At 42.9% G+C, this 144,179-nt stretch overlaps 2 protein-coding genes across 5 annotated transcripts; one reads left to right on the top strand and one right to left on the bottom strand.

Moving 5' to 3' along the window:
- Positions 1-33,847: 33,847 nt before the first annotated feature.
- LOC104140575 (succinyl-CoA:3-ketoacid coenzyme A transferase 1, mitochondrial) lies at positions 33,848-114,187 on the bottom strand. The gene is made up of 17 exons (XM_068924740.1): positions 114,021-114,187; positions 111,195-111,303; positions 109,621-109,711; positions 98,094-98,229; positions 96,295-96,444; positions 93,412-93,518; positions 88,528-88,588; positions 71,846-71,953; positions 67,539-67,650; positions 66,966-67,060; positions 66,269-66,317; positions 62,717-62,789; positions 61,879-61,954; positions 52,648-52,737; positions 46,525-46,605; positions 44,447-44,548; positions 33,848-37,691 (listed from the first exon to the last, which is right to left on the bottom strand). The coding sequence occupies exons 1-17, from the start codon at positions 114,096-114,098 to the stop codon at positions 37,656-37,658; spliced, it is 1,554 nt and encodes a 517-aa protein (XP_068780841.1). The 5' UTR covers positions 114,099-114,187; the 3' UTR covers positions 33,848-37,655.
- A 13,060-nt stretch (positions 114,188-127,247) lies between these two features.
- RIMOC1 (RAB7A interacting MON1-CCZ1 complex subunit 1) lies at positions 127,248-142,214 on the top strand. 4 transcript variants are annotated; one of them, XR_011137582.1, is made up of 12 exons: positions 127,248-127,372; positions 127,943-128,049; positions 128,503-128,649; positions 129,060-129,191; positions 129,439-129,553; positions 130,853-131,362; positions 131,778-132,013; positions 133,669-133,889; positions 134,909-134,984; positions 135,520-135,698; positions 139,014-139,853; positions 141,305-142,179. XR_011137582.1 is itself a non-coding variant. In XM_068926357.1 (11 exons), exons 6-11 carry the CDS (start codon positions 131,276-131,278, stop codon positions 139,082-139,084), a joined length of 870 nt encoding a protein of 289 aa, XP_068782458.1. In that variant the 5' UTR covers positions 127,248-127,372; positions 127,943-128,049; positions 128,503-128,649; positions 129,060-129,191; positions 129,439-129,553; positions 130,853-131,275; the 3' UTR covers positions 139,085-142,214. The 4 variants fall into 4 exon arrangements, 3 of the variants coding, with proteins under 3 accessions (XP_068782458.1, XP_068782457.1, XP_068782459.1); XM_068926357.1 differs by having other exon boundaries at positions 139,014-142,214; XM_068926358.1 differs by lacking the exons at positions 133,669-133,889; positions 134,909-134,984; positions 135,520-135,698; positions 139,014-139,853; positions 141,305-142,179 and having other exon boundaries at positions 127,269-127,372; positions 130,853-130,961.
- Positions 142,215-144,179: the final 1,965 nt, after the last annotated feature.

Genomic DNA, 144,179 nt, shown 5'->3' with positions numbered 1-144,179 from the left:
CCGGAGTTGAGGAGGGGGAGTTCAGGCATGCCCCCTCCTTCCTAGGGCAGAGCAAAGCCACTTGGTAAGAGCGTGGGCAACGGGACCCGCCCGTAGTCAGGGCGGAGGTCTCTGTGCGTGTGGCTGCCTGTCCTGCTGGCCGCCTGGCCAGCGTGGCGGCCCTGTAATCGGGGTGTCCGTCACGAGGCGTGGAGCCCTTTGTCCCCAGGAGCAGCTTGGCCTCCCTGTAAGCAGGGTTGAGGGGCCTGCCCTCCTGCAGCCTGCTGCTTTAGCCAGCCAACAGGAATGACCCCTCCCTCGCCCTTTCTAGGGGGCAGGTTGAGGAACTGCTCTGCTGGAGGGGTGCAGTCCTGCCTCCGGCGCCGCTTTTGGTGGCGGTGACCTCCCCGCAGCTGGGGTTGAGGTCCCTCCCTGGGCTCCAGAAGACACCGTGTGGTGCTGCAGCCAGGATGGCCAGCCCGTAGCTCGGGCGTAGGTCAGCAGGGGCTTGTTGCGAGTGCTGAGCTGTGGGGGGACCGCCCTGTAAGCAGGGTTGCGCTTGTCCCCTGCGCTCTGCGGCAGGTGCTCGGAGCGACCCCCAGTAAGCAGGCGGGTGTCTCGGGCCCCCGCCTTTCAGAGGTGTGGGGCCGAGATCTCTGGGGCAGGGCAGGGCAGGGCAGGGCGGGGCAGGGCAGGGCAGGGCGGGCCCTCCCTGTAGCCAGGGCTAGGGTCCCGGCCCCCGGCCTTTGGCCAGCCTGCTCCGCTGCCTGGCTGTTGAGAGTCATTCCTGTTGCTGTGGGGGAAGGCTGAGCTCTCTGGCTCCCTGGGTGTCGTTGACCTGCCCGTAATCGAGGTCTGGGTCCCGAGCCTTTGTGCTCGGCTGGCAGCTTGTTTTGGGGTGACCACCCCGTTTAGCGGGGTCCAGGTCGGAGTGCCCCTGAGTGGGAGAAAAGGAGCCTCCCATAGCCCCGGGGACCAGGGCTGCCCTGTAGCTCAGGGACTGGCTAGTGCCCTGGGGCCCCAGGTGTTATGCACTCCTGGCAGTGGCCCGAGCCCCCGGTAAGCAGGGGTGAAGCCTCCTGGGCCACTGCTTTCCATGCCCAGCTACGTTTGCCCAGCGTGCCCGCCTCTGACCCCAGCTCCAGCCGCAGCCGGAGCGGCGCGGCGCAAGCTTCAATCAAGACTGCCGGACCCCTCGTCACCGACTCGGCAGCGGCCGCTGGTGCGTTTAGCAGAGGGTTTGCCCCGGGAGGTTTAGGGGGCTTGGGCGGAGCGTCTTTCCCAAAGCGGGTGGCTTCCTGGGCGTTTGGGAGAAGCTGTCGCCTAACTGCAGCGTGGCGAGGGCCAATGCGAGCGTGACTTTAGTGAGAGGAGCTGATCTGCGGTGTCTGAGCTGGGGGGGTGGGGGGGGTGGGGGGTGGAGGGGGCTGCGGTGCGGTCGTTGGTGGGGGGGGAGGGGGCGCGAGGGAGGAGGGAAGAGGAGGCACACACCTTGCCCTTGTAGTGAGCTGCAGGAGTGGTGCTCCAAGAGTCAGGCCTTGCCTGGGTGTCGGGGTGTGGGCTTGGCCCTTTGCGGTGCTGAGGGTGTCTGGTTTCCTTTGGAGCTGCTCGCGGAGGAGAAAGGAGAGGAGTCGAGTGGAACTGCGAGTCAAGAGTGAGCAAGAGGAGGAGACGAGGAAGAGCGGAGAGGAGGGCAGAGGAGGGCGCTCTGGGCCAAGAGACCCCCCTGTAAGCAGAGCTGCGGTCACGTGAGGGCATCCCTGGCATTGTCGGGATGGTTTGGGTTGCTTTGGAGAAGGTACTTGCTGAGTACCGTTCCCTAGGCTTTTGGAAGAGTTTGCAATGTGGTGGTAAGGGGGCCTCCCTTCCCAATTCCAGCCGGAGCGGCGCGGCGCAAGCTTCAGTCAAGACTGCCGGACCCCTCGTCACCGACTCGGCAGCGGCCGCTGGTGCGTTTAGCAGAGGGTTTGCCCCGGGAGGTTTAGGGGGCTTGGGCGGAGCGTCTTTCCCGAAGCGGGTGGCTTCCTGGGCGTTTGGGAGAAGCTGTCGCCTAACTGCAGCGTGGCGAGGGCCAACGCGAGCGTGACTTTAGCGAGAGGAGCTGATCTGCGGTGTCTGAGCTGGGGGGGCTGGGGGAGTAAGGGTAAGGAAGGGAAGAGTTGGCTTGAGCTGTGCAGAGCTCGCCGCTGTCCCTCTGTCCTTCAGGCAGAGAGGGGACTTGGCCCTTTGCGGTGCTGAGGGTGTCTGGTTTCCTTTGGAGCTGCTCGCGGAGGAGAAAGGAGAGGAGTCGAGTGGAACTGCGAGTCAAGAGTGAGCAGGAAGAGGAGACGAGGAAGAGCGGAGAGGAGGGCAGAGGAGGGCGCTCTGGGCAAAGGGGCCCTCCCTGTAAGCAGGGCTGCGGTCCCAGAAGAGCATCCCTGGCAGCTCTGGTGCCCTTGCTGCCTGTGCGCTGGGCGACCTCCCTGTAAGCAGGGCTCGGGTCTTTTGCTTTTGCTGGCCTTTTGCCGTGTTGCTCCTTTGGCTGCCTGGAGAGAGCGACGACCCTGTAAGGAGGGTGAGAGTCCCTTTCTCCGCTCCCGAGGGGGAAAGGGAGCTCGCCGGAACCCATGCCCACCCTGTAAGCAGGGGAGGGCCCTTTGCCCCCGCGGCTTTCCGCCCGCTGGCAGCCTGGCCAGCGTGACCCCCTGTAACCAGGGTGCGTCGCAGCAGTTGCCCTTTGGCGACACGCAAAGCCCCTTGGCGTGTTGAGCGCTCTGGCCTCCATGCGGCCTGGGGCCAGGTCTGAGCCTCTCCTCCTGCTCGTGGGTCCGGACTGGTCCCCTGACGCTGGCTGCCCTGGGCCCGCTTTCTCTCCTGGAAAGTCATGTTTGTGCTTGGCTGTTGTCCGTTGTCCGTTGTCCTTGTCCTTGCTGGGGTGAGTGAGCGAGCGAGTGAGCTTGTCCTGTAGGCCTCTGTTAAAAGCGCTGCAGCGTGCTTAGCTTTGACTTCCCAGGATTGAAAGAGCGGCTTTGGGCAGCGACAGAGCGGGGGTCCTCTCTCGGCCCCGGAGTTGAGGAGGGGGAGTTCAGGCATGCCCCCTCCTTCCTAGGGCAGAGCAAAGCCACTTGGTAAGAGCGTGGGCAACGGGACCCGCCCGTAGTCAGGGCGGAGGTCTCTGTGCGTGTGGCTGCCTGTCCTGCTGGCCGCCTGGCCAGCGTGGCGGCCCTGTAATCGGGGTGTCCGTCACGAGGCGTGGAGCCCTTTGTCCCCAGGAGCAGCTTGGCCTCCCTGTAAGCAGGGTTGAGGGGCCTGCCCTCCTGCAGCCTGCTGCTTTAGCCAGCCAACAGGAATGACCCCTCCCTCGCCCTTTCTAGGGGGCAGGTTGAGGAACTGCTCTGCTGGAGGGGTGCAGTCCTGCCTCCGGCGCCGCTTTTGGTGGCGGTGACCTCCCCGCAGCTGGGGTTGAGGTCCCTCCCTGGGCTCCAGAAGACACCGTGTGGTGCTGCAGCCAGGATGGCCAGCCCGTAGCTCGGGCGTAGGTCAGCAGGGGCTTGTTGCGAGTGCTGAGCTGTGGGGGGACCGCCCTGTAAGCAGGGTTGCGCTTGTCCCCTGCGCTCTGCGGCAGGTGCTCGGAGCGACCCCCAGTAAGCAGGCGGGTGTCTCGGGCCCCCGCCTTTCAGAGGTGTGGGGCCGAGATCTCTGGGGCAGGGCAGGGCGGGGCAGGGCAGGGCAGGGCGGGCCCTCCCTGTAGCCAGGGCTAGGGTCCCGGCCCCCGTCCTTTGGCCAGCCTGCTCCGCTGCCTGGCTGTTGAGAGTCATTCCTGTTGCTGTGGGGGAAGGCTGAGCTCTCTGGCTCCCTGGGTGTCGTTGACCTGCCCGTAATCGAGGTCTGGGTCCCGAGCCTTTGTGCTCGGCTGGCAGCTTGTTTTGGGGTGACCACCCCGTTTAGCGGGGTCCAGGTCGGAGTGCCCCTGAGTGGGAGAAAAGGACCTCCCATAGCCCCGGGGACCAGGGCTGCCCTGTAGCTCAGGGACTGGCTAGTGCCCTGGGGCCCCAGGTGTTATGCACTCCTGGCAGTGGCCCGAGCCCCCGGTAAGCAGGGGTGAAGCCTCCTGGGCCACTGCTTTCCATGCCCAGCTACGTTTGCCCAGCGTGCCCGCCTCTGACCCCAGCTCCAGCCGCAGCCGGAGCGGCGCGGCGCAAGCTTCAATCAAGACTGCCGGACCCCTCGTCACCGACTAGGCAGCGGCCGCTGGTGCGTTTAGCAGAGGGTTTGCCCCGGGAGGTTTAGGGGGCTTGGGCGGAGCGTCTTTCCCGAAGCGGGTGGCTTCCTGGGCGTTTGGGAGAAGCTGTCGCCTAACTGCAGCGTGGCGAGGGCCAATGCGAGCGTGACTTTAGCGAGAGGAGCTGATCTGCGATGTCTGAGCTGGGGGGGTGGGGGGGGTGGGGGGTGGAGGGGGCTGCAGTGCGGTCGTTGGTGGGGGGGGGAGGGGGCGCGAGGGAGGAGGGAAGAGGAGGCACACACCTTGCCCTTGTAGTGAGCTGCAGGAGTGGTGCTCCAAGAGTCAGGCCTTGCCTGGGTGTCGGGGTGTGGGCTTGGCCCTTTGCGGTGCTGAGGGTGTCTGGTTTCCTTTGGAGCTGCTCGCGGAGGAGAAAGGAGAGGAGTCGAGTGGAACTGCGAGTCAAGAGTGAGCAAGAGGAGGAGACGAGGAAGAGCGGAGAGGAGGGCAGAGGAGGGCGCTCTGGGCCAAGAGACCCCCCTGTAAGCAGAGCTGCGGTCACGTGAGGGCATCCCTGGCATTGTCGGGATGGTTTGGGTTGCTTTGGAGAAGGTACTTGCTGAGTACCGTTCCCTAGGCTTTTGGAAGAGTTTGCAATGTGGTGGTAAGGGGGCCTCCCTTCCCAATTCCAGCCGGAGCGGCGCGGCGCAAGCTTCAGTCAAGACTGCCGGACCCCTCGTCACCGACTCGGCAGCGGCCGCTGGTGCGTTTAGCAGAGGGTTTGCCCCGGGAGGTTTAGGGGGCTTGGGCGGAGCGTCTTTCCCGAAGCGGGTGGCTTCCTGGGCGTTTGGGAGAAGCTGTCGCCTAACTGCAGCGTGGCGAGGGCCAACGCGAGCGTGACTTTAGCGAGAGGAGCTGATCTGCGGTGTCTGAGCTGGGGGGGGTGGGGGAGTAAGGGTAAGGAAGGGAAGAGTTGGCTTGAGCTGTGCAGAGCTCGCCGCTGTCCCTCTGTCCTTCAGGCAGAGAGGGGACTTGGCCCTTTGCGGTGCTGAGGGTGTCTGGTTTCCTTTGGAGCTGCTCGCGGAGGAGAAAGGAGAGGAGTCGAGTGGAACTGCGAGTCAAGAGTGAGCAGGAAGAGGAGACGAGGAAGAGCGGAGAGGAAGGCAGAGGAGGGCGCTCTGGGCAAAGGGGCCCTCCCTGTAAGCAGGGCTGCAGTCCCAGAAGAGCATCCCTGGCAGCTCTGGTGCCCTTGCTGCCTGTGCGCTGGGCGACCTCCCTGTAAGCAGGGCTCGGGTCTTTTGCTTTTGCTGGCCTTTTGCCGTGTTGCTCCTTTGGCTGCCTGGAGAGAGCGACGACCCTGTAAGGAGGGTGAGAGTCCCTTTCTCCGCTCCCGAGGGGGAAAGGGAGCTCGCTGGAACCCATGCCCACCCTGTAAGCAGGGGAGGGCCCTTTGCCCCTGCGGCTTTCCGCCCGCTGGCAGCCTGGCCAGCGTGACCCCCTGTAACCAGGGTGCGTCGCAGCAGTTGCCCTTTGGCGACACGCAAAGCCCCTTGGCGTGTTGAGCGCTCTGGCCTCCATGCGGCCTGGGGCCAGGTCTGAGCCTCTCCTCCTGCTCGTGGGTCCGGACTGGTCCCCTGACGCTGGCTGCCCTGGGCCCGCTTTCTCTCCTGGAAAGTCATGTTTGTGCTTGGCTGTTGTCCGTTGTCCGTTGTCCTTGTCCTTGCTGGGGTGAGTGAGCGAGCGAGTGAGCTTGTCCTGTAGGCCTCTGTTAAAAGCGCTGCAGCGTGCTTAGCTTTGACTTCCCAGGATTGAAAGAGCGGCTTTGGGCAGCGACAGAGCGGGGGTCCTCTCTCGGCCCCGGAGTTGAGGAGGGGGAGTTCAGGCATGCCCCCTCCTTCCTAGGGCAGAGCAAAGCCACTTGGTAAGAGCGTGGGCAACGGGACCCGCCCGTAGTCAAGGCGGAGGTCTCTGTGCGTGTGGCTGCCTGTCCTGCTGGCCGCCTGGCCAGCGTGGCGGCCCTGTAATCGGGGTGTCCGTCACGAGGCGTGGAGCCCTTTGTCCCCAGGAGCAGCTTGGCCTCCCTGTAAGCAGGGTTGAGGGGCCTGCCCTCCTGCAGCCTGCTGCTTTAGCCAGCCAACAGGAATGACCCCTCCCTCGCCCTTTCTAGGGGGCAGGTTGAGGAACTGCTCTGCTGGAGGGGTGCAGTCCTGCCTCCGGCGCCGCTTTTGGTGGCGGTGACCTCCCCGCAGCTGGGGTTGAGGTCCCTCCCTGGGCTCCAGAAGACACCGTGTGGTGCTGCAGCCAGGATGGCCAGCCCGTAGCTCGGGCGTAGGTCAGCAGGGGCTTGTTGCGAGTGCTGAGCTGTGGGGGGACCGCCCTGTAAGCAGGGTTGCGCTTGTCCCCTGCGCTCTGCGGCAGGTGCTCGGAGCGACCCCCAGTAAGCAGGCGGGTGTCTCGGGCCCCCGCCTTTCAGAGGTGTGGGGCCGAGATCTCTGGGGCAGGGCAGGGCAGGGCAGGGCAGGGCAGGGCGGGGCAGGGCAGGGCAGGGCGGGCCCTCCCTGTAGCCAGGGCTAGGGTCCCGGCCCCCGTCCTTTGGCCAGCCTGCTCCGCTGCCTGGCTGTTGAGAGTCATTCCTGTTGCTGTGGGGGAAGGCTGAGCTCTCTGGCTCCCTGGGTGTCGTTGACCTGCCCGTAATCGAGGTCTGGGTCCCGAGCCTTTGTGCTCGGCTGGCAGCTTGTTTTGGGGTGACCACCCCGTTTAGCGGGGTCCAGGTCGGAGTGCCCCTGAGTGGGAGAAAAGGAGCCTCCCATAGCCCCGGGGACCAGGGCTGCCCTGTAGCTCAGGGACTGGCTAGTGCCCTGGGGCCCCAGGTGTTATGCACTCCTGGCAGTGGCCCGAGCCCCCGGTAAGCAGGGGTGAAGCCTCCTGGGCCACTGCTTTCCATGCCCAGCTACGTTTGCCCAGCGTGCCCGCCTCTGACCCCAGCTCCAGCCGCAGCCGGAGCGGCGCGGCGCAAGCTTCAATCAAGACTGCCGGACCCCTCGTCACCGACTCGGCAGCGGCCGCTGGTGCGTTTAGCAGAGGGTTTGCCCCGGGAGGTTTAGGGGGCTTGGGCGGAGCGTCTTTCCCAAAGCGGGTGGCTTCCTGGGCGTTTGGGAGAAGCTGTCGCCTAACTGCAGCGTGGCGAGGGCCAATGCGAGCGTGACTTTAGCGAGAGGAGCTGATCTGCGGTGTCTGAGCTGGGGGGGTGGGGGGGGTGGGGGGTGGAGGGGGCTGCAGTGCGGTCGTTGGTGGGGGGGGGAGGGGGCGCGAGGGAGGAGGGAAGAGGAGGCACACACCTTGCCCTTGTAGTGAGCTGCAGGAGTGGTGCTCCAAGAGTCAGGCCTTGCCTGGGTGTCGGGGTGTGGGCTTGGCCCTTTGCGGTGCTGAGGGTGTCTGGTTTCCTTTGGAGCTGCTCGCGGAGGAGAAAGGAGAGGAGTCGAGTGGAACTGCGAGTCAAGAGTGAGCAAGAGGAGGAGATGAGGAAGAGCGGAGAGGAGGGCAGAGGAGGGCGCTCTGGGCCAAGAGACCCCCCTGTAAGCAGAGCTGCGGTCACGTGAGGGCATCCCTGGCATTGTCGGGATGGTTTGGGTTGCTTTGGAGAAGGTACTTGCTGAGTACCGTTCCCTAGGCTTTTGGAAGAGTTTGCAATGTGGTGGTAAGGGGGCCTCCCTTCCCAATTCCAGCCGGAGCGGCGCGGCGCAAGCTTCAGTCAAGACTGCCGGACCCCTCGTCACCGACTCGGCAGCGGCCGCTGGTGCGTTTAGCAGAGGGTTTGCCCCGGGAGGTTTAGGGGGCTTGGGCGGAGCGTCTTTCCCGAAGCGGGTGGCTTCCTGGGCGTTTGGGAGAAGCTGTCGCCTAACTGCAGCGTGGCGAGGGCCAACGCGAGCGTGACTTTAGCGAGAGGAGCTGATCTGCGGTGTCTGAGCTGGGGGGGCTGGGGGAGTAAGGGTAAGGAAGGGAAGAGTTGGCTTGAGCTGTGCAGAGCTCGCCGCTGTCCCTCTGTCCTTCAGGCAGAGAGGGGACTTGGCCCTTTGCGGTGCTGAGGGTGTCTGGTTTCCTTTGGAGCTGCTCGCGGAGGAGAAAGGAGAGGAGTCGAGTGGAACTGCGAGTCAAGAGTGAGCAGGAAGAGGAGACGAGGAAGAGCGGAGAGGAGGGCAGAGGAGGGCGCTCTGGGCAAAGGGGCCCTCCCTGTAAGCAGGGCTGCGGTCCCAGAAGAGCATCCCTGGCAGCTCTGGTGCCCTTGCTGCCTGTGCGCTGGGCGACCTCCCTGTAAGCAGGGCTCGGGTCTTTTGCTTTTGCTGGCCTTTTGCCGTGTTGCTCCTTTGGCTGCCTGGAGAGAGCGACGACCCTGTAAGGAGGGTGAGAGTCCCTTTCTCCGCTCCCGAGGGGGAAAGGGAGCTCGCCGGAACCCATGCCCACCCTGTAAGCAGGGGAGGGCCCTTTGCCCCCGCGGCTTTCCGCCCGCTGGCAGCCTGGCCAGCGTGACCCCCTGTAACCAGGGTGCGTCGCAGCAGTTGCCCTTTGGCGACACGCAAAGCCCCTTGGCGTGTTGAGCGCTCTGGCCTCCATGCGGCCTGGGGCCAGGTCTGAGCCTCTCCTCCTGCTCGTGGGTCCGGACTGGTCCCCTGACGCTGGCTGCCCTGGGCCCGCTTTCTCTCCTGGAAAGTCATGTTTGTGCTTGGCTGTTGTCCGTTGTCCGTTGTCCTTGTCCTTGCTGGGGTGAGTGAGCGAGCGAGTGAGCTTGTCCTGTAGGCCTCTGTTAAAAGCGCTGCAGCGTGCTTAGCTTTGACTTCCCAGGATTGAAAGAGCGGCTTTGGGCAGCGACAGAGCGGGGGTCCTCTCTCGGCCCCGGAGTTGAGGAGGGGGAGTTCAGGCATGCCCCCTCCTTCCTAGGGCAGAGCAAAGCCACTTGGTAAGAGCGTGGGCAACGGGACCCGCCCGTAGTCAGGGCGGAGGTCCCTGTGCGTGTGGCTGCCTGTCCTGCTGGCCGCCTGGCCAGCGTGGCGGCCCTGTAATCGGGGTGTCCGTCACGAGGCGTGGAGCCCTTTGTCCCCAGGAGCAGCTTGGCCTCCCTGTAAGCAGGGTTGAGGGGCCTGCCCTCCTGCAGCCTGCTGCTTTAGCCAGCCAACAGGAATGACCCCTCCCTCGCCCTTTCTAGGGGGCAGGTTGAGGAACTGCTCTGCTGGAGGGGTGCAGTCCTGCCTCCGGCGCCGCTTTTGGTGGCGGTGACCTCCCCGCAGCTGGGGTTGAGGTCCCTCCCTGGGCTCCAGAAGACACCGTGTGGTGCTGCAGCCAGGATGGCCAGCCCGTAGCTCGGGCGTAGGTCAGCAGGGGCTTGTTGCGAGTGCTGAGCTGTGGGGGGACCGCCCTGTAAGCAGGGTTGCGCTTGTCCCCTGCGCTCTGCGGCAGGTGCTCGGAGCGACCCCCAGTAAGCAGGCGGGTGTCTCGGGCCCCCGCCTTTCAGAGGTGTGGGGCCGAGATCTCTGGGGCGGGGCAGGGCAGGGCAGGGCAGGGCAGGGCAGGGCAGGGCGGGCCCTCCCTGTAGCCAGGGCTAGGGTCCCGGCCCCCGGCCTTTGGCCAGCCTGCTCCGCTGCCTGGCTGTTGAGAGTCATTCCTGTTGCTGTGGGGGAAGGCTGAGCTCTCTGGCTCCCTGGGTGTCGTTGACCTGCCCGTAATCGAGGTCTGGGTCCCGAGCCTTTGTGCTCGGCTGGCAGCTTGTTTTGGGGTGACCACCCCGTTTAGCGGGGTCCAGGTCGGAGTGCCCCTGAGTGGGAGAAAAGGAGCCTCCCATAGCCCCGGGGACCAGGGCTGCCCTGTAGCTCAGGGACTGGCTAGTGCCCTGGGGCCCCAGGTGTTATGCACTCCTGGCAGTGGCCCGAGCCCCCGGTAAGCAGGGGTGAAGCCTCCTGGGCCACTGCTTTCCATGCCCAGCTACGTTTGCCCAGCGTGCCCGCCTCTGACCCCAGCTCCAGCCGCAGCCGGAGCGGCGCGGCGCAAGCTTCAATCAAGACTGCCGGACCCCTCGTCACGGATTCGGCAGCGGCCGCTGGTGCGTTTAGCAGAGGGTTTGCCCCGGGAGGTTTAGGGGGCTTGGGCGGAGCGTCTTTCCCGAAGCGGGTGGCTTCCTGGGCGTTTGGGAGAAGCTGTCGCCTAACTGCAGCGTGGCGAGGGCCAATGCGAGCGTGACTTTAGCGAGAGGAGCTGATCTGCGGTGTCTGAGCTGGGGGGGTGGGGGGGGTGGGGGGTGGAGGGGGCTGCGGTGCGGTCGTTGGTGGGGGGGGGAGGGGGCGCGAGGGAGGAGGGAAGAGGAGGCACACACCTTGCCCTTGTAGTGAGCTGCAGGAGTGGTGCTCCAAGAGTCAGGCCTTGCCTGGGTGTCGAGGTGTGGGCTTGGCCCTTTGCGGTGCTGAGGGTGTCTGGTTTCCTTTGGAGCTGCTCGCGGAGGAGAAAGGAGAGGAGTCGAGTGGAACTGCGAGTCAAGAGTGAGCAAGAGGAGGAGACGAGGAAGAGCGGAGAGGAGGGCAGAGGAGGGCGCTCTGGGCCAAGAGACCCCCCTGTAAGCAGAGCTGCGGTCACGTGAGGGCATCCCTGGCATTGTCGGGATGGTTTGGGTTGCTTTGGAGAAGGTACTTGCTGAGTACCGTTCCCTAGGCTTTTGGAAGAGTTTGCAATGTGGTGGTAAGGGGGCCTCCCTTCCCAATTCCAGCCGGAGCGGCGCGGCGCAAGCTTCAGTCAAGACTGCCGGACCCCTCGTCACCGACTCGGCAGCGGCCGCTGGTGCGTTTAGCAGAGGGTTTGCCCCGGGAGGTTTAGGGGGCTTGGGCGGAGCGTCTTTCCCGAAGCGGGTGGCTTCCTGGGCGTTTGGGAGAAGCTGTCGCCTAACTGCAGCGTGGCGAGGGCCAACGCGAGCGTGACTTTAGCGAGAGGAGCTGATCTGCGGTGTCTGAGCTGGGGGGGGTGGGGGAGTAAGGGTAAGGAAGGGAAGAGTTGGCTTGAGCTGTGCAGAGCTCGCCGCTGTCCCTCTGTCCTTCAGGCAGAGAGGGGACTTGGCCCTTTGCGGTGCTGAGGGTGTCTGGTTTCCTTTGGAGCTGCTCGCGGAGGAGAAAGGAGAGGAGTCGAGTGGAACTGCGAGTCAAGAGTGAGCAGGAAGAGGAGACGAGGAAGAGCGGAGAGGAGGGCAGAGGAGGGCGCTCTGGGCAAAGGGGCCCTCCCTGTAAGCAGGGCTGCGGTCCCAGAAGAGCATCCCTGGCAGCTCTGGTGCCCTTGCTGCCTGTGCGCTGGGCGACCTCCCTGTAAGCAGGGCTCGGGTCTTTTGCTTTTGCTGGCCTTTTGCCGTGTTGCTCCTTTGGCTGCCTGGAGAGAGCGACGACCCTGTAAGGAGGGTGAGAGTCCCTTTCTCCGCTCCCGAGGGGGAAAGGGAGCTCGCCGGAACCCATGCCCACCCTGTAAGCAGGGGAGGGCCCTTTGCCCCCGCGGCTTTCCGCCCGCTGGCAGCCTGGCCAGCGTGACCCCCTGTAACCAGGGTGCGTCGCAGCAGTTGCCCTTTGGCGACACGCAAAGCCCCTTGGCGTGTTGAGCGCTCTGGCCTCCATGCGGCCTGGGGCCAGGTCTGAGCCTCTCCTCCTGCTCGTGGGTCCGGACTGGTCCCCTGACGCTGGCTGCCCTGGGCCCGCTTTCTCTCCTGGAAAGTCATGTTTGTGCTTGGCTGTTGTCCGTTGTCCGTTGTCCTTGTCCTTGCTGGGGTGAGTGAGCGAGCGAGTGAGCTTGTCCTGTAGGCCTCTGTTAAAAGCGCTGCAGCGTGCTTAGCTTTGACTTCCCAGGATTGAAAGAGCGGCTTTGGGCAGCGACAGAGCGGGGGTCCTCTCTCGGCCCCGGAGTTGAGGAGGGGGAGTTCAGGCATGCCCCCTCCTTCCTAGGGCAGAGCAAAGCCACTTGGTAAGAGCGTGGGCAACGGGACCCGCCCGTAGTCAGGGCGGAGGTCCCTGTGCGTGTGGCTGCCTGTCCTGCTGGCCGCCTGGCCAGCGTGGCGGCCCTGTAATCGGGGTGTCCGTCACGAGGCGTGGAGCCCTTTGTCCCCAGGAGCAGCTTGGCCTCCCTGTAAGCAGGGTTGAGGGGCCTGCCCTCCTGCAGCCTGCTGCTTTAGCCAGCCAACAGGAATGACCCCTCCCTCGCCCTTTCTAGGGGGCAGGTTGAGGAACTGCTCTGCTGGAGGGGTGCAGTCCTGCCTCCGGCGCCGCTTTTGGTGGCGGTGACCTCCCCGCAGCTGGGGTTGAGGTCCCTCCCTGGGCTCCAGAAGACACCGTGTGGTGCTGCAGCCAGGATGGCCAGCCCGTAGCTCGGGCGTAGGTCAGCAGGGGCTTGTTGCGAGTGCTGAGCTGTGGGGGGACCGCCCTGTAAGCAGGGTTGCGCTTGTCCCCTGCGCTCTGCGGCAGGTGCTCGGAGCGACCCCCAGTAAGCAGGCGGGTGTCTCGGGCCCCCGCCTTTCAGAGGTGTGGGGCCGAGATCTCTGGGGCGGGGCAGGGCAGGGCAGGGCAGGGCAGGGCAGGGCAGGGCGGGCCCTCCCTGTAGCCAGGGCTAGGGTCCCGGCCCCCGGCCTTTGGCCAGCCTGCTCCGCTGCCTGGCTGTTGAGAGTCATTCCTGTTGCTGTGGGGGAAGGCTGAGCTCTCTGGCTCCCTGGGTGTCGTTGACCTGCCCGTAATCGAGGTCTGGGTCCCGAGCCTTTGTGCTCGGCTGGCAGCTTGTTTTGGGGTGACCACCCCGTTTAGCGGGGTCCAGGTCGGAGTGCCCCTGAGTGGGAGAAAAGGAGCCTCCCATAGCCCCGGGGACCAGGGCTGCCCTGTAGCTCAGGGACTGGCTAGTGCCCTGGGGCCCCAGGTGTTATGCACTCCTGGCAGTGGCCCGAGCCCCCGGTAAGCAGGGGTGAAGCCTCCTGGGCCACTGCTTTCCATGCCCAGCTACGTTTGCCCAGCGTGCCCGCCTCTGACCCCAGCTCCAGCCGCAGCCGGAGCGGCGCGGCGCAAGCTTCAATCAAGACTGCCGGACCCCTCGTCACGGATTCGGCAGCGGCCGCTGGTGCGTTTAGCAGAGGGTTTGCCCCGGGAGGTTTAGGGGGCTTGGGCGGAGCGTCTTTCCCGAAGCGGGTGGCTTCCTGGGCGTTTGGGAGAAGCTGTCGCCTAACTGCAGCGTGGCGAGGGCCAATGCGAGCGTGACTTTAGCGAGAGGAGCTGATCTGCGATGTCTGAGCTGGGGGGGTGGGGGGGGTGGGGGGTGGAGGGGGCTGCGGTGCGGTCGTTGGTGGGGGGGGGAGGGGGCGCGAGGGAGGAGGGAAGAGGAGGCACACACCTTGCCCTTGTAGTGAGCTGCAGGAGTGGTGCTCCAAGAGTCAGGCCTTGCCTGGGTGTCGGGGTGTGGGCTTGGCCCTTTGCGGTGCTGAGGGTGTCTGGTTTCCTTTGGAGCTGCTCGCGGAGGAGAAAGGAGAGGAGTCGAGTGGAACTGCGAGTCAAGAGTGAGCAAGAGGAGGAGACGAGGAAGAGCGGAGAGGAGGGCAGAGGAGGGCGCTCTGGGCCAAGAGACCCCCCTGTAAGCAGAGCTGCGGTCACGTGAGGGCATCCCTGGCATTGTCGGGATGGTTTGGGTTGCTTTGGAGAAGGTACTTGCTGAGTACCGTTCCCTAGGCTTTTGGAAGAGTTTGCAATGTGGTGGTAAGGGGGCCTCCCTTCCCAATTCCAGCCGGAGCGGCGCGGCGCAAGCTTCAGTCAAGACTGCCGGACCCCTCGTCACCGACTCGGCAGCGGCCGCTGGTGCGTTTAGCAGAGGGTTTGCCCCGGGAGGTTTAGGGGGCTTGGGCGGAGCGTCTTTCCCGAAGCGGGTGGCTTCCTGGGCGTTTGGGAGAAGCTGTCGCCTAACTGCAGCGTGGCGAGGGCCAACGCGAGCGTGACTTTAGCGAGAGGAGCTGATCTGCGGTGTCTGAGCTGGGGGGGGTGGGGGAGTAAGGGTAAGGAAGGGAAGAGTTGGCTTGAGCTGTGCAGAGCTCGCCGCTGTCCCTCTGTCCTTCAGGCAGAGAGGGGACTTGGCCCTTTGCGGTGCTGAGGGTGTCTGGTTTCCTTTGGAGCTGCTCGCGGAGGAGAAAGGAGAGGAGTCGAGTGGAACTGCGAGTCAAGAGTGAGCAGGAAGAGGAGACGAGGAAGAGCGGAGAGGAGGGCAGAGGAGGGCGCTCTGGGCAAAGGGGCCCTCCCTGTAAGCAGGGCTGCGGTCCCAGAAGAGCATCCCTGGCAGCTCTGGTGCCCTTGCTGCCTGTGCGCTGGGCGACCTCCCTGTAAGCAGGGCTCGGGTCTTTTGCTTTTGCTGGCCTTTTGCCGTGTTGCTCCTTTGGCTGCCTGGAGAGAGCGACGACCCTGTAAGGAGGGTGAGAGTCCCTTTCTCCGCTCCCGAGGGGGAAAGGGAGCTCGCCGGAACCCATGCCCACCCTGTAAGCAGGGGAGGGCCCTTTGCCCCCGCGGCTTTCCGCCCGCTGGCAGCCTGGCCAGCGTGACCCCCTGTAACCAGGGTGCGTCGCAGCAGTTGCCCTTTGGCGACACGCAAAGCCCCTTGGCGTGTTGAGCGCTCTGGCCTCCATGCGGCCTGGGGCCAGGTCTGAGCCTCTCCTCCTGCTCGTGGGTCCGGACTGGTCCCCTGACGCTGGCTGCCCTGGGCCCGCTTTCTCTCCTGGAAAGTCATGTTTGTGCTTGGCTGTTGTCCGTTGTCCGTTGTCCTTGTCCTTGCTGGGGTGAGTGAGCGAGCGAGTGAGCTTGTCCTGTAGGCCTCTGTTAAAAGCGCTGCAGCGTGCTTAGCTTTGACTTCCCAGGATTGAAAGAGCGGCTTTGGGCAGCGACAGAGCGGGGGTCCTCTCTCGGCCCCGGAGTTGAGGAGGGGGAGTTCAGGCATGCCCCCTCCTTCCTAGGGCAGAGCAAAGCCACTTGGTAAGAGCGTGGGCAACGGGACCCGCCCGTAGTCAGGGCGGAGGTCCCTGTGCGTGTGGCTGCCTGTCCTGCTGGCCGCCTGGCCAGCGTGGCGGCCCTGTAATCGGGGTGTCCGTCACGAGGCGTGGAGCCCTTTGTCCCCAGGAGCAGCTTGGCCTCCCTGTAAGCAGGGTTGAGGGGCCTGCCCTCCTGCAGCCTGCTGCTTTAGCCAGCCAACAGGAATGACCCCTCCCTCGCCCTTTCTAGGGGGCAGGTTGAGGAACTGCTCTGCTGGAGGGGTGCAGTCCTGCCTCCGGCGCCGCTTTTGGTGGCGGTGACCTCCCCGCAGCTGGGGTTGAGGTCCCTCCCTGGGCTCCAGAAGACACCGTGTGGTGCTGCAGCCAGGATGGCCAGCCCGTAGCTCGGGCGTAGGTCAGCAGGGGCTTGTTGCGAGTGCTGAGCTGTGGGGGGACCGCCCTGTAAGCAGGGTTGCGCTTGTCCCCTGCGCTCTGCGGCAGGTGCTCGGAGCGACCCCCAGTAAGCAGGCGGGTGTCTCGGGCCCCCGCCTTTCAGAGGTGTGGGGCCGAGATCTCTGGGGCAGGGCAGGGCAGGGCAGGGCAGGGCAGGGCGGGCCCTCCCTGTAGCCAGGGCTAGGGTCCCGGCCCCCGGCCTTTGGCCAGCCTGCTCCGCTGCCTGGCTGTTGAGAGTCATTCCTGTTGCTGTGGGGGAAGGCTGAGCTCTCTGGCTCCCTGGGTGTCGTTGACCTGCCCGTAATCGAGGTCTGGGTCCCGAGCCTTTGTGCTCGGCTGGCAGCTTGTTTTGGGGTGACCACCCCGTTTAGCGGGGTCCAGGTCGGAGTGCCCCTGAGTGGGAGAAAAGGAGCCTCCCATAGCCCCGGGGACCAGGGCTGCCCTGTAGCTCAGGGACTGGCTAGTGCCCTGGGGCCCCAGGTGTTATGCACTCCTGGCAGTGGCCCGAGCCCCCGGTAAGCAGGGGTGAAGCCTCCTGGGCCACTGCTTTCCATGCCCAGCTACGTTTGCCCAGCGTGCCCGCCTCTGACCCCAGCTCCAGCCGCAGCCGGAGCGGCGCGGCGCAAGCTTCAATCAAGACTGCCGGACCCCTCGTCACGGACTAGGCAGCGGCCGCTGGTGCGTTTAGCAAAGGGTTTGCCCCGGGAGGTTTAGGGGGCTTGGGCGGAGCGTCTTTCCCGAAGCGGGTGGCTTCCTGGGCGTTTGGGAGAAGCTGTCGCCTAACTGCAGCGTGGCGAGGGCCAATGCGAGCGTGACTTTAGCGAGAGGAGCTACCAATTTGTTGTCAAAAAATTCGTTTTGTATTGTTTTGTTCCCACACTGGCTGAGGAGAATGAGCTGTCCTTGTGGAATGGGTTGCAATTTTTCCCTTTTTCGGAAATTGGCTCTGAGTCTGTACACAGGCTTTGGGAATGGTTTTTAGGAGCAGGGATTTAGACGTGGTTTCCTCTGTTCTAAAGGTATTTTTCTCCTTCAGCTTGGGCACAGAGGAGAGATCAGAAGGACCTCTGCATCCTGAGAAGCATATTCATCTTGTCCTGAAACGTCTTGTATATACCCTTTTTCCGTTTACTCAGTGTTACCGTTACCCAAGAAAATGGTTTGTCAAGCTCTATGTTACAGTGAGCAACTTTCACACCCAACTCTGCCTGCATTCATGGAAACAAAATTGCACTGCTGAGATGGTTTTCATTTTGCCCCAACCACTGGAGTTTTTGCTCTTATGAGGCTAGTGTGGGGTTTGTCCTTTGCGGTTCCACGTGGCATATCAGGGACTGTTTTGTGTCTTTCAAGTATGAGGTTTTAATGCAGTGTTGTTGGGGAAGTTTTGTGTTTGGAGTTTGGTAGTACTGCATAGTTGTTGTGGATGTTTTATGGTAGGAGGTATTGCAGTACTGCAGCATTGTGGGAGTGTTATGGTAGGGGTATGGTGTTACTGCAGTGCTGTAGGAGGATTTATTTTGGTTTATCTTTGGCCTGCAGTATAGGACAGTGTGGTTAGCATATGAAAGTTGGAGAGCTGAAGAGGCCTGTTAGGGGCAGAGTTGAGGTTGCCTGTGCAGTGCAACGGGACTAGGGTGCAGAGTTCGTCTGAGTTGGGTTTTGAAAGCTGCCTGGCTGTGAGGCCTCCCTTGCTTCTCCAGCTTCTGTCCTTGTGCCTTACGGGGCTAAGGCACGGCCTGCGTAACTGAAGTGCTTCAGTGATGCACTACAGGGTTTAACCTCACTGACTTCAAGAGAACGTGTAACTAAATTCCAGAAAATACAGCTAGAACTTCTGTTAAGCATCTGCTGCACTCTTCTCTGCCCACAATCAATTAGGGTAAAAGTCCCCCGTTTACCCTGTCCTGTTTTTACTGTCTGCTCTGTATCTCAGCTGGACGAAAGCAAATAAATAAATAAATGAAATAAGAAGTGTGTTTAGTTTGGTGTACACTGAAGTTGCATTTCCACCGGGCGACTGTGAGGGCGGGATGGGCAGGAGTCACCAGAAGCGCCAGGGAGGAGGCCCGGGCCCGCAGGGCGCGGTGGGGCAGGGTCCGGGGAGGGCGGGGGAAGGGGAGAGGCGAAGCCGCTTCCCAGCAGCCGGGCTGGAAGCGGGACGCCCAGTGGTGGTGCCGCAGCGCCTGCTCCGAGGGCTTTGTGCCGCGGGAGGGACCCGCACAGCCCCCTTGACATGAACCTGGGCGTGCAGCTGCCCGGCCGCACCGCGCTGCGCCACGCTTAGTTATAGCAGGGTTTTATACCGGGTTTATTCACGCGTCGGCTCGGAAGCCTGTTGTAAAAGGCGACCAGAAGGGTAAGCGGTAAAGCGGTGGATGCTTCTAGAGCATCAAAGGGGAGGGCTGTGCCCTCAGTACTGCGGTTTGTTTGGTTACCTGCTTTGGAAAAGGGTTGCGGTACTAGTGCGGAAAAGCCCGGGAGCTGTTTTGGGCAGGAAGGAGGTGATTGGTCACAGCTTGTTGAAATGAATTGATGGGTTAGTTGCAGTGAAAAGTTGCAGTGTGTATTTAGCAAGTGGAACGTTGCTAAGCTTTGAAGGCAATAAGAGCACAAATTTATGAGCAACTTGCTGCTAGTGCAGATGAACAGGTTCCCTGGTACCCCAGTAACCAAGGGAGACTTCCTGAGGTGGTCAGCATGTCAGCACAGCCCTGCTAATGCTAGTTTGCTTTCCTGCTTACTTGACCAAGACGTTTCTGGTTTCCTTGAACTGGATAGTCTCTCTAGATTGTTTCTTTTTCTTTTTTTGCATATTCCCATTTATTCTTTTGGCCAGCTTTCACAAACATGGTCAGTACATTCACAAACCATTTGTTGGTTTGTGAATGTGCTGTCAAGATGGTTTTTCTGCTGGTGCATGCTTTGCAAAGATCAGTGTCCCGCACTTCAGTCTGATATTCAAGTCTGATTCGTGATGGCTGCCAGAATGCAGCCAGAGAGCACCTGCTTACAACAGGGCAGAGGCAGTAAATCAAATCTGTTTACAAAATCTGCAGACAATTCCTCAGGGATCATGAAGTGTTTGAGAAGGGCGAAGCAGTTTGGAAAATAAAAGAGTTAGTGAACTTGTGGAGGTTTCCTATGCCTGATTTTTTCAAACTATGCTTATACTGAAGCAAGTTAAAGTGAATTAAAATACATTTTTGACAGTCTGTTATTTTTCTACATCCTATTAAGTCAGAATACCCAGATAATAATAACAACCAATAAGAAAAATTTTTGCACTTTAACTGTCAGGAAGATGATTTGTTAGGGGAAAATGGAGACGAGTACATATACAGTGCTTGGGGCAGGCAGTTTTGTAGGAGAAAATGAGTGTCAAGCGATTGTGGCTCTGGCTTTTTTGTGTTCTGCTGAGGCATAGTGTGTGCAGGTTGTGGACCAAGTTCCTCCTTTCACTATTACTGACCTAAATCATAACATCCGTGTTGATATTGTAGACCCTAATTTCCAGGGCTCAGGAAGCTCACCACGTAGCTGAAATCCCTTCAACCAGGCAGCTTCTGTATGAAAGCTGTGCTTAGGGCAGGCAGTCTTTTTCAAACTTTCCCTGCTCCTCACAAACACGATTGTGCCTGGTCAATGTTTCATTTTTTGTCTCCTGCCCTGCAGTTAGACTTAAAGTGCTTTGAGGCCAGGCCTCTTTCTTGCTTTTTGTGCAGCAGTCAGCCCCAGGAGACCTCTGTGCTAAAACCAGGGCTCCATAAGGCTCCTTGGGTCCTCTAGGGCTCTGTTTTTATGCTCAGAGGAGGACAAACTTGTGACAATACAAGCTAAAGAAGCAGCAGGCTGGGATACAAAAAGGCAGACAGAGGAGCACTTTGCTGAACAGCTCCTTGCAGTCCCAGAGTGCGGGCTCAGGGCTGCTTTACTAAATATGCTCTCAGGGCCTCCCCTGATTTCAGTAATGCAGGAAAAAGCCTAGTGTGGGGAAGAACAGAAGCTTCAAAATCTGTCCCCAGAGTTGTATCTGCAGCTAGCTCGGAGCAAGGAAGATGTATATGGGTGCTAGCAGCAATAATAGGGGATCTTCTACACTCAGGTTTTACCGATATTCCTGTGCTGCAGCATGTCTAAGCAAACAATCAAGTCAACAAGTAGCTGACTTTGCCGTGCTTCTTGTTCCCCTCTGCTCTGAGTCTGGGGAATCCAGGGCTCCACAGGGAATAGCTGTTGTCCAGTCCTTCCTTTTGGGAGATTGTTGCTTTGATGTTGTCATTTTCTTCTTTTTGCATGGGTGGATAACAAAATCGCTCCCAATTTGTAATAGCAAGAGGTGGGGCAAAAACATTCATGTTTGCTGGTAGTCACTAACCATAATTTATACAGACAGGTTTATGTCTGCAGTAGGGAACTGAAGGCTTTTTAGCATTTCTCAAAGTATTTGCCAGTCGTTTGGGCTTGCATTCTAGGTGATGTGAGGTTGCTCCTGATCGAAATGGGAAAAGTGGCAAGGAGGTACGTTGTAGCATTTTTTTTTTGTCCCTGGCAGTGGTGCACAGTGTTACTGAAACCTCTCTGCTAATTAGCTGGGAATGTTGAAGCATTTCATTACCGTTTTTGTGATAAACTGAGTAGAAAGAAGGGGAACGTGTGCCCCCACATTATAGCACTAGCAAAATAGATATTTATTCTAGAAAGCAGGTCAGGCAGATCGGCACCTGTGATGCTTGGGTGAAAAGATACCTGCAGTATTTCCTATCTACTGGAAATTTCAAATCAAATTGCATTTTATTTAACAACAAGTAGTTTTGTGAGAAGTGGAACCTCTGAGGCCTGAATTTCTGCAGCTTTCGTTTGTAGTTCTCTCCAGTGCAGATTGTTGGGTTTCTAGTAATGCAGGTGAACTCACACAACCAGTTTTATTCTAGCAAGAGCAGGGAGCTGGGCTGTCTACTCCTCTATCCATCTGTTGGTTTGCTTAAGTTTATCAGCAAACTTACTGTCTCCTATTTAATTAAGTCTTTGTTAGTTTTAGCTGAAATTGGACAAGGGTGAAAGTGTGTTGGTGGGAGAAAGACAATTAGCTATTTTGTTAGTGGACGTATGAATTTTCTAGGAAACCTGGTATCCAGGAGGCTTTCACTTGGCTACTGGTATTTGCTTATTCTGCTTATAGCAGCTCTCTAGTTTGGTATAGGGCCATTGCTAAACTACATTGGGAAAAAGAAGAGGAAAGTCCTGTTTGGACTTTTGACCCTCTAGTAACGTTTGAGCTCTGAGAGAAGGTTTACCTGTGACTACGAGTTTCACACTGACCCCTTCTGAAGGATGTGCTGATGTCTAACAGTAAAGTTGAATTTATGAAGTACCCTTTTTCTACTGAGATACTAATTTGGGGCATTCCTCTTTACTCAGCTTCATACTTTGATGAAATGTGCTAGAAATACAGTCTCTGAGAACCTTTTCAGTCTGTCAGGTTTGTTTGAAGTTAACCAAGGGGGTCAGAGATTGTAGACTGAACTAACATGTCATTGTGTGGAATGGCACAGACAGATATGTTTTCCTCAGAAACTGGGGAGAGAAGGAAAAACAAAAGGAAGCAAAGGAATAGTAGAACTTGCAAAAATTGGAGGTAACGTCAGGCTTTTGGTATCCACATTGCAGAAGTGAGCAGAATAATGTTTGTTACATTTCCAAGGGTGATGTGAGAGTGAATTAGTTTTGAAGGAACTAAAGCTCATTTTTGTTGTCCCCATTTGCATCCCACTAAAGCTGCATTGTCAAAGCTGACTCATGTGCACTCTTGGTTAGACAAACTCACTCCTTGAATGTGACCTTTCAACTTACGCTGCAGTTATTCATCGCTAAATGCATTGCTTCCTGCTCTGAGTTAATTGGAAATGGCTTTTGGATTGCTTTTGAAGAGGCATAATGCAAACACCTGAGAACAGTCCTAGAATGATTTCTCAAGGGATTGTAAGGTGGACACATATCACTTAACCTTGAGGATCAGTTTACCTAGATTGTTCAAGATGGCATTAATACAGCTGGATCTGTTTCCAAAGGACTTACAAACGTAGTCCCTCTCATGCAGTGTTGCTTATAAACTGATCCTCAACGGATTTTGTTCCCAAATGGGAAAATAAAATTAAAAAAAAAACAAATCTTCAAGTTTGTTTATTATGAAAAAATAGTGTCACAGAAATTATGTGTTTGAATTGTCACAGAAGGAAAACCAAATGCCAAGTTCATGTTCCTATTGTTATTACCATTGCCTTACAATTTGGTTAGGTCTTACATATTGAGCATTTTGCTAAGCTGTTGTGGCCTGTGAAATGCAAAATATCTGTGATCAGGATCTGGAGAAGCTCTGAGCAAGAAAAATTCAGAGAAGACAAAACCTGTGCCTTCCTTCCGCCCAGCCTTTTCTGTCTCCTGTGTCTGAGGAGAAAAAGCCACTTATTGTGTCTGTGTATGTGAAGGGCCTCTTCTAGTGGAAGAAAAACCTGTCTTAAATAGAGCTCAGGGTGGGTGTCAATTTTATTTATGAACCTACTCCATAGAGCACCTGGCCTACAGAGACCTCTTGTTCTAAATGTCCCCTCACCTGGCTCCTCTTTCTGGAGCTTTTTAAAAGCAAAAGGAAAGGGGTTGGGTTTTTTTTTTTTTTATCTTTCAGCAACTAGGTCAGACCTCTTTGGACACAGAACTCAATGCGACTCTATGACCCTAAATGCTGTGTCTCGATTCAAGCAGCCGTTGCAGAGAAGGGAGTTTGCGGGTGTGCGTATGGCAAATCTCAGAGCAGGAGCATCACAGCTCTCCACTCACACAGCTCTGCAGGATACAGCCCAGATTAACCAGCAGGGTGTAGCTAAACCTTCTGGCCTATATAAATGAGGAAAAAATGTATCCTATAGTAGATTTTCTGTGTGAAGTTTTTTATTTGGGATATGAATGAAATTTTGTAGCTGATCCATACAGATTTAATTGTGATAGTAGTTTAATGCTGTTCTTGTCAGCTACCCACTAACTTCCCAGGCAAAGAAAGCATACGTCCAAATCCAGCAAGAGCAATTTTGCTGCTTTAGAAATGTCATTTTGCAAAGAGATGCAGTTGTGTGTGATGCCAGTGTGACATATCAGAAAATTCAAATGTACTATAGGGATTCTGATAGCAATAATTTGACTGTAGGTTAGGCACAAGCTACAGGAGCCCTTGGTTTTTGCACTTTAGATCCTACTATTTAGATTTTACCCAGGCCTAAGTAGCCTCTTCCTCAGACCAAACCTTACATTTGGGAAGAGCAATTCCAGAGGTAACATCTGCAATGTAAATCTGAGATCTTTTAACTTTCAGGTCCCTTAAACTCTTAAAGAAACTTGTTGTTTAACTTTACAGCAAGTTAAAAGACCTAACAGTTCGGCTTAAAGACAGTCTATTTTCTTAGAGTCTACAGGGCTTTTCACGCTTGCACCTCTATTCATGTTTTGAAGAGTGAGTGACAGATGTCTGGGTACAAATGGATCCTTTGTGAGCACCTCAAAGTGATAAGGCTGATAGAAGCTTGTCCTTGGCATCTTTCCCAGAGTGACAGGAAGCTTGATAAGACGTGTGGCCTGACTGTCCCTGGGCAGGGCTCTTCCCTCACAGTCAACCTTTGCCTTTGACAGGTATGTTAGGGTAGAAGCTGCGGCCTTTGCTGGTTTCGGAGCACGTAAGAAGGGGTTACAGAACGTGGATGCTCAGCGCTCATATGTGTATTGGTCTCTCCAGGCGGAGCCTCTGCAAAGTTTAGGAGCAGGCTTGCCTCCATTTACACAGAGCTCACCAGCCATAATGTGCTAGAATCTGTGGTAGGAGAGTCTTACTCATATTTCTTTTAAATAAAAACCAGTAAAGGTCAATGCTGCCTGCCAGATTATTTAGGTTGGAGCTTGCAGGATTTTGACCAAGAGGCTCCTGCATTTGAGGCCAGCATCCCAGAGACTAGGCTTTTCTTTCATTCTCTCCCTTGAAACTCACAAATCAGCTGTACAAAACAGTATATTTAGGGAAAAGTTACCTCCTCCTTCTAACCATCTCCATTTACTGAGTTCTTCCTGTTCTCCCCTACTAGCCAAAGAGCGCTCTGAGAGTTAGTAAAACAGTTTTAGTAGGTGCTTGGAGATTATCTGCATGGTTTTTTTCCTTTCAGTCTGCGCTTACTTCGGGTTTAACCATCTAATCTGCAGAATGTACTGCTGCTGCAATCAGAACACTTATGTTATTAAAAAAGAGGGGGATTTAACTACTAATTGTACACACACACAGAAGTTCTGCAGTGTGCATCTCACATGCAATTTAGATTAAATCAGCAGGTAAATATGATAACAGGCTGCTTTTTATTGACCTAACAAACAGGAAAACTCTATCTTTAGGAGCTGGCAGCAAAGCTGCGTGAGCAGTCAGCAATGACTGGGCAAACCCTCACCTACTGTGATTGAGCATTTTAGGCACACCTCCAGAAATTCTACATGAGAGAGAGTGCTATTTATTGTTACTTTAGACATGTCTTTCCACTCTGGAGAATATTTCTTTGCAGCCAGCTTTATTTCTCCATGGCTTTAGAATTGTTATCACCAATTGGAACAGTGGGAGAGGCACCAGCAAGACCTGCCTTGGTTTTGGACTCAACCATGGGTTTAAGCTGTCTGCAGGTTGAGGCCCAGGGGCTCTTACTGGAGGTTCAGGATATATGCCTGCCATGCAGTGGTCCAAGGTGTATTGCTGGGTACCACAAGAAGATTTACAGCTGTCTTTAAATTCATATGGGCATGGGCATTCTCCACCCCACCACTGTTAAACATGGATCTCTGAAAAATCCCTGATTTCTCCACTGATTGCAGAGGAGACCAGCCAGGTTATGGCTACAGTCATTGACAGAAATGCTCATGTTAGAGCTCTTTGGTAGGTGATCTAGTGCCGTTCATTACCACAAGGGTGGTGTTCCTGTTTAGAGAATAGGAGATCTGCGCTGGCTGAGAACTGGTTCTCTGCTCTGCTGCTAACTTCCCATGTGATTGTGGGAAAATCAATGTCTCTTCAAGCCTAGAGTCCTCACTGATAAAATAAGACAGTGACAGCAGCATTTCTGCCATTCACCAGAGGTCCTGGTCCTACAGAGGTTTAAGCAGGAGTAGTCCTACTGGAGGTAAATAAATGCTTAGGCAATTAAATGTTTAAAGCTTTAGGCTGTAAACCCTCCCAGAAAAGGGGATGTTATCTGTTATGTCTGTACAGTATCCTGCACCATGAGGCGCCCGTTGGAGTCAGAAGCCTGGATACTGCTGTTGTACAACAGTCTATAGGTAGGAGAGAGAATTGCTATCTTTGTAGGGAAATCATCTTCCAGCTGCAAGGGAAGCTGCTACCTTTATTTTAATCCTGTTCCTGCATTGAAACTGTCCCTGGTGCTCAGTTTGCTCACAATCATTGCAGAAGGGGTATCTCTTCAGAGGCAGAGTTCCCAGCTGGCTTCTGGCAGGTAAATAGGAAGCACAGGTTTTCTCCCTGTATGTAGCCTCTTGGGCTGTGTGTCCAGCTCACTTATCTAAAAACAAACAGCAAAAAACCTTCCCTGCTTTCTTCTATCTGTGCTCTGCCCCCATGTTGTCTTTCCCTGACACCTGGCCTGTGGCTGTCAAAAAGTGCTGATGATACCTGAGTAGCTGGGTGAATTAGTGTGTACACTGATTTCATTATGATTTCCAGAAAGTGTGCCCAGTCTGGGAGACGGATTATTCTGTGAGGAGGCAAGTGAAGGGGAACAAAAGACAGACTCTGGTGAGCACAGGCACTGGAGAGCACACTGCCATGGAAGCCAGCAGGCTGTTCCCTGAATGCCTGATCCTGGCCAGGATTTAGGCAGATCTGAAATACTGTGACACCGAACTAGGTGGTGAGTCCATCTGTGCCTCAACACCTAGCAGCAGTTCATGCCCAGCATCTCAACTACTGAACCACCCAATTCTATTTTTTTCTTTAGCACAAGGTCAGTGCAACATTTACCTCTTTTTTGTGTCCCAAAATGCTCAAGGGTTTTTTTCACTTGTTGGCATTAAAGTAACTTTTGAAGTTACTTTTGAAGGGAGAGAAAGAGAATTAGAAAGACGTGCAAATGCACAGGGTTAATTTTGCCTATCCTACCGGAGCTCCTGGAATGGGAGCAAGGTCATAGAGAGCAAGGACTGAAGCTCCTATAGTTGCTCTGATGACACTGCACTGGTGCATTAGTCTGTCCTGCTGCCCCACACATGGAGCAATGCTATCCATTGCACAGTAGTCAGTTCCCTGACTTTGCTGGGTGACCCCAGCAAAGTGTGGGGAGCTGGTGGTCAAATCTATCTTTTATCTTAATCTTCAGTTCTGAATGAAGTGAGAGGGTGAGAACTATTAGTGATCCTATCAGATGAGAGGTAGAAAAATAACTTCTGGTAACCAGAAAACTATCTACCACCATTATCCACAAATGTGCTTTAAAACAAGTTTCACAAGACTTCTTGTAGCCATGAGCAATAAGCAAACTGTTCTCTTGGACTTAAATTTATCTTGTTCTTCTGCATATTCTTAAATTCAGAACAAGTTTTGGAAAGAGAGGAGCTGTTTCATCACTCCTATGTTGTTTTCTACTATGTACCAAGACCCACTAGGGATTACTCCAGAGTCCTACTGATAGCAGAAGTCCTCACCGAGTGTGCCATATCTACCGCGCCATGAGCCCAATCCCTGCCTTTGTGGCCCCCTTAGCTGCTCAGCTGCTGGAGAAGCCGTTCAGAGGCTGCCGGGAATGTCACGCTACATCGCTACCAGCCAGCCCTGGGACCAAACACGCTTTCCATTCTGTAAGCAGAAATAGTTGTTTTAACCTGCCCAAAAGAAACTAGAGTAGGTAACACACATCCCAGTTACTGGAACCAGATCTTGCTTTGCTGCATACTTCTGTGCCAGCTCTTTACCTTGCCCTGCCTGGTTTGGAGTTGTCCAAAATACTAATTGGCAAATTGCATACCGTTCGGTTACAAAAGAATGTTTTAAGACTCAAAATGAGGGAAAAGGCAAACATTCACCTTTTAAAGCTGCTTAAATACCGAGACATGGGATTTTCAAGCACTATGGGTCATGTTACAATGTACTGTCCCTTTTCTGGGACAGGTAACATGGCAGTGATCTAGCCATAAGAGCTTTTTAAACTACCCTTAAATTAAAGCATTCCTCACCCCATGGCACTTACTATCACTTTAACATGATCGAGTGCCATCCGCTCCCCCTCTTTCTTGAACATGCACACACAAGCACACAGACACACAGATGTGCAGAGGATCCTGAGTCTATCCTGTTAGCAGCTGTGGAAGAAAAGGTGCAAAAATAAGCTCCCTTTCTTGTTGCAAGAGACGACTTGAAAAGTTGGTAATTTTTTTTTTTTATGCCGTACAGGGCAAAGGGTGAAAGTCAAAGCGTGTGTGTATGTGTGTGACTGAGGGAGAAGAATCATCGTGAGGGAAGGCCAACTCTGCCTGTGCTTTCTGGAGATGGTCCTCCACTGCAGGGATTTTTTTTTTTGTTTATTGGCATTAGCAGTTATCTCTGAGATCTTGCTTAAGTGATGAACCACTTGAACAAAAATAAGATTCAATTCACCTGAGAGGAAGCAGCGGCCTTCCTTCTCTTGTATTGGGTATTTGTGACAGAGGCAAGCTAGGAATTTACCTTTTCATTTTTCATTTTCAGCCTTTTTGGATACTGACCTTTTAGAGGTGCAGACTCAGGTGTGTGTTTGCTGAGTAAACCATTGCCAGCCACCTTTGCTGTCGTGCTGATTGCTCACACTATTAGTTATACACCGTGCCTTACGCAACAGGGGCAGAAAACTCCCTTAGGAGCACTGTTTTCTACTGTAATTCAAATTAAAAAAATCCTAGGCATAATGGGTCAACAGTAGAGACTACAGTGCTGATGTATTCGGCAAACCGAGTTCTCTTTTTCATTTTCTACCCTAAAGGTTCAAAATAGCTAAAGAAAATCAAGCTGTATTCATTCTTACTTTCAACAGTTTCACCTGAAAATTAGCATGTTGGAATTATCACTTTTTTTCTATTATGTGCCTCTCAGTAATTATGTAGATGAATGAATGCTGCTTTGTTTGATTTGCCCTGTTCCTATTAAAGTGTCAAGCAGTGTGCAAGCATCGGAAGTTTTGAAAGCTAAGCGACAAGAAAGTCAAGGTGAAGCCTGTCTTCTTCGGCACTCTTTCTTTACTGGATTTTTATAGACCTTTTCAAATTAGATTTAGCTATTAGATTTTTTCTAGATTTTAATGCAACCTTTCTCGATACTTGAAAGCCATAAGGTTAAAACATTTACCCACTGACCTGGGAGAAGAAAACTTGGGATTCTTAGGCCACAATCACATTGAATTATTAAATGTATAATATTTAATGTTTAACCAATTAAGATGTGAGTGTGCTTGGGCTCATGGTGAGGCCAAAACATGCACTCGGTGCAGGCTTTTGCTGTAGCTTTTGTATGTCTGTGCAAAACACACTCTGTTTATAATCCCCAGCTTTCAGAATTCTGTTTCATGCATCTTTATTAATCAACTCCTATCTATTTTAAGGCGCTGTGCAGTTTTAATGCTAAATATTTTAACTGACAAACAGGCTTAGATGAAAAGACAAAACAGATATTCCAGGAAACTCAGTATTTCACTACTATTCTAGATGGGCTGTTTTCATAGTTTATGTTTGTACTTTTTTAGAGGAAGGGCCTTTCCCCTGGCACATGAAAGCAGTACCCACACGCTCCCTCACCTCGGACCACCGAGCAGAAGCCAGGGGAATAAACAACTGAAGGTCACTTGGAGGAAGATGATGTCCATGCAATGCAAGGAGCAGCAATGGAACAGGCTCACCCCGCTGAAGGTGTTAATGCATGTAATGACCATGTGGATGGAAAAACTGTATGACATTCTACCAGTTCAGATGGGTTTTAAAGAATTCTGAGAAGAAACAGCTGTGTATCAGATTCGAGGCGGGGGGAGACAGAAAGGAAGGGATGAAGGAAGAAAAATAACTACTTAATCAAGGCAACGATTGTTTGGTTTATAATATTTTAAGCCTTTATGAGCAACAAAAAAGCAATGTTTCTGCAACTTACAGATATCCTGTACCCTTTTAACTTGGAGCATTGGATAGGTATTGCAGATATTCAGTATTTTAAATAGATATTTGTCATTTAAACGGTGCTTTGTTGATCCTGGTTTGTAGGAGCAACTCAGGTCCAAAAACTATTTTCCTTGTGATCTGTGGACGATCTGAGTCTCATGCTCCATCGCTCTGGGATGAAGCATCACCGTCGTCACACTTGTGGGGCTCACAAGGTCCATGCTGTTGAAGACCTCTCCCTGCCCAGGCGGGAACCTGGCCTTCTGCGGGGCACAGCAGCGACACTCTATAAGGAGCAGCAAATGCCCTACCACTGAGGAAAAGGGAGGAAAACCAGAGTCAGGGCAGAAACCTTGCTATAGCCAGGACTTTCAGAGTCTTTGTTCCTGGATCTGCCTGCAGGACTGCCGAAGTCTTGAGAATCCTAGCAGGAGTCCTGAAATCCTGTATTGAACCTACCTTCATCTCTTCACTCTCTGTCCTGCTAGTATAATGGAAAACCACCAGACAACACTCTTGTGTGCTTTCAGGTGTGACGGTGTCTAGAGAAAGGGTTGTGGCCATGAGGTCATTTACCTGTGAGTTTCCCATTTGCTGTGCATTGTTTCTATTTGCTGCTTTCTGATCTTTCTATCCATTTCAGCTCAGCTGTGAAAATTATCTGCTGCACAATTAAAATCCCCATAGAAACAAGATCTCCAGTTGATATATTCTCAAATGGATTATTCTGCAAAGGGTCAAACAACTTGTTAGGTAGAGATTTATAACGCTGATGATTCAGATAATTACCATTTATGACCTTTCTCACTTCTGGTATGAACCGATCAATGATTCTTAGTGTTTCTCTGATCAGTTCATGACAATGTAGTCAAACTCCACACGCAGACTGGTCTGTGGCATTTTCTTTGTAACTATTGACCTGTTTACATACTGCAAATGACTTTCCCACATGACTGAAGGAAGGTACTTTGCCAATTGTAAATTGGATTTTGCAAATCTGCGGTTTATGTTAAATCGATCTGCAGCCTCTTTTCCTCACTGCAGCAGTTAACATGTCCTAAAAATGCAGAATTGCTCTTAATGAGAACAGGGATATGCTATTGCAGACTAATTTCACCATTTTTCAGTTTTATTGCTAGGAGAGTTATGCAGTTGGCTTTTTTTTTTTTTTTTTTCCCTAGGCTGTAGGTTGCTTAAGAAAGAGAAGAATCTGAAAATGTCTATATTAATCAATACACTGGCATATCAGAAAATACCATTCTGTAAGACAGAAGAACAAGGAATAATCAGGAATACCATGATACCATGAGAAGCATCTCCTCATGGAACCAAAAGCTTAGCAAGGCTTCTGCCACACAGGATATAGAAGGTTTTTAGTGTCATTTGAGTCACTAATCTCAACCCTGTCTTTTATCCTGAAGAAGTCCTGAGCCATTCACAACCCACATAGCCAGAGGTGCAGATGTATGGCACTGCCCTCCCCTGCCACTGGCTAAGCCTGGGACCTACTAAAGAATCCCGAATTTGAAAAGAGCCATGTCCAAGTCTGATATCTTCCTTCTTGCCTCTGGCCTAGAAGAGGTGGTGTTTCAGCCACGCAGCATTCCCAGGCCAACTAGCTCCCAGGGCTCCCCACTAGGATGTCTCTATCTCACAGAAGTGCATAATTTTCCAAACACAGGCATCCAAACGACCAATCGCCAAGTTAAAATGAAATGAAAACAGAGACAGGAATATATTACCCACCTTTTAGGAAGGACCTGAACAGAAGTACGTTAGAAACAGGCCAGCAGACCACACATCTGAACTTCAGTGGTAGCTTTAAATGGCATACTCCAGCACCATCTCTGCCTACGCAACCACAGCTACAGTCAGGCTGAGAGGCAGCCAGACTAAGCAAGTCTCCCTTGTGCCCGAGCTGGTCCAGGCTGAGCTTTGTGGCATTATGAGGGGGCCTCTTCTCTCCTCACAACCTCCCTTTTCTGATTTTAGTTCTCCCTCTGTCATAGGTCAATGGACGCACACTTCGATTCTACAGCTGAGAATGAGCCCAGACAAGCAGGAAGATCACTGAAATCTGAGCACGTCGCAGCAATATCTTGAGCAAGGGGAGCTACTCCTTTAGCATTAGGAAGGTGCCAGCAGAGCTGATTGATAGTGGGGAAGAAGCAAAGCACATGGGATGGATATTATTCTAGAAAATGCAAGCTGAAACTAGACAGAAATGTCTGACAAGCCAGAGTTCCTGATAATAGCCTTAAAGTTTATATTTTAGGGATATTTATTGAACAAGACAACTTTCCCTGCTATCGCCTTCCTGAGCTTGCTTTATTCTTGGACAGATCTAAGAGAATGTGTTAATTGCTCATACAACCAGATTTTTATCCAGAGGGGTGATGAAAGGACTGTTTTGCAGGCTATGAGCATCAGATCCAATTTGTAGTCGTTATTCACTCACCGCCTAGACAGTTGGGATAGAATTTGTCCTAGAAATAATGTATACTGTCCGTAGGTGGTACCAATGTGCTCCTTCTGTGGCTTGCTTTTATTTTTTTGGGTAACATGCAAGTTTGCTTTTCACATTGTTTTTGCTCAGTTTATGCAAGTATTCTAATTCTCCTGGCTGCAGTTGTTACGCTTCTGCTGGTGATGTATTTTTTCCTCATTAATTAAATTTTTCACTTCCATTTTCTACCTACCTACTTTCCAACTGACAGATGCAAAGAGAACGTTTAGGAACATATCCAAAAAATAAAAATATTTAATGTAGACACCTACAATACAATTTGATTACTTAGCACAACCTAGTTTTAAAACTGTGGTCTGGAAAGTCTGCTCTGTACCTCGCTGCGTTCCCAGGGCACCTCACTGCTTGACCTGCCAGTTCTGTAGGTGTCTTCAGATTTTGTTCTGAGTTTGCCTAGAAACATTTGCCTTAATATAGGTAGGTGCCTACTCACTGGCGATCCAGAAACAAGGGGAAGTGACTTGCTTAACACAGTTTATTTCAGAGTCAGTGTTTATAAAATAAAAACTATTCTTCAGAGCATACTTCAGGCCTTTCCACTACTGGGTGAATGACTTGCACACTAGACAGTCTTCTGCTGCTTCTTGACTTCTGTAGTTATAGTCCCATAGCCCTTGCAATTTTTCCTACAGCATAACTCAGTTTCACTAGGAGAAGCTCTCTTACTCAGCTGTCGTGTGGTGGTTTAGGTTCTTTCTTGGGATAAGCTGCATGTGGTTTGAATCTTCTTGGACACAATTTGGAACTGCAACTTGACAAACACTCTCCTCACTGGGTTATTATCTAGAAAGAAGCCTCATCACTATTTTTCAAGTGACTGCAGTTGTGCGACTTCTGTGTTGAGAACTGCAAGGGTTGCCTCCCTGGTGAGACCTCCCCCCCCACCCCCAGCACAGTCAGGCAGACAGACACCCAGCTTGTGAATCTCATAGAGGCACCAGCTCATGACAAGCAGCATGCTCTGCACTACACTGTGTGCAACACTTGTCACTCTGCCCAACAGCAGCGTCAAAGTCTAGAATGCATTGCAACAACACAGCCTACCACAGCTTTACACAAATTTACCAATTTCTCTCCAAATTGCATGCTCAGGAGACAGCTTTAAGAACATGGAAATAGAGATTTTAGTCCTAGACTCTATTGCTTGCATATATCAATAATGTTCTACTTGCTTTTACAAGCCATTATAGTAATAAAGTAACATGTAATACCTCAGGAGGCAGACAGAGACCCCTTGAAGGCAAGAATTTCTCTTATGCTCTCACTTCTTCTATGTATGTAACTAACTATGTAAACCAGGCATATTTTCTTCCACACAAGTTTTCTTCCACACAAACACAGTAACTGCTGTTTACAGATCCTGGTGCCTCAAAAATATTAAGGTATGTAAATAGATTCAGGAAAGAAAAGCCCTCCCTCCCCAACTTGGCCCTTAAGTTATTCCACCAAAAACTGTCACATATACTGTGGTATAAGTACATCCCTACAGATAAGAAGTCCAGTTTATAGTAGCAGATTGACATGGGCAGAAGAGTGGCTCAGAATAATGCAGTGCATCAAAGAAAAACACTTGGATACTGTACAATAGGCAACAATGCAAGGTACATAGGAAGCCACAAAACTGCTCAGATATGCTTTTAACCAGCTGGGTTCTTTCTCCTCTTGTCAGGGTTGTCCTCTAAAGGGTATAGATGAAACTTTACTTTCTATATTTGTATGAGTGAACTTTTAAAGCTGCAAGAATGGAGTAGTCTCTCAGTGTTTTTTACTTACCTTGCATCTCTAGTTCATGGGAGCAAGAGACTGTTGGATTTTGACAAGGCACATACATAAATTACTAAAGATTCTCATTTAAGAGGAAATCGTCAATTTTTTTTTTAAGATTAAACATTTTTCTTCATGCTTTTCAACAGTTTTGTTCTATGATATTGGAGATAAAATGGTACCACAGCATATTTACTCATAACTTATATGTATGGAAGGATGAGCCTACTATCCACAGACAAGCCTTTTCATCGCTTTGCAGTCATCCAATTTGTCATTCACTAGGTTGTTAATGGAATTTTCTTCATCCATCATCTAGTACCATCTTCAAACTACAGCCACACACTAATATCAGTAATAAACATGTAAAATGCCATTTCTATAGCAGTTTTAATCAAAAGGTAAAAATTGCTTTTTTAAGAACTATGTTTGTAGGCCATTCTTCAACCTGTTTGAAAAGCAAGTCATTAAAGAAAATGGATGTGATAATTATGTTTCAGATTCTCCAGTTCTACTTCTGTCCTTGATGTCTGTGTTGGGTCAATCTGTTAGCTATCTGAGCTTCACTCTGTTTTATCAAATCCCTCCACCTTAAGTCAGGATCTTCACGTTTTTCTGTCTTTTGAGGTGTGACATGCTCATTTGAGCACGCGCTAATTGTTTGCTGTTCCTAATGGCAAAGCAGAAAACCATTAAAAAGGTAACAGTGGACATAACCTGGTATTTTTAATCTTTTTTTTTATTTGATTGTTTTGCAAATACATAGAAGGACTTTGACATATAGTTTACAGCGCTTACAGTACAATTACATTTTATATAATGCTTTCATTTTTTTTATTTCTCGGGGCAAAAGTCAAAAAAACATCATGTGAAATAAGTGCAACATGATAATATGGCAGAATCATCACCTTTGCAGGACACATATCTGCTGTCCTCATCTTGTGAAGTGCTGTCAAACAGGGGATGATCTCTGTGATATCACAATAAACCTTCATGCATACTATTTTTCTTACAGCCATGGAAGAGAAAGAGGAACAAGACTCTCTCATGCTCATAATACCAGTCATCACAGCTACTGCTCAGAGTAGACCTTTCAATAGCTATGAACCACACTTGCTTCCACAGAAAGAGAAATGCTTCAGGAGTGCTTTAATTTCTAAGCCTACTTTGCAATCCTTAATAAAAAATGGAGTCACAGCTTGTTGCAATTGGCTTGTGGGGGCACCTGACATTTTCATCACAATACCAATAGCCTACTACCATATAACGTTTCCAAGATAAAAAATTTGAGTGTGACATACATAGAGATATTTGCACCACTGATGTCTAGTGAGAGAAGTCTGTTCTTCTTTCTTCCCCAGTTTTTGGCACCATATTGACTTTTGTTTTCTTGCATTGCACTAATACAAATAAGAGAGAGAACTAAATATCCAGCATGTATGACAGTCTTCAGATACTCTTCCACACTCTTAATCGAGTGTGATAGCCAAGCTAAAGAGAAAAAAATAACCTTGTTGTACAACCTTAGCTGGTTAATCCTCACAACATCCCTGTGAAGTAGGAAGCAAAATATCTCTCTTCAGCTACAGGAACTGAGGCAGAGAGTACGTTTCTCAAGGCAATAAATGGAGAACTAGAAAAGCTGAAACTCAGGAGTTCTTGGCTCCTAATTCTTTATGCTGGAAACCAAGGAACTGGACTCATAGACATTATCAAGTCATTAGTCTTTTAACAGCCATAGTTTAATGACAACTATGGCTTCTGTGCGTATGCCAGCAAAGCATAATTCCATGGAAGAAGAAACATGTACCTAGTGCTACCCTTAGATACTCCTCCTGTACCTTACATATGCTGATAAATGTATGCTCTAATTAACTATTCAGTACTAAGATTAATATAAATGCAGGTGATTGCAATAGATCAACATTTCATTTCTAGATTTTATTAAAGGTTTCCCCATTTATTTAAATATATAGCTTTCTTTCTGGATAAGTTAATAGCAACTCCCTGTTCCCCCTTGCATAGTAGTTTTTATATTCCCCCCCCCCCCCAAAAAAAAAAAACAGCATCCATTCTGAGTGCTCTCTACTAGACCTCTAAGTGATGATGAACAAGACTCCTCCTGGGATCCCACCCATGCCCTCGGTGTAGCTCTTAACCCATCCGCAGCTCTGAAGGCAATGAGAGGCATCTTCTGCTCCATACAGCACCACAAACAGTACAGTTTTCAGTGAAATCTCTCTATGGACTGAGGCTTTGACTGAGCCAAAGGTCTCTTGGCTGCTCTATCCAAAACCAAAATTGTTTCATACTGGGCGACCATATAGTCACCTTTTGTTATATGGAGACTTTTAATCTGCAAAACCTCAGTGAGTAGAACTTAAGTCCAACACTTAGATTATTCCATAGCAATAGAAATGGCCAAACTTTAAGCAAGCAACTTTGCTGGAAGTAGTGAATACCATAGGGACTATACCTAAACAGAGAAAACAGATGAAAACTAAAACTAGGTTAAAAAAAATTGTGCTTATCCTGGGTTAAAATATTCTGGAGCACTTTGCTCAATGTAGGTTCAAACCCTGCATACAAATCAGGCCCTTGCACAACACATTTCTTTCTCGTGTGTCCAACACACTGGGTCTTGCCTTACACATACAGGCTATACAATGGCCTACCACCCCTTAGCATCACAGTAAAATTCAAGTCATACAGCCTAGTATGGGAAGTACTTCTGTACTAGTATAAAGGTGCTTACAAAGGTATTTTTCTTATTCCTTTGTGGGAGGAAAGGTAACTTGTATTGGCAAGACATTATCAAAGAAACGTTTAGAATAAGTCCAACTGAACCAAAGTAATCTCTCTAATCAAAACAGTTCTATTGCTGTATAACCCATGTGTGCATCAAGACTAATTTTATAACTGTCCCATGGAAAAAAAAGTATTTCTTACTTTAGAATGGAAAAAATGCAGGGCAAAGGCTACTTAACCTGTCCAAGGCCACAAGGAGCTAGATATTGCAGGAATTTCATATCTGGTTCCCTAGAAATGTGTTATATTCCTTCCGTAACATGCACTGAACACAGTGAATACCATTTAGCATTAGAATGCCCTTCTGTACCATATCTCAACTCTGCTCATCACATATATATGATAGGCATATGTATATTTATGCCTGTATATTTTACCTATTTTTCAATTACTTACTTAACATGCTCCAGTGCTGATGTCAGACACACGTCAAGAACTGTTTTAACTTAAGTCTTTTAAGTGTTTCTATTGAGATGAATGATAAAACCATTGTACCTGTAAATAATATTATATTCTAGTAATTGCAGATTTCCAGTCAACTCGTGCTCTACATGACAAAGATACATTGTGCTGATCTGGGATGTGAGATCGAAAATATAATCGTAATTATGCTACGTAGTCACTTCGTAATTAAGATCAGGAAAAGGGAGATCTTCACCATACATCAGAACCAGTATGAGAGAATAACTTTTCATTTTGATTGTCTCATGGCATGCCTTCTAGTTATCATGAGTTTGGGTTCAAAAGACTTGACTATTTGCTGATGCCTTGATCAGCAAATGGTGCAAACTTGCTGCTTTTACCCTCAACCAACTGTATTTTCTTCAGAACAAATCTAAGCGCCCACATCACCTGTTTCTCTATGTAACACTGGAAGGACAGCCCTCTTGCCAAAAACAGTCTTCACTTACCTCTGAATGGAGGCTGTGGAGGAGAATGGTCATCTCTAGAGAGTGACAGTGATTAACATGGGACAACTGTGCAGCTCTCAGTTGTCTGGACAGAGATGGGGCCTTTTATTTTTCTCCTTCAAGCTAGTCTCATTTGAGCCTGTACCATTTAAATAGAAGGGGTCAGAGCTGGACTTTGGCAGGACTAGGCTTCTTAATGCCAGCAAACAGACACCATGGAAACAGCAGATACATTCAGGGTTAAGGACCCAGTTTCCAGTGATATAAACAGTTTTGTCATCAACTCATTAAAAGAGAAGTCCAGAGGTCCAGATGCCTCTCTACAGCTGCGTACATTTGTTATATACCACTCCAGAAGAAACCCACAGTTTTACAGGAGAATTAACATAGTTAAGTGCTGTAGTTCTAGGGCAAAGGAGTGATTTGTAGGTTTAATGACATCATTAGCAAAAGCCGAGGCAATTATAAATTTGCACAGGCATTTTCTGAATCTCTGTTTAAAAAAACGTAGTCTTTGGCAGAGAGACTACAAGGCATTTTTCTGACAAGGTTCGCTAACATTTTAGTACAATGTTATTCAAAATTTAGGGAACAAATTCACCATTCCATTACAGTTGGTAAAGTTACATAAGTAAAAATACAATTTAGGCTGCTAGTCACAGCCTGACCATCTGGAAACTACTTACAAAGCCCTTAACAAAAAAAAAAAAAAAAAAGGTAAAATTGCAAAACAGACATCCATTTCTCTTCACTGAGCTCCCATTTGATGACAAGCCTTCTGGCAAGTCAAGCCCAGTCTGCATTTCAGGTTTAAATCTGCCTCATTGGTATGAGTTTTGGCGAAACCTAGCAAAAAGGAGGGGAAAAAAAAACACAACAGTTGGCATACAGATATAGCAATGTAACCCACAGTTCACTTCCGCCACTGAAGATTAGAGACACTATATTTATTTAAAATTATATACTTGGAGTATTTCAGAGGTAAATGCTCCCACCACTAAATTTTCTGATGCAGTAATACAAGATACATGTGATGCTAGTATCCAGCTTGTAAGCTTCCTTTACTGAAGAGCTGCGTTATTGATTTAAGAATGCAAGCAGATTAAACTTGGATAGCTGACTCTGTATTTGCCCCTGCTAACTTAAAGGTCCTCTTAGAGGGCCCCAGATGCCAGAAAAAGGGATAGTTGAATGCCACTGAAGCAGCTCCTCAGTTATACAGCGTACAGGATGGTGCATTAACATCACTCAAATATGCTGTGGCTTAGGTTAATGTACCGGACTAGAAAAAGTTTTATTTTGTGTATGGTGAGGCTGCACTTGCCACAAACAGCAACAGGACAGATAGCTGGAGACAGGCAACCACTTCAGCCATCACCTTTTAATCCACTTGCATTCGCACATCAATGCCCGGAATGATTCAGAGGCAACAAAACAGATTATTTTCAACACATTACTGAATTGTCACTGCAATAATAAAACAAGCCTGCCAAAGAATCTTAAACTACTGATTTCCCTTCTTTGCTCAATAGCCAAGTTCATTCTGCCTCTCTTCCCATACACCAAGCAATAGGATGCTGTCAGCCAATGGTGGGTCTACACAGAAGGAGTCAACTGGGTTTTAGAACGTGGGTATTAGCAGTGGATAGACAATCAACTCAAACGCACAGTATACTGCATGCAAAGTTCAATATTTCCAACTCAAACTAATATCAAATTCATTTTTATTCCTTGCCTTCTTCCATTCACGTTCATTTTCATGTCAGGACACATTTATGTATTGCGTTCTTTTGGTTCTACACAGTAATAAAAATCAATTAATGGTATTATAAGAAATCTAGCAGACAATATATAAAAGACCGTAAGCCTAAATAGGGAAGTAGAGGAGGAAAGAGGGTGTAAATAGGAACAAAATAGAGAAGATTTTGGAGTGAGGAGTACCAATGGTTAACAAACAGTTGAACCTTGACTGTAGCTCTACACAAATATTCTGTGGAGAAGATCTCCACAAAAGATCTCTTAAAATATCATCTAGTCCCAGCCCTATTTAAATAGGTGTCTCAGGAGGAAGATCAGAAATGATTCATATGATCTTACTTGTGCAGGATGAAAAACAATTCCATGGATACTTGGCTCTTAGTTGATTAAGTGTCCCAAGTGAAATATCACCTAATGCATTCCTTCTGCCTCCTTACCCCATCTTTTTCACTTAACACTACTGAACAAGCTAACTTATGAAAGAATGACATATAAAGACCTTTCCAAGCACTAAAGCCTCTTTCTTTTAGAAGTATAGGTCTATATTTCCTGTATGTTAGATTTCTAAGTTACCCTTCCTCCACCACAATATAGCATCACTTATAAACAGACCTTATGAAAACAGCCACTGAGGGAAAAAGCTTAGTTCATGAAGAATGTGTTTACTGTATCAAATGCTAATGGAGTATTTTTGGTGGATGGAAACCATTCACTGATCTTTCAAAGTTCTGTAGGGAATGGGATAATAAATAGATGTAATAGCTACAAGTGTAGAGGAGCCGGAGAAACTTCCTGACTGTACAAACATTCTTGGGTTAGTTTCAGAAGTGTTTCAACATTTCCAAAGTGGATGCGTGCTTCACTTAATGTAGTCTATTTCTGTCGTCCTGAAGTAGCATCCCTCACCCAGGAATGGTTCCATTGAAGTACAGACAAAAACTGGAGGACAGAGATGGTACCATTAAAATCTATATTCTGAAAATCATGACAACAGACAATTACCAGAAAAGATTATTGTTTTTCTGCTGTCATAGTTTTTGGTGCCATCAAAACCTCAAGTGTTTTATATCTGAATGAGCATATTACATTAAATGTAATGTCTGCACATTTGATGCTAACAGCTGTCATTTGTGTGTACCACGATCTGCTCCAGTAAGGGTCTGATCCCAAGAGGTGCTGAGGTGCCACACGGCCTGCTGAACATAAAGGCGGTGAGAGCTCAGCACCATGCAGAAGCTGGCCCAAGCAGAACAGTTTGCTCTAAAGAAATATGATTAAATAAGCAGAAAATTGCTAATGTAATAAACGAGACAGTTTGGGGTTGGAAAGCAGGGAGTCATCAAGTCTGAAAGCCCCCCCGAGTCCACTGCTTTAAATCCCAGTAGAGCCTTTTAATTCAGTATCACCCTATGCTAACAGCATAGCATTCGCTAAGGGCTGAACGCGCTTACCAAAGACTATTCCAAAGTGTACTACCACAGAGTAATTACTTTCTTAAAGATCATTCTAAGCAACACATTCCCTTAGTATTACTTCATGGATGGACAGACTAGCTCATCTTGGAAGCTTCAGAATAGTCTGCCAAAGGTGAAGACGTATACTGGGAGCCGTGTGCCTCACCAGCCTGCTATGCCGCATCAGAACTGGGTAAGAGGAAAAAGTTGGCTGAGGACAGATGATCTCAGGAACTCCCTGCAATTCAAGCAGGTTGACTCCTTGATTTTCAACCTCATACTATCCTTTTCAGCTACACAAACACCTGCATGCTCACTTTGTTATGTTTATTTATAGCAAGCTAGCAGTTCTATCTAGGCCTGATCTTGAATGGTACTGAATCCTAATAATCTTTCCTGATCTCATCAGGAGTTGCAAAAGCAAATTATTGTGCCAACAGTGTAAAAACATTCCCTCAAAAAAAAAATGTATTACCATATTTGTTCATTAAAATAATAAAAGTTGTTTACTACTTCTTAACTCCAAATTACTTGAAATTACAGATAAAAGCAAACCATAATTCTAGCATCAGCTTTTGCACAGAAGTCTGTTGCTAACATGATTTTTTTAGCGGAGCTGAATGATCAGGACAAAATGCAATTCCATTTAAAAACAGACTTCATCCTCCAACATTTCTTTTAAGGAAAAAATACTGCTGTTAAATAAAACTACATTGAGCTTGCTGATATCATATCTCTCTCAATGCTATTTATTATTTTTCACTCATTGGCTTGAACTTGGATGGTTTCAATTTCTTTATAACCATAGATGAGGCAAGTGCTATTCAACTATGTTGTGTTTCTTTTGTCCTGGCAGCCGCTTTTCCTAAACTCCATGGTATCTTTTCAGCTCTTTTTGTAAAACTCAGCTTTCAGATTGGAAAAAGGGGAGAGGAATTTTTACATAGAGAGACTTTCCCTGACTATTTTTATAATGAAATACATCTGCAAAAGTTTTATTTCTTGGTCTGTTCTCTGATGGTCTCATCAAAGGTATGAGCCGGTACAAGTCAAAACAGATTACCTGCCAAGGTGATCTATATGCTAGGCAGCAGCAGATCTGATTTAAGCATACAAGATAAGCCAATACTTTGTCTTCACAGCACAGTGAAACTGAGGGTGAATTGTTTCTTTTTGATATGATGCCAGTCTATAATCAAGATTGCTGACTCTAAATCATTTTTCCTTTGACATTTTGCTGTTGCAAATGTCCTTTAGGAGATTTTTTCCCAAATAAGCAGACTGTGCAAATGGGAATGCATGGCCCAACGTCTCTCAATGTCGTAGAGGCTACAAAGCTCTCCTCTACAAAGAAAAGTAGCTCGCACAGGTAGTACAATGTGAACGTACAGTCAGCCCTTAAATTCTCAGTTGTAATGAATATAAAGACGTGCTAATTTTAGTTAAGATTGTTCTCTTAACTGCAAAAACGTTGTCAGAAAAACATCAACTCCTCATTTTCCATCTACTAGTCTTGTTTCAAACTAGCATGATACATGATGCTAAAATTCTGCTTTTACTATCGCAATAAAATATCATTATAGTCCCTATCAGCAATGTAAACAAGACGTTTCATTCAGTGAACATAAAGAATCACAAGTGCAACTGCTACTCTTGTAAGGAAGCCTGAGGCAGTGTATTGATATGTGGAAAAAAAGGACCAAGGATACTACTTTTTGAACAACTGTCTACCACAGTGCTCAAACCTCTATTTTCTTAACTTCAAAATGAAGTGAGGGAGCGGTAGGTATTCTCTGTGTATGAAAATCAGGCCCTCAAGGGTCCAACTTCACACAACAGTAACCCAGGGTTGCTGTCACTGGTATCAACAGAAGTTTTGCTAAGGACTGCAATGAGAGGAGGACTGGGTCACCGTGGCCTGGAAACATTCTTTAAAGGAAAAAAAAAACAAACAGCGAGGAAGAGCCAGTGATTTTCCATGCTATTGCTGAATTAAACAAATCCCTTCCGTCTGCAGAGCTATAAAGATTTCAGGTGCTTTTGGAACTACCAGTCAGCAGGTAACGCTGACCCAAGCACATATCCTGGCAGAGCTCAGCAAAGTATGTGCTTTGCAAGCGTTTATGCAAGCTGCACGCTTTCAAGATATGTATATGAAAGCACATAAACCAAGCAGCATCTACATTTTTCATGCCCACAGTTCTTTTAGTGCAACTCATCATTTCATGCATGACCAAGCAGTTGTACAAACAGGCTGCACTGGAGTTTGCCTTTTTGAGCGTCAGGAATCCAGGTGCTTTTGAAGAGTCCCTTCCTGATCCCAGTGAGACACATTCCAGGGACCTCAATGATATATTGCTCTCTCTCTCCTCAATTGCTATTTAAAGGCAAACCTAAAGATTCAGAATTTGTACCACTCCTGTCCATTTACAGGAAAGCAGTAAGTGCCAGTGGGTGGTGATAAACTTTTCTTTGGTCCTGATAGCTACAGTCTTGCCCTGTCTTACCCATTCAGAGTTACTGCTGCAAGGCTTAATCTCATGACCCATAATTTTGAGCTTGTCACCTCTTTCTCTGAATCCCTTGGCTGGTTCTGCTTTTACTGCCTCAAGCATAGGCTGTTGGACCTCACTTTGGGTAATACACAGCCAGTTTAAAACAGCACATTGTTTACCTGACCAAAAATAAAGCAACTCCTTCCAAACAAACAGGTAATGCATCTAAGCATCAGTATCCTCTGACAATAAAGTCCTTTCCTGTAACTTCAGTCTATATAAATGCTTACTAATCGTGGCACGTTCAAATTCATCATGAAGTGAATCCCAAAATTAAACATGCAAGAATAAAATAGTGATTGACTGCAACAAATATAAATCTATAAGTTCAGTTTTTATGTTTCAGGTTTGGATGTTAGCTGTTTGAGAGGCTGATCAGCCAAAGAGAGATGAGCCATGACATTATCACAGTTTTAAAAAATTGATCACTTTTCGCTAAATCCCTGGGAGAAACTGAATAAACAACTTCTTTTGCACATAGAATGGCTGAATATGGAAGTTTGCTTTCACTGTAAATTAAAAAATAATAAAGACTTCCACCAAAATCTTCCAAAAAATGGAAAATGAATAATGGAGCAAAGTGGCTTGTAGCAAATTTCCTCCTGCACGATGCAGTTGCAGGTCAATCATCTTTAAGATAATTTTTCTCAGAGAAATGAATATATTCATGTAAATGAATGACTATGTAGTGAACTGCTTTTTATTTAAAATATTTTGAACTCCATAAGAAAAACATATGCTATCATATTTGGCTATCAAAAATTATTTTTATGGACACAGAGAATGAATGAAATTCCCCAGGCTTTCAAAGCACATTGTTCAGAATTTTTTTTACTTACTGCCAATAGTTTTCAAAGCCTTAATAACAAACTCTTTGACCTAATAACTGCTCTGCAGGCTTACAATTATGTGCCCTAGCCCTGCCATGCAACTCTGCAAAGAGGAAGATATCCAGAGTACAGCGCTCCATTACCAAATGTTCCCCAGCTGTTCTTACAGCACAAACTGTATACTGTCATAGTCAGTGTCCTCACCTAAAGAGGGCTGACCTACCCCACAAAACTTTACAACACAAGAGAATAAACATCATAACTCGCATGTGGGAGAAGGACATGAAGAAACTATATTTGTTATCAGCCACACATATGGAATCAGTTTCATTAAATGTCTCTTCAGTTATACTCCAGTGTATTACAGCTTTCCATTAATCAGTCAGTTTTGTATTGGCATTAAGTGAATCTCTTAAGAAGGAATGTGAAGGTGTAAAGGCAGTGACTTTATGGATTAATGCAGAACACAAGTTTCATTCATGTAAGACAACAGGAAAGAAAGAGCAAAAATACCAGCAGTAGAATCATGTAAATGAACAGCATCAGTGGCACAGAGTGGACACATGTAGTCACCCTTGCTGAGAAGAGTCACAACCCCATCTACAGATATTATGAAAACTTACCAATAGAGGGTTAGGTAAATCAATGTATACAGAGGAAGAACGAATACTCATCCACCTCAGATATGAATCAGCTGTCCTCTTCAGAGCATTACAAAAAGTTCCCACATTACCCTTTTTAATCTTGACCATTTTCCTATCTCTTCTGTCTTATCCAGGTGGATTCTAATTCCAGTGCCTAATACAATCATACTTGATTAGCCCTAAGATGTCCCATAGGGTCTCTTCCTAGTTTCACCGTAAATCCCACAGGCAATCTACCCAATACCTTTCCACCTGCAAAGGGGAAACTTACTGGATCTAGAAGTCATCATGTATTAACTAGCTGTAAAGACTATTTTTTCTGACAAGGGAATAATTATATTTGTTCATAGAATGACTTACTGTGAAGTCACAGCCAGTGCTTTTCTTGATATCATCCACTGACAGTCCTTCCCAGATTTCCACAAGGGTCAGCCCCTTTTTCTTGTCCACATCAAACACAGCCTGCCAGGTTCAAATAGCATACAAGTAGTTGTTTTTTTTTTTAAACATGAAAACAGATAGCAAGGAAATAAACAGTTATATTGTACAAAATCCATTGAAATAAGTTTTATCAGTAACAAATGATACCATTATCAATCAGTATCACTTTACACATTTCTGACTGACCATTAAAGGTTTCTCCAACATTCATCTCTACTTGAAAGATTATGAAGTATGAGGCATGTTAATTTTGAATGAAAAACATGTTCCTGCTTTTCTGCACATAAAATGAGGACTGTGCCTTCTGCTTCAATCTGGTGAGAACTGGGAGAGGGCAAAGGAAAGGGCAGAGACATCCTTTGCTACAAGGCAATGCTCACCAAGAGATCACAACAGAAAATAGGGAAGAATAAGGGAGGTATTGTCTGTGTTTTTAGGGCAGCAGAGAGGTACAGAGTGGCTTATCACTGAATCATCAACAGAGGATGATCTTCACCAACATCAGTTGCACACCCGATTTCAGTACAGATTTTACTGTTTTCAGAAGTTAGCAATGAGAGAAGGCTTTTTGTTTTATCTGTAATAGAAAGCCTGGGAGGAGATGGCTAAAGGGGCAAAGGCTGCTCTTTCTAATGTCTTCACAGGAAATGATTTTCACTCCCAAGACTCTCAAGCACATCAAATAAAAACACCTGTAAAATGATGTGCACTTTAATAGTGCCTGCCAGAGGAAGATATACGAGTCACAAGCTAGTTGCCAGGGAAACCATAAAGACTAGACATTTCCATAAAGAAAGTCAGTAGAAAAAGTCTAGTGAAGATTGAACTCGGACGGAAAGTGAAGTTTTAAACTCATCACAGAAGTGTACTGAAGCTCAGCTATCCTCCTCTGGGTATATGAGACTGATTCACGGGACTAAAATGTGATAGCCAATCTAAATCTTAAGACAGAGGTTGGGAGTAAGGAACATCCACCCAAGGAAGCTGGTAGGGAAACAGTTTGCAATCCATTTTAAGTGCTGTTATAACTTTGTGTCATCTCCTTACAAAACAACAAGATCTAGGTGGTGATGCTTAAAGAAATTTCTCCAAGTGTTTATTTTCTATCAGTTCTTGTTCAGACTCTTTTTTTTTGCACTTTACGTCTGTATTTGGCAAGATAGTAGAAGACTGTGAACAAACTTCCACATGTTCATCTATTTTTCCCTACTATGTGGAGGAAGCCTTTAAATAACGGTGGTAACAGACCACAGGGAGAAAGTAAATGTGCACTTTGAAGCGTTCTACTTAGTGTGACAAAAGGATCACAGGGAGACTACTTTTAGCCCTTAAATATGTAAACATTGACAATGAAAGAAGTATGATTACAGCAAAAACCTAAGTCACTTATCCTGTACTGAAAACATCCACTAACTTACTTTGAGCAGCAGCAAGGTCACACACTCTCATGGACTTAAACTGGAGAGTAAATTGCTTCACAAACGGACTTCAGGTAAGGACAAAAGAATTAAAGCCCTGGTATAATTACAGGTACTGTTAACATCTTCTCTAAAAGAGCCTGAAGCGTACAGCAAGGAAGGTGCCAACTGTCTGATGTATATTGCTACAGTTGTTCTTCCACTGGAAAAAGTGATTTGTGACACAGCTCCCTTAAAATTGTGTTTGAGAATTTACATCTCTCAAGGACAATTTTCAGATACGCGTTGGGAATAATAAGTAGATACATAACTTTGCATAAATAGTGCTCATGCGTGGCATCTCTGTTCTGAAGGTATTTAAGAATGTGGTCCAGTATGTTAGATGTCTCTGGTGAAAGCTTTACAAGAAAAAATATGAGCCACTGAGCCTGGGGAATTGAACTCCAAGGGAATCTTTACCCTTTGTTGGTAACAGATACAGAATACAATCTTCACTTTTACTAAGCTTTGCTACTTCTACTAAGCGGCATTTCTCAAGGATAGAGGATGAAAGGATTGACAAGGATTCAAGTACTTTACCTTTTCTGTAATGATGCGATTTACACATTGTTTCCCAGTAAGTGGTAAACTGCATTTTTCCAGGATTTTATGGACATTGCCCTGTGTTTAACAAGATACAGACAAACATTAATTTTCAAAAACAATCCAACTTACTCAGCATTCAAATATGAACATGAAAAAGGAACATCACAGCTGAAGACACTCAGCATTATTGAAATCCCACAGTACTCACAGAACATTGTTAGAATGCGCCTCTATGGCAGATTATATCTCAAACAATTTGGGACAGTTCTTACTTAAATCCTACATAAAGCGAGATGACTAATAAGACTCTCGCTATATCACAGTGGATTCCTGAGTTTAGAAGTTCAGCATACTTCTGCTTAATTTTTTTCCTTCCTACTGGCACGTGAGGAAAAGAGACAGATGGAACCTCACTAATGACATGTCAACGACAAATTAGAGAAAGGCAAAAAAACAATTTACTTTCAGGCCCTTTCTTTCTGGGACACCAAATGCCAGCTATGCTAAATCTTGTAAGAAATATCACCTGATGAAAAGACATAGTTTTGATAGGAAGCTGGATGTTTAGGGTTGGGTGGGGAGTTACTCTTTTTTTTTTTATATTGTTCTTTTTTTTTTTTAATAGGAGTTCACAAATGGCTTTAGATCCTGCCAAATGAATGTAGGCTGAAAGCGCTCTGAATGGATACGAAATGGATGGATCACTGCACTTTTAGTCGCTATTTGTAGCCATTTTACAGAGGTAGCTTTGAGCATCTCTCCCTTTATCACATGCTTTTAATTTTTCTCTAATTATCAGTTTTCAGTTATGCATTTTAAAGATCTCGGAGTGTAGTAAGTCTAATTTAATCATCTGAATGCAATTTTTAATTTAATTTTTTTAATTTACAATCATCAATTAATTTACAATCATTCTGTGATCATCCATTTGCCTTAAGGCTTAAATAAACTGGGCAACTATACCTCAGCCAGTCTGATTTCTGAATGATGACAAAATGAGCAATCTGTGTGATCTGAATTTATCTTCTTCTGTGAAGAATTATTTCTTCATTCTAATTATGCTGGCAAGATCCACATCTCATATCAAGGCAACTACTCTGATTAGACTGAAACTGACTCACTTTTAATGAAAATAATGACTTGAGGCAGAGCATTACTTGTAGTCGATCAGCTTATATTGTGTCCATCTCAAGGACCTTCTTGCACTCTTTCCCTAAGAGAGAAGATTAATCTGTGCTATTTTTAACATTTTCAGTAACATATCAGGTGTACTTCTAAGGCATATGATATGCAATATCCCTTCCCGGCACCCAATTGAGATTGAAACATATGGACTTGAGGAGGTGACAGCTTGAATGGTTCCTGTGACCCTGAGCACTGACACATTGCACCTTCTTAACAGTTGATCTGAAGATTATAATATTACCAGTTAGCATTAAAGGTGACTTTTAGAACTCATCCGTCACCATCTGTGCTTTCAGGGCACCATCAGAATGGGAGTGCAAATGGAACTGCATGCATTTTTTTATAGGATTTGTTCAGATAAATTCATAGGATTTTTTATAGGATTTGTTCAGATAAATTCAGGAAAGATTTTTTTTTTTGTAGATGTCCAAAACCTTAAGGTACTTCCATCTGCTTTAAACAAAATATTCTGTTGCTGAAGAACAAAAAATGTCCTTAATACTCCACAATGCATCAAAATCAAAACTATTCACAATGATAGAAAAGAGCATTTCAATTCAATATTCCATACTTCAGTCAGATCCACAGAATCACAGAATGGCCGAGGTTGGAAGAGACCTCTGGAGATCATCTAGTCCAATCCCCCTGCTCAAGCAGGGACCTCTAGAGCCCATTGCCCAGGATCGCGTCCAGGCGGGTTTTGAATATCTCCAGGGAAGGAGACTCCACCACCTCTCTGGGCAACCTCTGCCAGTGCTCAGTCACCCTCACAGGAAAGAAGTTTTTCCTTATGTCCAGACAGATCTTCCTGTGTGTCAGTTTGTGCTCATTGCCTCCCGTCCTATTGCTGGGCACCACGGAGAAGAGGCTGGCCTCATCCTCTCGACACCCCCCCTCCCCTTCAGATACTTATACACAGTGATCAGATCCCCTCTGAGCCTTCTCTTCTCCAGACTGAACAGGCCCAGCTCTCGCAGCCTTTCCTCATAGGAGAGATGCTCCAGTCCCTTAATCATCTTTGTGGCCTTTTCACTGGACTCACTCCAAGAGCTCCATGTCTCTCTTGTACTGGGGAGCCCAGAGCTGGACACAGTACTCCAGGTGAGGCCTCCCCAGGGCTGAGGAGAGGGGGAGGGTCATCACCCTTGACCTGCTGGCAACACTCTTCCTAATGTACCCCATAATACCATTGGCCTTCTTGGCCACAAGGGGCACATTGCTGGCTCATGGTCACCTTGTTGTCCACCAGGACTCCCAGGTCCTTCTCTGCAGAGCTGCTTTCCAGCAGGTCAACCCCCAGCCTGTACTGGTGCGTGAGGTTATTCCTCCCCAGCTGCAGGACCCTGCGCTTCCCTCTGTTGAACTTCAGGAGGTTTCCCTCTGCCCATCTCTCCAGCCTGTCCAGGTCCTTCTGAATGGCAGCACAACCCCCTGGTGTATCAGCCACTCCTCCCAGTACAGTATCATCAGCAAAGTTGCTGAGGGTGCGCTCTGTCCCTTCATCTAGGTCATTGATAAATATGCTGAACAAGACTGGATCCAGGGCCAATGACCGCAACCCTCTGAGCTCTGCCATCCAGCCAGGTCTCAATCCACCTCACTGTCCACTCATCCAACCCACGCTTCCTGAGCTTGCCTATGAGGCGGTGATGAGAGACAGTGTCAAAAGCCTTGCTGAAGTCCTGGTAGACGACAGTGGAACAATAACATGGAACCATTATCAGCCAGTACTTTATTATTTCTTGCAAAGAAGGCCAGTGATGGTATGGGTTAAGAACTTGATTTTTATTTCTCTTATAAGTAAGAGAAACCTATAGCAATATTTCACAACTTGGGCACAGTGTCTGTTCAGTAGATTAAAAAACATTACTACTCCTGTACTATTGTTCTTCACAGTTATAAAGAAAAAAGTTAATTTAGTAAAAAATACATTAAAGAACTACCATTAAGAGTTAGACTTAAGGTCCCTTTGCCCAGTCTCCCACAGTGCCCTCCTGGTTCCTGACTTGCTGTGATTTATGGATTTCTTGAGATGGAGGCTGCTTCTGGACAATCCTATTTATTTGTCAATGATGAGCCTAGCCTCATAAACCAGTTTAATCACTCCCAGATAAACTTAATACTTTGAGCTCCTACAACATCCTGCCAATGATGCACAACTTTGTTAGTTGTCTGCGAAAAAATATTTCCTTGTTGTTTTAAACCTGCTACTTACTAATTTCACTTGGCTCCCACCAGTTCTTTTACAGGATAGTAACAAAACATTGTGCATCCACCTTCTCCATGCCATTATTTTATATGCTTCTCTGTTACTCTCCCTTAATGATCTCTTTCTTAAGCTGAAGAGTCTTCTACAAAAGTCATTTCATGTCATCATCCTTTTTCTGTACCTTTTTATTTTCAATTAAATGTAAACATTGTTATTGAAACAATGTGGAGCAGAGGGTGTTTAGTTTTGTTTATAGCATACTGTATATCACAGTTTAAAAAGAAGAAAATCCCTGGAGTATTTCTTTGAGCATTAAGAGAGATACTAGATTCACCTTCATAATTTAAGCATAAATTGTGTCTTGTGTTCACTGCAAGGACTCAACATCGTGAGACGTTTAAAAACTACAACGCATACTGAACAGAGAATGAACTTTTAAATTCTAAGAAATTGTATTTTAAGGTTTAACATGCCATCGCGCTTAATAAAAAGAAACTTGAAAGGGATTACAAAGGTCCTTTATAAGATCACAAATCAGACAAAACTGATTACAAGAACTGTCTACTGCAACAACTCTTGAACGTGTTCATTGAAGATACTGTGTACATCCCATAGCCTTCCACTGTATTTCAGGCCATCAGTTCTTGACTCCTGTTGATTTACAAGTGGCTTTAGTATCTAGTAATAGATACTATTTATTGGGAAAACAAGACAACAAAAACATCCCTGTTCTTATAAGCTAGAAGACATACAAAAAATACAGCCACTGTATCATCAGCTTCTTGCTAGTACACCTCTGAACAAGCCAGCATATTCTCACAGTACATACATACATTTCTTTCACTCAGTAGCATACTGTGCTCTGAGCAGGACAAAAGAGTGCTCCTGAGATGTTTGAAGTGCTTCTTAGTTACGGATGAAATAACAGTTTGTGAGAACATCTTTAGAGTAAAGAAATAAAAGGACCTGAACGTAAAATCAGCTCTATAAGAAGTAATCACTCCAATAGAAGGCTTCTGACTTTCAGAACTTGTGTCACAGGTACTATAAATTTGTTTGTGCATACAAAATGAAAAAAAAAGGAAAGAATAAAAAAAGGAGCATCTGTGGCTGTAACAGCAGCTTTGGATTTCTGAACAAAAGATTTATATATTTCAGCCTCTTCACTTCTGGAAGAAGAAGTATGAAGATCCCCAAAAAGAAGCTCCTTAAGAGGAAAGTGCTCCAAGAATACCAGTAGCCTCCATTTTAAAATAAGTATATAATGCAAAATTACACTGTTTATTTTTGCAGTGCTTTCTAACAAAAAGCAGAAGCAGAAGAAATACTTTACGAAAGCCTACAATAGTCTTTCAAGAAGTCCACCCCAGGCATCCCTTGTACCTAATGGCCCAAACTATGTATACATACACAAAAATAAGTAAGTCTATGCCTGCACTGTTTATAATAGTGAACCAACCTGTGTTTCCATCCTTCTCAGGTTTCAGTACTCCTACTGACTAAAAACAACCAGCAAACAACTTCCAAGCACTTTACTGAAAAAAGACTTTGGCAATAGCATTTTAAAGAGCTAAAATGGCATGAATCATTGCAGTGTGTGTGGACTCAGAGCCCTAACTGAATTCCACAGTATCTGGAAGTTAGAAATAAAAATTCATTCAGACGACAGTAATAACAGAAGCATGTGTCTAAGCAAATGGGTAATTGCACATCCAATTTTGGGGGGACTGGGATAGAGGAGCAAGACACACACAAATTTGCTTTTCCCATGCACTTTTGGGTCAGTCTCAATCCTGTTACGGAAAATGTGCCCCTTGAGATCACAGCTTAGTATAAATTGTGCAAATTCCATATTTTTAATAGTAATTTTTTGAAAGTGAAAATTAATTCCTTAAATCAGATTTTAAACAACCAAAACTGTTAATATATTTAACTTTCCTATTTACTACCATGAAGACTCCTTACGCTTGCCCTAATATGTCCTGGCAGGGATATAAACCTCACACATAGATAAGTAATTCTTATTGCAGACATACAATAGAGTTGGAATAACAGAAACACATAAATGAAAGAAAAGGTTAATTTTAAAATATCTATTCCAGTTCCCTCAGAATAGAGATTTTGGCCTTCAGTCCATTTTTCTCATATCCTGGACAGCCCAGTTTTAGACGTTTCAAATGACAAGGTTCTTAGGACTTTCTGTGGGAGGCTGTTTATGTCTACAAACCTTCCACACAAAAAATTCTCCAGATTAACTTCTATCATATAATAATATAATATGTAAGGCAGCTCGCACCATATCATACCAAAAAGATCCACTTTATTATTTGTAAGTACTAATTTGATTGGCAACTTCAAAGGTAAAAATATTTTCATAATAGCAAGTGTTTAGCCATAGGAAAACTCATTTTTCCAGTTGTCCTGAGGTAAAGAGTAAAAAACCTAGGCAGCATTTACTGCAGCTCTGGCGATTGCCACTAATTAAATTTGCATAAGTAACTAAAAAATGTGTGCAGTTTTTAAAACCCAACTTAATATTTAATTTTTCCAGGGCGAATGGTTCGCTTACAAGAGGCAAGGAACCACACTAACCCCCTGTTGTACCTCCATAATAGCTAACAGCAAAACTGTCAAACCCTCACAAAGAGGGACAATCAGTGTAAGATATCTTTTTTTTGGTACAGCACAGAATATTCATTTAGAAAGAAGCGGCAGAGCCTTACCTTGGCTGAATGTTCCATGGTGACAACCACTTTTGTCTGTGCGCTGGATACCAGGTCCATGGCACCCCCCATGCCTTTCACCATCTTACCCTGAAATTAAATTTTTACAAGTTTAACCTTTTTACTATAAACAAGATAGCTATATTGGCTGCATTGACAGGACACTATATTGACCTTTTTTCTGTATAGAAAGACCACATATTTCACCACTGTCTTCAGACAAAACAGGGCTTCACTTGAGAGCAAGCAGTTGTTCATTGTAAGCTCTCTGTGATGCAAATGGTAGAAGAATAACCGGTGGTACATGGGGCTGATTGTTATGCTTGGTATCCTGGGGTGTAACTTAAATCTAAGTAGTGTCATTGACTTGATGGAAGCCCTAACACAGAGAAGAGATGAATTTAGTTCCAATGGTTCTGACATTATAAAAGCAAAACGTTCATTCTCATGGTGACAGAAATAAACTTTATTCCCTCCAAAGAAATCTTTGCTTATGAAAACGTAGTAACGAGAACATCTGAGCACTCTCAAGCTCTCCACCTGCCAGTTTAGAAAACCATGGCTTGTATCACTGTATCAGCACAAACTGCTCTATTTATTTCAGTCCAGATGTCTTTGGATGCCATTTTGGAAAATGGGTAAATAAATGAATTTGGATCAGTATGCATTTCTGTTTGTCCCCCAAACCAAGTACTGTTTATCACAGCAGCTGTATTATGGCTTGGTGTTCAGCTACCTATATTTTTATTTTCTGTAATGCCTCACCATTCATTGAAATTTGACCCCTGCCTGCTTCTACCACCTTAAAAAAATGCATCTGGTCTTGGAAGGTGAGAAGTCCAGGTGAGAAGTCCAGACTCAGCTCAGTTTGCGGATAAGCAATGACTAAAAGTACAACATTCTACCAGTATGAGCACAGCAGTTATGTTTGGGCAGCTGGCAAACACCAGACCCCAAAAACCAAGCTAGGTTTGGGAGAGACTTGTCTCATTGAGCTGTCAAGCCAGCAACTTAGTGGAAGTCTCTTTAGCATAGTGAAGGGAATATACACAGAAAATGGTATTTTCTTATTGTTTGCAGAATGAAGAATAAATGACCTCTTTCTATATCTGTAAACACCCTTGGTATTTCTCAGATCAGATTAATATTTAATATTAATTACCTGAAACATTTCAGGCTTTGTCTTAACACACTGCTAAATATTTCTTTGTCGATACAAACCTAAAAGGGTTGACAGGATTTACCTCCGCACTTAATTTCCTGGCACTGCTTGTATAATTCTACATCCTATCTTGAAATACAGAGTCCTTACAGAGACTGCAGTGACCTCTCATCAGCCTGCCAGAGGCTCACCAGCAAAATAATGTAGAGTTGCTGAAGCTGAGGCATTATCTTCCCATTAGCTCAAAATATGTTTCCATCAAGGATTATGCTATCAATATATCTATCTATCTGCCCTAATAAAGCCATTAGTTCATTTTCCTGGCTTTTTAATTCTGTTAAATAGTAAAGAGCTGCAGCAACTGGGAAGTTCCTGAAGAAATAAGTACAGATGAAGGACAATGAACATCTGCTGCTGGAGAAGATGTCATACAGGACGGAGACAGGGAATTTCTTCCCTACATGTGTGCAGAAGCAGTAAAATACAAACTGAGAAGGACTTTGGGACCCTTAAAGCAATCCATGTGCTGTTCTTCTTTAGGCAAACATACTCACCCTGGCAAAGCAAATAACTTAAAATATAAACATGGCTAGCTGGAGTTAATGCTTGAGGAATATCCAGAGAATAAGAATCTTGTATTGCTCTTAGTGCATCATCTGTTGAAATTTCACAACTCTAAATTTGAATTAGGATGCTCCACAAAAAAGATTCCCAAAAGACATTTTGTTTTTTTGCCCAAGATAAACATGCAGAACAAAACGGATCTACCACTTATGGTGGTATATTGCTCATTTATGAACAATGAGCAATTTCTGTTTCCTTCAAATTTTAATAGTACATTTGATTGCACCTGACATAAGCCAGACTGTTTTATTTGAATACTTTGTAAAATGCAGTGGGTCATAGAAAGAAATATTTACACTTACTGGGCACCAATTGCAACAGCCAGCTGTGATGTGAAATCTCTGATAAAGGCTAAGTAGGGCTGATAGCACTGTATACTAGTCGGGATGGCAACTGTACACTCCACTTTTAAAAAGTAGTCTTCACTTTTTTTGTTTGTTTTTCACTGAACAGGCCAAAGTGCAAACAGTATAATTGTTCTCTTTTTGCAACTTGTTAAGACACAAGTGTAATTTTTAAACCTACATTGAGTTGAATTGTTTTAGGCAGCTCATTAAAAAAAATTTCAAACGAGCAGCTCCTGAAGTACACCTGCAGTTTTCCTGCTCCTTCTTAGCACGTTGTCAGGGGCTCAAGGTTTACATGGTTGTACGCTTATTTTAGATGAGCTTTGTAAGCTCCTAAATAAATTAGTGCTGCTAGCTTTAGAAACTGAAAGATTTAGTTCAGTGGCACCGCTTCAAATTACAGTGCTCTATTATAAAAACCCACGTTATCAGTTAGAGCTTAAAGCTAGAAGAAAGTTCTTCAGATTACCTTTGCGCTTTCTGCGAAGTCCAGTATTGGGAATACTTTTTAAAAAGGGTTAGAGAGGACAGAGACAAGCTGGCAGTTTCCTTGCAGCTCTTCTGTTCCCAGAGTTACTGCAAAGGGTTTATGCTGCTGAGAAGAGTGTTACCTCTCTCAGCTCACCTTGTCAGCAGTTTTGGCTAAGTCTCAGTTCCAATATTTTTGGGAGGGTGTGGTCATGCACAGAATGGATTTTTTTTTTTTTTAAGATATTAAGCTTGTCTTCTTTCTTAGAGCTATTTGCAAAAAAGAAAATTACAGAAAAGAGGGATTTCTAATAAAGCCTAGGTATTGTAAAATAAAACGTCATGGTTATAGTGGTGATGGGGTATTTTTCAGAAAATACAAGAGAAGATTATGTATTTTTCACACAGACAAAATAGGATAGGAAAAAGCCCTCAAAAAGGTGAAAGGAAGATTGAAGTACAGCTAACATGATGTATTTCCCTTCTCTTTTGAGGCTCCAGGACTCTTCCAGTGGTAGCAATTATGACCTGCAAGGGCTCTGTAGGCTTTGTAGGGAGAGAAAGAGTAAGCTGATATGCTACTGTAGGCTTCATTCCAAGGCAGGTGTCCACAAAATATCACTTCGTATTAAAATAATATCCCATTAAAACCTAAGTTTCAAAGGACAATCTAGGTAACTGCAGGTCCTGTCCTTCCTCACTGTTAAGTTACTACTAAGTCCTACTCAGGTATGTCCTAGGCATTAGACAGACAGCTTCACATTAGTGCTGAGAGATGCACACACTCATTAAACGTAATTAATCTAATTGCCTAATTTGCAGTGCTTCATTCATTATTTTACTGACAATAATTATAAAAAAGGAAATACGTTTCTCATAAAATTTCTTGCAACTTCATGCTGTTCAACTTGGGAGCAAATGCAGACAGTTCAATGTATTCAGTGCAACAGAAATGCTGGAGGTAGCACTTAGCAGACAGTGCATCTGGATTCCAAATGAAGACAAGCCTTGTTCAAAAATCCTCCTCTTTAAGCAAAGGTGTAAATAGCCTGCATTGGGACTCCTTAGAGAAGAAGCTACAATGCTCTGAGGAATCCAGGAACAGGTATGCTTCCTCCCACCATCAGCAATAACCACGTCAAGTCGTCAGAAAACCTGTTGCTTTGGAGCCTTCTGCTTTTAGATTAGATGTTACAAACAAATAAATAAATGAAATAGATAGATCAGCAACATTTCTGCATTCCTCCTGCCATTCAGCTGGCCTCTGCCATAGTTCACTTTCACTGTAGGCATACAAATGACTTGACTGAGGAACATGCAGTTCATCTTATGCTCAGAAAGTCCAAAGTCGTACAAAAAAGATGTACCTTGAATGCCTGTAAAAAATCCTACCATTTAATGTACAGAACTGCATTCCTAACATCTTAGGTTATACTGACCTCTACAGATAGTAAATTAAAAGAATTATTACTAGATTTGATTGGGTTTCCTCATTGTTTCGTTTCAGATAATCTCATTTGATAAAGCTCTAGAATTTTTGTATTGCTTTTCTTTCTTTTCAATTTATTTCACTATTAACACTTTAATCCTTTAAAATTGGCTGCTCCAAGTCAGAGCATTTAAAAGTAAAGGCTGCTGGTTTTAAAATCCAAGGGTTTTTTTTTTTTCATTTTGTTGTTTTTGGTTTGTTTAAAAAAAAATCCACATTCCAGTGTCCAACAGAACCACCCTCCATACATTACAACAGCCTCTTGATCTGCCCCTTAACTGCATTATCTATCTTAGCTATCAAAATGAATCCTGCACTCCAGCAGCAGAAGGTACAAAGCTACAATTAATTTTCTTGCTCAGAATTTTATTTGTTTCATATTGTTTGTCGAGAACAGAGATATTAAACAAACAGTATCAGCCCAGCATCAACCCAGAGGCTGTGTTAGTCAACTGTTGGTTACTACACTACACTTTGAGCCTCGTGGCAACTACCAGCTTCCTCGGCACCTTCAGATGCATCCTGCCCAGCCTCATGGACTTCTACATGTCCATTTTACTTTAAATAGCTTGTAACTCAATCCTCTTCTATAGTGGGTACTCCCCCAAATTCCGCCACTAGCCACAGAGACGCCACCAGTAAACTCAGGCAAATAAGTTGTTGAGTACCTCAGCCTTTTTCCATGTCCTCATCCAGAAGTATGTTACCCGCTCATTAATGATGTGCTTCACCACATAACTTCCATCTGTAATAATTTTCTACCTAGGGAAATGTTATGTCACAGAAAGCTCATACATTTTACTCTCTCAGATTCTTTGACCTCTAGCTGCAGGGCATCTCCATCATTGGTTCAATGTTTCTTCTGCTGGAACATCATATCAGCAATATCAGTAGTTATGTTATTAATATCACTGAACCCTTAGGAGGTCTCATCCATCACTTTTAATCTTTTTTTTTTTCCTCCTGCTCTTAAAAGATGTTGTTTAATGGCTAGGAGATGTTCAGAAATGCAGAAACATTATTAGTTAAAGAAACTACATTAATAGGCCATATCAGGTGCCTTTTTTCCTTTTTATCTGGAGACAGTGTAACTGACTTCAAAAATTGTACTTTACCATGTACAAATCAAAAGACCAGAATTAAATGCTCAAGAAAAATTACATATGTCGTTAAATATAAAGCTATCCAGGTACAAAAGGGACCAAATTCCGCTCAGAAGTCAGGCACTAAAATGCAAGACACAACAGTACTTCACTTTTTTGGTACCTAAACCTTGTTTTTTGATCTCTCCTTTAGACTACAGAAAAGTATTTACTCTGAGCTCTCTGAAGGAAGTGAAATTTCCTTATACTAAAATTTTAAACAAAAGCAACAATTAAAACAAGTAGAACCAATAATAAGGCAAAGCCTCTGGTGTCACAGGGGTGACACTTTCAGAAGTTCTGACGTTTTGCTTTGACCTATGCCCAGCTTCTGCTACGTGTCTCAGCGGCAAACGGAGTCATATATTTTCTATCAGGAAGGTTGTAGAAAAGGAAGCAATATTTCCCAGTATGATGCAGCCACTAGAGAGGCTGCAGAGACTGAGGCGCTTCATAAAACCCTTCTTTAGCAGGGTCCCAAGAAGTCACAGGTAGAAAGGAACTACAAATGAAGCAAATACAGGCAGGGAGAAGTGCAGTCAACTCCCTAATTTTTAAAAACTTGAGTGAGGCAAGTACACTGCCACAGGAGCCAGGACTGTTGTGACCGTCTGTGCTGCTGCTCTGTAAGCATGCACTGAAGCTGTCCTGCTAGCAGCAATTTCTGACAGTAGCTTGAGAGAAACAGGTTGGATAATGTGTCCTTCACTCTTGAAGTGAAATGTGGCTCAATCCAGCAGCTCCCAGCAATCATGGTCACCCATCTTCTCTTGCCTGCTTGCCTGCCTTCCCTCAGTCTCCAGCCCTCCTCCACCATGGCGTCCTCAGCATTTCTATTCCACCCTCCTTGGCCACCCTGCCCCAACTGCACTCAGTTCCCAGGGGCGCCTCAGAAATTTGCCGCCTCCTTCTCCCTCTCCTTTCCCTCGTTTCCTTCTCCAAAGCCCACTTGTCAGTTTGAGAAACACCACAGGGATGAAGTCAAAAAAGCCGTAAGTAGTGTTTAATGAAATAAATCTATCAATAAATGCCTGCATTTAGGAAGAATCTCCTGCATAAGCAAACGAATAGCATGGTTTACTGCATGTGCTTTGAATATTCTCACATTCTTCTCTTAATCATAGGATTTTCCTCTCTATTAGAAATCAGCAGATAAGAGTGAAGACAGGACTGCAATTATTGCAATGAACCTTCCTAGTTCAGGTCACTTTTCAAGAACAAAAGCTCCAGTTAAAGAAAAGCTTTTGGACTCAGTACAGAGGCACTGTGTGAAATCTAATATTAAGTGTGGTCAGATAAAATTACATGGATCTTTGGCATTAAAATCTGTCCATTGATGAATCAGGAATGCCTATTTTCAGACATTCCAGCTTTGTGAGATATCATTATATGTTCCTTTTTGCTAGATTACAAAGGAATACTGTACAGCAGGGACCTGTATTTATCACTTGTTCACTTGTGTATTTTGAAGATGCTTCTCTTGCCCTTCCAATTTACAACAGCAACAATAAAGCAAACAAAGCAATTCTTCCTGCCTAGAATTCAACCTATCCCTGTCTACTTTCTAGTAGGTCTCTCAGAGAGGAGCGTTCAACAGAGCTTTTGCAGGACAAAAAAACAGAGGAAGAAGAAAATCCCAGAGTTAAGTTAGCTTGATTATAAAGGGCAGTTTATAGATATTTTAATATCGTGACTTTCGGTTTGCAAAAGTATAAAGAAACTCAGTCTAAGACAACCCAGCCAAATGAAACACAGAATTTATCTGACAGTTGAAACTGAAAAAAAACTATGGATTAAAATCATCTTGAATTGTGCCTATAAGAAGAATACCTCTAAATTCACAGAGAAGTAAATTATTAGTTGGGTTTACACGGTAATAATTTACTTTTAAATATGTTTTCTAGTCGATCTCAAAAAAGCAATTTGACAGAGAATGCAATGACTCAAAATAATTTTTCTAGACATTATATAAACAAGTACTTAATTTTATGCTTGTGTAAGACCTCATAGCCACCACGAGTTAAAGTAAGGAAGTGCTTTGACAGAAGCAAAGCTACTTCAGCAAGTAAAAGTGAAAAAGAGAAAAGTAGATCTTAAATTGATGTAAAGGAAAAAAACATCCAACCCTACTTCTCGGTGACCTGTATCTGCACTATTGGACTAACACTACAGATTACTTAGATTTATTTATATCTACCATTTGGAAAACTACAGCTTAATAAATGTAACTTTCACACAGTTAGCTATTTAAAATTTGGGTGACACATTTATCACACCTTTGAGATACAGGGCATGTATAAATGAGGCAAACTCCAATTTTAGTACCCAGTTAACTCCTTGAAAACTTTCAAAATCATTCTTTCGCCTTGGTTCAAACAGCAAACCTGGGGTTAAAAACATAGTTATCCCTTATATTTCAAAGTGTTTTCTTCCCCAGTAAAGGCTGATTTCATTATTTTGGATTCTAGTGACAAGTCCTTGTAACCCAAGACAAGAAAATAAGTTCCAAATCAGATTCAGGAGACCAAACTACCCAAAGATTTTAGTACAAATTTGGAATTTGGGTAATGCAAAGCTGACCAGCATTACCTTCATGCACATCACACTTGGACGTTTACAATTTATCTGATTCAAATATAGAGCGCTGTCAAAAGACACAGAGTAGTAAAAGAAGAGCGCATATAGGATCCTAGAGAGATGCAATAGGGGGAACCATTAACTCTCAGGCCCCATTTTTCACAATATTATTCAGCTAACACTGCAAACAGAAAATCATCACAAAAAAGCCAGAATGTCTATCAGTGGGGTCTGAAAAGATCTAACCAGCACTAGTCCCTCTATTCTCAGTTAGGTGACTATAAAAGCAAGTTATTCTGTGATCAGCAGAACCAAGGAAATCCGCTTTTCTTATGGATTTGTGTCATATGCCCCATATTCCAGTCTAGCCATAACCCCTTCACATTCCCTATGATTTCTCTCACGCAGACACCTGCAATATCCCTTCAGATATCCCTTTCTCCCATATCTGCCCTCACAGATCCTATGCCCCTCTCGCGAAAGGTATCTTATGTTCCAGCCACTGCTACGCTGCCTGCATGCCATAGGCCTGTTGGAAGCTTCCCGCAGGCTGTTGCGCTCCACTAAAGCTTTTTCCTCAGACAGGACATGCATTTGGATTTTTTCCTCCTTTATACAGCTCCCAATTTTTAACTACAGCTCATTACCTTGAACCAAACTAAAAAGAATATTTGGATCAGAAGAGATACCTGGAAACAACAAACAGTATTGTATTGTAAGCAGTTATAAATATCCGAAACAAATTGGTAAAACATGTAAAAAACATTTATGCTGTTTAATGTTAAAACCTAAACTGCATTCAAAGAATGGTTAATGCTATCAGCTGCTTAAATAACACTGAGACTAGCTTATATTTCTCTGTTCGAAACCTGTAAAACTATTCATGTTAACTACAATAGTATGACTTCATTCTAGATGTATTTGAAATGGCAATGCTGTGATCCTTTGACAGGAACACTGGGGAAAGAAAGGCAGCCAATCTTTACAGTCTTACAACTTTATAATACCTACGCACTCCTTCACACCTTTTGTCAAGCTCTTGTTCTAGTCACGTAACCATACAAAAGCCGTTGCTTTCTCAAGAAAAAGCATCGTCCTCCGTCCAAAAATGTGACATTTCAAAGACTTACACCCAAGAAGAAGAAAAAATGCTAAACTAGATCATGTTTGGTTCCTCACACATTATGCTTAACATAAGCGTAATTTTAGAGGGCTGACTTCTGATATTTGATTGCTTGGTTCAACGTTATCCAAGAAAAACAGTATTAACCTTAAAGTAGCACCCATCTCTATTTTAATGCTTTGAGCTTCACAACTCCCCTTCTGCTTCAGCCCTTTGCTCCTTTGCCCGACTCTCAGCTTCTCACACATGTATATTATCCTCAGTACAGTGCAGTGACAGAAGTACAAATGTCTACTTACAGGAATCATCCAGTTGGCTAGGTCACCATACTTGGACACCTGCATAGCTCCAAGCATTGTCAGGTCAACATGGCCTCTGGCAACAGAAGCAAAGTGTTTAACTAGCGTATCATGTTCAAGGAACAGCCCACAAATCTTTACAAACTTTTGTTCACACGCTCATCATACCAATGTAAAAATGGTGGTATACCGCAGAGACAGACATTACGTTTCATGCGTGTAGCCATTCTTTTCTCTAGATCTATCACTGATGCAAACTTTTGTCTGCCTATTGAGCCTCAAAATGTTATTTTTGTCAGGTTTTGGTTAACTGCATGCACAGTCAACCAACTCTGAACTCATATTTTTATAAGTGCACTTCTTCACATATTTATATGCACTCATTATCTTTTCAGAGCCATTATGATTTAGTGTTTGTTTGCATCCAACCTCCTTCCCAAAAAACAAACAAAAAACAGGTGCAGACGGTGAATTAACATTAGCGGGGTGGAATGAGGACTGCAGTTGCAGGCTGAGGAACGAGAATATACAGTGTGCAAGTATAGAGTAGATACTTGGAAATGACCAAAACGTATTTGTTAAAACATAGTTATAAATGTGTTTATATATGGCCAGGCAGTGCTAGACGCGAACATCAGTATGGTATCTATTAGTTACAGTGTATTTCAATTTCCAACAGCCAGACCTAATTCTCTGTAAGCCACCACTGAGCAAGTCCATGATTATTTTACAGGTGTTAAATGCTCATCACATTTCGAAGAATTACTAATGAGTTCAGTCACGGGCTCAGTTCATTCTTTTCAAATTTCCAAAGATATGGGTTTATGTTGTTACGCACCCTCTTATCATTGCAAATGATTCATCACTAGAGAAATAGGAAGAACCTGGAAGAACAGTCACTGTCTCCTTTCCTGTAAAAGAAATAAGCTATTGTTTGTATATATTTTGTGTCTTTTACAAATACAGTCACAGCTATTAAGCAGAAGGAAAGGATTTTTTTTTTTAACTAATTCCTTTGGATTTTGCACAACTATGGACTTGATTACACTTCTTAATCAATCATAATGAACTGTGGAGTAGTTTATGTGACAGTTTTTATCACAGCATTGCCCATTGTTAAACCACCAACAGCACCAGGCAAGACATCATTGAGGCCAGAGGTTAAGCAATCCCTGTGGACTTCAGCTTTCTCTTCTAGCCACAGGAAAAGTGAGGGATAATCGCTTTTGGAAGAGAAAAAAGAGCATCTTCAAGAGACAGAAGGGTTGCAAGGAAAAGAGAGCAGATCAGATGCTACGTAGTCTAGTCTGAGAATGATATAGAAAACAGAAAAATAAACAAAGGAAGAGCAGACTAAATCTGTCATTAAAGTGCACAAGAAAATGTGCTTCTTTGTGCTGTACTGTTCTTTGCATGGTTCTTGGGTCAAGTAATGGGGCACACAAAACTTCAGCCAGTGCCTAGTGCATAAATCACATGGAAGGGTCTGATTTTGACTCCATTCAGAGAACTCTCTTTCCTCCCCTGCCAGTTCTTTGAATCAGCCTGCGCAACAACCATCTATAGAGAGTGCCTGTGGAAATGTGTAAGAAGCACAACCATGGGTAGAATGAGCAGCCAGGCATGACAAACTGGAGAGAAAAGAGACCATACTGCAAGATGACACTGAGAAGAAAAAGTCAGTGTAAAAACAGAGGGTAAGAAAAATGAGACATCATTAAACAGTTTCCAGAAAACAGGGTGGGGTGGGGGCGAGGGAGAGAGAAGACACTGAGGCAGCAAAAGTGGCAGGAAAACATAAGGAAGCATAGTTGGAAAGTTAAAATGGAGAACTAAGTTACTTGTTTTAATTTATTTAGTTCATATATTATACCAAGACACCGTAGCAAATTAAATTTTGACATTGAAAATAGTATAGAATTAGGGTCATACAAGTGGTCTTGCATTCAGATCTCAAGAATTCACCATGCAGTCACCCAGACCAGCAGTGAGACCGCCTGAGCTGTCTTTCCCTCTCAGGTACCCACGGGGCTGGAGAGAGCGCAAGGCCTGTAAGCAGTGACGTGGGCCGAGAACCCTGGGCTGCAGAGAGAACCTAAGGCAAGGCTGAGCAGATAGAAGCACAGACTGAGGGCCAAAGGATAATGTTATGAGAGCTCCAAATGACCCAGTTCTTGAAGATGCTGTGAGCAAGTCAGTATTTATGTATGTTCATTTATGCTATAAGACACAGAGGTCTACCTTTATGTTACGGTGAAGATAAGCTTCATATAATTGAGATATTCAGCAAAGTGGACAAACAAAAAAAAAGACCATATCTCTTTTGGAAAAATATTATTACATTTTCAGATTAAAAATGGGAGAAAAAGCCCAAAGCAGTTTATTTTGAAAATGTAGGGAAAAATTTTTTTTTTTTGTAACAGGCTTTTGAATGATGGGAGGAGAATTAAATCCTATTCCTTTGCCATTTAGCTTCTGTCCTCGTCATATGGTTTTATAAATTTGGCTGAAATGCTCAAAGGCACCTCGAGTGGTCTGAACCCAAGTCAGTGGGATTCAGCAGTTTCTGAATGTTTTACCGATGAGAACAATAATAGTCTTGTTGGTAGTTCTGAGATTCACCTAATCCTGTGCCCTGTTTAGCTTCAGATACAGACGTTAAGATGCTCAACACTGAATTACCCAGTACTAAAATAACCTAACTTCCATGTTGCATTTTATTCTAATCTCTCATCTGTTATGCTTCATGTCTATGCTTCAACCCAGCGAGGCTACCTCTTGAAAAATATTTGCTGATCATAAATAATAATTCAAGATAGTCTTGATATCTACAAAAAAGCACAATGATTTTCTGAGTCTGATAAAATTCTTGGAGTTTTAATAATCCTCACTCTGCTAAAATGTTTCATTTCTAATACATCCATATTAGACCTTATCATTACCAATTTTTATGGTAAATTCTTTTATTAGAATTTTTTTTCTTTTCAATGACACCCTTAATCAAAAATAAAAAAAATACTCTGTTTAGTTCAGGCATTAATTCAACTCCCATATGTCTCTGATATTTCCCTTCTTACAGTGTATCTCAACAGCTAGCTACCGGTAAAACACTGAAGATGGGCTTAAATAACTCTTTATTTAAAAGATAACACTGAAACGAGGAATAACATAGTGGGTATCAATTATCATATATCAAATATCGAAGTGGGTAGCAAACGTTTTAAGTCAGTGAGCAACTGCTGGAATGTATCATGTTATTAAATTATAATGCTTTATCGATGCTTTTTCTCATTTGGCTATTCAGAGTTTAATTGTACTAAGAAATAGTGATTGGCAAAGGTACTTTTTTATATATAAAGATATAGTAGTTTCTGATAAAGACAACTTTGAAAAAACAACTCTAAAATACCAGCTATGGATCCATAATCTATGCTGTTAATATCAGTGGGAATTTATAAGGTCCAAAGGCTTCCTGAAGTTTATCACAATGCAAAAATAAGAGGTCCAGTTTTATACAGAAGCAGTCAAAGAGAACAGGTACATGCACAGCTTACCATTAAGAAAACAGAAATCAGGCCAAAGACAGACGCACTAAACCTTAAGAAGTTTGTGTTTTCACATTTCATGGCTGCTTATGAGGTGAAATGCCCCAAAACAGATGGGAACAGTGCAAAACTGAACTGGATAAATAAAAGGGAGCAGTAGCAGGTGATATGTTTGAAAAAGGGAAAGCTCTTTCAGACAGAGCAGTCCCAGAAGCGCTCCTCCTTTGCTGACCTCTCTCACGGCCAGGCTGTTCTCAGTGCCCGTGGACCTCTATTCCTCTCCTGAAGTGCCAAAAGTAGCAGCCCAGCAGCAGCTTTCCAGCATGCCTGGCCCCTTTTGGCAAGCCCTTTGGCTCCTGGCCTGGCTACAGCTCCCTCTCCAAAGACGTAATTGGGTATCACTTATACAATTCACTACATAGGGAGAAACCAGGCTGTTATACACACAACCCTGAAAACCGTGTCCCAGACACGAATCATTGAAAAACATTTTCTAGAAGATACGATGTGAGAAGTAGCCGGAAAAATATATATATTCACATACAGGCCTCGCAAAACAATCTCACTTCTGAAAAGGAAAATTTGACCCTCTGCTGCCTGGGCTGTAAAAGAATTTCCTTCGGTAGCTACTAATATGTACCAATGCATAAGCGCTAACCAGAATATTAAATATCTACGTTAATTAAAACCAACTATAACTTAAAATACTAAAAGAAGCCACACACATCATTACTTACAAGTAAACAAACCAGGAATCTGGGTTCAAATACTGAATCAAAAGAAACATTTTAGATTAACAATGAATAATCACTTTCCATAAATGAAATTTATTTGAAAGATTTTACCTGCATTAATCAGGTCTGGATCCACTTCATTTTCAAGTGGATAAGGACCCTGACAACAAAATAGACCTATGTCAGCTCTATATTAAAATACCTTTGAGATACAATTCATAGCAGCTTTATCATTTCTCATGCTTATTACTTAAAGCAGATCATTACCAACTTGCATTTTTTTTTCCTCCTTGGCACAACATCATCCTATATATACAAACCAAAATTCACATTAACCAACCTATCAGGACTGAAGGACACATTGCTGGACGTTAGAATTATTAAATGACCACAGAGTCATTTTCACCAAAATGACAGATATTTTTCAGAGGCAGGTATCCAATGCAATTCAATAAAACTTTACCACAGTGAGAATAATGTTCACTTTAAGTTTTAATTTAAATTATGTTTAACAAGCCAACTTACAAGGCTTGGTCTTGCAAACTAGTGAAGGTTCTGACCCCCTCCAGCAAAATATGTTACTTAAGAACATGCTTAGTTGTAATAAAATAGCGCTATAATCCTGAAACGAGCATTTCCTTAGAGACTTCCCCACACTACAAGAACTATAGAATCCTGCAATTATGGCAAATCTTTGAATATGCTTTTTAGTATAACTATACCGAGGTTGGTGGGAACACTAAAAGGCAGCGGCACAGCAAGGTATGTACACTGCACTGAATCATCAGTGACAGTGATAGATTCTTACCAAACCCAGGACTCCATTTTCACTCTGTAAATGAACGGTTATATCCGGACTGATGAAGTTACTGGCCAACAGCGGGATTCCAATACCCAGATTCGCTGAGTAAATTGGTCAAGGCACAAACAGGGAACACAGTTATTGCAAACTAGTACGCTAACAAAGTTACCATTGTACTATGATTCGATTAGAACTGTTCTCTTCACAAACATTTTATTTTTCAATCAGATGCCTCACATTTGCACGGAATTATTTTGGCATTTGGACTGCCCAATTGCATTCTGTCAAACGCCTCACATGTTAAAAAAAAATCCTGAGCAAGTAAGCTTCGTTTCCAACGTACTTTTTCAAGAACTTCTTATGTAACATTCAACTGCTAGCAAACGCTCTGGATGTGCCTGGATAAAGACATATGCATTAACCTCCCATCTATTTCAACAGGGCATTAATAAAAAGACAGAATTCCAGGTGCTGGACAGCGCAAAGAACAGACATGGAAATTAACTTGTGTTAAGCAGAACAGCTGCGGCCACTCTAGTGAATCACCACAGCTTTAGCTACAGCACAGCTGGAGGATACCATACATGCCATCCTCAAACTCTAAGGCAGCTCGTCTGATGATCCTCTCCCTCATGTTGTCTCCTTGTTTTTGTTTGGTTTTTGAGTCTTCAGGCTTTCGGATTGATAAGCGCTGCAAAAGAAAAAATAGTCCTAAGCAAAGATGAGCATCCAAATTGTTGCTTCTCAAGACATGAAAACCTGATTTGTGATTGCACTGAGATACTTGGTCTAAGAATAAGGTTAACAATCAGTTTCTTACAAAAAACAACCTTTTCTTCCATCAGTTCAATCCTATCTAAACCAATGAAGTCATCAAGTACCCCAATGATAGCCTTAGAGAAAAAGTTATTTCTTTGTCCGTATTGCCAAGGCTGAGTGGATACATGATACACAAACACAACTGGTTAAGAATAAGGAAGAAAGAAAGCACCAGGCATTAGTGCAGATACAAGCAAGTCCGAGATTCATTTCCCCATAAATAGCTACATTTTTAAAATGTCAGCCTAAAATGCAGATACTGCCCTCTTTCTGCATTCATTCCATTCAGTGGTGCTCTTCTAGATTTACATGCATGAGACACACAAATACCAGTCATATAAAGAGCTAAGCAACTAAGTTTCAAAAATACTTTTGCAAAAATCTGTTCAAAAGGCATTTCCTGAGATTTCCTGGCCTGAAGTTGATGCTGTCCAAATCACACGTAGGTGAAAATGCCATGGCATTCAAAGAGTTTGTAAGTTTTTTTTTTTTTGTAAGTGAGTGTGTACATGGATTCTGTTCTTTGTGCATCACTCCCATGCACCATTTTGGACTATTTTGGACAACATCAGGTTGCAGGTCCTGCACCCCATATGTCCTCACATTCTCTCCAACTCCAGGCCATAAAGGACAAACTAGGCAAAATCATCCTCTGTTCCTTTTCACCACCACAAAACAACTTCTTCAGTGCTTTTTTTCTCCTTATATCGGGAGCCCCTTTCCTCCTGGGCAGTCAGGGACCAACACTGTCAGTTCCTCTTTAAGTCCTCAGCAACTTCTTCTCTGTATCGCTTGCCAATGACGACTACTACCTTTATAGAAGGCATAACATTGTCTCACACAGTAAGAAAGACTCAGACTTTCCTCATAGATCTCCCTCATGCAATCTTTCATAAAGAGGAAAGTTGCCCATGAAGAGGAATTTTGCCCATAGTTGTTACAGAGTTCCACATTAACCAGTTTGTTCATCTGTTTTCTTTCCCTTTACGTCAGGGAAGCGTTGCTCCATGCACTTTAAGTTTTACGGGCATCAGCGTGTTACCTTAATAGTACGCTATCATGCAGGATTACCTTCAGCTGCAGCTTTTGTAGACAAGGTTATGGATAGCCAATATCCTTGCAGATATCATAAGTGAATCTTCAGTTTCTAAGAATGAGTTACAAGCTGTTCAAATTATATCCTTTTACCCACCTTAGCACTTATTCATCTAGAACTTAAGGAACTTCTACTACTGTTTAGGAACATATATATTTATATATGTACATACAAACATATTTATACATATAATAACATATATATGCTCTTATAGCTACATACAGAGTGGTTCAGACCATTTAGAAGAATTTCTACTTTGTCCATTAGGGCGTATGCTGTGGGAGGACAATTCTCAACTCTGTAGTAACCATGATTCCTCAGGATGTGCTGTCTCCACGGCCCTGGTGATATGTCCCTTTTCTCTACATCTGACATCTCCCTGGGGCTTCTGAATTAACACAAGAACTCCACCGTTTGTGTCGTATATGGAAAACTACAAGGACAAACACAGTGCAGACAGTCTCTCTGACAATCCGAGCCAAAAGAATTTACCGTGTGCATTGTAGCATATATTCTAGGAGCAGAATCTCCAAGGACAAGACATCTTGGGAAAAAAGGAGCTGTTCTTTTTCTTACTTGAAATATGACAGTTCTTGACCCACTTGAAAGAGGTTCCTCTTGTGCTCTGTAATCTTCTAACTGCATTTTATTTAGCATTCTAAGCCACAGATTGGTTCTTTTGAGGAAAGATAGAATACCTTCCTCAAAATCTCTTAACATTTTATAGGGATAAACTAACTAGAAATACAGGAATTTTATAAAACATATAGAATTTATTATTAAATGAGTTCCTTTATAGAAAAGAATTATCCTACAGACCATATTATATAGTATCATTTTCACAATGGAAGTCAAAAGATTGGCTGAATATTTCTAGAAAAGCTATCCTGCTTTTGAGAACTTGAAGTCTTCTTGATAAAGGCATTTTACAGATGTACTCCACTGAGAAAATCTTTGCCCAAAATATATTTCCTGGAATCTTAGTTTTTGTGCTTGAAGCACGTGAGTGAGTTTGTGCTGAGGAGGCCCTTCCTTAAAGGATAGGGGCCAGTAGCAGGAACTGAACTAAATAAGAGTCATGTTCAGATAAAACTCATAATTAGATTTCCCTTTTCCCATCTATTTGGAATTTCATTATACAGAAAGTTTTATGCTTTGGCTAATTTCCCTAGAATTGCTTCGCTTTCCAGTTATGCAAAAAGTAAGAACAATCACAGAGGATTTCTCTCTATAGTGAGTGAAAGGCTGGATAAGTATGACAAAGGTATTTGCAGTAGAGGGGTCAAGTCTGAGTTCAATTAGGCAGGAACTGCCATTTAAGACCAGTAAGAATTATAACAAACTAGTTTCTAATTATTCTTCATTTCCTCCCCTTTGCCAATTATCATGCTTTTATAGGTACAGCCTCTTTCTTAACATATAATCTTTTATAAAGCGTAAATAAATAAATCTGCCATTTTCTTCCTATAATTCTATTAATGAGAGGCACCACTGCTAGAATTACAAAATTCCAAGGACAAAGTTAATCTCTGCTGCAACTTTGCTGTGCAGTTTATAAAAGCTTTCCTATCTCTGCTGCAACTTTGCTGTGCAGTTTATAAAAGCTTTCCTCTTTCTCTCTCTGACTTCCTTCTTTTTCTTAAGCATACAAAAAAAAAAGGCAGTTGTCTAGGCATCAAAGGAGTTCCCACTTACGCAGAGAAGTCAAAGAAAATCTCAGGCAACCTGAGATATATTTTGTATACAGGTCTTCCCTGGGTGCAGAGTTACCCCTTTATCTGGTGCGAAACTGTAATAAGAGCAGCAGTTTAATATATGCAAAATGGATTTCTCTCATGAAAGGAGAAAGCTTTTTTAAACTGAGATATTGCATCCATTCAAAAGGAAGGAACAGGGTATTTATTAATTGCAGTCTCACGCAACATGCCCAAAGAATAAAAAGAGGTTTGACACATCTGTCTCCAGTCCACTATTCAATGAGGCAATATGTTTTGGCAGGATGAGCAGATGGAAGAGGAAGGGGGGGTGGAAAGCTTTTTAACCTTAACATTCCCAAAAAGAGTTTACCCAGAGAAAGGGACTTGTATGATTTTTTAGGACTTTGTGACTTAATTTTAATAATAAAAGTTTAATTACTACAATTTCTTTCTGCACTTTTCTTTTGTCATAAAGTTTTTTTCCTTGTATCACATATCCCTCCCCTCCCCCATGTCTTTTAATGGCATTTTGAATAATTTCCACCTCTAGAGGTATGGAGACACTGCAGAAATACAGAAACAATGCTGCAGCTGCAATTTAACAGCATTGTCACATCACCAAAAATGATCACAGGGACATAGCTCAAGTGAGGCAAAGCAACAGAAAAAAAGAACAATTATATAATCTTCCCTATCTTGGAAGTTTTCAGTGTTGGAATATTATTGCTGCAATTTTTAATAGCCATTAACATCTTGTATTTAGTCCAGAAATGGTACAATAGTTCCTGTTTAAAGAAAAGGAAAGAAAGTTTCCAGGGCCTTTGCAATGCAATCCACTACATGGCACAAATGGGACTGAGATTCGCCCTACCTGCCCACCTCAAAAGCTCTCCAACAGAAAAGAGACTTGTGTTTCTGATTGTCAAAGTTAGCTCTTAGTCTAGGCATTCCTCACTGTGTCTACAGCAGAGAGAGAAAGAAGGAGAATGGATTTCCCATCAACAAATTTCCAATTGCTACAAAGTCTTTCCGGACAATGGGCAGTTGCGCTAACTTTTTTACAGTCCAAACCAGAGAGAATGAGGCATGAGACACAAGGCTTAGTTGTCAGCCCCTTCATCTACCTACTGTTCTCCAGCATTTAGTGAACTTGGAAGGTCTTTCTCACAGCATTTTCTCACCACTAACACTTAGGAGCTAGAGAGAAAATTCTGTAAATTCTAAAAAACACTCCAAGTTGAAATATGTTGTTACTAAGAAGCTGAACTTCTTACTTCAATTCTCTTCTCAAACTTCTCTCCCTGTATCAGACGATCAACATAGATTTTGGGAACATGAATGTCTTCTGGGGCAAACGCTCCTATATCAACAATTTCTTCCACCTACAAAGAGAAAAGAGAAAGGCATTCAGTGACAGTTTGTTAGCAATTAAAATTCAAATATTAAATATATAGCGTATCAAATCACTTAAGAAAAAGCAAGGAATAGGACAAAACAGAAATACCCTTTAAAATAGGCTGTTTTAGAAACTTATCTTTCTTCTTTCACATGCAGCAAACTGCAGCATTTTTCGCCAAGGGTATTTCTACATAGAAATTGAAAATAGTTGATGTTCTAACAGCCCAAACTATACAAAATCACCTTAAAGAAATATACCATGTACGCTTACATCAGAGTTCTTTGTACCTACAAATAGTCTACATCTAAACAGGAGGAAATAATACGGTGGTAGCCAAAAGTCAGAGTACGAACAAGAAGCATGAATTTTGAGCTTACAAACTCAGAAGCTGGATTGAAGCTACTTTGTATTGAAGCGTACTCAGTGATAATGTTGAAAGCATTTGAAAGGCAGTAATTAATTGTAAGCAAGATGTGAAGATCTAAGCCTCAACAGTTAGTGAAACAGAGATGCAGCACAAAATGGCACTGATCCACATGTGGTACAGTTTATGTGTGATTTTTCTTTGGGACACCGCAGGCATTAGGGCTGTCCCTCCTGCTTTGTCTGAGTTCAGGGCAGTCCCATGCTCCTTGGCTGAAGACCCCATTGTGGCCACATGCCTGCAGCTCAGAGCCTTGGCCATGTCTGGTGCTTTCTCCCTGGCAAATCTCAGCTGCAAGGAGCACATCTCTTACTGCCACAAAACTCACAAACAGACACTCATTTTGGAACTGTACCTGCATCAGGCCACTGAGAAAATATAAAATGTTAAGCAAAGCAATGGGTCAAAGACAACGTCTGAAACAATCTACTTAAAAGGGAATCAAACAGCTTCTGAGTTACATTACCAGGAACTAGTTAGACCGTTAGAAATGCCTGAAAAGTCGTCTAGGAATCCCAAAGGACTCATAGAATATGGCACATCGGTAGGGCTGCATCACTTAGCAGCCATCACCAACGAAGAAACATTAAAGAAAGTAAAATTCAATTTGACATCCTACTGCTATTGCAGAATGTGATCAATAATAAAATCCATAGTACATCTGATGGACAATTACCTTCCTACTGCGCTTTGCAGTGTGACAATAAATAAACAAACCAATCTACCGCAAAAAGCAGCAGAGGGAGAGGAAAAATTAACAGACCAATGATCACAGGATCAGTTCCACTTGACCCCTGAAAAGAGCCATGGGGTAAACAGAAAGGAAAAGACAAGATGCAAGTTCTCTAAAGTGAAGGTTGCAAGGAAGAGACTATAACAGCCACAGTGACACAAGCCACAGTGTTCACGAATATCAATATTACACATCCAGAAAGTGCAAAGCTATGAGAATTTTTGCAAGGTAAAAAGACAATAAATTTAGGATTTTAAAAATTCAAACTATTTCATTCAGGGAAAAGTGGTACAAAGGCATTCATGCCCTGTCTCACTAACTTGAAGGTTACTATTTTACACATTAATATAGAAAGGAACACAGAGACTAAGTCAAACCAAGGATAAAATGAAAAAATCCTGCTGTGCACAGATGAAGATGCTCTCTCAGAGTACTGTCTGCTGCCAGAACAGGATCAAAAGGGAGGAGAAGCAGGAAACATACAGACTTTTCAGTGAAGCCACATGTAAGCAGACAATCTGCTACCAGCAGAATTCCTAAATTCACCTTTTCTAATTAACATTTGTATTCATTTATCAGGTGAAAAATTAGGCCTGGAGAATACTAATTGCTACTGATTTGAACCTTGTTATAAAAGAACTACTGCAATCTACTTAAGCAGCTGTGATTATAAAACTAAAGTCTTTGCTGACACAGTTCAGCTGACTTCAACAGAATTACGCTATCAGAAGGCTTGACACACTGTATTCCTCCCTCCTTACAATATACAAAATACATAATTTATCCAAACAATACCAGATTTTGTTATTAATCACTCCCATTCCCTTAATTGGTAAGAATTCTGTATTTTTGGAAACAGCAACCAGCATGATAGTTTCTCTTCATAAGAACTACTAACATTATTATTTATTTTCCCAGTATAGTAGCCTAAATGAGTATGACGCACAGACAAACAAGACGGATATTGTCCTAGGGATTTTAAATCAGCATAAGGACCCTTAAACACTGGAAAACTCATGTTCACAGGCAACCGCCACACACCCTGTTGCTGTTTTGCAATTTCCACATTCCACCATTATGAAACAAGTACCAAATACAATTAAAATTAAATACATTAGAAATATCCATATAGACATAAAATGGAATTTCAAAAAGAGATTAAAAATTTGCATGTAATGTCTGCAAAAATCTATATCATCCAGCCCTGCAAGCAAAATTAATCACCATGTCTATGTGGCAGAAATTAAAAAGCAAGAAGTCTCACAGGGGAAGCACGAACGTCACCTGACTGCCACTTCTCCAACTCTCTCTCCTTACTCTGCTCATAGAGAAACTACATGGCACTACAGGAGGCTATTGGTAGCCCACCCACATCAGTTTTGCCAGCACTGCTACCACAAATGAAGCTGTGCCAACAGAAGTGAAACTATGGGAAATTTGATGGCTATGGGAATCAGCAACTTAACTTTATATGCAGCACTACAGTGACCACCACAAGACATAATCCAAGCATCTTTCTAGATAAGAGTGATAATCCAAAAATTAACAGTTCCAAAGCTGGGCATATTCAATTCCCTTGCACGTAAGTCTTCTCTTTAACACGTCCCCAGCCTAAGCCTCAATCACCTTTAAAGCTAGGAAGACATTTACATGGGTAGCTAGAAGGATGTGAATGGGTTTCACCAGATTTTTTTTTCTTCCTGTTCGACTTCTGCATTTTATTTATCCTTCTGTTCTTTCTTCCCCTGATTCACTTTGCCTTAGGCTTTATTTTGTCATGCACAGAAGAATCTTTGTAAGCATCAAAAATCATCATTTGACATCCTGCCTAGAAGACACACCATGAAGCCTGGCAAAGTGTAAAGAGGGAAGTAATCAGGGCAGAGCACCTCCTGTAATCTTTTTAATTAGTGAGTAAAAATATTTTGATACCATTTAGATTGCCTTGATCACATGTGATCATTTTAAATCTTACCTTCACCAACAAAGTGACAGGAAATAGAAAGTTTATAACTTTTTGCTACACAAGGAAAGCTAAAAAGTAACTTTGAGAAAGTTCCCTCTCTTTGGAAGGCTCTGATTCATGAATCAAAAAAATCCTTTCATTGTTTCAAGAGCTTCACAGTATCAGTTTTCCTCCTCTGTGTAAGTATCCTTGCAAATATGTCTATGCTAGCAAAGCCCAATAGCAAACAATGGGGGCAAAATAAATGAATCCTATCATTTCTGAATACTGGTTTATCTGCAAGTACACCCAGAACATAAAAGCTGTTCCCTGCTGTGATTCACAAGAGCCTTCTGCCATTCCTTTTGATATCAGTAGTCACTCACTGGTCACTTGTTTCAAAATATCACTTCCTCCTGTAATTTACATCCAATCTTCTCTTTTCAGTAGTTAGTTTAGTAGTTAGTTTATTGTTGCTTATAGAAATTCAGCTACTCTCCTAAAGCTTTACCTCAGAATTTCCAAAGGCTTCTAGAGAGAGAAACTGAACCTAGAAGATTACGAACTTCCAGTAAGATAATGAACACTTATACCTGACCAAAACTTGGCAAGGGAATTGTAATGGCATGCCTATTCATGCCAAAACACTTAACAGTAATAATAAAAAAGGGCCTTTACTTTGAATCTTTTTTTCTTATTTCTGCAGCCTAATTAGGTGCTTTATGATATATGAAATGTTCACAGCTGTTTTAGTCATAAACCTCAGTTTCCATACAACTAAGCTATAAGCAGAAATGGCAATATAATTCCTTACTATGGAAAAAAAAAAAAAAGTGGTGGGGAGAGAGAGAGCGCGTGCGCACAAGCAAGCATGCACATGCTTAACAAAAAACAATGCATTCTTAAGTAGCTTATTTTTAAAATGGCTCTATTGAATCTCTCTATCACTGTCTTCATTATCCCCGTACCCTTCACTTCTCCAAACTGAAAAAAAAAGAGAATACCCTGCAGAACATAAGTAGGGTAAATATTACACCTGGTCAGATCTCCAAAACAACAGAAGAATGAAATCCAATTGAGCCCCTTACATGCTAGAGACAAGTTCATTAGACCACTTCTTCAGTTCACCGCAGGAAAGTCAGGACGTCACTACAAAATTCATTGTAACATATATAAAGTAGTAAGAAGTTTAAAAAATAAGGCGATGAGGAGAAGTTGTGTATGTCTGGTCCAGCTGAGAGAAGATTGAAGGTAGTCAGAAAGAGGACTGTGATCAACTATTCTAATGACAACCAAGAAAAAAAAAGTCAGCCTTAATTTAAAGAGATTAAACTGAATATCACTGAAAGCTTTTGATATTGTAAAACAGTGGAATATATTCTAGGAATTGGGCACTGTAAATTCTTGAGAACAAACTATACAAACATGTATTGGGCTGGAGGAAAGAGGAAACGAGTCAGTATTTACTCAATTCTGCCTGAATGCAGGGAGAAAAAAAAATAGATGCTCTTCTGATCGTCCCTCTGATCTTCTGAGAGTCTCAGAAGAGTTCTGCCCTTTTCTGATTCTGTGATGAGGCTAGACCATGCAATTTCTACTCCTGTCAAGCTACCACTGAAGTGAAATGACAGTCAGTCAATATCCATCCTAAAAAAGAGACATTTACAGTAATTTTAAAAAGCAAGTAACTACTAAGCAGTTAGATAAAGGCATGACTCAGTAATAATCACTGATTTGGGCCCACTAAAAGCTTGGAATAAATATCTTCATAAATTTACTGAGGTGAAGGGGAACCATTAAATCTTTAAAGTTCATATTCATTAGAGAACCTGCAGTCTCACCAAACTGATCATCTGGGTGACACACTAATTGTCCTGCGAACTAGTCCATGAACCCTCCTTCATAGCAGAGGACAGGAGCGTAAAAGACAGTGTTATACTGCTGGTAATACTCTTCCCAGCTTCTAGCAACATGAAGTTTAGGGACTTCCTGGGTCAGAGGCTGGATACACACCATCTTGCTAGCTTCTGATGGACCACGAATTTGTTTAATAGTTTTCTGAGGCCACGTACATCTTTAGCACCAAAAACTTTCTGTACCATTGCATTTATTCAGCTTGACTGGTGTTAACTTACTCATCAGTGACCTGGTTGAAGGGACAGAGCGCACCCTCAGCAACTTTGCTGATGATACTGTACTGGGAGGAGTGGCTGATACACCAGGGGGTTGTGCTGCCATTCAGAAGGACCTGGACAGGCTGGAGAGATGGGCAGAGGGAAACCTCCTGAAGTTCAACAGAGGGAAGCGCAGGGTCCTGCAGCTGGGGAGGAATAACCTCACGCACCAGTACAGGCTGGGGGTTGACCTGCTGGAAAGCAGCTCTGCAGAGAAGGACCTGGGAGTCCTGGTGGACAACAAGGTGACCATGAGCCAGCAATGTGCCCCTTGTGGCCAAGAAGGCCAATGGTATTATGGGGTACATTAGGAAGAGTGTTGCCAGCAGGTCAAGGGTGATGACCCTCCCCCTCTACTCTGTATCTGAAGGGAGGGTGTCAAGGGCCAGACTCTTCCCAGTGGTGCCCAGCGATAGGACGAGAGGCAATGGGCACAAACTGAAACACGGGAAGATCTGTCTGGACACGAGGAAGAACTTTCCTGTGAGGGTGACTGAGCTCTGGAACTGGTTGCCCAGAGAGGTTGTGGACTCCCCTTCCTTGGAGATACTCAAAAGCCATCTGGACACATTCCTGGGTAATATGCTCCAGGTGACCCTGCTTGAGCAGGAGAGTTGGACTAGAAGATCTCCAGAGGTTCCTTCCAGCCTCAACCATTCTATGATTCTGTGGAAAATATTTCTTATCATGTCTTGTAATTTCACTGGGTGCTTCCTTCTCCTGGCATATAGGAAAAGCATGCAGCTGTTCTTTGTCTTTTCCATACTAATGGAGATTCTATGTATTTTTATATCCTTTTTGGTTACTAGTAGACTGTTATGCTCTGTGAACACTCCAGAGAAAACCAGTCGGAAATACCGCATGCCCTAACTGATCATCAGAGGAGCAAAGCTGACAATCTCCGAGGTTTGCCTCCAGCTTTTTCATCATATGGCTACAGATTCTCAGAACTTAGGAGCCCTTGCTACATAATAGTCATTTTACCTTTGTCTTCTCTGTTCTAAATCTCCTCAATTACCTTCACTTCTAGTTGCCTCAGGCTTAATTTCTTCTTTTGTATTTCTCTGCACCTGCTTCCTCTGTTTTTTTCCAATGTTCACTTTCCATTCCATGCCTTTAACCTCTTTCTCCATGCTGTACTGGTGACAGCAAACAAGAATACAGATTGCACTAAATTATCTGCTCTTGATACGTGTGCGTAGCAGTTCTGGGATAACAACTGCAAAGAAAAGAAGACGTATACTTGATTATCTGCAAAAGCTATCTACTTGTAAAATTGTATGCATGTATGCACAAATGAAAGGACTTGTCAAATTTAGTTGCCGGTCTCTGAAAAAGCTCTGCTGTGCTACACATATGAACATTCCTTCCTCAGGAACTTATAAGTCAGTCAAATTTCAACATAACCAGGATATACAATATTCTGAACTTTAAAAGTCATGTTCAAAGTCAGAAGATACTGAAATTCCTCAAAAGAATAATCCTAAGAATATAACAGTCTCAAAATAATCTTTAGAAATCACTCCAGGAAGTGATCACTTCCTAAATCCTTCTTAAAATCTGGTTGTTTGGATACAAGTCATCAGTGAACCCACTCTGCTTGTAATCAGTTAGATTTTGCAGCTTGTACTTTCCAGATAAAATGAGGTGATTTCATAGTGTTCAATACTTAATTTTTCTATACTCACCTAGATACTAGCAGTACAACAGAAATCGGGATGTAATTATGTTATCACCTCTTAATTAGAAAGCACCCAGTTTATATTCAATACTTAACACAAAATGAAACATAAGCATCCACACTGAAGAGCTGTAAAATTGCTTTCTGAGCTCTAGAAAAGGCATTTTTGGAAAATAAGTTTTTAGATTACATTACGTAATTATTTTGAAATTAATCAGCATAATGGTCCAGGGGAAAAACAGGTCTCTAGGAGCCAGGGGAAAAACAAACAGAAATCCCACAATGCATGAACAAATTCTTTTGCCATTAGTTAGTCCTTAATGAATAAAGAATCTACTTAACCTGTACTACTTACATATGCCAAATAAGGAAACAGACCATATCCCTACTCTTTCCACTCTCAAATAGAACAGCTGCTCACAATATTAACTATCAGAATGATATAATTTAACATTTTTGCAAATAAAAGTTACACTGCCTTAAGTAAATTATTCCAGTACTTCACTGCTTATTTTCAAAATATGTTAGATTGAAAACCTTTGCATTGATTAGAAGGTAAAAATAAATAACTGTCCTTTTTATTTCATTATCATTCATAAATTATCAGGAAGAGCAAAAACCTAAAAAAAAAAAAAAAAAAAAGCTTTAATCTCAACAAAAGACTTGTATTTTCTTACTCATATCAGAGAAATGACAAATGCAGAGAGCCTGAAAGAGATCTCTCATCTCCTACACATTCAAAGGAATATAACTCAAAGGTCAGGAGATAAATTTAAGTTTTACTTGCAAAAGTGATTTAAAAATAAATGTAACTACTGAAGGAAAAGGTGGAACATTTCAAAGAAATCAGAGAGATTTATTTGCATCTTCCAGGATATGCAAGTCCAACTAAACCCCTCTGAAGTTCAGGGAATACGCCTAAGAATCAGGCCAGAGCGTGCTGAACACATGATATATAGTAAGGTAATCTGAGTGAAGCAATGTAATAGCGGCTATTTAGTAACAAATTAAGTTGCTCGTTCCCTTTGGGAAGAGAAAGAAAGCCCCCAGGTATTTCACTAAAGAAGATAAAAAGATACATCATCACAAAATGGCACCCTAGGTACATGCATGTATTACTTGTCCTCCTTATTCCACATGTTCATTACAAATAGTGATAGTTTTTAAATATTCAAAAAAAAAAAAAAGCATGTTACCGGTTTCTTTTGCTCAACAAGAGAGCAGTGTGTTTTAACTCACCTTCAAAACCATAGCAGGTATCCAAAAACCCCAAATATTCAAAAAGGAATACAGGAAGAAGGCAGTCAAGAGAATTTTTCAAAGAAAAAAAATCAGAAAAAAAAATGAAGTGACAGTAGTATTATGTTGTGAGGTATAAACAGTCTCAATAGCTTACTCAGAAATCACAGGAATTTGGGTAACAATGGATTTTAAGTAACAAATATTAAGAAAAATAAAACTTCTCTTGTGCCTGCACCTTATCCGTCCTGAGCTCTGCCTGGAAAGACAGTGCCACATGCATGGGAATAAATAACAGGAATGAAGGGCCTCACAGAACCAAATACAAGTTATTTGAAGCTGAAACTGACACAAATGTATGAAATCAGACTTTCACCGAAGAAAGAAACTTTGTTTATCAGAGCCCAATGAGAAAATTCTGATTTATTTGCCTCTAAAACCTGTGAAGAATTGTCTTTAGCGAATCTGATATTGAAACAAGCATGATCTCTAATCTCCCAATCACACCAAGTTTTCTATTTTATCTGTGGTATTTGTTAATTGGGAGAATAATAGATGAAGCAAATCAAACTAATACTGATTGTTTTTCAGCTGCCAAATACAACCCCTGTATAACTTTTCCCTTCCCCGGTCCCCCTCAAAAATAGAAATACCTGAATCACAGGTGTATTTGTTGTCTCTGATTTATCCAAATTACCGAAAAACAAGAGCGCTCACAAAGCTTTACATTCATTTAGTGATTTTTGTTCTTCTTGTGTCTGAAAGTCTAGATGTTGCTTTGAAGTGAGTGGTTGGGTGGTCAACGGCATGTAACTCATGTGGTTTTCCCCTTTCTCATAAATTTCCAGGCAGACAACTAAATCAGATACATTTGGTTAGTGTATGTTCAACCCTGATGGAATCTGATTTAACTAACTCATCACAAATAGAAGATCATTTCTACTTGCACCATAGCTAGACTTACTCCCTTAGATCTGGGGTGTCTTATTACAGTTTAGTTTTATTCTGAATCAGTGAAGCACTCTACATCTTCTATCATATCTTTTTCAAATATAAGACAAAAATACTTAAAGAATAGCTTTACTTTTCACTTTTCTCAGTGCATGAATGCCAGAAGAAACCCAACACATACATAGACAGCTCAAGATAATCAAGGGATAGGCCACTTGGGGACGGGGACGGGGGGATCTTTATTGGTTACTGGTGGCAAAAACAAGCAACAAAAGTGTAACCCCTCCTAAATACCTTACAGGAAGTGACCAAATACTACAGCACCAGGAACGTGTGCTCTTGTCCAAGCTAGGAAGTCCTGTTTCTTAGCTAGCCTCATCCCATAATGTTACAAAAGGAAGCACAGTGCCATCTTTTCTCAAGCTACAAGACTCCTCATAAGACAACTCTGACAAAGAACAACAGAACAAAGCTATGGCAACAGAAGGCACAAAAAACTTTAATTCACTTAAAAGAAGCAAGGCAAACCAGTATACACACCAGTGTATCTTCCAGCAGTCTGGAATTCAAACAGGTTAAAAAAAAAAAGTATAAAAATGCGTATGTCTATTTTGAAAGTACTGGGGAAATAAATTAGTACCTGAAACTAATTTAAAAAAAGAGATTTAGTTTACCTAAAAAACTAATTGCTAGATGTGCTTGTGCCTTCATTTGCAGCTCCTGATGCTTAGAGTGTCTGAGAAATTCAGCACTTCAAGACTCTTAAGGATAGATATCCAAGTTTGAAATTGCCAGTTGTTATGTTTAGAACCCATGTTAACCAAATATCCCTTTCAAAATTCAAAATCCATATTCACAAATAAGTCAGAGAAATCATGCAGGACCTACGGCTTTATCAGGAGAGCCAGAAGGGCTCTAGCCCTCCTTGGCTTATTAGCTTACATGATATGTCAGGTATATACAGTCCCCATTTTTATCAGGAATACATCTATCCCAAATCTGTTCTTTGCTTTTCTCTGCTTCTCTCAACAAGGAAAAAGAAAGATATAATACCTTTGACTTATTGCAAAGGTTGGCAAAATGGGGAAATGTCCCTACTTTTCTGCAATCAAAAAAATACCTACATAAATCTTAAAACAATCTCTTGTTTCAATAGGTATCACTTTCTCTGGCTTCTCATACATGAAAAGAAAAACTAGCATGGTATGAAGTTAAGACAGCCTTGATATCTTAATCCTTTACTCCTCTTTAAACACTTAGTTTCTTCAATGAGTAATTCTGTTTTAGAGCATTTGCATGGAAGGATGATGCAACAGAACATTAAAGTCTGAGCTGCTGATTGGAATGACTATTTCAAAATTGTCATAGTAGTAATAGGTGTAAGGCCGCAACTTTTCAAATCTCAATATTTTGACCACCTGAAAAAATGCATTTGTTTTACATCAGTAAGTCGTCACTCAGTACTGTGAACTAACTTTTTGTAAGACTGAGTTTTAATGGTATATCCTTCTCATTTTGTATTCATAAACTCTATTAGAAACTACAAAAGTTATTTATAATATTTATAATAGCTAAAGGCAAAGCATGTAAAGAAAGTAGAAATATATAATATGTGTGGATATATAGGCATATAAATCCGTTGAATTATGCCTGAAACTATCTTCTGCATTGTTTTTACAACAATATAATCATGTGAAATGTGATTTAAAATGCAAATACCGAAAAATCACAGATTAATGCATCTTAAAAAAAAAACCAAGGCATAAGAACCATCATGAATTCCTTTTGCATACTAGTATGTACAATGTAAAGTTCAACCTAGACTATTTCAAAATCCTATCCATTTTCAAATTCTCACGACATAGGACATGTGTATTGTTAATGAAAAACACCTCAAATGCCCAACATACTGTGCTTTCTACCAACTTATTGTGAAAAAAAGTGAATTTAGCTTTATGAGCAAGCACAGACTATCCATCAGTTTTCACAGCACATCGTCTGTCTGGTAATCTGTAATATGTACTGATCAACCATGAACTTCCTTTAGCATATTATTTTTGACTGTCATGTTTGTTCTTAACACATATCAAGGACTCAAGGACTTTTTTCATTGCAAATTATATTCACCATATCAGCAATGAACTTCTGAAGCCAAATACTGAAATAGCTCATGAAACTCATTCAAGAAACTATCAATTTAAAAAGAAAAAAGATGAGACAGAAAAACAAATACAACTCTTCTAGCACAATGCTGTGTGCAGCTAAAACTGTCTGAGCAGCAGCCAGCAACATTTTGATCTGCTACTAATTTTACCACTTAACGTAACATTCACTACCTCAGCGATGAAGTGCCAAATCTGAACACAAATAATTGGAGGTTATATATAAAGAAAATCAACAATGAAAACCTATAGTTGATTTTCACTATTAAAGAAGTTTCTTCTCCCAAAAAATCAGCAGCATATTAATGAAATGTAAAAAGAACTACTTTATAAAGTCCCTTCTAACCCAGTCTATTTCAGTGCTTTTCAAATCCTCCAGAGACAGTCTGTATAATGCCTGTAAAAATGTTTTGTTGTTGTTGTTCTGTCTTGCCTTTTCATTAACACATGCATACACAAACAAGAAATCAAATACAATTAATGGAAATAAAAACAAAAAAGGAGTGTTCAAGTCTAGGTGTGGACTTTTTTTTTGGGGGGGGGGAGCATACTATGGCAATCGTGTACTAACGGTCCTAGGAGCTTCACACCCCCTCCCCTTCCACAACCCCCCCAAAAAATGTGCAAGCTGTCCCTGGATTTCAACTCCAATCCTTCTCAGACTTCTTCCTGAACTTTCTATGACTGGCACCATAATAGCCATCAAACTGCTTTTTAATATAACTGAAGACTGAGGCAGTAAAGGCATTAAACACGTCAGCCTTCTTTCCACTCTGCATTGGTAATTTTCCCTCCCTTAACTCAGCAGTGAAATATCAGTGTCTCAGTGTCCTTGGTCTTCCAGCTCACTATGTATGTACTTTCAGAACAATTTCTTGCTACCTTCATGAATTTTTTATGTCACAGTGGCCTGGAGTTTTCTGAGTTTGCCTCTGTGTGCTTAGGCTTTTTCTTTTTTTTTTTTAATGCTCATCCTCAGAAGTCTGCTTCTGGTGTCACTTTCCATAATTTTTTGTTTCTATGTTTGAGATGGTAGTGATGATTGTGATGAAGTTAAATTCATCTCCTGCTGCTCTTCCAGTGCTTCCTCCTTGACGGGAAAGTCCACTCTCAAGCCTTTCACAAGGCGTTCCTTGAAATGAAGTGAACTTCATTTCTTCTTACCTCCCAGAAGCCTTCACTTACCTCCCAGAAGCCTTCATCTACCTAATCTATCAGCTCATGAGGTCAGTTTTCCTAAGAGTCGTTCCTGATATTTTGCTGTTCTCCCTTCTATGCTTTCTAAGCATCATGAACTTGTATTTCGTAGCTACTCTCCCTCAAGCGTTCATTCCAGTCCCTTTCACCTAAGGTTCCTTTGGAAGAAGGGATTATAACGTCTGTACCCTACAACTAGGTTCACTTTATTGATTTTAATATTATCTAAATCCAGATCGACAAACACCTCTGATGCAGGATTTAGCCAAAGCTTAGGCATGTAAACCCAATCGTGCTGTCAAAGTCCCTGACTAACCCCTAGGTGCTTAATATGCAGTTTTCCATACTTATACTAATAAATTACTGTGGCAACTAGAATTCTATTGTCACTTGCCAAAAACTTCTGACAACGCAGCTGGACTAAGCAGCTCAGTGCCCATCCTGTACCAAATGGGATTCTCAAACAAAACATTCCTCCACTGAAATCCCCTGGGATACCCTCTCAGCAGCCATCCCTGAGCACCTGGACAGCAATATCGAGAAAGGCTCTAGCTGCATGACAGCTCAGTGGTTCAAGCACTTGGCACTGAAGAGAAAAGATATGGGTTTCCTGTCCTCCTGGGCCTCAGATCCTGATCTGGGGTCCCACAGAAAACTGTCCTAATGCAAAGTCAGCGCCCATCCCAATTTCAGATTTCCTTCCTGTGCCAGGGTACAGTTTCAAGTTCCATGACTGGGGCATTCAGGTAAGGAAAAAGAGACTTAGATTCCTATTCCACCTTCAAACACAGCTTATAGGCTTTTTATAGTAAACAGTCACTGTGCAAAAACACTGAAGAATTACTCAGAACAGAACTATGCATCTGAGGACAGTTATGTTGGTGTTAAAGTGTTTGGAGAATTAGGCACAAAAAAAAGGTCATTTTTCAATAAAACACAATGCCATGATTTAGCGCAGATAATAGGATACAAATGACTATTTCAGTCTGCTTGTCCCTCAGTGCAGCACAGTTCGTTGTACCTGAGATAATGGCGCTCACTGACGTGACTGTGTTGCTACTAGGCAACCAGAGATAAAATGCAGGGTTTAATGATTTTTATTTAATGTGTTTTTATGAGAAAGTACACTCTTCTTTTTCCTCCCCGATATTATTTGAGGTAGAAATGCTGTTTATATGGGGAGATATATTTAGCCATCCTCTCGCAATCTGAACAAAAAAATGATTCAAACTGGATATCCAAACAGCCTGTCTATAAATATTTTTAAACATATTGACTATCACCACTATCAAACATTTATATCGTGGCAGTGGCTGATAGCTCAAATCAGCCCACCAGGGACAAGTATTCTGTAGGTCTCACAGCAAACAACAGTGACAGGGAACAGACAGCAGCTTAGGGATGTTTATGGCCATTCTGGATGTACTCTCTACATTATGAACTCTCCAGGGCAGCAAATGAGAACCTGAGACTAAATCACCCTTCACCTCTCCTGTGTTGTCATGACACCCACACCTGGCACAATCACATCACGTTTCTTCCTGTGGCTTTAGGTTGCCTTGAGACTCTCCAAAAAAGAAGCGTCACAGCCAAAGCTGTTTCTCCTAGTGGGACACTGCTCATAGGAGCTTCTGCAGCAAGACACACTTCTCTGGAAGCAAACTTCAGATTGAAGTGTCTGACCCTCAGTCTTGTTTATTTTAACTAGCAAAATGGTCTAAAACCAATTGCCCTCAACCATGTGCCACAGACATAACTGTAAACACAACAGCTTTACTTCCCCCTCCTTCAGAAGTCTCTCTATGCACAGACAGTATCACTCCTCACAACACGGTAAAATTTTTAGGCACACAATAGCTATCAGGGTTTGGGTTTTGTTTCTGCTTTTTTTTTTTTTTTTGTCTCTTTGCTCTTATCCTCCACATTCCCAAATGCTGCCAGTTTCTCTCACCTCTGAATTCTTATAAAAATTAAGTGTCTGTTCATACTTCAGCTAAGACGGTATAAATTGCCACACCGACCTAAACTAGGGAAGAGCAGCTTTAATACATTAAAGAAAAAAATGCGTCCATGCACAGTTCTGTCTGCATATTTCACAGTTCCATGAGGAATCTTAAAAGGGCAGGTTAACAAAAGCAATCAATTCCCAGGGCACTTCCCACTTTCAATAAATTAACAGATATCCTGAGACTGGATTTCCAGTAATTAATATTATCCTCGGCAGGGACCTCACTATGCTCAGTGCCATTCCATATTTTTAATCAATGATCAGAAACTAAAAGAAATATGGAGAAAGATTGGTGGAATAATAAATCCTAAAAAGGAAGCAGCAGCATCAGACATAATGGGTAAACTGGGATGAAACTCCCTTCAGTCCTCCTCAGTTCCCTAGTGACTAGCTCCAGACATCTGCAGGCTGACTACGCTCGGCGCTCAGGATGTTCTAGATGCCGTAGCAACATATCTCTTTCCAGTGCCTAAGATCTGAGCTCTTAAATCCTAACACAACGTTCTGGATTCCACTCTGTAAGCAAGACATTTCAAAGTTCAGCTAACAAGGCACTGCATTTGGTCTGAAATTCTTATTTTTCCTAACTCTTCACTTATGCTTCTCTGCCCATTAATTTGTCCATAAAAATTAGAGTGGAAAAATAATATTAGTGTGCCATCCTGCAAAAAGCATATCAGGTACTAAATAGTATTGAAAATGCAACAAACTCGAGGTGGACACCGCTCATGGCAGAGCTACTAAACACTCTTAAGTGGGATTATAGCAAGAAGGATGTCACATAATTACTGTTCTCTGACAAGAAAATTCTACCCCATCATATGTGGAAAGAATAGTAGAAAGAGAGAATGAGATGGAACGTAGGAGGAAGGCTTTGATCCACTTAAATTCTCTAATACACCAGAGTATGGACAAAGTATGAAGGGCAAGTGAATAGAAGGAAGAGAAACGATGAAGGATTCTTTATTTCATTTTTAAATAGAAAAATATTTTAAGCCTTTCTTGAAAACCAATTGTGAAAATTCATATATTGCTGCTGAAATGTCACTGTAATTCAAGTGACAAATTCTAAGGGAAATCATACAGTATTATTTGTTGAAGCTCTGTGCAACACAAAGAAATAACTCAAGTTCCAAAATGTATTATGCAGACATGTTTTTATAACAAACATCTTTTCCAAATAAGTTTTTACACACAAAAAAAAAGAAGAAGAAACACAAGCCTCTTCCATTTAGAACTTACTAAACATGTTCCAGAATAGTTTCTCTTGATCTTACTGTAAAATCCTATTTAGCTTTTATTAGGCTTATAAAAAACTTACCACGGAGCAAGAAAAAGCCAGTAGAGCAGTCTATCTTTTGGATGTTACTTTGCTTTAGCAACTCTTCAGTCACCAATATATTTCCAGTCTAGGCTGTGCCATGTTTTTAAACATATTTTTAGACAGCAAGGAAAAAGGACCAAAAAAAAAAAAAAAAAAGGGACAAGACTGGAAGAAACTTCTAGATCTAGTCCACCTCCTTACCAGAAGCATGATCAAATGTCGCTATGTCATGACTGATATTTATCTAACTTATTCTGAAAGATCTCCACTGTGAAAGCTCCATGACCTGCCCAGTCTATGCCGGTATGTATTTATCTTTATTATCAGGACATTTTTCATAATGTCATATGTAATTCTTCTCAGACACAGCCTAAGCCTACTGTTTCTTCTTTTATCCACATATTCTTTATTTTAACATCTTTTTCCGTATTTGAAGCCTGTTCCCATGTCTCTCTCCCAAAGGCTAATCACAGTGAACACAAAGGCCTTGCTGGGATCAGAGAAATAATAACCGGAGGAACTCTGGTAAACAAATCCTTAAAACCGAACTCATTGATTTGGCTACTTCTACCACTCATATCAACAAAGAATTATTAGACCATTGTCCATAGTATGAAATCCACCAAAATTAGTCAAAGAAGGGAACTCCCTCCCCACAATGCCACACAAACCAAAGGGGTTTGTTCCTACAGGGAACTTGGTACACTTCAGTTCCCTACCTCCACCACAGTTGTCTTGGCAGCTTTGCACATAGGTTGGTTGAAGTTTCTTGCAGTTTTCCTGTAAAAGAAAAGAAAATGAATAACTACTGAAAGCTGTAGATGTACATGGAAACACCTCTTAGAACTAACTACTGCAAGTATCTCTCTAAAATAAACAACATACATCTTTTTGCCAAATAGCCAGGAGACTAATAAAAAAAAGGGGAAGGAAAAATATTGCAGAAGCGTGTAGAATGCATATGAAATTAAATTGTATTTTACTACATTAGAAAGCATTAATTACAGCTCCTCTGAACTTTTAATCAGCACATTTTTTATTGAAACTAGGTGTGCTACTGATACCTTCATTTATCAGACGAAAGAGCAGCAGAAAGCTGTGTAAAATGTCCCTTCCTATTACTCCATTGCACACAGAATGAAATTTATCTCCACGAAGGGGCCAGCATAGGGCCTAACAACCTCTCAAGTCCCACATATGCCTTCATAATTCAGCCTAGGCAGCAATACGGACTTGGACTAGCATTCTGTGCAACAGTAAATTTAATCCAATTCTCTTGATTAAAAAAGCTGTGCCAGTTTTGCTGCTCACTACAAGCCTCTGACATTTTTGTCTTAATTGCCATACAGTGTTTCTGTAAAAAGGAAAAATTATCTCTAGGAAGTAAAAGGAACACATGACACTATAACTATGCCAGGATCTGCACCCAGATCCCACTGGGCACAAGGAACAAAAGACCCACGTCAGCACCTCTATTTTCCAGAAAGCAAACAGCTGCGGGGCATAATATTTGAGTCAAGGATACATATTTTGGTGGAGTTTCACTGACAGCTTCTCAGCATTTTTCTCTTTTAAAAAGTACCGTTCTTGAAAATTTTTCACCAAAATGCATGCAGCTGAGGTTCAAGTGTTTGCCATGAGCTAGGTTAGGCAGGGACCTGTACATGTGTGTCCACTATCTTGGATTAGATTCCTCTCCAAGTAAAAGGGAACTGAAAGATCTTGTTTTTGATTTGTATTGCAAAAAAAAAAAAAAAAAAAAAGTCAAAACCTCATTTTTCTGTTTCCACGGAAGTTTTTTTTTTTCCCCTGACGCTCCTTATTTTCCAACGTATTTTCTTCATTTCTTCACCCTTTTGTCTAGGGACTGTTTCTAGCGCTACAGCCATGCCCCCTCGTGGTCTTGGAGGCGTCGGGGGTTGGCCGAATGCTGAGGCGCAGCACCTACCGTGCAGTTTTAAGATCATTTCTAATGTAGAAGAAGGATAGAATGAAAACTGTACCCCAAGGCACACATCTGGGGCAGCACTGGCTTATTAGAAATGTACAGCAACTGCAAAGCCCCTAACAGCGGCTAAGGGGCCCCATCTGTGGCTGTGTAAACACAAAAGAACGTAAGAAGAAAGCATAAAAAATGATTAAAGTTTATAGTCTTCTCTCAGTGCACGAATACAACACTAGTTGGCAGCGATTTAGGAAACTATAGCCTTAAACTAGGCAGAGGAGAAAATGAGAAGAAAAATAAAGTTACAAAATAGAAGGACACAGACGGGGGAGGGCTGAAGTGGCAACAAAGAGTTCAGCATTTCTTCCCAAATGACTACTTTTCTGAGCCAAAGTCTTTCTCAAGATCTTACTGGTTGATCTGCCTGTATAAGAAAGTGACACAAAATTATTTTCACACAGGAGAAAAAGTTACAAGAAGAAAAAATTCCAAAGGCAAATTGAGAAGAGTTGATGGTCTTGATTCCCACTCTATTGATAAAAGTTTCTTCACTTTGAAATGTTTTTGGGTAGTAGAATTGCTTCTGAAGAAGTAGTCGTCTATAAGATCAAATTTACCTCAAAGGTCTTAGTTCTGAAGAATACACCAATCAGAAGGAAAAAAAAAAAAGAAAGAAAAAATAGAATATTAAACTTACTTTCCAACACAGAATAATGTTCAGGTTCTGAGGGTTTGAAATCCAGAAACTAGCTAGCTAAGTCTACCTTTTCCTTTTAAGGTACCTTACTGGATATTTAGACTCAGCAATGCATACAAAGCTCATTGTTCCAGCAGACCCATGGGCCTCACAATAGCTTTTCTGCTAAAGGCAGAAGATAGCAAATTAGTTCACAGTAAGATAAAATAACCAAGCGTCTACCTAAAGGTACCAGGGTGAAAGGATACTTCAGATATGGGCTGATTTAATGTATTGCAGAGCCACTTGAAGGATGAAGAGACAACCTGACATGACTGCCTGCGATAGTCAGGATACTGCTTCAACTTCTCTGTTCCCATGTCAAAAGTATACTTTTAATGATATAAACCACAAACTCTCACCTTACAAGTGAAGGTATCAGGCCAGAACAACTCCAAAGCTGAACGGTACTAATGAAAAGGGAATGCAGCCAAAATAAGTAGAATATCCACATATGCAGTGGAGCTCCCTGCTGTTGTCCTACCAAGGAAAGATCTTCTAAGGGAGCTATAAGACCTGGAGACAAGCTGTTCGGCTAAGCAGAACTACTACCCACCACAGATTACCAAAGTTATGCACCCATATATGCATCCTTACAGCTAGCATAGGAACAAGGTGGAATTATTTCATCAAATTTGAAGAAGTCTTGGATCGGTAGTCTTGGTAATGGTGCATTATAACTAAGAATGATTATCTACTGAGCCAAAAAAACAGGTCTTGTTAGGCAAGGGTTGTGTTGCAGAAGTCTGCTCAGCCAAAACATATCTGGAGGGAAGGCAGCCACAGCATACTGTATGGAAGAAAACTGAAATGGGACATAAAGCCTCATATAGAAACTCTTGTTTAAAAATTGATTTCTAAAGGACCCGGTGCCGTTCAGGATCCAGGCAAAAATCACGAAGGAATCATTTTGACTTCATGTACAAGATCAGACCAAAAAAAAAAAAAGAAAGTTTCACTCACTGGCTTGTGTGGTCCAAATAATTCTATTTAGATATAGTTTAAGTACACCTTTTAGACATAAAAGAAGCTCTTAGCTTGAGGGTAACTAACAGCGTGGCAGACTCTTAATCCACTCCTATTGGCACAACAGGTATCAGAATCTTGGGAAAAACACTATAAATAATTTCCCACTGCTGTGAAAGCAGGGGCAGATATGAGGAAGCAAAGGGTCTGTGCTAACCTAGGTGGGTCTCAGCAAATGCAAAGGGAGGTCATATAGCAAAAAGTAAGTATGGAACGGTTCCACTGACATAAGCAGAATGGAACATGATATCAAAAAACATATTCCTTTTCAACTTGTAGGCTGCAAATTTAACAGCAAACTATTCCAATTTCCTTCTCTGTTGTCTCTGGCAGGCTATGAGAACAGCCTATGTTTTACTGTTCTAGATCATCAGGCAATGTGTGTCATTCAAAAAGAGAATGGGTCATCGCTTAGTATAAGCAAGTTCTTTTAAACTAGCAACACTATGCATGGATTAAGACATTAAATGTTGATGTTTCCATCTTTTAGTAGTAGCATTTCAAAGGAACAGCTAAGATTTTAGGCCTCCCGATGGAACTAGTTTTGGTATCAACTGTACCGTGTGAATTCCAGGGAGAGAGGGAGACTTCTGAAAAGAACGGGTGGCAAAGTGAGAAAGAAAGACCAAAGGATGCAAATGTGAGAAAAAGTGAGAACACAACCAATTTGTATCTGTGAGGTATGAAAGAAATTCAGAGATAAGTAACCATCAGGGGACAGACACCAGGTAGAGGCACAGAAAGGAGAGGCTCAAGATCAAAGTTAAGACAAATCAAAGGAGAAAGACCACATTTTCTATATTCCATGTCCCAGAGCCCAAGGAAAGCAGTTTAACAGCCAAACTTAGGTGTGTGTACACAAGAAAGTTCAATTTTCTATCAGAAGCAATCTTATCTTGCCAGTGGGGAAGCCAGTACATCAAGCATTGGGGGGCAGGGGGAGGGGAAAAGTAATTCTCTTCACTTTATTTTTTGCTTGTTTGTTTTACCTATATTATAATTATTATAGATAGAAATATTTATATATATATGTATAAAATCTATATTATTTTATCTATAAAGTTTCTGGACAGTTGGGTTATGACTGCTGTTTTCTCAATACCTTGTTTCTTCTAATACATAGAAAGGCAGACTGCATCACTCAGCACTTTCTTGCCGTAATCTGCAACTGATTGCTATAACACTTCCCTTCTCATCTGATAGCCATAAAACAAATAAATAAAAACCAGGCATTAAACATAAGCAAACCTCTCCTTCAACTCAGGACAAACCAGAGCACCACTATAACAACCTAAATAAATGTTATCACTAGCACAATCTTTTCACTACAAGATATAAGCTTTGCAAGCTTTTAAAGTCAAGTGTAAGCTTTTCCCTACAAAACATGTTTAAATTCACATAACGCCTCTCCTTACACCACTGAGGTTAAACACACTCTTTTCTGGGGACAGGATTAAGCTTTCTCATTACTTACTGGCCAGGACAAAAACTCAGCTCCTCTCTGTTCTGATGTGTATGAACCTACACTTTTCTTGGGTCAGCCTTCAGATGTACAAGAAACAGGACCCAAACTTTCACATGAAAATTGCAATGTGAACAGAAGGTCATTATGTTTCTCAACAGTCAACATAATGGCTTTTATCTCCTATGCCTCATTTTTAACTACCAATGTATTCGTAGTTAATATCAGCTGTATTTGAATTCTCAGACGCCATTAGAAAAAGCAATTATATTCTGTTTTTTATAGCAGTATTATCTGAGAGTAGGGAAAGGCAATATGAATGAAAATGAAGTCAGTAAAACACTTTTTTGCCTCCACACAGGAGAGAGGATTCTCTTTCTCTTTCATTATCTAAACCATTAAAGTATCTTTTCCCATTGGTAAACAAGCCGCACCTGAAAATGATGTTTCCTGCACGATCAGCCTTCCATGCCTTCACAAGAGCAAAATCCCCTGTAATTGACTTCTCCATAATAAAGTGACGACCATCAAACTCTCGCACCTATACAGAAAAGTACACGAGTGAGATGTAGGTTTCTTCAAATAGACCTCTCATATAATACTTATATTATGGGATTAAGTCATCCATGGACAGTTTTATCTGAAAAACTGTAGCCCAAGTATGTAATCAGAGAGAAGCATGGAAAAGCTGTAAAACACAGATTTATCATAATCTTTAGTGTCCTCGTTTACTGAAACACAGTGAGAATCAGATGCCTGTTCCTGCTGCTCCATCTACTGGAATTTAACATGCATTTTGGTGCACATCTACCAGCTAACTAAAAACCAAAGTGCTAAAGCAGAACTGTTGAAAAAGTTCATATTCACTGTGGGAAAAGTATGCCCACCAGCAGAGACCCGAAATCTAAATGAAGAGGATTTAAGACTTGAGTACTCAATTCAGATCATTTGTTCATTTCATCTGACAGGCTGAATTTCATTAGGTCTTCTCTGCATTTATGAGCAGTATTTTTAATGATATTGTGCAAGAAGTCAGAATATAAAACTGACAAACTACCAAACTAAATTCATTTTGTAAAAATAAATATAGGAAGAATCTCTTATCATCAAGGTAAGAGTTTTTCCAATTCATTGTCAAGCTCATTCGTAACAACTGTGTGAGGGAAGCAATCTAAAATTATAGAATTATATTTAATGTAGAAACGGAATGAAGTTAATGAAGTATTCTGCCAAATTTATTCCTAGAGTCTCTAAAACATAATTAAGTTCTCTTCACAATCACAAGTGAAGCTCATCACTGAACCACTTCATAGGATAAAGGCAGAACTGAATGTCACTGGAAATCAGTTTGGTTTCAACATGGGTAAGCTCAGCGTATACATAGTTAATCCATCTGATCACTGATGCCCTCAAAAAGGTACTAGACCTTGTTAAATCCTTAAAACAGGGATTCAGATTATTTTTAAAATTATTCATGAAGAACTGTGTTACAACACATACTGAAATAAAACTCAAAGATAAAAAACGGTCAAAAATGAAGAAGATAAAAGGAATTCCTCCTATATTATTAGATGAATTTTAGGAAATAAGGCCATTTTCACACTCTCTGAAGCCAGCTCAGTCCTCCCACGGGAAGTTAGCTGGACTATGTCTCTACTCTCTCCAAGTTCTCTGTCAAGCTGCCTGAAATTATGAAATACCCTCCCAGCCACACTGCAGACCGTGGCTTCTTCGAGAACATTGTTCTTACCCATCTTGCTTTATATGACAGTTCCCCAAGTCTATGTAGAGCTGTATCTAAGGCCTCAGTTCCTAAGAATATGGACATTCCCATGAAACACAGAGCCAGAAGTAAAACTAATATTCCTTAAAATCTGGATTACACAATAACCAAAACTAAACCTCTTCATCAAGCATTTTCATTACTGAATATTGCATATCACTAGAAACCATCGCAGAAAAAAAAGCAAAAGAATATTTAAAAAAAATCAAGGTAAAAAGTACTACTGCCTCAGAAAAGATGGTGTCTATATTTATAATTGCCAATTACCACCAAACACGTAGGACACAAATCCTATATAGAAACATGAAATAGCATTTCTCCTAACAGTGTCGAAGGTGGTTAGAGTATCCACAAGTACTACTGGAGCATAACCTAAAATTTCTGAGACAGGAAGAGAGTACAGTTTTGGGTTCTTATAAAAGCTCAGATCTCCTTTTAACAAATGACACTTAGATGTGAAATGGATTCGGAGAATGAATTTGACCAAATGATGCTGTTGATGTTATTAGTCCCCAAGAAGACTGAGGAGAGTAAGATATGCTTTTTGAGAAATGTTAAAGGGAGAAGAAAATCACTATCAAAATTATAAGCTATTTAATAAAGGAAACAGTCCTTGAAATGGTAAAATATCATAATGACATGTTCAGTAAGAAAATTAAGAAAAGAAAAGACTAATTTATTGATCAGATAATGGGAATATCATGTATAAAATATAGGAAATCCTTGGGATGAAAAAAGTTACCTTTATCTTACTGAGATTCTTCAGGTAGAAGAATGGTAATGCCTGTTGCAGCCTAACTGGAACATACAACATTAGCCTACTTCCATTTCTTCAAGTACAGTCATAGTACTGAGAAATGTCTTCCCTTCTCCAAATTCTCCATTCAGTTTCAATAGGAAGTCCTCATGTTGAAATTTCAATGTGAAGTCCTTGCTTCTCACTTGGAAGCCGCACTGTTTTTTATTTCTTTGCAATTTCAAAGGCTCATACTAAACTGCATTTCAATTGTTGGTATATCTGTTTGCTGAATATGTTTGTGTCGGTTGAGCTTTTTCCTGTTTACCAGGAAGACGTCCTGTCTCTTCCAATGCTAAAGCTTCCTGTTCAGTGGCAGGGCTGCTTAATCCATATGACACTACTTAAGGAGCACCTGCCTCCCTTATAGCAGCTTCTTCTTAATTCATATTGGGCAGTGCACTGGCCTGGTACAAGATTTGTTTAAATATACAGAGAATCAGGTCAGAGAACTGAGTCCAGTGAAGAATAACTCAGCAGGGAAGGTTTTCCCCTGTATCAGTTTCTTGATGCTAAGTCACCTTAAAGGTGCGAGGAGAACTTCATTAGCACTTCACAGGGGACAGAAATGACAGGAATGACCGGCGAGGGAAATTAATGCATACAGTACCACAGCCCTGCTATTAATCCAACATGTCAGGATTAAACTTGGCATGGAGAAGCTTAAGTTACTATTTATCCTGGAAATCCATAAGAAATGCAGTTTTCAAAGCTTCCTTATAACAAATGACATCTTACCTCTCTTGGCTGGCTGGCAATGGCAACAGTGCCATCTGTATTGTATTTGATAGGTGCCCCCCCTTCCTGCACCAGCGTCCCATAGCCGGTGCTGGTGTAAAACGCTGGGATTCCTGCTCCTCCTGCTCGAATGCGTTCAGCAAGCGTACCCTATGGGAGAACACGTTCAAGAGTTTAGCCACTTGGAAAAATCAAATCAAACTCTAATGTTTCACTTGCGTGAACTTATTTTTATATCCTATCATTTGGGGCTTTTCCTTCTGAACTCAGTACACTGTCATCTATTTCTTCTTCCCATTAGTTCTCCTTTGCAGGACTGGGACAGGATTTGGCAAGAAAAACTTCACACTTGGCCATGAGTTGCTCAACAGCGCACAGTCACAGAACTCATCATTGTCTCCCAGGCCCCAGCATTTTGTTGTCCCTTTTGTAACACCTTTCCTTTATTTTGTTTCCCAAACTGTTCCTCTGAGAAGAGTGCAGAGTTTTTTTCTCTTTCCCACTTGGCCACAGGAGGTTTTTCTTTTATATGAACTCTGTATATTTGTTTAAGTTTCATTCTCCAACATCTCAGGAGAAACTTAATAAATACCTCCTTCCAAGTTGAGACAACCATGCCTAGCAAATTAAGAAAGAAGAAGGAGTCAAGTAATCTAGCCTCTCTTTGTTAAAAATGTCAAGAAGTTGATGGAACAGCATTTCCATTCAGTTTGACCACCCTGGTTATGTTCTGCCCTATGTCCAGTCAGACCACAGACACTAACATCCCAAATTCCTTATTAGCTCCAACTATGGAGTCGGGGGGGGTAGGGGGGGACACTCATGAAAGGCAGTCTGCCTTTCCTTAGTGCCCTACCACACATTTTATTAATATTTTTCTGAATTTAAAGCAAGAAAAGATCATCATTGTTATCTAGCTTACCCGTCTCCAAAACACAGGCCGCATTTTCCCTGGTACTGTCCCGCTGGATCTACATAATTTGTCTGGGCAGTGCACACAGCCAGTTATGTGTTTGAGGAGATGGAAATTTGGAAATATCACACAGTGACATGCTGCAAACTTTAAAGTTATATTACTAATTTTGCAAAACCAGATCTCAGTGGCATATGACTGCTACTCTGACTTAAGATCTCATTGTATTCAGGCTACGCATGTAGCCTGGCAGCGCTAAAATAGTTATAATTGTGGTGCTAAAAAGTAAAGCTGTAAATAGTAAAATCGTAATACTATACAGAGATTAATTCGGTTGAGATTTAATCCGCAAGCACAATAGGAGTAAGGTATCCTTAACTTTTTAAGTCTCACAGCAAACTGAAAGCTCCTCTTTTGACTCCTAACCACTAGATGGCAGGCACTGCACGCACGATACCCCTACGGGCACGCACAGATGCGACCAAGATGGCATTCCAGGAATTCTCGGACTCGTTTTCCCCTTATATGGACCACAGCAGCGGGCCAGACCTACTTCATGTGTTTTTCTACCACGCAGGAGATCTAGCAAAACCAAACACTGTACAATAAAACATTTATATTTATATATATTTAGTTGAAATGAGTGTAAGGCAACAAACAGTAAAAGGAATTTACACAAAAAATTTGGTCAGTTCTTAACAGACCAGCAGAAGTCCGCAGCCCGTGATCTGAAGATGGCAACTACCATCTGTCTTACTGTACATACATGCACCAGAGAAAACATCTGGACTGCAAAATAATTTAAAAAAACACTTTAAGAAAAACTTATCATAATCACTATTTTAGACAAAAAGAAATCACCACTCTCCTGAAGACCCACTCTTACCTGAGGTGTAAGCTCAACCTCAAGCTCACCAGATAAATACTGGCGTTCAAATTCGGCATTCTCTCCAACATATGATGATACCATGCGTTTTATCTGCTTAGTCTTAAGCAGAAGACCGAGTCCAAAATTGTCAACACTATGTAGAAAAAGATAGACAATACTCAGCATTTATAACAGTTCCTTGTTGCATTCAAACACTGGATAACGTTTAATGAGTTAACATGATAAAATGAAGTTACCCTCCCCTCCCCCCATTTTAGGCTTAAGGAATTAGAGATGAAATCAAATTCCAGCTCCCGAGGGGAAAGCAACAAAGTTACAATTAAAATTTAGGAGTCCAGTGTTCACAGACCTCATCTCTTCCAAGGGAAGAATACACCAGCTACAGCCAAAACTTTCATTTTAAAGACATTTCACATATACCAGCTACAAATAGCAATTTAACAAGTGGTGTTATGTTACATATGTGCTTCTTCAAAAAGTCTTATTACTTAATAAGAAAGTCACAACAAGGCATAATCTGTTTTTTAGTGAACAGAGACTTAATTTTTGTTTAAAATCTTGCTTGCAAAAAAATAGTACAGCTTCCTAACTCAAAAAATAAAAAAATTCTTCAAAAATCAATTTATGATGCTGAGTGAGCAGAGAAATATTTTGCACAATAAATCAGCACAGGTCAAAGGAAAGAACCCCTTGGGCAACAACCAAATCTCATTTAATGTACTTTAATACTCTACTGCACCAGACTTCTATTTTAGATATCTATCTCAGCTGCTACTTCCTGGCATCCTTTCAACAGATGAAATTCAGAAAGTTAACAAACATAGAGTTCTCGTTTTTTAATTTAAAAGAGGTAATGATGAACCTTATCCACATGCTCATCCATTTTTATTCTGAAGTTTAATACTGATTAATTAACTTTGACAAGTGTAGCATCATATACGGTATTTCCTAGTCCAGAAAGCTCAACAGACACCAAGTGATCAGCACAGAGTTCACATTTACCTCTCACTGTTTTCCAAACACAGAGATGTTGAAAGTCTAAAAATTTCAAACAGAACGAGGTGACTAGGGGGATGCCAACCTTTACCTTTGAAAATCTGCTCCTAAAATTAATCAAAGGTCACAAAAGAGACCAAGTTTCTCTTCTTCAAGCCAAATCAGGCCTGGCTCACCTGCTATTACAACAGGACAAATACTTTCTTGCTTGATGGCACTGACTTTCCATAGTATGTGTTACATGTATTGACAGAGTGGAAGGAACAGGGGCTGAGCAGTACCAGCAACAGCTCTTCTTCTCCTATCATGACATTCAGAGTAGTTGCACAGATACAGAGTACAACATGCAGTCAGAAAGACTTCTCAACTGCATGTATAACGAGGACTATTTTAAGATTTGGCAGCCCAGTTCTATGCATACGCAAGCATCTTGGAAACTCTGCATGAGAGGAAGCAAAACAAACTTCTCTGATTTAGTTCTCTGATCGGATTTGTGTTCTCTAAGTGTAAAGAGCTTGTCTTATTTTAAAAGCTTTTTCCGCTCCCCAACTCTGGCCTATAGAAATCTAACCCTAATGCAATATTTCACTGTGTCAAAAATGTTCTAGTGTCAAAGCAGCCTTGAGAGCAAAATGTGCGCTGACTGGAACAACCTATATTTTTAATTCCCCATACAAGGACTTCCACCCATCTGGAATTAAGAGAACTGAGAACAGAACAGAAACAGAAGTACTGAGGCCAAAGAAAGGGATAAAAACCTCTAAGTGCCAGGATTTACTGCATCAGGTCACTAATAATAATAGCAGGAGAATCCCTTTCACAAGAAAGCCAAACTCTGACTTCTCATTACAAAAGATAACAAGAAAATATAACAGAGCATCCAGTATTTATTAGCAGTTTAACAGGGTTTGATAGCCAGCTAGCAAAAAATAGATGTAATAGTGTCCAGTGCCAATAGCACGAGAACAACCAGAGCAGTATTTTGAACTGTCTAGGGAATGCGATTTGCTGCTTTTACATATCATTCACTCAGGTTAATAATGCTCTTGCATTCCAACACTTGCAAGCTGTGAAATAGGAACAGGCAGACATGAGGTTTCCACATATAGACCCAAAATTCTGAGTGCATATGCACACAAGAAAGGGAAGACAAGTGAGAGTAAATAGCAGATTTGTAATGGTTAAAGATATAGTCCCTGCTCCAACAGTCTTAGAAGCGGCAATTGGCATATGTTATTAACAGGACTTTGTACATCTTCCTGCAGGATCCCATATGGATATGTCTGAGTCTCTTACCTACTATAGGAAGATATCTTCTTTCAAACAAAAGCCTTTAGTTACAAAGATCACTATAGAAATTAGACAACAAGCTACACAAAAGTTATTCTCTGTCAGGCTCATCAAACAAGTTCATCACTTCTTAAGTTACTCTTTTTCCTTACCAGAAAGGCAAGAGGTTAGGATTGCGAAAGAAAAAATCTCCTCCATCTCTCTTCCCTTCAAAGATGCTTCATCTTATCTGTTTTACTTTGTAGCATCAGTTTTGAGCTTCATTTCAAACACTTTTCTCCAAGTTACGTGCAATTACATCCCCTAACAGATCCACACTTTCTTGAGAAGTCCAGATATGCTCCCCAGCTAAGTCAGATGCATCAATCATTGGCTCTTTCACTTGTCTTAAATACACAGACTTCAGCTTTCAGGCTCACAAGACAGCCTGAATTATGGCATGAAACTTGACCAACATGAAAGAAAGTATGTGGCTGAAGATATCATCCAAGTTCTTAGTGATGCACATCTGCAGCTCCACAAGACGACTTATAAAATGTAATCCTGGCAGCACCAGACAGTGACCCTTTATACCCGTTGTGCAGAAAACAAGTAGCAGTGTCCAGCTCCACTAGATGCCCTTTGTCAGAAGACACCAAACACAAGTGCAGTCACACCAAGGATAAAATAAACACGGACAATCACTCACATAACAACTCTTAATGACTTGTCTTCCCCAGCCGTTTAGCCATTGCTTAACAGTGAGACCATGTCCCACAATATTCCCTCATGAATTAGGTTGAAAGATTACCAAGGAGCCAGCTAATATTCTGCTTCTACTTCTTTTCTTTCCCCCCTCTCTCAGCACAGTACATGGAATGAGGGGATGATGAGGAATGGGAGTTGACCAATGGGGGAAAAAGTGGCTTAAGCTCATGGAGAGTTAGTTAGATAGACATAATGTTTATTCGCCCCATTGATCCTTGAGACGCTGTCTTCAGCCATCCTTTTTCCTTCCATTTTCCTAAGATATCTTCCTATCTCTCCCAATGAGAGCTGCTTAACGGGAGGCAGAAAAGAGAGGCAGAAGGTGTCAGAGGGAAGGTGACTGACAGAGTGGAGAAAAAGATAAGTATTGAAGCTCTCAAGAGCTAAGAGGGCCCAGGTCAGGAGAAGGAACAGGTAAGACGGAAAGGAGGGCAAGAGTTCATAGCTCCAAGAAACACAGAACCTATCTTGCCACCTTTTCAGCCCATGGCAAAGGACAAAGGAACCAATGCACTGAAGAGCTCTCAGCTCAGCAGCCTGGGACTTCTTTTATTTTCAGGGGAGAAAGAGGGACGAAAAAAGGGAGCGCACCGTTGTTGGGAGCCATGAAGCTGCAAGTTACCAGCACGATTCAGCTGAGCCTTAAACTCCCTCTGCTTTCTCTGCAGCATCTGCACAGTATCCTTCTCCCTCCGCTACTAAAGCCTTTTTTAGAATAACTCTGTCCTCTCTACTCCACTAACTTCAACTCTGTTCCAGCCTCACAGCTAAATGGCAGTACTTTTCCTCTGCCATCCTTCTCCCCCAAAGATGTACCACCGCTTTAGGGATGACTGACGCAGGCATATTTGGCAAATCCGTCAGAAAGTCGCAAGGGCAGATTTGTGAAAATATTGCATAGTTACGTCAGCAGCGAATTCTCATCTTTCCGATGTTCCTTTCCACTATGAAATGACATGTTGACCTGTTCCATCTATTCTGAAATTCACTCCAGAAGAAAGTATAGTCTAATCTGTTGCTTTTATTTATTGTATTACTACTATATGGAAATGAGCCTACTGTAATTCTGTAGGGTTTGGGAAACACATTAAATCACAGATGTTGTCATTAATAAAGTCAGGTTACTAAGTTTAAGCATCAAAAGCAGACCAATTAAAGAAAAAAAGCTCATTTGATATAACTCTTAGACCACATGCGCAGCCAGTATAAGTAACAGACTTCATTTTCACCTAGCACAAATTCAGTCTATTGAGATGGTAGAGACAAAAGATGGTTAACCTTAGAATGAGTTTATATGCAAAATTAGTTATCCATTTCATAAAGCACATAAAATGAGTCATTTGGAGCCAACATCTTAAACCTTTTTTTTTTTAATATTTCATTTTGTTGACTGTTAGCCACAAGAAGATAGTTTTGTTGCAACATAGATCCTGGAACAATAGGCCTGACGTACTAAGACTTCTCTAATGCAAGCTAAGTTGACCTGAAGTGTCCAAGTCTACTGTAACCATGAAGTCAAGGTTACCATGAAGTCAAAGGCAAATGACAAAACAGCCACGTGCTAGAAGGTATTATATAGTAACCACAACTATGTAGGGGATTTACTCAGTCGAGATTTAAAACAAGGATGTCGTAAAACTACCGATGGACACGGAGCTAAACAAATCTTAGCAACGTGCCACAAAGATTCAGTAAAATTGATTTTAAGTAGCCTATTGAGATAGAACCTTCTAACTGTAAAAGGGCTTATAATAAAATATTGTAAATGAAATACTTAAAATAGGAATAATGTAGACAAAACAAATTGTAAGGGAAGGTGTGAGAAGTGGTACTTTAGAAGCACACCCACCCACCATGGTAGATTTCACTCTTTCACTCCAGTTTCCTTGCAGTGAGTTGTGTAAACATCAGAGATACTGGATATTTGTACTGCTTCTCTTTCCAACACTTTGCTTTGTTTGGCTTGGCAAAAGAGTAACTATATTTCACTACCCAGCACACAGTGCGTGCACGCACTAGCACAACACAGCAACAGACAACGCATTGTAGCAGTAACACGTTTCTAAATGAAGGAGGTAGACTAGAGCACCCCAACACCAGTGTACGTTCTGTCCCTGGCAGCTTGTAATAGATGAAAATAAGGACTTTCCCTGACAGTAACTACATGAATGGAGCAACGACTTGCATGAGGAACCCCCTCCCCCTTACTCTGAACCGCTGCGTATAGTGTGTGAACTGATGGCCATCCTACTCCTCTGAAGCTGTTTCCAGACCCTGCTAGGTGTTTCTAAGCTCTGCTGAACCTTCTTTCCAGCTAAAGGAGAGAGGGAGCTGGTAAGAGTGCTCCAGACTTCCTACTCTCAGAAATGCCAGCTTAATTAAGCACAGGTACTGCTAATATTTTTCCCCTGATGCAAGTGAAATGCTGTCTCCATTGCTGCTATTTTAGTTATAAACAGATAGCTCTGCAACACATTTGCAGTTCTCACATATTGAAAGCCATCTGATATAGACCATGTGGCTGCACTGTTCTCCATAATAAGTTGTCTGTCTAAGTACTTGGCTCTTTTCCTTCTCCAGTTGCAAGCTGCCTACTAATCCCACTGCAGGCTAAATAAACCTGACCACAGCCAATTACCACCTCTTTGCTGCGAGAGCTGGAGAACAGAAAGCAGCTGCAGTCAGGAGGATGAAACACAGCCGGGCATCAGCTGCAGCATAACAGCACCAAAGCAAAACACTGAATCCAGAGGCCTCTTGGAAAACAGCAAATTACTCATCCCACGAAGTATATGATAACCCAAGATTAGAGGACCAATTCATCCTTTCAAAACTGTTGCTGCAGAGTATATCCAGGCTGTTCTGGTTACTTCAGTTTTCAAATCTATTTATTGGTATCATAATATTTGGTAATACCACTGTACTTTTTTGTATTATAATATACTTAAATGCTGTCGTTCACTGTCAACATAGTAACCTGTCTTTACTAATGATAACATCTGTGATTTAATATGGTTCCCAAACCCTACAGAATTACAGTAGGCTCAGTTCCATATAGTAGTAATACAATAAACAGAAGTAACAGATTAGACTATACTTTCTTCTGGAGTGAATTTCAAAATAGATGGAACAGGTCAACATGAGATGAGATCAAAACCAGGCCTTTTTATAAACTGGACTTTATGAATGTCCCTATACATTTTCAAATCACCATATCCTATAACTTCTACAAGGAAAACCTAGCAGAATTGCTGCTCCAACTGCTCCTCAAAGGTAACAGTCATTAGCAGATATACAAAAGGAAAAGGACGATGAAAATGTCAAGCACCTTGAAAATCTGCAGAGCTTCCAGCAGTCTGCCCTGGAGACAATCCAAATACCAGCAGCTTCTGAGTGTGTCAGAAAGAGGCCTGGACCATCATACTGTCTTTGATGGGCTTATCCAACTTTCATGAGTGTTCATGGAAAACTAGTTTCAAGGAGAACTGAATTAAGCTGCGCTTTCCCACCAACCAAACCTTTACAATATCTCTCTCCAGCCTCAAAGACTGCAGAATTATCAGGAAAGTTAGCATTCTTTTGAACTGACTTAATTCCAACCTACAATACCACCATCAACATATAGAATACAACACAAAATAGCTGCTTCTCAGTTCTATTACACAATGCTTCTCCTTCTACTTCTTCCACAACACTCAAACCCCCACCTCCTTCCCAAAAACATCTGTGCAATCTCTCTATCTATATATATGTTTGTCGTTCAGAAACTTCAGAAAGTGATTGATCTCTATTCTCAACAGAAAATAGAGAGTACTCTGGGCTCTCTCTCTCCTTCTTCACAGAATCACAGAATCGTTTAGGTTGGAAGGGACCTCTGGAGATCATCTAGTCCAACCTCCCTGCTCAAGCAGGGACCTCTAGAGCATATTGCCCAGGATCACATCCAGACGGGTTTTAAGTATCTCCAGCGAAGGAGACTCCACTACCTCTCTGGGCAACCTGCTCCAATGCTCAGTCACCCTCACAGTCAAGAATTTTTTTCTCAGGTTCAGGTGGAACTTCCTGTGGTTCAGTTTCTGCCTGTTGCCTCTTGTCCTGTCGCTGGGCACCACTGAGAAGAGGCTGGTCTCATCCTCTTGACACTCCCCCTTCAGATACTTGTACACGTTGATGAGATTGCATCTCAATCTTCTCTTCTCCAGGCTCAACAGGCCCAGCTCCCTCAGCCTTTCTTCATAGGAGAGGTGCTCCAGCCCTCTAATCATCTTGGTAGCCCTCTGCTGGACTCTCTCCAGCAGTGCCATGTCTCTCTTGGACTGGGGAGCCCAGAACTGGACACAGCACTCCAGGTGAGGCCTCCCCAGGGCTGAGGAGAGGGGCAGGATCACCTCCCTCGACCTGCTGGCAACACTCTGCCTAATGCACCCCAGGAGACCATTGGCCTTCTTGGCCACAAGGGCACACTGCTGGCTCATGTTTAACTTGTTGTCCACCAGCACTCCCAGGTCCTTCTCTGTGGAGCTGCTTTCCAGCAGGTCAACCCCCAGCCTGTACTGCTGCATGGGATTATTCCTCCCTAGGTGCAGGACCTTGCACTTGCCTTTGTTGAACTTCAGGAGGTTCCTCTCCACCCAGCTCTCCAGCCTGTCCAGGTCCCTCTGAATGGCAGCACAGTCTTCTGGTGTGTCAGCCACTCCCCCCAGTTTAGTATCATCAACAAACTTGCTGAGGGTGCACTCTGTCCCTTCCTCCAGGTCACTGATGAATACATTGAACAAGACTGGACCCAGGACCGACCCCTGGGGGACACCACTAGCCACAGGCCTCCAACTTGACTCTGCGCCATTCACCACAACCCTCCGAGCTCAGCCATCCAGCCAGTTCTCAATCCACCTCACTGTCCACTCGTCTAGCCCACACTTCCTGAGCTTACCTAGGAGGATGTGATGGGAGACAGTGTCAAAAGCCTTGCTGCAGGCCAGGGAGACAACATCCACCGCTCTCCCCTCATCTACCCAGCCAGTCATTCCATCAGAGAAGGCTATCAGATTGGTCAAGCATGATTTCCCTTTGGTGAATCCATGCTGACTACTCCTGATCACCTTCTTGTCCTCCACATGCTTAGTGATGACCTCCAGGAGGAGCTGTTCCATCACCTTTCCCGGGATGGAGGTGAGGCTGACAGGCCTGGAGTTTCCTGGCTCCTCCTCCTTGCCCTTTTGGAAGACTGGGGTGACACTGGCTTTCTTCCAGTCCTCGGGCACCTCTCCTGATCTCCAGGACCTTTCCAAGATGATGGAGAGTGGCCTAGCGATAACATCCGCCAGCTCCCTCAGCACTCGTGGGTGCATCCCATCAGGGCCCATGGATTTATGGATGTCAAGTTTGGACAAAAGACCTCTAACCTGATCCTCCTCAACCAAGGGAGAATCTTCCTTTCTCCAGACTTCCTCTCTTGTCTCCAAGGTCTGGAATTCCTCAGGACTGGCCTTAGCAGTGAAGACTGAAGCAAAGGCAGCATTCAATAACTCTGCCTTCTCTGTATCCTTCGTCACCAGGGCACCCGCCCCATTCAGCAGCGGGCCCACGTTTTCCCTAGTCTTCCTTTTGCTCTTGATGTATTTGAAGAAGCCCTTCTTGTTGTCCTTGACATCCCTTGCCAGATTTAATTCCAAATGGGCCTTAGCCTTCCTCGTCGCATCCCTGCACGCTCTGACAACGTCCCTGTGTTCCTCCCAAGTGGCCTGTCCCCTTTTCCACATTCTGTAGACTTCCTTCTTCTGTTGGAGTTTTGCCAGCAGTTCCTTGCTCATCCAGGCAGGTCTCCTGCCCGCTTTGCTCGACTTCTTACTCAGAGGGATGCACTGATCTTGAGCCTGGAGGAAGTGATGCTTGAATATTAACCAGCTTTCTTGGACCCCTCTTCCTTCTAGGGCCCTGCCCCATGAGATTCCCCTTCCTTCCAACAGAAATTATTTAAAAAAAAAAAGGCTCTGAGGGGCTTGAATTTGACTTTCTATGGGCCAAATATCAATACAAATTCGCATCTTCTGTGACTGTGCAACTGCAAGCATCATGCACTTCTAATAAAAATGAAGTATAAGACATGCTGAACTTCATCCTTAGAAGCTGGGACCATTTATACACAGACTAAATCTCTTCTACTTAAAAAAAAAAAAAAAAAAAAAACTATCTTTCAATATAAGACAAGTAAATATAAAAAATAAGACTGGTGGCTTATTTCTACAGCTGGCAGAAGAATTCAGACAAGAAAGAAGAGCAGTGAGAAGCTTAATAGAACTAAACATAAATATCTTACAGCTTTCTCTACTTAATAGGATTCCATCAATAGCTACATGGCCTTTTATTAAATATATGAAGTTTTGTAACGGAATAGGAGGGCCACGTACTTTGCCAATTTAACCAGATACTTCAGAATTGTCATAATCTTTGCTAAAAAGAATATTCCAAGATTCTGAAAATGATGTACCCAAGAAAATTTACTGATAAACTCATTACTCAAAGTTTTACCTCACGGTATCGAACTTTCAGCAAGTAGCATTGAAACTAGCAATGATAAAAGGAAAAAAAGTGTTTCAACAATCTACAGGTCAGTACTATCTTATCATCCAGTCAACACTATCAACAGCAGAGACAGATAATAACAGAAACTTTTGTTAATGTTTAAATCTGCATTTGAAAAGGAAGCGTGAAGAACCAATACAGATTTTTGCTATTTCCTTGTTCTATTACCAAGAAACTTTATTAGAGGTGATTTAAATGAAAACTAAAACATGATGGTTCAGCAACACAGGAAGGGATAGCAATTTTTAAAATAATCATGGCATTTTAAAATGCCATTTTTTGAATAGTATTCTGGTTTTAACTCATGTTAACCACGGTCTGGTTAAAACAAAACATTAATATTGGGATACAAACCTATGGACAAAGTAAATGGGAGATGCAATTATATAGCTACAAGTAGCATCAAGCACTACTAGAAAAATTCAACCTAATTACTTTGTTTGACAAGGCTGGAGTTTAACATCTACTTTTACCCTACATGAGCAACCAACTTCTTTATACCCAAGCAACTGTTCTGGCTCACGTGACAAACTCCTTTTTCTTGTATTCTGACATAGCCACAGCAGAAAACAACTTCCTAATCCTTTTGCCCTTACATCTTTTGTGCTGCAATCATGCAAAGCCTGTACAGAACAGATGGAGACTTCCAACCCAAGGAAGGAGCTCCTAATTATAAGCATTAATGAAGCTCCACTGAAAACAATATAATATTCTTATTATTGTGTGTCACAAATTCAGAAGAAGTAAACTCATTCAGAAGTAAAAAGTTCACAGAAAATATAATAACACAGGCATTACTGTTTGCTGAATGTAAGCAATACCATTAAAAAACAAACAAACAAGAATACTAACTAGCATCCTTAGCAATTACAGCTTGTAACTCCAGTACATGAAGCTAGGATGTCTTATTTCACGTGACAAGATAGTTTAAGATGAGCCACCTCATGAGGAAAAGATTGACAAAGAAAGTACAGTACTGCCAGGAGACGTCAGTTATTCAATATTCTTTAAGCCTGTAATTAATCAAATTACACTGGGATTATTATGTTGCTGAAGGTGACATTTAATACGATAAGTCAAAGTAACTAAATTAGGGTACCTGCAGATGCTAGTCATCCAATGACACACTGCAAGGAGAATTGAATATCAGCCTTTCTGACCACACCAATTTCAAACATGAGTCGTCATATTCTGCATATCAATATTTTTACTTTAGTTTCATTTCTATCCTATCAATGCACTTTAACAGAAGTGGCTGTAATTATTTCTCTATATGAAGTTTATTAGTTGTTACACAGTCTTTTACAATGAATGGCTTAGGTAAAAATTAACCCTAATGAGAAGCTGAGAAATTTTATATACATATATATATATATATATATATATATACACACACACAAACCAAACAAAAAAAATAATTCTGTCAATCTCACTTGAATTTCTTAATGAGCAAATGTTTAAAAAAAAAAAAACCACAAGACCTACTAAGAAGGCCCCGCATTCTTTTGTTAAAAAATTGAGAATGCTTATAATAACCAAACTACAGTAAAAACTTGTCAAAAAGCATCAAATTGCAGTTATAAAAAAATCCCTATTTGGATCTTCACACACATTCAAAATCATTGATACCACATTTAAAGCAGCTAAGTAAGATCTTTCATTTACAGTCCACCAGTTATATATACATACACTTGCTATGTTCTACAGCAATGACAACTACTCCCTGACAAAACTGGATATACTATACTGTACTTTATAAAGTCATTCCAAAAATAACACAGCTAAGTGAGTTAATATGGAAAGTTATGCAAGAGAAAGTAGGACTTTTTCACACATATCAACCTACCCATGTAAGCAGACTATTTACTCTGTACTTTTTAAACTAGGGACATATATGAATTCTTACCCTGCGTTGTTACTGACTGCAGTTATTTCCTTTACTCCAGTCTTCAGTAAACCCCCTATAAGGTTTTCAGGGATCCCACACAATCCAAAACCTATGCAAAATAAAGAAAATTGAATATGTAACAAGTGTTTGAAAGAACACAGTTCAATCAAAAGTCTGGCAACATGCACTGATTGATTGAAAATCTTTTCTGAATAGACAAGAACAAGCTTCTTGGATGACTAAAGAGCCCAATACTTCTGGAAATAAACTTGTTTGGAGTAAGAATAGTGGACTACAATTAACTTCCAAATCTGAAGTGCTTAAATTCAGAAGTGCGACCAAAGAGCTTTATCCAGTTGCACCCTTAGTGCTGGAATCTCCTAGAGTCACCAGATGCTTCCCAGCTTGGATGAAAGCAATTTAACTCTTAGAGGTCTGCTCATACCTAAATGACCTTTGGAGCAGGGCTAGAGAACATCAGCTCTCCAAGTGTGCGTCCTAACCACTACATTATGCCATTTTACTCATTATTTCACCCTCTCTTTCTGCCTATCTGATCTTCAGCTCTTTGCTGCATATAATGTCAAACAGGAGTGAAGAGTTCTCCCACACAGTATAGCCTATCATTAGATGATAAAAATCTGAGAACCTTAACCTGGGGAAGATCTGTGACACTGGAAGCATAACAACCCAGACCTCCACCCAGGCTGAGGTGCCTGGAGCTCCTACCTGTGATGCAAGAACCCTGTTTGCCTAACAAAGTACAACGCCAAATCTGAGGCATCTAAAGGCTTAGACTGGGCTTTAGCACCAAGACCCTTAACACTTTGTTTCCAATCACTTAGCCTCAGATCTTCCTTTGTTCCCATCAAGCAATAAAAAAAAAAAAAAAAAAAGGCAGTAATTCTTCCCATTGGGCATTTTGCCTCATTACAGATCTCCAATGATGCTTCCCACATTTTACAACATTATGTTCTTTATTCTTCTTCAATACTAAAAATCAGCTGGAACCAATTACATAGAGAGATTTTTTTTTTCTTTAAGTGGATTGAATTGGGTGAAATTCTGAAAATCAACTAGAAGACTCAAGAGCTCAATACACATTGAAAACCAACATGACGCAATTTCTTGACTCTTCTGAAAATATTACGCGCATCCATTTAGTGTAATGTAGATAGATATTATCTTCACTTCCCAGTCAGAAACAGGTTAGGCGATTTGCTCAGCATCAAAAGAGCCGGTGACAAGGAGCTACAAAATATAGAGAATGCTACTACAAACATGATCAAACCAGAATTTCATACCATTTGAAAAAATAACACTAACCTGAAAAGTCCAAGTTAATATTTTGCATTAAAATTGGCACAAGTAAAATCTAGTATTTCATTAGTGGGAAAAAATAATTCTTCTTCTGCTGATTTTTCCTCCTCTAGCAAGCAAATAGGAACTTCCTCACTGAAAAAGTTTGTCCCATGAGTAGCAGTAAGAAATCACTTGTTTAAAATACCCATACAAGAATATGGATTCTTGAATTAGTTAATTTAAAAAGAACCAACATACAAGATTTCATCCATAACAAATCGAATATTTACCACCAACAAGTATAGTTGCCCCATTGGGTATATCTTTTACAGCTTCCACAGGATCAGTATAAAACTTGGTGTTGCGTTGACAGCTGGTAGAAAAGTAGCACCCACAAATCTGGAACAACATTAATAGAAAAAAATGAAGTAATAAAAAGCATTACATTGTAGATTTATAATGATGACTATCCCCATAACTAAGTAAGGAGATGTACAAAAAAAGACTGATATTGCCACTCGAGACACTAAATGTTTGTGGAGAGAGAGAGAGAGACAGAAAGATAGAGAGAGGTTCAGCTGCAGCATCTTTTATGGATCAGTATCACTCTTACATCTCTAAAGCACGGAGTCATCTGTTTTCTCTCCCCCAAAGTCATAGCACATTTTGCTATTCTGTTCATGGGTATGATAAATGCTTTAGGCGTAATACAAGCTGCATCAATCTGACAACATTCAAAGATATTTTAAATTTCTGAATACTATACTACAGGAAGTCCCAAGCTGTCAACAGTTTGAACAGGCTCAAATGGTAATTGTTCAGCATGAGTTAGAGCAACCCAAAGACTGCTCTAGCTTGTATATAACTACCTGGAGCTTCAAAGATATCCAGGCACTACAGACAACCAGAAGTTGCTGAAGTAGAGGGCCAGCATCACCACGGAGTTGAAGAGGAGGTCGATGAACTGTGCAAAGCACTGCACTGTGCTGGCAGTATAGTAAGCAGGGACTCTTTGACAGGGTGACACTTCCACCAACTTCCTAAAACAGTTTTAAAGCTCCTTCTGAATCTCCTTCATTCTGGGTTGTTCTCGAACAACAGAAGGAGCTCTAAAACTCCTGTTTTAAAACCCAGAATCAGGGATCAATAAAACATCACTAAGTAACATCACTAAGGAGTGATTCTACACTGGCTGAGAAAGAATGAAAGACCAAACCTCACGGTCAATTCTACCATGACCATTTCTTCCAGAAACATTCTTTCAGGACCACAGCGAGGTTGCAAAGAGCATCTCCTCTGGCCCCCTTCTGTACGGAAGAGACAAAAGGAGCAGCACGCACTGGCAGCCACAGGAGACCCAGTCCAACCAGAGGGCAAGCGGCAGGGCAGGATGGCTCCTTGCCCTCAGGCCTGACGAAAGAGGCAGGGCTGGAGAGAGGCCAGGCCACTCACCCCATGGACACATGGGCAACAACATTTTAAAGGCACCACAGGTACCTTTTCCCTAAACCTAACCTAAACAGGTATACCTGTAACTGTGGGGAACAATATTCTAAGATTAAAAGAGTATACACTACTCTGTTTATCCTCATTCAAGAAGCAGCAAATTCTGGTCCTAAGAAACTCACTATCCTTGCCCCTAGGCACACAAATAATGGCATTTATCTCTTCAGTCATTGTGACCAACTTCCTTAAGAGTAAGTTATATAATCTTTGTCTGACTCTTAATTACAGTTAGAAAGAAATGAAGATGAAAATAAAGATGTAATGCCAGTATAACAGCAAAAGTGTCTGCCACTGGCCACAAAGCTTTGTCAAGACAGTCAGAAGAAACTAACAGCGAAATCCAGTTCCCGGTGGATTCTTCTGAACTTATTTCAGGTGTTATGTAAACATAACAATAACAGAAAGAGTACTTGAACTTTACGCAAATGTAGACATGAAGTGTGACAATAAAAGGAAAAGACAAATGGATAATCAAAGGAACTTGGACCAAAAAAACAAAAGCCAAGTCAAAATCAAGGTCTGTACCAGACCTCTTCTAAGACAGGGTAAAAAAAAAAAAAAAAAAAACAGGTTACAGTTACAATGAGGCAGGCTGTGTTATGCAATACCAGGTTGGATAGCTCCAAGAAGGGTGTCTGCCCTACTGTTCTAAACATGTTTTTCCTCAGTCCCTTACCCACCCACTCTGCTGTTTGAGGGCTATGAGTTTTCATTAAGCCAAGGTGCCAGAGAGCACCCACATTAACCCACAACCCCGGCCGGGGAAGTTAAACACCCTGCACTCAGCTGTGAGTCTGGCTGCCCAGGTTCAAGAGGGACAGAAATAAGATGGGAACAGATCCGCCATTAGGATAATCAGCAGAACAGAAGGAAATAATACGGAAGAGCAAAACAACTTAGCAAAACAAAGGCTGAAAAAGATACAATTATTATCCATAAACACATCAGGAATAAACCTGGGGGTGAGAAGGAGAGTAGGTGAGCTTAAACTAAAGCAAAACAACAACACGAAAAGGCAAAGAAACAATTCTGGCTCAAGAAGAAACTACTTGGAGTACAGTCACACGCAGGCTGAACACCAGTAGATCAGTGGGGTCCCGAAGAGCCTTCCCCTAGGAAGGGCAGAAGCAAAGGAGCGACCCGGCTACGCAACAGAACTCAGGGCATTCGTGAATGGGAATTTAGGACAAGGTGCCGGGCACCGTGCTAGCTGACCCGGACCCTCTCGCGTTCCCCTGTCCACCCGCATGCAGCCCACGTCTAGGAAAACGCTGGGCAGTTATGTGTGCATGTATCTATATCTATACACATGTGTGGGTATGCATACACACACACACGCATATATATATATATATAAAGCGACTTCCTGTAATTATACAGCGATTTCAGACTTCGAAAAAAAAAGAAATTCGGTGCAACGTCTCCAGCCCCCGTCGCCCCAGGTCACAGCATCCCAGGCAGCTGCGAGCCGAGCGCCCCCCGGCCCGCGGCTGCTGCCCGCCCTCCGCCGCCCCCACCCGCTTCGCACCGCGCCGAGCCGCCCCTCATCCCGCCAAGGTCACGGCCACGGGCCGCCGAGCCGGCGGCGAGGGGGGCCGGGGCGGCCTTACCTCCGCCCGGGCGGCCCGCGCGGCGCCCAGGAGGATACGGCGGCCGCGGGGCGGCAGGAGGAGTTTGCAGGCCGCCATCTTCGCGCTGCGCGGCACTGGGGCGGGGAGCGGCGCGGGCGGCGCCTCTGCGCAACGGCGGGCGAGGGGCGCGGGCGGGCCGGCCGGCCGGCGGCGGGTCACGTGGGCCGAGGGCGGGTGGGGGGCGCGGGCGCGGCGCCCACTGACGTCGGCGCTGGCCCAGGCGGGGCGCGGGCGCGGGCGCGGCGCGGAGCGGAGCGGAGCGCTGTACAGCCGCCTCCGCCGCCGCCGAGCGAGCGGCAGCGGGGCCACCCGGGCCCGGCCCGGGCGCCGCCGTGCCCCCTGCGGGCCTGGCCCCCGCCTTCCCCCCGGAGGCGAGCCGCCGCGCCCGCGGAGCACAGGGCGGCAGCAGCGCCGGGCCGCAACGCCGGAGGGGCGTCCAAGAGACAAGGACACGCGCGGAGCACGTGTCAGTGCTGCAAGCCATTTCCGTGTTAAACTGTTTTTTATTATTATTATTATCCCCCCCCCCGCCCCGTTTTACTTGTAAGGCTCTATCACCTCCACAGACAACCCAGAGGCGCCACCACGGAGGTCTCCCTGAGAAGCTGTCTCTCAAGTCTTCCAACGTGACCCAGAATTTGCTGATTTACTTGTAGATGGTTTTCTTACATATTCAGAAAAGGCCACTTCGATTTTTCTTCCAGCAATCTGTGGTCAAGAATCAAAAACACTAGAACGGAGCTGCTGATAGGCGCTTTGAATGGTTAACATGCAGAGCTGTAGTGCTCAAGGTTAGCCAGTCTCCTGTAAGCACATGGTCTCTACCAGGCGCTTGGAGGCTATGTTGGATGGAAAAAATGTTACTAGAATAGATGGATACTTGTTCAGTCACATGATGCGAACGGTTTCCTGCTAGCAGTTCTGTTCCTGCTAGACGGAAAATTCACAGCATGCCTCCACCATCATTTACACTTTCTAAAAATACCCGGAGTGATCAGTTCATGCCCTAATGATGCCTGATGGAAGATACAGAGAAAAATGTGACAAGCGGTTTAGATGCAGGAAAAGATGAATTCCCCCCAGACACGACACGAGGTCACACTTCTCTCCTGCCACATTGCTATTGTTGTTTCCAGGCTCTCTCCAGCGCAGCTGCCAGCCTTGCTATACAGAACTTAGAGAGGGTTGAATGTGACAAAGGATAATTTACAACCAGGAAGCCAACATTTTAACGGAGTGCCACTAGCCTCGCTCTTTGTGTCCGTGCACGTTATTTCACTTTATTCCAAACACAGGTCCAGCCTTCAGGGTGCTGCTCTGCGACACCTAGAAGCAGAATTTGGCTGTGTCTCACTGGCCTCCACCATGTCAGTCTCTTACGCATTTTCAGAGAAGTGGTACTTGTAGCTACACTGCATAAAACTGACAAATTTTGCAGATGCCAGTGAAATGTGTGGTGGACACTGCTTTCGTGTTGGGCTCTCGGGGATTTAGATCAGGAATGGTTTTGTTTCTAAACACCTGTTGGATTTAGTTAGCCAGCTAAGTCTGGGGCAGTTCTAGGTGTGAAGAGCTACAAATTACCGTCAGTGTCAAGCATGTGACATTAGTCAAACATTTCTCACCTTTAACAACATTTAGAGATGAATAGTGGGAGAGTTTTAAGCCCTTAATGCCAAATACAAGTTAGTAGATAGGTATTTTGGAGCAACTGCAGGTTAATGATTGCATATTCCGTTATAACACCCTTTAGTTATACTGCTACCGAGCATACGAACACGTCAAAGTCAGACCAGTGCAATACACTGAAATACCGTGTCTCAGAGAAGTCCAACAAAAGCCATAAAAGAGTTAGCAAACATGCGGGCATTTTTTACCTACTTGCTTTTATCTGTATAGGGGGAAGATCTTACCAGAACTCTGAGATAACCAATTTATTTCTGGGTAAACGTCTCATCAACATTTGTTTATAAAGTTGTTATACTTTTAACTAGATTTTTGCCTGTTTGTTAGACCCATTAGAATTTGGCAAGAAAATTCAATCGCTGAGCCATGAAAATCACATATTGAATCAAACAGAAGGGAAAGCTTGTTAAATTATGCAGTATCTAGAATACATGCACAGAACACCTAAACTTACCTTCCAACACGTTAATAGGTCCCAATTTGAAACAAGAGGCTGGTGTTTACATACTTTCCAATATTACTCAAAATACTTACATACTTTTGATATTACTTGTTTAAGAGCACAGGAAACTCATCTTGAGATAAAGTAGAATGAATCTGAATCCCTGGATACGGAAGGGAAGCTCAAAGAGAATGAAAGAAGGTAATTCATAACATCTACATCTTTCTTCAAGAGTGGAATTTCTACAAGGAAAAGCAAATCAAGGAAAGATTCAGAGGGGAAAAAAACCTTAAACATACTGCAGGTTACAGACCTAAAGGTACTGCATAGTAATAAATGCATTCCTGCTGGCAACATGAGAATAACCGCATCGACCTGTGCAACACTATTGAACAATTTTAAGATCCACTCATAGCTTTTATAGGATATATATTTACCTCGGGAAAGAGAAAAGGGCTGCCAGCTGCATCACCAATGATTACAGTGGTCAGTCACATGAACTTAAATATTAAAATTGTAAATATAAACTTATTAGCAAGGGTCAGGTGAAAGGAAGGTCATTACAAAGAAAAATTTACTCATTACATAGAAGCATTTGTGAGTCTAGTCAAAGCTGTACTTGCTGAAAACTAGCAGGTAGTCACCAAATGAAAGCTCACTTCATTAATAAATACATATAAAATTAAACATAAACACCAAAGGCAAAATCAAAGTGGAAAACAAAACAAAGCAAAATAAAAACCCTAAAAGCCAAACGTCTAAATAGCTATGGCAGTGTAAAGCAAGGGAGAGAACCATAGAGCCAAGATTTCTGAAGGAAAACGACCTAGGGAGCTGCTGAGGAACGCTTTTGCCCTACTGGCAAGATTTCCTCTTTGCAGGCCTAAGCTTAGGATCAAAGAGGATACCAAGGTATGAGAGGATCCTGAAGCTACATAATAATCAACAGCTTTTTGGTTACACTTCTTTATCTGTGAATGAACTTTTGAGCAGTCAATAGAAAAATACTACATATTTTTGCTACAATGAATATCTTAGTAGACTATAGGAATACGGTTAATTCAAGTAACTATAAAAACTTCTAAGGAAGTTCTCATGAGCATATTGGATAAGTAGATTGAAAAATCTAGCAGGGGGATTTTTTTGCTTGCTTCATCCTTTTCCTATTTCTATTTTAGTACTTTCATATTTTAGGCAGGATGTCCTACTTTATATAGAGAGTTTCTAATATCATGTCAGATTGTGTATCATGATTATAAGCTAGGATAGGCAACTACGCAAAACTTTTTCGAAGCCACTGAATATTTTATACAAGGTCAAAGCTAGAGAATTAAAGTTATTACAGCAAGTTATTCAGTTATTAACCTCCGCAATCCTAACAGAAATAGCCACTGAAAACTCAGTTAAATCCACAGTTAACTGGTTACTGTAATTTCATGGTCTTAAAAATAGACAGAGAATTTCAAATTTTCCAGCAACTGCAAATTCTACACCTCAATTCAAAACCAGAACACTTACCATGTTAAGTTATACAGAACTTAAAAATTAAAGTCAGTCAATTTTGTATATTAAAAAACAGAAAACTATTACTCAACATGATCCTTAGCAACTCTGTTCAGGTTTTAATAACATATATTTAGTAACTGTCATCAATACAATCAGAAGTAGTGAAAAGTAATAATCTTCAACAGCGACAGTCCAATACGCCTACTAGTTCTGGAAGAAGGATAACCGATTTATCATTAATTCCCTTACTGCAGGAATGAGAAAAAACAAAAGGCCTATTCAGCAGATATTCACAGACACCAGCTGCAAAAGTGCCATATATTTGTACACTAACATTTATAGAGAATGCTTTTAGTTCTTGCTGAGGAATGCTACTAATCTCTCACTCCTCATTTTTTGCCAGGAGTTTTTTGCTGCAAGAATGCAGCAGAACAGGAAAGTTTTTTCTTCCTTTGGCTAAACAGAAATCATGGGGTTATTTTACACTCTAAACGGATAGTGTTGTAGAAGATTAAAGCAAAACAAAACAAAAGGGGCTACTGGAACAGTAAACTGGAAACAGGAATCCTGAGCAGCTGTCATGCTGCACGTCAGTTCATGTTTGTTAGCACTACTGCAACAGGCTTTTCCAATGCAATGGTATAGTTAAAAGCTACATAGAGGTACTTTCAAACTGACTTCATCTGCAAACAGAATTAGTATGTATTCGAAACTCAGAATCTAGGAAGAATGTGCAAAACTGTTAGGAAAAAAAAAACCTCTTTATTTGTGTTTGATACGCAACTTACCAAAACAACTACAGAAACTGAAGAGGATAATGTAGAACCACATCTGCAGGAGTTGTATACAGTAAACAAACCACACAACTCCCATTGCAGATAGTGCTGTGGAATAAGCCAACTGCACAGATGCTAATCAAGAATTACAAAAGGCTAGCATCTGTTTAAGTTACAAGTTTCACCTATAAAGCTGGTTTCCTTTTTGAAACTTGGACTTTGTCATCCATTTCATGGGCGTGGTGCTTATTTGGCAACCACCATTTCTTGGCTACAAGAGTCTGGCACGCAAACTCATGCCTGAGGTCCAAGCCCACGTAATTATTTTATCATCCTTAGGGAGTCGGTTCCCTACATGCTCTGATAAGACAGTCTTATCTGAATTACTTGTTTTGCCCAATTCTTCTTGTCCATTCAGCTACCGAGGAGCAACTCTCTGGAGTTCAGAACCACTTCCCTTTTACAGTGGGCCAGTTCATCAGTAATTGGGTTAACATTCTCAAGACAAAGCATGAGCTAAAAATTGTACATGTAGGCAAATCAGACAGCTGTTTCCTGTTCCATTTCATTTTTCAGTGGCAATCAAATGAACAGAAGAATTGGTAAGAACTAGTAAGGAAGGTAACGAAACTTTCACATGGAATATATGGCAAAATCTGAAACTTTTGTTGAATTCTTCATAAATACATTTAAAAAGAATACTTACATTCATTCGTCCATCTTTTAAAAAGACCATAGAATCAGTCAATCAGTCTTAGAAATGTGGGATTTCCTTCAGCTCTCCCCTGGTTCTGGCTTAACTGTCTGACTTTAAACTTGGTTCTACAAAAACACACTCAAAAGGAGCTTGGAGGCCTGCTAAGCCTAAGTGTGGGTGAGCACCTCACATTTTCAGGCACCCAGCTATTTCTCAGGACAGCCTCAGGTCTCTAACTCTCGAATCCATCAGTTGCAAACGTCACCTAAAGATCAGGAAGGTCTGTTTGAGGGGCCAGATTGAAGCCATACTCTGATAGTTCCCTGAGGACTTCAGCACTCAGCTGTGGGGGTTTTGTACAGTTTTAGGAAATAAAACCATTTCAGATTGATATTACTATAGTGAAACACCCCCATTAAATGCCACAATATATCGAGCACACTTGTAACAGCCTGTGGCATCCTACTGAACTCTCAAGCAGGAAAGGGAAGCAGTTTTACATTTATCTTCCTCCAGCATCAATGGCTTCCGTCACCTAAAATAGCAGGCCCCAATTAGATGTTACTTCTCTACCAAGTTTCACATACATAACTTTAAATAACAACGGTAACCAGGTGGACTCAGTTGAATAATTCCTATGGGAATGGTGAATCTCATAGAATTTTAGAGGGCCTTTTGAAAGTCTAATTCACACAATTTTAGATTATTCACCCAGTGAGTGAATATGAAGCTTCCTGGATGTGGTGCATTTAAATTGTTGATCACATCAAGTAAGAACTTGAGAATTTCAATGAGGTTGCAAGTTATCCACAACACGAATCAGAAAATCTGTCATAAAGTAATGATCTTAGATCTCCCATTTACATCACAGAATAAAACCTTGGTTACTATAATCATAGCTCACCATTCCTACAGTTGTGTAGGAATGTGACGGAAGAATTACTTGTGACAAAAATTGTTCTTTAAATCTCAGTAATATTTATATTTATTTATTTAGGCCTTTGAAACATAAAGTACTTACTTGAACATCGGTTCAAGAGGGTACTTTCAACAAGCATGCCACCAGCTAACAGACTTCAAGAATGTAGACAATGTGCATCCTCCTTTGCCCTGAGTGTATCAGAAACACAGACTTCTTGCTCTTGCAGCAGATGAGTTCTCATGTGATCTTCTCCACGTTTCTATTTTTTAGGGAACGGCATTAATTCATTCTATGTTATAGACATAAAACAAATTCTTCTGTGGTGACCTGTCATGACAAATTAATGACATAAGCCATTAGTTTAAGTTGCTCTAAAATAAATAATTATATTCCCAAAAATGTACATGTCTATAATTGGATGTACAGACAATCCCTGAGTGCTGCCAAAATGTTATATGAAAATTATGCTCTTATAATTCTAAAAAAATAATTTTTTGTTTTCAAGCTCTACCCAAAAAGGAAAATGTCACAGCTCCAAAAAATAGCTGCTGCTTTTATGGACTTACTACTGCAAATTATAAAGGCTGAATTCTCAGGGCCCCCCCCCCCCAACCCCTTCTTTTCTTTAGTATGAGCTTCCAGCACTTTTCCAGAGCTTGAAGTGACTGTTTTATAGTGACCACTATCTTTAACAGTCATAGTTAGAAATGCCAACAGAGTCCCAAAGTTTCGTCAGGAGAATATCACCTCTGATTTTTTACTTAAAATGAAAATACTGTATAGCTGTGTTAACTTTCTAGATTGACAAGGCAGGGTGGTCAGTTACCTCGCTGTACAATTTAGCAAAGACTGCTAATGTATTTTTAAAAATAATGTATCAGGTTATTTTCCCAAATTTTCTGAAACTTCTGAATGATTTTTCTAAAACTCAATGGAAAACTAACAAGTACTATCAAATTTTCTTCACTGAGGTATACTGTGAGCAAATAGCTGGACCATCTGGCTGAACTAAGAAGTAGCAAGATAATAAACAGCAAATAGGTAATAATATAACAAATATTAGAGATATTTTACTGCTTAATTATAGATCAAGTTAAAGTAAACACGAATATACTAACACTATGTATGTAGTAAGTGACATTGATGTTTCCTGTCCAAAAAAAAAAGATAACCAGCAGAGATTCACTGTATTTTCTTATTTGGTAAAACTCCCCCTCTTTTCAACAGAGGACTTTTTAAAAATGAGTCTGAAGGTAAAGGAAGCATTCAGCATCCCTTAAAGTTTTGTGTGAGAGGGAAGAGGCTCTAAGTTTGAATTTTGATTCCAAACTCAAGACTCAAGTAACCTCTCTTTAAAGGCAGAGTAAAATAGGTCAGGTTCTACTTCTAAAGCATAGTTTGACTGGTATTGTTTCCAGTTCATACTGCCTACCCCACTCCATGCCAGTCACCCATCAGTCAGGACAGTACAGCTCTTTATGTGACTGCACATTGAACTGCAATCCAGAAAAAGGGGAGGGGAGGCTTCAAACCAAGCGGGAGGAAGAGGCAGCAGAGCAGAGCAGCTGGTTAAACTTTTCCAAAAGAAATGCTTGCCAAGCTATGATATGACACCTCTGTCTTTCATAAAACTTTCTCAAGCACGAACGGTGGCTCCTCTTTGCTGTGTTTTAGAAATGCATGCAGCACAACAGGAACAGAAACATTTGTTCTTATCCATCCCATGATTCTTCCAGGAAAAGGTATGTTTTTTTCTCAGGGGAAAACCTAGAAGAACCAGAAAAGCTTTAATGCTAAGTGCCACATCAGTTAATACAAAACGCCAATTAGCAGATTTAAGTGTGCTATGATCCAAGAGAATCAACAGTTTATAAAACCTCTTATGGTGCCATAAAAGTTTACTAAAAGCCAGATGAAGGTTCTCTGAGCATAAGTTACACATAACAGCTTCAGGAGGGAAGTTACAAGTCTCAGACAGGAGCCAAACCCACCAAATTGACAGTTATGCGTCTCATACAGCTCATGGTTACATAGATCAGTTTAGTGATCCAACTGGAGGCTAGGTCTGTGGGAAAAATTATCAGCATTTAGTCCGATAAGCAAACTGATCTCATACACCATACTGTCATGTGACTCTCGGATTAATACAATTAAAGGCTGGGAGCACACAATCAGGGACAAGTTTATGGTCACTTGTTTTTTGACCGAATGATATTATTTTTATGTTAGCTAAAAGTCAGCTGTGAAACAATACCCTAAATCACATAAACAATAATCTGTAATGCCCAGTTATGGAGGCAGGCGTGAAGGCTACAGTAAGCAAGTCTTCCTGTATTGCACGCGTCCACAGTACACGCAGTTCTTTGATCAGTAACCATACAGCAGAAAAATCCCGTCTTGCCTGTTCTAAGTAAACTGTTTCATTCTAATAGAGGCATTTGTACACTTTATAGTTACTGTTTAAAAAGCTACCTGAACCTTCTCCAGCTCCAAAAAGCAATCCCTACTTGTTGGTCTCATGCCCCCTTTTTATAGGGAGGTCACTTCAGAAGAGCAGCTACATCTTCAAAGCTCACTGCATACCGTTTCCTAATAATCAACAATCAACTGCTAAATCCTCTCATATGTTCAGAACCTATTCACATGCAAATCCGATGCCATATTGTCCCCCGTGCAGAAGGCCACATCATAAGAAAGCAGCTGTTTTATATTTTGTCAGGGGACAAACCCAACCTGCACGTACACTTGAAGCAGGTAGGCAAGGAACGGTCGTGCAAGGTTAGGCAAACAAAAGTACAACACAGCTACAATGTCTTTTAATAGCTGGCATTCACATGCTTCTCTGTAACTAATGTGTTTCACAACCACTGGTGCAAAAGTAACATTCCACTACAGCTCGCCCTCAGGCCCGATTTCACGTTTGAGACTAACGATATGAATATCAAATACTCTGACTTAACTATATTTCATACTGAACACACGGTTTTATTTTCCATTTGATGCAGAGCAAGAGGGTATGTATGTGTCTAAATAAAAAGACAATAGTAGAGGACTGACTGATTTAGATACTTTTCTATTCAATGATTTGACGTTCTTGCCTGCCATGACCCTGATTTCTGGAAATCATGTCACAAGGCTTAACTCCATGAGCACAGAGGAACTCCTTGGTGACTACTTCCCACTTTCTTAGCATCGTCTGGATTAACTTCCAGTTTTGCACACCTTCCCTGGTAACTTGTATTTTATTAGTTCCACATATGCCGTATGTGAAAGCATGCATCTTCCTGTATGAATCAGACAGACATTTCAAAGCTGGTACCTTAATACTGACCATCTTTCTTATAAATAGAGATAACATTATATATAACACACTCACGAAGCTCACAAAGAATAAATATATACCCTTGCCTAATAGTTCCTGTGCATGAAACCACAAATAACTTTTTTGTTTACCTTCAAGAGCAAAAAGAATTGATTCAAAAAGTAGAATGACAAAAGACAGGTAAAGGATCAAATATTCTGTAACACCTTTTCACAAACTCATTTTCTCTCAACTATTTACATAGACAACATTTCTCATAATCCTCAACTAACAAAATTTCTCTCAGGTTACTTTCTCCAATAATTAGTATGATTTCACTATCATCCCACTAATGTGTTCAAGAAAATTTGCACTACCTGCAGAACTTAAAAGCTCTTGAGACTACTAAAAATGACAAAAGTTTATCTTTCATTGCTGTGAAAAGCTGTTTTCTCCAGACAATCCTGTACTTTTAATTAGAGCTAACAACATTTTCCTACCACAGTGGCTTTCCAGTTCCTCTCTGTAATTATGAGCTTTGGTAACACTGAGTACAAAGAGGAACAACACACATCATGACCAAAGAAATTCTTTAACTTTCACAAATAAAAGAGGTTACAAATCATTGTCTAAAGCAAGATAAATTATTAGAAATTATTATAGGTCTTGAATATACGTATGCTTAAAGTTTTCACATATTTAAAGATGTCAAGACATCCCAGTTTCACTGTTAAATATATCAGAATAGGTAATAAGTGCTGATGGAATAGCACAGGACAAAAGTATTTCCAAAGTGTGTACTTGTAACCAGTCTGTTCTCATTTATACAAACAAATTTCAAAAGGACATAAACAGTACGTGGCTTGGAAGGAAAGAAGCAGTGGAATCCACTGCAGTTAAAAAAAAAAAAAAGTTCAATGAAAATAGATCCTAATGCATATGCTGGAAATACAAATTTATAACACAAAAAATCATAGCCATATTTATTGCTTGTGTAATTCCAAAGTCACTGCACAGAAACAAAGAATATTATATGTTTAAATATATACTCCATATAAAAGCATATACATTGTGTATACGTATATACTCACAAGGGCCAACACACACAGAGGTGCATTTATATATAAATCCCAAATGCTGGGAAGACACAATTGTGGCAATGCCGCATCCCTGGCTCCAAAGGAAGAAACCTTAACAGCCTTCCCTTTTCCATCAACCACAGCTATTTAAAACACTGTGATACACTTCCTTTTCCTGTCGTGCTTCCACCCATTTAGGAACACTGTCTGTCTTCAAATAGGTACCGCTTTATGTTTTGCCTTGTTAGTAACTGCAGCTTTAAAAACAGCAAGTGCTAGGCAGTAAAATTTCACAAAGTCCATGCAATATCTTCACCAGAAATTGTTTTACCATACTGTAACCATTCCTTAAAGTAGCTCTAAAGGGTAAAAATAGGATTTTTTGCTCCCATATAATTTATGTAAGAGTCATCCAGAAGGAATGAGTTTTCTTAAACACAGAAGGCTTTCAGAAAAATAGTAGACACAATGTTCTCTTTGTATGAAGCTCTGAGAATTTGAATTGTAAGATTTCCCAAGCCTGAAAAAAAAAAGGGAGAGGTAGTAAACCCCAAACCAGGACATTCTCTTTCAAACGCTTGGAAGGGATTTGATCCGAACGAGTTCTAAGCAAAAACAAAATATGAGGCAGACTGAAGTCCTTGTTCTCTCAAATAATCAGATAGCCATTCTTTTATCAAACTTGAGAACTGAGTGGTTTGCAAGGTGTGGGAAGATTAGCACAGCAGCTCTCTAAATTACAAAATACAGCTTGAGGTTTTAGTGACTTCACGGATACAGCTTAAAGGAGGGATGGATACTGGAGCTGTTCAGAAGCCACTCCAGCCAGGCGCAGGGAGAGTCCAAAGAGAGGTTAGGGCTCCCACAACGCACTAAGGAGGCACCTTCCCATCCTGTCTCAGCACAAGCCCTCCTTTCCTAGTTTATCCTCCTCCTTGTAGTTTGTCAAGGAATTTACCCAAAACTCAAGCCACCCTCTTTCCTTGCAAATCAGTTCCCAACAGGAAGTGTGTAGGGCACAACACAGGGAAAAAGCTTGAAAGCCACTATAGGTGTCTTCCGCTCATTTACAGATGATAGACCATACCACATTTCATGGTAAAGCCAAGTCGGGGAGGGGGGCAAAAACCTTTCAGGTTCAACTTTTCCTCAGAAAAGTGGACACCACCACATTTTTTCCATTTGTCTGTTACCACGGACATCCTGAAAAAATGTCTGACATTTCCTTCACTATTAAGGGATGACCCACTTGACTAGTTATAAAAAAAGCAACTAAGACATAAAATCAAAGCCTGGAATTAAAAAAAAAAAAAAAGTAAGGGCAGGAACAAGCAAGCAAAGAATCTGAGGAACCAAAAAGGAACTTTTCAATGCACAGACATTTGTCATTCCCAAAATGAACATGGGAAGTGCTGCATTTCATTTAAAACATAAAGCACCATATCCTCTACTCTCCGTTATAATTATGCTTAATTGTCAGGATAATTTTGGTATTGTTAACACAAGTGTTCCTTAGATGAAGAGCTCTATCTGGATACAGACTATGCAGGAGTAAATGGCAATACATATCCAGCTAAAATATTAGCAGTTTTCTTCCAGAAATCAAATTATTTCTGGAAGCAAACATAATTTTGCCTTCTAGGTTTTATTTTTGTGTTGTATTTAGTCTGTTTGACAACTCTTACGTATTGCATAACGAGGTTAATACTAAAAACATCTGAGCATGGGTAGGTAGGTGACTTTTCACTACCTAATTTAAAATACATCAGTAAACTGCATCCACTTTCTCTAAAGGACGCTAATGGGACACAGACACTAACAAACAAGTATTATATGACTTGAAAAAGTTAAGATTATCATGCAAGTAGGGAAAAAATGTTGTTAGTCAATTATTCTTTTAAAATGTTCAAGCTAACAAAATCCAAAATATTGGGAAAGGTCATGACATATTACTCAATTGGACATCTAGGCGCTATTTTTTCTAGACAAGTAGAGAGAGAAAATTAGAGAAATGATAGAGTAAAATACTCTATTGTTATGCTAATGCAACATAAAGTATAGTGCTGGATGGTTTACAGTGGTATAGCAGCATGCTTTTGTTACGAAAAATATAAGGAAAATTGATTTTTCTTCATAATATGGAAACTGTTCAGCACCTCAGGTTCATGAAGTACACTAAAGCTGGCTGATTAACTGGAGCGTAAGCGTGATTTCTCTAACCACAGGCATGGAGTTCAAGATGATTAAGCTCAACTTTTTGCAATTGTACCTCTACAAGTTAAATAATCCCAATACTAAAAGTAAAAAATCTCAATGAAGAAGTATTTAGTGACGGAAAAAAGAAGCAGCTTTCGATCTGATTTGCAGCCCAGCCCCCCTTGGGCAGTCTGTCAACACTCCCTTTAGGTCACAAGAAACGTTTCGCAGGGAGCCTGGACAGCGCTCACCTCGCCAGAGCGAGCGCAGAGGGACGCGCCAAAGGCTCTCCCCAGGCACCCCGAAGCAACTTTGGGGAACCCATACACCTCCGCTAGGAAAGAGCTTTAAGGTCCTCTAAAAAGGCAGCGGCCCCAGTTCCGTTACCGAGGGCCGCGGGCCAGCCCCGCCGCGGCCCCCCAACCGCCACCTCCCGCCTCCAGCCGGCGGGGCGGGGCGGGGCGGGGCACGCGCCCGCCCACCAACGGCCGCACGCAGGCCGCGGCGCGAGTGCGCCTGCGCAGCCCCGTCCGGCGGAGCAGCGCCCCGGTGCGCGCCGCCGGGCCGGGCCGCCCTCGTGGCCGCCCCGCCAGGTCACGTGGCCCCGGGCGCGGGTGGCGGTTGGGATGGCGGAGGCTGGCGGCGCCGTGCCCGGGCTGCGGCCGCGGCTGGCGGCGCTGGGCCGGCGGCTGGCGGCGCTGCGGGCAGCGGGAGGCGACGGCGACGGTGAGGGGCCGCAAGGGGCGGGGGCCGAGCGGGCCCTGCGTGGTGTTCCCGCCGGCCCGCTGCGCCCTCTGGTGCCCTCGTGCTGCGCGGCATCCCTCGTCGCGCCCCTGCTGCGGGGAGCGCCGGCGGCCCCGTCCCCGGGAGGCTGCGGAGGGCCGCGCTTTCCCCCCCCCAGGGAAAGAGCCTTGTCCCCGGAGCAACGCCTCAGGTGCTCTCTGCGGGTCTCCCTGCGGAGGCTGAGCCTTGAGACTCTTCTCTGCAGCAGCCTGGTTGAGGCCTAACATTTACAGCTGCATAAGAACAAGCAGCGTTTTTACTTTATGATTTCTTTGCACGTGTAGTGTTTGGAGTGATTTTTTGAGGCATCAGACCATAGCTGTTAATGCCGTGAATTTGGTCACGAGAGCAGTCGTCGTAACAGGGCGAAGTGCCAGTTTAAGTACTTTATTATTCAGCTCTATTGTAGGTATCACAAGGACGAATAAAAGCATATGAAATGAAAAGGGGGAGCAAGCACGGCTGTTGCTGGATGCTCTTCAGTGCTAAGAAAGCCTTGTATTCTTCCTTCAGATGCTTTCTTAGTAAAGGGCTCTGCTACTCTGGAGAGACTGAAGGACCTCTGTAAAGAAGAGAAAGAAAAAACATATCCTTCCAAGCTTTTGCAGCTTTATACACAGGTAGTATATTTAAAGCATTTGGTGCACCGCTTTTAGAAGATTGACTGTGTAGGGTATAGGAGCAGGTAGGGTGTAGAAAAGAGGATATAACTGAAAAATATCTCTACACTTACTTGTTAGTGTGTGCAGTGATTACAGAACTTTCCCAAAGTATAGGCCCGATTTTTTTCTAGACTAGAAAGTAACCGAGAGTTGATAATAATTGTACAAGTATTGTGAGCATAAAAAAGGGTTTTGAGTTTGCTTATTGTGAACAGTCTAACAATGTTGTAGCTTGTAACACTGTTGAAAATTAAATGTTAAAAATTATCTTTAAACTTGTAATATTTTGTAAACTATAACAAGTTTGTATGTATGCCACCAGCTGCTTATTTTGTTGGCAGTTTTTTACTTATGTTACTTATTTTTACTTGTTTTATTTTTTTTACATCGTGCATCTTCCTATTTTCATAGGCTGTCCTAGATATTACGTATTTTGAGGAAAACCAGCTTGTGGATGAAGATTTTCCAGAAGATTATTCCTTACGAAAAGTTAAAGAACTTATTTGTATTCTTTCAGAACCAGAAGACCTAGTGAAAGAATGCAACGTAAATGAAGAAGTGAGTACTAACATTATTCAGTCAGAGAATTAATTATTCTATTATTTAAAAATCAAAAATCTAAAACAGGATAGCGGCACTTACATTTCTGATGAGCAAAATTTGAGGTCTTTTGAAAAAATTCCAAGTCTTATTTGTATTTAAGCAGTGATTCCCAAATCATTGCCCATAAATAATTTTTCAGATAACTTAACGGGATGCTCAGAATTTTTCCTGCTAACGTTTCAAGATTCCAGATGATTTCTGCTGTTTAAATCCAAAGTATTAGGCTTGTGTCTGTGACCATCACTTTTAAGTATATCTTCTGAAGTTAAGGGGTTGAAACAACACCGTTTGCATGTGTCAGTGTGCGTATGTGTAGTTCACATGGTTACTTTTGGCTTAGCACGTTTTACTGGGATTTATTTCAGTGCACCAGCATCCTTGGCACAGAGTTAATCGAATGTCTTTACTGGAGAAAAGGAGCCCTGCTTTACATGTATTGTCACACTGTAAAAGAAAGGAGTGACTGGCTAAGGAAAAATATCGACTTATTTGAAAAGGTAAAAGAGGCTTTAAAAAAAAAAAAGGTCATCTCCTGAGTGTGTAAATGTCCATAAATACACTTTTGAAGTATGACATTTTCTTTTAAAGAACAGCTTTTTCTTTTTTTTTCTTTTAAATAACTGCTTGCAGACTTCGTATCTAGAAGCATTTCTGGCTGTCTTTAAATGGCTCAGAATTTGTGTAGGTTTTTTTCTCTCTCCCTCTCTCTCTCTTTTTTTTTTTTTTTTTTTAAATTTTAATCAGTGCCTTAATGATGGAGTCCATTACTTGATGAAGATGCTTAGCTTTAGATGCCCTCTCCAACTGGATGAAGATGTCTCATTTCAGGATAAAGATACTGCTAGATTACTCAGTGAAGGTAAAAAAAAAAAATTTACAAAATGCCCCAATAACTGCCCCATTTTATAGAACCCTTCATTGTGTATTTTTGTTGTATCGGGTTGGACTTCATTGGTACTAAAAAACTAACTTTTTAGAACAAAAAATAATTGTGAGAGATTAGCAAGCAGTAGTATTTTCCTGCCCTTCTAACTCTCCTTTCTTGTGACTCACAGATTTTAGGAGGTGGTAATGTTCATTTTCTCTGTGTTTGTAAGTCCATCTGAGAAGATGAACAACTGAAGCTGTTTGTGTTTCATGCACAACGTGCATGTTTTAAAACTATCCAGTTTTCAGTTGACAAATCTGAAAAGCATAAATAAGACTGTAGAGGGTGCTAAGTGTTCTCATGTTGGTCTAGATCTAGGGGAAAACAGGCATGATGAGTTACTGATTTCACACAGGTAGAAAGAGTACCTTTTTTAGAGTCACCAAAACTTGGTTATCACGCTTCAGTGTAGCTTTATGTACGTTGTATTACTATAGTGCGTTTCACCTGAGCATCTGAGGCCATGCCAGTGTAATGCAATTAGCGTCATGCAGTGGGAGTGGATTTTTAAAGTTAAACAGCTGGTGATGAGGTCCGTATTGTACGCTACCAAAACTTACTCTGGTCTGGTCCTGTGGAACGGATGCATACATGGGATGGAGCACTTTCTCATTTAGTTTCGCCTGGAAGGGACCAAGAAAGGCTGTTCCAACTCTGTTCCGCAATACAAAGCCAAGTGCAGTAGCTGATTTCGTAGGTTTATTTGGTAGGATTTTTTTTATTTTTATTTTTATTTTTGAAATGATCACGGACACTTACCATGTGGCTTTCTATTTAAATAGTAAAGCTGCTGCTGGTTAACCTGAGTTAAGCTGATGCTGAAATAGCATCTTCCATGAGGCCTAAAGTGTGGGAGGCATAGAAGTGTGCTAAAGTAAATATGCATAGTCATAGCTACACTTAATGGATTATAAAGAAATACAGAAATATAAATATACAAACAATTTTCAGCAAATATTTATATGTCAAGCTTAAAACTAAAGATTTTAACGTTGTGGAAAGGCAAAATGGATGGAATAACAAGCAAGGCCTTTGATTCAGGTTCTCGGCAGTATCGGTGCTCTAATGGTCGAAACTTGTTCTCTGGTATGCCTCTTTAATAGGAGGCATATACTGGCTTTTTGAAAAATTTTTGCTGTGTTACTGAAAAAGATTTTGAAGTGAACAAGTCACATGCTTGTTTAACAAAAGAAGAATAAAGTAATTTAGAACTCAAATATCTTTTTGCAGGTGTATTTAGTGATACGCACTTACTGGCGATGATGTACAGTGGAGAAATGTGCTACTGGGGACTGAAACACTGCAGAGAAAGGGGAAGTGGAGAAGGGAAGCAAGAAAGGTGCGAGACGACAAATCCAGCGTCTAGTAGTGACCCATGCTGCAGATCACAGAGTGCATCACTGGGTTTCCGAGCAGCAGGCAAAAACATATTAACGAAATATGTGGCGGTATGCGAAGGACCTTTAAAAGGACAAGGGTGGAACACGACAAGTGCAAGGCAAATGCTGTGTTACTTCAGGAAATCCCACAGCTAGAGTTGCTGCTGTTGCGCTCTTCGGGGAGCTCGCTGCCTGGGGCTCGCACCTAGGGAGGCGGTCTGCACGGAAGTGAGGCAAAACACTACTAGCTGTCTGACTGTACTTGTCAAAACGTATGCTCTGTTGTAAAGAGAGTGATGCCGAGACCGTCTGGAACATCGCTCCAATAAAACAGTGTTTTCAGAACAAGCGTTTAGTAAAGGTGGGGGCAGGCTCCCCGCCTCTGGAGCGGTGTCGGCGCGGCGGGGCCGAACCGGGCCGGGCCGGGCGCCGCCCTCGGCGCGGAGGCGGCGCCGGCGGCGGCGGCGGGCCGAGGCGCCATGGCGGAGGGCGGCCGGCTGGAGGCCGCCGTGCGCGGCCGGCTGCGCGGCCTGCGGGAGCGCTGGGCGTGGGGCGCCCGCGAGCGCGGCGCCGCCAGCGCGGGCGCGGAGGCGACGGCTGGGGCCGGGGCCGGGGCCGGGCAGGGCCCCCGCGGCGGCGGCGGCGGCGGCGGCGGGGGGGCCGCGGAGGAAGTGAGCGCCCTGCAGGCGCTGCCGGTGAGCGGGGCCCGGCGGCGGGGGGCGGGCGGGCGGGCGGGCGCGGGCTCGGCCGCTGACCCGGCGCTCTGCGTGTTTCAGATCGACGTGCAGCTGAACATCATGTCCTTCCTCTCGCCCCAAGACCTGTGCCGCTTGGGCAGCGCCAGCTCCTACTGGCGGGCGGCCGTGCGGGACCCGCTGCTGTGGAGGTGCTTCCTGCTGAGGGACCTGCCCTTGTGGGCGTCCGTGGACTGGAGGTCGCTGCCCGACGTGCAGGTCTTCCATCAGGTCTTTGCAGAAGACAGTGGTAACACGCTGTACGACTACATGACCGTGTGAGTACCTTCGCGTCCTCTAGCAGGGCTTGCAGCCGCTCGACGGCAGAAGTAGTCACGCCACGGACAGCGTTCACGCGCGCACCGGTAAAGCTCTGCTGTCAGATGCTGCTGACGTTTTCATGTGGCCCGCTGTCTCAGATCCCTTGCTCGTTTTGTGAATATGATTTCCTGTTATGTGACAGTTTGGCCTGCTCTTTCCATCTGGAATTGAAGAAGAATGTAAAATCATGTTTTAAAAAAAAAACTTTTTGTAAATTGTATGCCAGCTATGCCACAGAAATACAGCCACCTCAGAAGCTGTGCGCGCTGTGCTGATCTTGTTGATGAAGATGTGTTCTCCACTCAGTTCAGAAGATAATTACTTATTCTATTAAAAGTTCTAAGTCTTTAAAATGTGGCAAATGAATCTTAGATTTTTTATGTCATATCTGGCAGACCTAGAAAAAAAATGAAATGTCACATTGTGCGCATTCAAAAACAACAGGTTGTCTTAGCTCTGATGGTCTAAAGACGTGAGACAAAGACCATGCTTTCAACTAGCGTAGTTGAAAAACATAGCAACACTCATAAAACATAGCAACATTCATAATATATGTGGATTACTTGAAATTTCTCTAAGTCAAGCAGATTATTTTGTGTGTGTGCGTGTGTGTTTAACTTCATTCAATGCCCTGAATTAATTCGCAGTATTAAAATTCTACATGCAATAAGAATTTCTGAAGGTGATTTATGAAACCATTGCTTCACAATAAACGCACTAACCTTGGCAATCTCTCTGTCACTCACCTCCATTTTACAGCCAGGGAAGAGGCACCCAGAACTTGAAGTGCAAAATGTCCTTTAATTCTGAGCATTGGTCTCGTTAGGTCTGAATACTTCAGAGCACATCACATACTTGAAGCCACCCGTCACTGATTTCTGTTGTGCCTGTGAGCACTTAATATTTGTGCTGATATCAACTGAAACGTCTCAGGTGGGATACAGAGGAGCACAGCGTTAACGTTTTCTTGAAGTGATTTATCTAGCATCATGTGACCAGAAGCAAAGACTGAAGCCACTTCTCCCGGATGTCTGTCAGTCCCTTAACGTTACGTCTTTTTCTGTGATTGCTAAAGTCTCTTTGTGCTTCTGCATCAAATGAACACATGAGCTTCCAGACAGCACCCACCTCCTTTTACAGCAAGCGTACTTTATGCGTGAATGGGATAAGGTCCTTCTCGTAAAGAGTTGCCTTTTTTTATAATTAATAAACATAAAAGGGGTCCCATTAAGGGTGGACACACACTCAGCATTCTCATATGTTTTTATATTGTGTTTGACTGCTCAACTTTGGTGCTATTTTACCCATGTTGTGTGAGCTGGGGAGGGGTTGGGGGAAGTTTTTTTTTTTTTTTAAGGTAGAAAATCCATCATATGGAACTGTATTAAGGTCCAAAAATCAATATTTGGAACTTGGCAGGACTAATGCTTTTACCTGCTTTGTGCTGGTGATCTAAACCATCGATTTTTAGCTATTTGTTATTTTTGAGCTGTGCTTAAGTTGTTCTGGTAACACAGCATGAGAAGTTTGGGACCTAAGTTAATCGATGTTGTTTGATTAATGCCTCTTTTGTATTTTGTGTTTAATTTCTAGTTGCGTCTATTTTACACAGATATAAAAAAAGCTGTCCTCAGAGTCGAAGAAGTGTGAAATCAAGCCGTCCCCGGTATGGGGCTGTGACATCCTTTTTGCAATCACTGGTCACTCAGGCAGAACCTCGTTTTGCTATGTTTGGGCCGGGGTTGGAAGAGCTGGATGACTCTTTAGTGCAAAGGATGATGACTTGTCCAGAAATTCTACTAGTGGCTGGCCTACCCCAAAGACGAATTCATGGTAATGCTCTTCTTTCTGATTTTGGGGGTTTTAAAATTTTATAAAAAGATATATCGTATAAAACAAAAAAAAAAAGCTAGGGGAGAAATAGGAAAAAAAATGTTTTTTAATGCTCTCTTTGAAGCTCAATAATGTCATTGTAAAAAATTCTTTCTTCTGTATATATATAGTGAAAAGGATAAACACAATAACCATTTAGGATAAAGTTTTAGCTCCAGTGAATTTAATGGTTAAATTTGTACAGTGTCAGAGAGTCTAGATTTTGCTCATTGTATTTGTATTTTGATCCTAAATTCCATGACACACATGCTGTTGTAATGGGTAAGTGCAAGCATGACTTCCTTTAAGGAGTGCTTGCTACTACTTAGTGCTGCTATTACTTAGGGGTTAAAAATAAGCTTGTCTTTTTATACTGATCCTTTATCTGATTCAATATTCTGATATCAAGTGGGGGTAAACTTTCTTCATTTGAAAAGGGTTTGTAGGATCAGGTCAAGGAATTTTTTCAATATTTAGAAGGGATTTTAAAAAAAGCATAGTTCTGAACATCTGTAATTTTGCTTCAGTCCAAACCAGAGACAAAAACTTATGATTGTTTTTAACTAAGAATAACTGGTATTTATTTAAGCACAGCAGAAATGAAATAATTAAATTATATTTATAGGCAGTGGGAAAGTATGCCTTCTTTCCTGTTGTTTTCTTTTCTTTTTTATGTCCTTTTCAGTGCAGACTAGAGCTTTACTATGTCAGTTTAGGCTATCAGGTGCAAAGCAGCTCCTCTGTGACTTAAGTTTCTGTGTTCTAATACAAGTATCAAAACCCAAACAAACTGGGATCTATCATCTGGTTTTCTTTTATTTTTTATTTCTTTGTGAAATAGTAAGTATGCTTCCCCCTAAGAGCAACACCTCGGTTTAGATGGGTCTGTTTGACAGCCGCGGTAGAATTTTTGGCCTGTCACTCAGCTGTGTTCAGTAACCAGATATTTGTAATCTCATATGGTCATTTTCTCCCTGTAGGGATTGGATCAGGAGTCAGTTTTCAGTTTAATAACAATCAAAAATTCAATATTCTGACATTATATTCAACTACCAGGTAAGATTTGTTCTCCGCAGAAAAAAAACAACAGTGCAGTTTTTCAATTATTTCATACTTTTTCTCATGGTTTCATGATGTCAGTTTTATGCTTTTATTGCATGCATGAATATCTCTTATAAACTGGAGCTTCAATGTTTCTGTCCCTTTCTCCAACCTCTAAATTTCCATGTGGAAGTAGTGAACCTTCTTCCCAAAACTGATGCGTAATAAATGTTTTGTGATAAATACATAACAGATGTTTCTTTACCTCTTGATATTCTGGCTGTTTCCCTTTTGAAACATTATATAAATTCATCCTGGGATGTATTTTAATGAGCATCTTGCAGACTGCTAACCATCTGTATGTGCACACTCGGAAAAAAAAATGGAGGGAATGAAACTATTTTCCTGGCTTAGACCATTTTCCTGTCACTTTGCTGTGCTGGTGTCTCTGCCTGGACTCTGTTTTCTCATTTTCTATCTAAATTAACCTGGCTACTAAATGGCTATTATTTCAGCTATTAAATGGCTGAAATATTTTAATATCTTTCAGTGTGGAAAGGAGGAGAGCAAGGGCAGAGCAAGCTGTTGTTGTGAATAAGATGTTCTACCAAGACAGCAGCACAGTGGGGAATCAGCAAGCTGTGCACTACAATGTAATAGCTCAAGTTAAAAAGGTGTGCGAAGTAGTTGATGGATTCATCTACGTTGCTAATGCAGAAGCTCATAAAAGTAAGGGGTTTCTCTTTATTGAATGTGCTCATATTTTGTGAATGATTCAAATGTCGTAAAAGATCTGTGAAGAATATGGAATGCATCAAAATCCTCGTTCAAGTTGTTTCAAGGTATGCTTCCTTGGTGCTATTTTTTCCAGTGTCTTTTCGAGTTGAAGAGCTCCTCTCTCCTAGACCTAGCTCTCCCTCACCTTCCTGTAAGGGGTTGTGACCCTTTCTGTTACTGCCAGTACCATATGGCTGCTCTCTTAAGTCAGATCTGGGAAATGATCTGGGTTTAAAAAAACAGAACAAAAGGAAACCTGGGAGCAGGTAGGGCAGTGGATGGGGTAGAGTGGGTGGGAGAAGCAGCCTGAAATGTAGCAGTGGTGATGTAATAACCTGGAAACGGAGCCTGTACCGGGAACACTGCGGTGAAAGATGTAGCCAAGCCAAACTAGGATTGCCCTATAATAATAGCCTGAATAAGAGTAATCCAAACACCTGTTATGGTAGACTGTCTTTATATTCATCAGCTTTAAGTGGAGGGAAAGGGCTAGCTCAGGAAAGCAGGGAATAAAAAGAATGTGGGGGAATATACTGGCAAGAAAAATTTAGTCAGTAGGGAAGAGCTATTGACTGTGTAGTGTGTCAGTATTTCTTAATGGCCTATTGTGATTTTGATCTTGGAAAATGCTCTGATGTTACGGACTGGAATAGGTTGTCTGCTCATCTTTTGTAGTAGGTTGATATAAAGGCAGTACTTCTTTAAAAATAATAAATTCCCCTATTTTTTTTTTTTCCGGAGCAATGCCTAGAGAAAAAATAGTACTTGAAGGAGAATTGTCAGCCCAGAGCAAAATCCTTGGAAACAAACCCAGCAAAATATCCTATATGAATCATTTATTTCTTGTTTGTCATCTTTATTAACCAACCACAAAAGACTTGAGCATCTTCTGCTTTCTGCTTCAGTGGAGTTATTAGTTTGAGCTGGACATGCTTCTATTATCGCAAACGAATGTTAGATAGAATCATAGGATTTTACAACATCTATCAAATGCATAGATCCCAAGGATCTGCTAGTTACTCAGATAGCTGTGGCATCTGCAGATGTGAAGCGTGCTTGGCTTGAGATTTTCTACACACAAGTATTTTTATAAAAAGGGAGACAACATTTTAGAGCTGGCATTATGTTTTCCATATTGATGCCTTTTGAGATAGTTCTGCTTCTAGTCTTCCACCTTTTTATTGTTTTTTCAGTTACTGGATGAACGCTCATAAACTTCCCTTGGCTTTTTTGTCTAAGCATATGTTTGTTTTCTTTTCCTGCGTCTCTCACTGTCTGTCTTCTGTCTTCTGCTTCATTTCTATGCATGGAAGTGCTATAGCTTCACAAACAATTGTTTCTTGGTGTCTAAATAAATTGAAGCGTGCTGTACATTCAGCTGTCATGTATGACTGTACAATGTAGCAGTAACTGCCCTCAATCTGATAAGTGTGTTTGATGCTTAACTGTTTTAGAAACATTCCATTTGGGAAGTCTCTTTTTTATAACAAAGTAGGAGGCCAGAGGTAGAATGTCTTTGCATTTTTTTCTTCTTTATCCACAATTAACTCAATTTTCTAGACTTTTTTTTCTTACTTCTAATCAGGGCATGTGGGAGTATTTCAAGGGAAAATCCATGGGAAACTGTGCTATGCGAATTCTGTGTTTTGTCCTTTTTTCATAAGTTATGTGTACCTTCCCTTTAAAACAGTGGGGACACAAAACGTGTGTCAATATTTGGGGGAAATTTCCATATTTTGTTGTTGGATGCATGTGATTTTCCTGCTAGTCATAATAATTCTGTAACGATCCACCCACATTTTAGAGGGGCAGGTGTTGCAGTCTGATACTATGTTAGCTATGAGTGTGTTTGTTTATGCACGATCTTCATTGTAACATTTTTCTGCTTTCTTCCTAAAAAATATATTATTTTTTGAAAAGAATGATATTTCCAGCCTTTCTCTCTTTGTGTGTATGTCTGTGTGTCTGTGTCTGTGTAGGCTTAGCAATGCCTGTGATTGTGCTACAACAACAGATAACAACGTATCAGTATAAACATAGTTTTCTTTAACGACTTCAATGTTATTGAACGTGTCATTAACAGATATTAATTCACTGTAATTTTAAAATGTGAAGATAATGTAAGCAATGTAATTTTTCTTAACCTAAAGGATATCAATTGTAAACCTAAAGGATATCAATTGTATTAAAGATAGATTAAAGAGTTTCAAGAATGCAGCCCAGGAGACAAAAGGTGGGAATTAGACATTGGTGTAGTCCCAGAGCTCCAGCATCACTAGAGTTGCAGAGCTGGTGGGACAGCTTGCAAGACTGATTGATACAGGCAGGGAGGATGAGGAGCAGACTATCCTATGGGCAAAGGAGCAGCTCAAATGCTCGAAGCTAAGCTATGAAATGGGCAACTGGCCTGTGGAGAACTCATGTGCCAAATAATCATTGCAGACGTGCACTGTAAATTCCATGTCTATTTTAGCAATACCTTTTAGATTTCACCTTATGCTTACTTCTGTTTTAATCTGGGACTTAATCACTGCTCCAAAATTAGTTGGGTGATGAAAACTAAAATGGCATTAAAACTTACTTTAAATCTAACAGTTTTTAATATAAACAACTCAATATTTTTAATCCATTCAATTTTGTATTCACAAGATTAAGGGCAACTGTGAAGTGTCTGTGAGAACGGAAACCATGAAGATTTGGTTCCCAGAAATGTTGTGTCCTCCTCCGCTGTTATGAAGAGGATCCTGACTATTGAGGCAGAACATTTATCTAAAAAGTGGGCACCAAATAAATAAAAGCAAAAAATTAAATTGATACTTCATCTGCTTTATAAAAAAACTCAGTTATTGAGCTTTCCTCTGAGCAGCTTTCCCAAAAAGAAAGCGGCTGTGGAGATGCTAATTTTCGTGAAGTCTTTAAAACAGAAAAACAAAAGTCACGTGCTGTCAGTTCCAAAGAAATATGTGACAGTACCTGCCAAGGCCATAGGGCGAAAGAGGCAGGACACTGACAATATCCAGGTAACTCGCTAGGTGTCACTTGCAGTTTCGTGTGATGGAGCGGCCCTGGCTGGTGTCTGCGGGTCCCAGGGGAGCGGGGTCTGGACCCTTCTCCCTGCCGCTTCAGTGGGTGGCTGCAGCTCGCTGCGTTTCCCGCTGGATGGCACTGCTGATCCACACCCGCCACTGCGGCTGTCCAAGCAGCATCCTTAGACCGTCTTACAAAATTGTTTCCTTTGAAGTAATCTATTGTACTCTCTCTTCTCAGATATGGCAGCAAGCAGATGCAATTATAGAAAAGCCTATGAGAAAATCGACTGTTTTTTCAAAAGCGTATAGGGGACTATGCTGCCTCTTTCAATCTGGTGGGTATCAGTACCAATTTGTACGGCAGGATGGGTATTGCTGCCGAAGAGAATACCTGGAGTCGTTGTCAAGGGGATTTATGGAAGTACTGCTGGCATCATTGCGAGGTGATAGAAGCTTTAGTCTGTGATGTTAGTTTGTCTTTTGTGGCGTTTTAGCGCTGGTGGTTCTGGATAAAATATTCTCATGTGTGAGAGTAAAGAAATAATTTTCTCAGGCCAGTTACGGGAGCTGATGCTATTGCTAGAGCTTATGCTTAAAGTCTCAGGTCAGCAGACATCTCTGCCCATGGGCTGCTCTCGGTTCCCTCAGCAGGACAAAACTGCAAATCAAGAATACAGGTAGGCGTGTAACGAAGGTGTTCAGCCGGTGAGACCCATAGTGGGATCTGGATACTGGTTTAAGAACCAATGAGATTAGAGTTTTTATGCTACTTGATTATCTCACACACTCACTCATTCCCTCCCAACCCAACATTACGTTCACAAGGTCTCAACTTCCCTTCCCAGCAGGGAGATTGTTGCTGACCCAGGGTCGGGCAGAAGGTCCTCTCAGTTCATGCCGTGGAGCTGCTCACACTTACCAGTCTCGGGGGTTATCGGCCGAGGATGTCCCCCAGCATGTGCGCCAGCCCTTTAAGCCATTTAATGGCCCTTTGCTGGACCAAAGTTGAGCCCTACAGGACTTAGACTCCAGATTAATTCCTGTGCAGTTTGGCAAACGCTGACAGAAGACACCAGCTGTGAGTATGAAAGTCTCATACTGCCCCAGAAGTATATTTCTCCAAGCTCTGAAAAGTCTTACATTGTGAAATGATCCTGATGACAATCCAGAGACACCTACTCTATTTGTTAAAAATATTTAATACCTCTTGCAAAGTGATGACAAGAAAAATAAACTATTCTATCCAGTCTCAGAGGTGACAATAGAAGAACTGAGGTAAGCTGAGAGTGAATGGGGACTGTACTGCTTAATCAATAGTGCTCCCTTGATAGAGGGATGGTATCATTTTTGTGTGTCATCTTTTATATCTTCCCCACAGACTTGAATTATGAAGGCGATTCCACAGCTCAGGGATGTCAGGGGAAACATATTCCACAAATGTGAATATAAAATGGCTACTCTCCAAAGACAAAAACAATCCTCCTTCTCTGCTTTGAACTGAATCCAGCTTGTCTTTCACTAAAAGTTCTTATACAAGATTCTTATGTAGATGAATTGGCTCCAAAATTCCTCCTGTAAGCTGGATAGTATTCATGGCCGATTACCTTTGAAATTCAGTGGGTTCATGTTCAATCTGAGAGAGTAAAAGATATGTCAAAGCGATAGTTTAAATGCAACCCCCTTATGCGCTATAGATTAAATGATATTAGATAAATTCTTTAAAATTATGACATAAATCTGAATCATGAGGATTAAAATAAATTATAAGAGTTACCTGGGAATCAGGTTTTTAGATTATAACCTTTATTCAGCGAATGTCCAAAACCCAGCACAGTGCAGCATAAGGATATCCTGATACAACAGCACATGTGCTTCTTTCAAAAAAGCACAAACTATTTGCAAGACAATTAATGCAAATTATAAGTTTAACTAACCAAAAGACAAAAAGAATCTTATGGTTTTCAAAGACTAGATATTCAAATTCTGTAAAAATACACATTTTGAGAGCAAAGAACCTAATTACCTGATTACTGCTGCATCCATATAAAACAAGAGGGGCAGCTCTGAATACGATTAACAAGTGGTTCAATTTTGCACTTGAATACAAGCATCTTTCACTCTTGTGGAAACAAATTACTGATGAACCAACATAATTATCCTTCTTTTCATCTGATATACCTGATATATATTTTCTGGACTCATTAAAAAAATTAGAACTGCTACAAAGTATTTGTATACTTTAACTTGCACTCCACCACAGAATATGAGTAGATATAAACCAGCTGGTGTATAAATCCACAATAAGGGATTTCTTTCCTCTGAATGTGCTCTGATCACTTGTTTCAGACACAAATTGTTAATAATTTACAAATAAATTGAAAATTAGTGCGTAAATATTTTAGGAGTGGCGTGGTATGCCTGAAGGGCCCAACTTAACAGACTCTCCCTAGGGCTGTATTTCATGGATCTTTTGTGTTCCAGCAGTATAGCACAGCAGTTTCTTTCCCGCTCTGTTATTCTGCTTACCAGATTCATTTCATGGGCCTCATCTGTGATCTCCTGAGCAGATGAACTGCCCTCTAAAGTCAAGGAGTGGAAGAAACTGTGCAGAACTCTGCTGCATCTGGACCATGTGTCCTGCCTGAGACTCTGCACACAGAGGTGCTGCCAATATGCCAGGAACCTTCTCCTAGTCCTAATCATATGCCAGATGTAGAAACTTGCCCTGTGCTTCAGTGCACAGAATTGTGTATGCTGGGAGAAAGGAAAGCATCTGAATTCTTGAGCTGCATCTGTAGAATTTCAACAGCAGTGGCCCAGTATGTCGCGCAATTCCTCAAGTCGGACTCCGTATTCCTGGTGGAAATGCTGCTTGGATATTTGCATGCATTTATATATTGCTAGTTTGATTTCTTTGTGTGCACAAAGAAGGGAAACACAGATAACTGGATACTGGAATATCGATGTCATCACTGGATTCCTTGTAATGGCAGAAAGGTTTGTTCCAGAGGGGCACTTGAGGCATTCCTGGAGATTGTCAGGCTGCATATTCATCTGACTGCTTGTAGAAGCCAGCATAACTGCTAGCTTACCACCCCTCAGTATCTTATTCTTGAAACCTCTCTGAAATATTAAAGGGCCTGTCTACATTTGAAAGTCAGCTCAAATTGCACTGAACTCCAAAAGAAATTGCTGTTCTTGAAAAACTCCATGTAGGACCACTCTTAGTCCAAAATGAGAGCACTTTGTTCATTCAGAGTGGCTTAAACTACACCAGAAGAATGTACTCTTGCTCTAGGAAAAGAGCATCAGCACAACAGGGTCATTCAGGAACAAAGTTACTCCAGAACAACTGCACAGAAAATAAGCCTTAAAATAAGCCTTAAATGTAGTATCTCATAAGATTAATTAATATTGCATATCCAAAATAAAAATATAGTGAGTTAAACCTCTGAATGCAGTCTTTTTATTCCTGGATCGTTCTTTGATGCACTCTAATCACAGAGGCTCTGTGGAGCGTGCATCCTGGCCTCAGTAAGCTGTGGTCTGTGCTTGCACGGTACTTCAGCTGCAGCACATCCCGAAGAGATACGCTGTTTGCAACACTGGATCACCTTGACATCCTTATATGGTGCCATATTGTCATCAGAGCGTGTTGAGTTGTACATTTGCGGTTCCACTGCCAAAGCCTGGAGCACATCCCCTTTCTAGTTTATTGGCTAAGTGAATGAGATTAGCTGGCTGACTCCAAGATGTGCTCCTTCGCTGATAAGAGCTGTTGTGAAGAGAGCTGGAAATGAGCACCTGCCTCTCCTTTCCCTTGGAAACTGCTTTTAAGCCGAATCCGTACTGCTGGCCCTCACCTCTGCTGCACTGAAGCTGTCTAGCAACTCTACCTCGCCTGGTTTCCTACATCCACAACTCTGACCCTGACCAGGACCCGCCTGCCCAGCTTCCTGGCTTGACCTCAGACCTGCCTCATCACTATGGACTTGCTGGATGACCAGTGGACTGCATCTGACCCCTGATCCTGACCCAGACTTGCCGCTCTGCGTCTGGCTCCTTGGTGGAGAGGGCACTGCTAGCACCTACCCTCTCGCTGCGCTCTGCTCCCAGCTCATCTGCCCTGGCCGAGCAGCCAGCCCTCACTGTTCCCCAATACCCAGGTCCAGCAGACGCAGCTCTACCCTAACATAGTCGATCCAGGGTGACAGCAAGCTGTAGTAAGGACTAATGTGGGCTTTTCTTCTCAGAGGGGACAGTGCTCTGGAGCCCACCCAAAACCTAAAGCTTAGTCCCATTCTCACTGACGGTGAGCTGGAACCAGCTCCCGAATAGAGTGCAGAGGTAGCCAAATCCGCTGAAATCACTGCAGGTTCCCACTGGCTCAGGTTAGGACAGGATCAAGGAATTGTTAATTAGGACCCTTCTATTTATCTCTAAGGTTTCTAAAGGGACGTTTTCATCATATGTCTCGGGGAAAAATATTTAAGGGCATTTAAATAGGACACTGTTTGTGGTACCCAAAGTTAGGGGCCCGGACTCCCAGGAGAGAGGGACAGACGGACCTCTGGAGAATAATTCAGAGCTCCTGTGTTACTTCAGCACATTGCTGTATAACTGCTCATACGATGTCTCCTAAAGAATTTGGTTTAGGATATTTAATTCCTTTTGATTTATCTCTTTGAGACACCCTGAAAATCTTGGATGAAAAAGTGTTGGAGTCTGTCCCAGCTAATACTCTGCTTTTGTCTGGGCACTGGCAATATCGTGTCTTGCTCCTTGCTATCAGTCACGCAGAGGTCATAGTGCTGTTCTCTCTGGGAAACTACCAGATTGTTTGCCTAATAATAAGAGCTTCCTGTACAGACTGTATCTATTTAAAGTCTAAGACTTCAGAGAGCATTCTGCCATAAATGTAATAGGGTCAGTGCTATTATTCCTTTAATTTGTTTTCATATGCTCTAGAATCTGACTCTAGATTTGGATTCCGCAAGTACCACAAACATGAAAAGGGTCATCAAAGTCAACAGTGCTCACATGTCTGAAATTTAATATGCGAGTCTTGGCAAAACGAGTGTCTTGCTTTTACTACAGAAGTGATAAAGGATTTATATGTGTTTGTCTAATAGTTCACTAATTCTGTTTTATTGGGTTGAGGTATTTTCATTTTGGCTTCTAATCAGACTGATTTTGAAGTTCTAGATTTATTTGGTGGTATAGATGTCTTGGTTGATTTCATTGTCTGAGACTGAAGACTTCAGTTTTCCTAGTTTTATGCTCATCGGTTCCCCTGTGTACAGGACAAGAGTCGCCCTTTGCTGATATCTGGCTTGCTGCAGTGATTTTCTCCCATTTAGCCAGATGCTACAGGACAGTTGTTCTATAGGTTAGTGGCATAACT

Source organism: Struthio camelus, chromosome W (genome assembly GCF_040807025.1).
Source record: "Struthio camelus isolate bStrCam1 chromosome W, bStrCam1.hap1, whole genome shotgun sequence".
NCBI classification, from domain to species: Eukaryota; Metazoa; Chordata; class Aves; order Struthioniformes; family Struthionidae; genus Struthio; species Struthio camelus.
This window is presented reverse-complemented; position numbering and strand designations above follow the sequence as displayed.

What these genes read in the sequence shown, in the direction of transcription:
- LOC104140575 (XM_068924740.1), bottom strand. Translation starts at nt 114,098, where the DNA reads ATGGCGGCCTGCAAACTCCTCCTGCCGCCCCGCGGCCGCCGTATCCTC. An exon ending in TTGCCAGCCAGCCAAGAGAG is followed by an intron (nt 93,519 to 96,294) that starts GTAAGATGTCAT and finishes TTTTCTGTATAG; the next exon opens with GTGCGAGAGTTTGATGGTCG. An exon ending in GCACTGGCTGTGACTTCACA is followed by an intron (nt 37,692 to 44,446) that starts GTAAGTCATTCT and finishes CCTTTTTGCTAG; the next exon opens with GTTTCGCCAAAACTCATACC.
- RIMOC1 (XM_068926356.1), top strand. Translation starts at nt 127,273, where the DNA reads ATGGCGGAGGCTGGCGGCGCCGTGCCCGGGCTGCGGCCGCGGCTGGCG. An exon ending in AGCGGGAGGCGACGGCGACG is followed by an intron (nt 127,373 to 127,942) that starts GTGAGGGGCCGC and finishes TTCTTCCTTCAG; the next exon opens with ATGCTTTCTTAGTAAAGGGC. An exon ending in AATGCAACGTAAATGAAGAA is followed by an intron (nt 128,650 to 129,059) that starts GTGAGTACTAAC and finishes GATTTATTTCAG; the next exon opens with TGCACCAGCATCCTTGGCAC.